At 41.7% G+C, this 142,500-nt stretch overlaps 8 protein-coding genes across 16 annotated transcripts in view; 5 read left to right on the forward strand and 3 right to left on the reverse strand.

Moving 5' to 3' along the window:
* Positions 1-36,662: 36,662 nt before the first annotated feature.
* Positions 36,663-47,694, reverse strand: cdc42ep3 (CDC42 effector protein (Rho GTPase binding) 3). The gene is made up of 2 exons (XM_058064913.1): positions 47,567-47,694; positions 36,663-38,356 (listed from the first exon to the last, which is right to left on the reverse strand). Exon 2 carries the CDS (start codon positions 38,205-38,207, stop codon positions 37,158-37,160), a length of 1,050 nt encoding a protein of 349 aa, XP_057920896.1. The 5' UTR covers positions 38,208-38,356; positions 47,567-47,694; the 3' UTR covers positions 36,663-37,157.
* A 12,517-nt stretch (positions 47,695-60,211) lies between these two features.
* On the forward strand, positions 60,212-84,374 carry LOC131108033 (regulator of microtubule dynamics protein 2). 6 transcript variants are annotated; one of them, XM_058058743.1, is made up of 12 exons: positions 61,556-61,792; positions 62,191-62,628; positions 62,659-62,771; positions 69,132-69,312; positions 69,399-69,501; positions 70,393-70,453; positions 75,017-75,092; positions 75,575-75,652; positions 78,104-78,202; positions 79,427-79,480; positions 80,022-80,102; positions 80,971-84,374. In XM_058058743.1, exons 2-12 carry the CDS (start codon positions 62,200-62,202, stop codon positions 81,046-81,048), a joined length of 1,353 nt encoding a protein of 450 aa, XP_057914726.1. In that variant the 5' UTR covers positions 61,556-61,792; positions 62,191-62,199; the 3' UTR covers positions 81,049-84,374. The 6 variants fall into 6 exon arrangements, with proteins under 6 accessions (XP_057914715.1, XP_057914706.1, XP_057914699.1 ...); XM_058058732.1 differs by lacking the exon at positions 61,556-61,792 and adding an exon at positions 60,212-60,341 and having other exon boundaries at positions 62,191-62,771; positions 80,971-84,372; XM_058058723.1 differs by lacking the exon at positions 61,556-61,792 and adding an exon at positions 61,074-61,225 and having other exon boundaries at positions 62,191-62,771; positions 80,971-84,372.
* Positions 84,375-85,686: 1,312 nt separating this feature from the next.
* LOC131108029 (cytochrome P450 1B1) lies at positions 85,687-90,472 on the reverse strand. Of its 2 annotated transcripts, XM_058058668.1 has the most exons (3): positions 89,981-90,469; positions 88,906-89,910; positions 85,687-87,523 (listed from the first exon to the last, which is right to left on the reverse strand). In XM_058058668.1, the coding sequence occupies exons 2-3, from the start codon at positions 89,898-89,900 to the stop codon at positions 86,926-86,928; spliced, it is 1,593 nt and encodes a 530-aa protein (XP_057914651.1). In that variant the 5' UTR covers positions 89,901-89,910; positions 89,981-90,469; the 3' UTR covers positions 85,687-86,925. The 2 variants fall into 2 exon arrangements, with proteins under 2 accessions (XP_057914651.1, XP_057914663.1); XM_058058680.1 differs by having other exon boundaries at positions 88,906-90,472.
* A 31,745-nt stretch (positions 90,473-122,217) lies between these two features.
* nanp (N-acetylneuraminic acid phosphatase) lies at positions 122,218-123,841 on the forward strand. Its single transcript, XM_058062015.1, has 2 exons — positions 122,218-122,561; positions 122,857-123,841. The coding sequence occupies exons 1-2, from the start codon at positions 122,472-122,474 to the stop codon at positions 123,496-123,498; spliced, it is 732 nt and encodes a 243-aa protein (XP_057917998.1). The 5' UTR covers positions 122,218-122,471; the 3' UTR covers positions 123,499-123,841.
* On the forward strand, positions 123,807-127,429 carry LOC131109718 (homeodomain-interacting protein kinase 2-like). 3 transcript variants are annotated; one of them, XR_009120780.1, is made up of 9 exons: positions 123,807-123,947; positions 124,020-124,216; positions 124,295-124,483; positions 124,565-124,746; positions 125,075-125,198; positions 125,267-125,377; positions 125,453-125,536; positions 125,690-125,794; positions 126,368-126,408. XR_009120780.1 is itself a non-coding variant. In XM_058061992.1 (9 exons), exons 1-9 carry the CDS (start codon positions 123,899-123,901, stop codon positions 126,654-126,656), a joined length of 1,401 nt encoding a protein of 466 aa, XP_057917975.1. In that variant the 5' UTR covers positions 123,807-123,898; the 3' UTR covers positions 126,657-127,429. The 3 variants fall into 3 exon arrangements, 2 of the variants coding, with proteins under 2 accessions (XP_057917975.1, XP_057917982.1); XM_058061992.1 differs by having other exon boundaries at positions 125,619-125,794; positions 126,368-127,429; XM_058061999.1 differs by having other exon boundaries at positions 125,699-125,794; positions 126,368-126,541.
* Positions 127,430-128,320: 891 nt separating this feature from the next.
* On the reverse strand, positions 128,321-131,424 carry dnajc12 (DnaJ (Hsp40) homolog, subfamily C, member 12). Its single transcript, XM_058064456.1, has 5 exons — positions 131,124-131,424; positions 130,069-130,147; positions 129,810-129,949; positions 129,573-129,717; positions 128,321-129,428 (listed from the first exon to the last, which is right to left on the reverse strand). Exons 1-5 carry the CDS (start codon positions 131,199-131,201, stop codon positions 129,346-129,348), a joined length of 525 nt encoding a protein of 174 aa, XP_057920439.1. The 5' UTR covers positions 131,202-131,424; the 3' UTR covers positions 128,321-129,345.
* Positions 130,570-138,431, forward strand: sirt1 (sirtuin 1). The gene is made up of 10 exons (XM_058064454.1): positions 130,570-130,708; positions 131,633-132,078; positions 132,479-132,613; positions 132,677-132,912; positions 132,988-133,140; positions 133,240-133,387; positions 135,131-135,210; positions 136,223-136,406; positions 136,500-137,030; positions 137,152-138,431. Exons 2-10 carry the CDS (start codon positions 131,748-131,750, stop codon positions 137,424-137,426), a joined length of 2,073 nt encoding a protein of 690 aa, XP_057920437.1. The 5' UTR covers positions 130,570-130,708; positions 131,633-131,747; the 3' UTR covers positions 137,427-138,431.
* Positions 138,432-138,998: 567 nt separating this feature from the next.
* Positions 138,999-142,500, forward strand: part of cacul1 (CDK2 associated cullin domain 1) — an 8,013-nt gene continuing 4,511 nt past the window's right edge. Inside the window, exons 1-4 of the mRNA XM_058064240.1 lie at positions 138,999-139,456; positions 139,556-139,682; positions 141,245-141,347; positions 141,669-141,764. Coding sequence (XP_057920223.1) covers positions 139,117-139,456; positions 139,556-139,682; positions 141,245-141,347; positions 141,669-141,764 — 666 coding nt within the window. The 5' untranslated portion in view covers positions 138,999-139,116. The remainder of the gene's footprint in view (positions 139,457-139,555; positions 139,683-141,244; positions 141,348-141,668; positions 141,765-142,500) is intronic.

Consider the following 142,500-nt stretch of genomic DNA (forward strand, 5'->3'; position numbering starts at 1 on the left):
GTCGGGTTGAAACCCGAGAAGATGGCGAGAGGACGATGACAGACAGCGGCCATTCTATCCTGTCTGAGACCTCTTGGTTGGCTTTCATGGGGACAGACCTCCTGGTTGGCTTTCATGGGACCAGACCTCCTAGTTGGCTTTCATGGGACCAGACCTCCTGGTTGGCTTTCATGGGACCAGACCTCCTGGTTGGCTTTCTTGGGGACAGACCTTCTGGTTGGCTTTCATGGGACCAGACCTCCTGGTTGGCTTTCATGGGACCAGACCTCCTGGTTGGCTTTCATGGGACCAGACCTCCTGGTTGGCTTTCATGGGACCAGACCTCCTGGTTGGCTTTCATGGGGACAGACCCTCTGGTTGGCTTTCATGGGACCAGACCTCTTGGTTGGCTTTCATGGGGACAGACCTTCTGGTTGGCTTTCATGGGACCAGACCTCCTGGTTGGCTTTCATGGGACCAGACCTCCTGGTTGGCTTTCATGGGACCAGACCTCCTGGTTGGCTTTCATGGGACCAGACCTCCTGGTTGGCTTTCATGGGACCAGACCTCCTGGTTGGCTTTCATGGGACCAGACCTTCTGGTTGGCTTTCATGGGACCAGACTTCCTGGTTGGCTTTCATGGGACCAGACCTCCTGGTTGGCTTTCATGGGGACAGACCTTCTGGTTGGCTTTCATGGGACCAGACCTCCTGGTTGGCTTTCATGGGGACAGACCTTCTGGTTGGCTTTCATGGGACCAGACCTCCTGGTTGGCTTTCATGGGACCAGACCTCCTGGTTGGCTTTCATGGGGACAGACCTTCTGGTTGGCTTTCATGGGACCAGACCTCCTGGTTGGCTTTCATGGGACCAGACCTTCTGGTTGGCTTTCATGGGACCAGACCTCCTGGTTGGCTTTCATGGGACCAGACCTCCTGGTTGGCTTCCCATGGGACCAGACCTCCTGGTTGGCTTTCATGGGACCAGACCTCCTGGTTGGCTTTCATGGGACCAGACCTCCTGGTTGGCTTTCATGGGACCAGACCTCCTGGTTGGCTTTCATGGGGACAGACCATCTGGTTGGCTTTCATGGGACCAGACCTCCTGGTTGGCTTTCATGGGACCAGACCTCCTGGTTGGCTTTCATGGGACCAGACCTCCTGGTTGGCTTTCATGGGGACAGACCTTCTGGTTGGCTTTCATGGGACCAGACCTCCCGGTTGGCTTTCATGGGGACAGACCTTCTGGTTGGCTTTCATGGGACCAGACCTCCTGGTGGAAGACTGAATATAACACAAACATCTCCTTGACAAAATGGACTGTAGATGTATAAATGAATAAATTTAAATAAGTCAACGCATCAAACCGTTATCAGATTTTTAGGCCGACACTGAGCCGATAATTATCATAATTATCATAACTATTATACTATCATAATTATTATAACCCTAACCCTAACCCTAACCCTAACCCTAACCCTAACCCTAACCCTAACCCTAACCCTAACCCTAACCCTAACCCTAACCCTAACCCTAACCCTAACCCTAACCCTAACCCTAACCCTAACCCTAACCCAACATTATGGGACGTCCCTAATGATAAAGTCTCCGTGGGCCGTGCGTAGACCATTCCACTCAAGCTGAAGCTCAGCGTCAGAATCCAGCCTCAAACGTGGTTTAGTGTTTTTCCTGCCGATTAAACTCACCTTCCGTGTCAGTGAAAGTGAAACCTGGCCACGTGTTTGTGGCTCATCACGGGTCAATTGCCTGAAAGAGCGAAGGATAACGGAAACAGGTAGAGAACGGTGAGACGGTCTCATCTTTTATGCATTAACTTTGGTCTTTGTGGGAGTCTAAGCCTCGTTTGAAGTCACCTCATCTAATTAGGAACCAGTTTGAGGACGGGAAATAAGGTATTCTGCCCATCTGGAAAAAAGGAGACTCAAAGGGGGGGGACAGCTTTGGGGTCCTTTTTAGATGGGATTGGACTGGAGGTGTCTTACCAACACAATGGTCCAACTGGTAATTCATTCACACAAACTCATCACTCCCAACAAAACTCCTTTCATACAAATCAACACATGAAAGTCTTTCACAAAAAAATTATGCTCCATACTATCATAATCATGAGATACTGTATACTACATCTACAGTATACAGTACCTATGAACACACACATATATATACGTATATATATATATATATGGGTGAAAGACGAGTGGTGTCAATTTCAGCGTCTGAGGCGTATTTATTATTCATAACACACAGTTAGTACTAAAAGTACTACTTTTACAGTCGTCCATCTTTTATTTAATTGGTTTAATTGGTTACAGTAAGTGAATTCAGTAAAGTAGGATTCAGTCTTAATAAGTTGAATATTTTCATTGTTATGGCATGGAAAACCTGTTTAAAATATGTTTTTTTTTATTATTAGAGCCCTCAAAACATGAAATAACACCCCTATAGTAAGCTTTACATTCGGGTTAGCCAATGTAGTAGATACCCCCACTCTGGGTATGATAGGAAATAAGGCTAGCCTGCGTAATCTAGTACGTCAATCAATTTTACGACAGTCACAGATGGTCAACATCGGACTTCTACTATGATACAATATACAATATACAATATACAATATACAATATACAATATGCAATATACAATATACAATATACAATATACAATATACAATATGCAATATGCAATATACAATATACAATATGCAATATGCAATATGCAATATGCAATATGCAATATGCAATATGCAATATGCAATATACAATATGCAATATGCAATATGCAATATGCAATATGCAATATGCAATATGCAATATACAATATACAATATACAATATGCAATATGCAATATGCAATATGCAATATGCAATATACAATATACAATATACAATATACAATATGCAATATGCAATATGCAATATACAATATACAATATACAATATGCAATATACAATATGCAATATACAATATACAACAAACAAAAATAACAATATACAATATACAATGGCGGCACGGTGGTCTAGGGGTTAGCGCACAGACCTCACAGTTAGGAGACCAGGGTTCAATTCCACCCTCGGGCATCTCTGTGTGGAGTTTGCATGTTCTCCCCGTGCATGCGTGGGTTTTCTCCGGGTACTCCGGTTTCCTCCCACATTCCAAAAACATGCTAGGTTAATTGGCCACTCCAAATTGTCCATAGGTATGAATGTGAGTGTGAATGGTTGTTTGTCTATATGTGCCCTGTGATTGGCTGGCAACCAGTCTAGGGTGTACCCCGCCTTACACCCGAAGACAGCTGGGATAGGCTCCAGCAACCCCCGCGACCCTCGTGAGGAAAAGCGGTAGAAAATGAATGAATGAATGAATGAATGAATGAATATACAATATACAATTGGTTTTCCAAAATTCATTCATTCATTCATCCATCCATTTTCTATACCACTTATCCTCACGAGGGTCACGGGCATGCTGGAGCCTATCCCAGCTGTCATTGGGCGAGAGGTGGGGTGCACCCTGGTGGCCAGCCAATCCCAGGGCACATATAGACAAACAACCATTCACACTCACATTGGTGTCCCAAATTATTTGACATTTTTCACTTCTGAAAAGATACAGACCAGACAAAAGCTATTTATGATATTTATGGATAGATAGTATTTCTATGTCTTGAAAAAAAAAATCTTCTGGATTAATCCATCTTTGCACTTTGCTTATGGTTATTTCCATTCGAGTATGGCGGTATATTATGTTTTATTTTATGGACAATTTGTTTTAGCTATGGACAATTTGGAGTCACCAAATAACCTAGCATGTTTTTGGAACGTGGGAATAAAAGCTGGAGAAAAAATTGGAAGAATTGCATAATAATTAATAAATAGCATTTCCAGATATTCAAGTTTTTGTGTTACAATAATAAAGATTAACGGACCATAGATGGCGGGCAAGCCATAGCATCCCAAATATCGAAATCATTGTTTTCAAGAGTAGACTGTCACGACAATGGCAGAGTAATAATGACGTAATATCAGGCCACCATTATCCGTCATCAAATCATTTGTGTGCCACAGATAGAATTAGGATTGATCGAAGCGGATATTTCTACACCAACAAAGCGAGATGAAGCGGCTGCTGCTAATAATGACATGTCTGCCATTTTGGCCAGTGGAGATGTTTCCATTGTGATGTGGTGCAAAGCAGGTCAATTTATTCCATGTCCATCGGGGGTAACATCTCCAGTGGTGCTGGTGTCATTTCATAACCACAGGGGTTTACATCTTCATGCCAGAATGTGAGGAAGAACAATTACTTCCTGCTCACTGGGAGGAAAAATAGAGGCATCTGTGAAGGAAATTGCTGGTTGTGTGGATGGTGGTATCTGAAAGATAAATGCTGATCATAGAGAAGACGCTGAGGATTTTCTTTGCCCTTGGAGACCCGTTTGTTGTCAGAGATATGCCGTGATATGTTACACGTATGTATCAGATAAATGACACTGTTTCTTTCCCTTGTAGTCCTTAAATCCACATGAAAGGGAAAACAGGTAAAGGGAAGAAAATCAGTTCCATTTCTCACCCAAAAGGCGACTGGAATAGACTTCCCTCCATGTTTGCTTTGGTTAGCAACTTCCAGATTCGTCTCAGAACGAATAGCATGGATTAGCTTTTTCAGTGTAGCTATCATGGCAAACGTCACACGGCTTGATGGCTGGCAGTTCAAACTCTATTTTGGGGGTGGAGGGAAAAAAAAAATCTCCATTCCACAATGTGTCATGTTCTGTCAGTAGCACCAGCAACCTCGGGCTCAACAACACCGGGGACAAATTGAAATAGGAAAGTGACAACTTCATCTACCTCCTCGTACCACCATCGACTTGTTGAAGTGCTATTGAGCAACAAAACTTTGAAGTGACACAAGCAATGTAATCACGTGATACCTTAGTATTACCTTAGTATTCCTTCATTATCCCTGAAATACGTCATTTTTTAAATTTCTAAATACAATATTTTTAGAGTTAGATCATAGAAAACCTGTTTATGACCTTCTAAATACGTTTCTTAAACATTATTAGAGCCCTCCAGTCGTGAAATAACACCCCTATAGTCACCTTTACACTCATTATACCCTACAGAGTACGGATAATACTGACAAGTAGCATAAACGTCCTCTAGTCCATTGGCTGACTCACAATGAAGCCTAACTTGGTCGGACTTTTGTATGAACGGCTACGGGAAGGCTACAGGAAGGCTACGGGAATATGAGAGGGCCACTGCTAGCGTAGCAAACTGCCAAGCTAAGTACTTAGCCTCTCCGATTTGCTTATTTGAAACTAAAAGGGTTTTAAATTGAGTAACCAAAACTTACCACTTCCACACAAAATGAGAGGAGAATTTTTATTTTATTATTGGAAGGTGGCCTCCATTGTGTTGGGATTGAAGTGTAATTTCTGCGCCATTAAATACAAACATAACATCAGGAACAACTTAGTTTAGCTTAGTACGAGTGCTGATATCATGAAATGTGTTATAATCCTCATAAGAATCATTTTCTTCTCCTTCTTGACACGTACGCTGCTCTTCAAGGCCAGTGGAGGCAGACATCCATCCAGCGTGGCCTAATTATTCCAAGCAAATAGCAACTGATGTGATGAGATCAATATGGACGCTCCACTCAGCTGAGGTCTTTTAACGTGTTGGCACTTCATGTAACGGTAGACACCAAGGACTAATATCTACCACAATTACAGATTTCATTCCATTTAATGACGTAAGCTTGATGCTGACCTTTCATGCTTTGTCATAAAGGACACAAATTCAATGTGTGCTGTTTGATTCCCCCTGCCATTTGCCCCTGGGGGGAGAACATTTGGCCATTTTTCATTTTTTAACATGGAAATGTTAACATGGAAAATATCCATGCCAGTCACTTTCCATGCTAAGTCAGTTCCCTTGTTCCTCTAGTCTTCAGACGTGAGGGAACGCCACTAATGGAACACATCCGGGCGTCGTGCAGCAAGTCGACTTTAAGGCACTGAGTGGAGGAATTGAGTAGAGGCACGTTTTTCACAAGACTTAAATAAGCCCTCCAAAACCTTCTGCTCACTTGATTAGATTCTGCTCCAGATAACATCCATCCATCCATCCATCCGTCCATCTGTTCACCTTCTTCTGCTGAGTGTGTCACGGGAGGCCCAGACTCCGGCTTTTGGAGATTCAGGGACAAGTGGAGATTCAAACGCAGGTCTTCGCCATCTCCTGACTGCGTGGCCAACACTCACCTCTCTCCATTGCAGTTGGACCAAATCACTCCAATTCTCAACTCCCTCCCCTTCAAGGCGTTGAATGGGCTGGCCCATCAATATATCTCAGACCTCATCTCAGATTTAATTTAATTTAATTTAATTTAATTTAATTTAATTTAATTTAATTTAATTTAATTTAATTTAATTTAATTTAATTTAATTTAATTTAATTTAATTTAATTTAATTTAATTATTTATTATTTATTTATTTTTTAAATTTATATTCTATACATACATATATAATAGATGTATAGTTTGTGCAGCACTTTGGAAACGACGTTTATAGAATAAATAAAGTGGATTTGATTGAACCTTCAATGCTCACATATCCCTTTCATTCATTATGAGCATTTATCATTTTTCATGCATGTAATATTATAATTGTAAAACAATTAAAACGTATTTCTGGAAGGGATGAATTGGATTTTCATGATTTCTTTATGGGAAAAATGGATTTGATTGGCGTACGTTTCGGTTGGGTTCGCATGGTCTGTACCAAATGAATGATGCTAACCGTGATAGCTCAGTACGATACAGTAGAAAGAGAAACCGTGACCAGTAATGTATCATACGTAAGTGCGTCATTATTCCTTTGTTAAATATGTCAATGAGAATTAGTTTATAAACCATATGTTGATTCATATGTACATCCGACATGGAGATGATATTCCTTCCCCGAGTGGAAGAGCAGTGATATCGATATTGCCGTGAAATTGCATCAGTTGAACATGCGAGTCTGCATTTGAATGTCAAAGTGAGGTCTATCCCAGGTTGGATATCAAACGTTCTCTTTGACCTTGGGCACATTCCCTGGTACCCAGTAACGTGAAGAGGCGGTAAGGCTTGCATCACGGCAGTCGTTCCTCGATGTTCTCTGATCAACCATTCAACATTGGAGAAATCACTACATTGTGTATTGCGCAATGGCGAGGCAATATCTCAGCCTTGTTTTATGCATAATCAATAAAAAAGCCTTTTATTGCTTTTAAGGTTTGTTGTCAACAGACGGGCTATTGATTAGGCTCCATTTGTTATCTCGACATTTGGTGGCAAAACCTTTGCTGTATATTTTTACTGTCTGTCTATTTTCATCCCCACTGTCATTTGGGGATAACCGTAAAGCCCCTACTTTTAGAATGTATACAAATAATGTATTCATTTTCAGTAATAGTTTTTTTTTTTTAAATGATAAGTGTAATACAAGCAATAAAATAGGAATACATTTTTGAAATAAGTTACAGTAAGCTGCACGGTGTAGAAGTGGAGGCCACACAGTGAGGAGACCCGAGTTCGATTCCTCATCGGAATGTCAATTGTCCATAGGTATGAATGTGAGTGTGAATGGTTGTTTGTCTATATGTGCCCTGTGATTGGCTGGCCACCAGTCCAGGGTGTACCCCGCCTCTCGCCCCTGAAGACAGCTGGGATAGGCTCCAGCATGCCCACAACACCCCTGAAGACAGCTGGGATAGGCTCCAGCACCCCCACGACACCCCCGAAGACAGCTGGGATAGGCTCCAGCACCCCCACGACACCCCTGAAGACAGCTGGGATAGGCTCCAGCACCCACGCAACACCCCTGAAGACAGCTGGGATAGGCTCCAGCATTCCCGTGACACCCTTGAAAACAGCTGGGATAGGCTCCAGCAACCCTGTGACACCCCTGAAGACAGCTGGGATAGGCTCCAGCACCCCCACAACACCACTGAAGATAGCTGGGATAGGCTCCAGCACCCCCGCGACACCCCTGAAGACAACTAGGATAGGCTCCAGCACCCCCACAACATCCCTGAAGACAACTGTGATAGGCTCCAGCACGCCCGAGACACCACTAAAGACAGCTGGGGTAAGCTCCAGCACCTCCACGACACCCCAGAAGACAGCTGGGATAGGCTCCAGCAACCCCGCAACACCCCTGAAAACAGCTGGGATAGATTCCAGCACCCCCGTGACACCTCTGAAGACAGCTGGGATAGGCTCCATCACTCCCGCAACACCCCTGAAGACAGCTGGGATAGGCCCCAGCACCCCCGCGACACCCCTGAAGACAGCTGGGATAGGCTCCAGCACCCCCGACATCCCAGAAGACAGCTGGGATAGGCTCCAGCACCCACGACACCCCTGAAGACAGCTGGGATAGGCTCCAGCACCCCCATGACACCCCTGAGGACAGCTGGGATAGGCTCCAGCACCCCCACGACACCCCTGAAGACAGCTGGCATAAGAACATTTTGAGTCAAAATGTAAATAAGTTGAGCATGAACTTATTGATTGTAATCAATACATGAAATATGTTTCTTAATATTTGACTTATTTTGGCTTAATTTGTTATTGTTGATTGCTGTTAATTAATAAACATTCATCAACATCATTCATCATCTCCATGTGAATGTAGAAAATGGTAACTAGTTTATCCATGACATTATACATTACCTGCTAGCAACCATCACATCACAACTACGTACAAGAAGATGTGTGTGTGTGTGTGTCTGTGTGTGTGTTTGTGAGGACACGGTGCAGTGTGTGAGGATGGGAGGGCATTTGAAGGTCAGCGAGGAGGATGCAGCTAGAGAGGGAGGGATGGCAGGAGCAGCAAGACCGGACCAAACCGACCCAATTGATTGATTGATTGGATTGCTGATGACTCCAAACCAGAGGAGGAATGCATCAGTAAACAGTTGAAGGTTCCACGTTATGACATCATGTTATGGCTTATGAGTTATGACCAAAAAGAAAGTTTAGTATTAATCTTGTTGTTTTTTAACCAATATTCCTGCTAACTTCCACTATGTGGTATTTTATATATAAATGGGTTCATTGTGGATATTTCCCTGAAAGCGATGGCCCATAAAAAGCTTTGAGGGAACGTTGGGTCAGGTGATGGAGAATAGATAGATAGAAAGAATAGATAGAATAGATTTATAGTTTATTCCTGACTGGCGTGTTTCACAGCTTCCATGTGTTCAGTCTCGCCTCCTTTTCTTCACTCGGGTTTCATTCCTTTCCTTTACCCTCCCATGAACCTCCTCCCTCATCACACGTTAGTGGAGGTGGTTATCGGCGCCGGCAGATACGGGCGGTGTTGTGACAAATGGGAGGGAAAAGCTGGCATCTGGTTGCTTCGCACCCCCCCAGCCCCCCCACCTATAATGAGGCAAGACTCACACGCTGACACACAAGCTGACAGAAGCTCCCGGACGGGTGTTGGCTACGACTTTGCTGCAGAGACAACATGTCAACACCGTTAACCACAAATAGCTGGAATCCATTTTCTATAGTGCTTGCTCTTTTTAGGGTCGGCTGGAGCCTATCCCCATCTGATCCGCTCCAGCCGCAGGGTCCACAACAGCCAATAATATCATATCCCCCCCCCCCCCCCCTCCATTAACAATCAACAAATGTGAAGTAACTCAAAGCTCCTCTGTGTTCATTTATTTAAGGGTCAATGATTCGACCTCCAAACTCCACTGATTTTGGATCAACAATTTACTCCAATTTATTGACATTATTATGTATTATGTATTATTATGTATTATGTAATATGACATACATTATTATGTGTGGTTCTGCGGTGAGAACTGTCAGGCGTCCTGGTGTCTTTAGCTCACACTTAGCAGTTCCTGCCTGCTGGAATGAAGGCTGTCGTATTTTTACTAGCTTGGTTGCTTTTATTTGACCCCTGCCTGTCAATCTTTGTTCATCTGCCTGGCAGTGATTGACATCTCTGACTGGGTTCATATTTCATTGTTCTTATGATTCCAGACTGATTACTAGTTGGTTGTTTACTTCTTTCTTCTGAACCGAAAGGCTGTGCTTGATGGCGAACAGGAGAGACAGAACATCAAATAAAGACAAATACTCGTAGCTCATCATGGTAGTTGTGAGTAATAACTGTACGTATATTCTAATAAAATAGAGCAGATATACAGAACGGGTAGATCAGGCTTTTGCAAGCATCGGAGTCTTAAATCTCTTAAATCTCTTAAATCACAAACGTGATGGATAGTCCAGTTTCTTGGCTGCTTTGTGAGACCTTGAAGCACTTTGCCTTGAACCGTCAGTCAGCCGCACTCGCCGCAACCGCAACCTCCGTTAAACCCATGACCTTTTTCGTAAACTGTACTCCTCATCTGTTGGAGCGAACACCCACCCCCGCACCCCCACCCAACCCCCCCAGCCGAGCAATCTCACCTTGTCCTGCTCTTTGTCTGGCAGCGTGGTGACAGGCCACTAATGGAGTCCTCAGGAGTGGAGAGGAACGCTAGCATCTCCATTTAGACACCTTTGCCTCCTTACTGCTGGTGTTCACCCCCCCCCCCCCCCGCCCCCACCACTTGTGATTTCTACTACTAAAAGATAAAAGACGTGTTATGATGTTTCAACTTCATGCCACCAACTTGAATTTATTTCATTCAAGTACAGTAAAGTCTCGTTATATCGATATCGGTTATATCGAAGTACTGCTTATTACGATACTATTTTCATTTCCCGGCAAATTTCTAGTCTTTTATGATATAATTAGTTCCGTTAGTACGATACCCGGTTATTATGATAATCCGGTTACTACGATGCCCTTTTCATCTCCCGCCAGCCAATTTGGTCTGCTTATATCGATACAAAAGCAGCTTAAATCAATTTTTGCTTAAGGATTTCAATACCAAAAAAGAACACGGCGAACGGCTGCTTCCAGTCAACTTTATTTTTCACACTTCCACCACCAGAGCGCAGCACACACACCGATTCCCGCACTTCCTGGTTCACAGGTCATGCTCAACCCGCCCCACATAGCTGGCCAAACACATGCCTGCAACAGAAGAACCAACTGACATAGCATACACACCTATTCCAACGAAGACACGAGCGTACAAATACATGTATTTAATAGTGTTGTATTCAGATATCTTTTTATTCTATACACACGAGAGAAACCACGAACGCAGTTGGTTCTTCTGTTGCAGGCATGTGTTTGGCCAGCTATGTGGGGCGGGTTGAGCATGACCTGTGAACCAGGAAGTGCGGGAATCGGTGTGTGTGCTGCGCTCTGGTGGTGGAAGTGTGAAAAATAAAGTTGACTGGAAGCAGCCGTTCGCCGTGTTCTTTTTTGGTATTGAAATCCTTAAGCAAAGATTGATTTAAGCTGCTCGACATTGTTCTATATGTCGAGTGCATTATTGCCCACTTTTAATGCAGTTCGGCGCAGGATTGGCTATATTGACAGTCAGTTATATCGATATTTTTTCCGACTCCCGACAATATCCATATAACGAGACTTTACTGTATTGTATTAGTCAGCCTCCATCTTGAATGCTAAAGGCTGTGATTACGTGGTTTGGATTCTAGAGAACTGAGCTAAGAAGGTCCTCCATGGGGAGCTTTGGAACTGAGCCCTCGTATTACTGTCATTGTCTGGAGGGGGACATTCAACCCCCCCCCATCCATGACAATAATTACAGGGGGCCTCGTGTCGTGCTGTTTTTAACCAAAAACAATATTCTCATATCATTGGTGTTATTGATTACTGAGTGATATTTGTACAATACATAAAAACCTTTGTTTGCATGTGGATGAGAGGCCAAAATGCATAGAAAATATTCACTCTAATAATATACAGTATGTTTATATTATTGGCAAGATGCCGAAAATGGCAGGCAACGTGTTCCAAGTCGCTGCACTCACTGAGTGCATTCAGACGATACGCAGGACTTGCCCACCAACCCGAGAAGAGACCTCACCTTAGGTTTCTGCCCTGTATTTGATAAGGAAATGTGCAAATTCAACAATTTATACTTAATATCTTAAGTGGGTCCCATATGTGAAGCAATGAGGTGGCTATTTTTATCTCTTTTTATATCTTTAAAACACACAGAAACGAGAAAAACTCATGAATTTATGTTTCACATAATGTGCAATTTCCCTTTAAGGCACTTTTTCCTAACTATGTGTGTGTGTGTGTGTGTGTGTGTGTGTGTGTGTGTGTGTGTGTGTGTATTTGAAATGAGTTGTGTGTCAATCACAGGAGTCCAGACATGGCAGGTATGTGTAATGATTATATGAGTCAGCACTGAGCTTCTCTCGGGTTTAGCATTTCATTAGTGGACCTTGGAAGTCTTTTTCAGAATATTAGATAAGAGTCAAATCCACTTCAGCTTTACTGTGATGTGAGCAAACAAACTTAATAACCCCCCCCCCCCCCCCCCCCCCCAATGTCAATTACTTCAAATTCTAACTAGGTCAAATTTTGAGTCTTTTAAATAAATGTAGATACATTTTATTTCTATTTCTTATCTATAATTCTGCATCACCTTCTTAGTTTGGGCTTTAGCTTTCACATCAAACCTGGTGGTATTATGATTATTATGCCATGATTTGAAATACTCAGATTTACCAGACACATTGGGTGGATTAGTACAAAGTATCGTGTCAGATTGGCATCGCCGATACCAGCGTCTACATCGCTCCGTTGTGGTAAATCGAGGTCCCTCACCTATGATCATGAGGTCTGGGTAGTACCCATAGGGCAAGATTGCAAGTCCAGGTAGCTGAATTAGTTACCATGTCCGACCAGAAGAAGGACTTGGGGAGGAGCTGGACTAAGGGAAGTCTAGGCCTCCTTCAAGATAGATGGATGGATGGATGGATGGATACTGTACAAACTCGTACAAAATATGCATCATTTGTGATAAATAATAGGCACCACTCAACCCCAAAACAACACAATTTATTCACGAATATATTTTTGCCAAACTGATAAATGATTTGGGATGAGTGCCTCCGCAGGGAAAAGGTCATCTCCTCCATGCAGCACTGAAGAGCAGTGATGGAGGAAGTGGAAAACACTCAGGAAACAAATCTCCCAAAGACACCTAGCATCAACATCATCGCCTACGAGGGTCGATGGCGTCTGTCATGTCTCATTTTTCCTGCTGCAATGAATCCAAAGGCTAAGAGACGTTGACCCTGAGGCGGACACTCCAGGAGTAGATATGCTCCTTCAAAAGGTTTTTGACAAGAAGTTGAGATAAGTGATTGTCGGTGTTTGTCGTTCCCTCCGGTGATGCTTGTCTTTTTTTTACATTTAAGTAGCCATCCATCACATACAAGATGGAGCATCTAACCTTTAAACGTAGGTGGCTGTGTTTCTGAAAAGGGTGCAAGAACACAATTGCACCGTAGAATAGACAGTGGAATCAGCGTTTTCCAGAGCTGGTAAATAAAATAACTACTGAAGGACTGGCGTTACAAAAGGTTACAAAGGTATCCCGTTATCCCTTTCTTTTCCTGCTGAATTGCTTCCAGACTCGACCGCAAAGAGGGAATTTCCACAAAGCAGTTATTAGTAGTCCAGGGTGTACCCCGCCTGGGATAGGCTCCAGCACCCCCCCGCGACCCTCGTGAGGATAAACGGTAGTGAATGAATGAATGTCATGAGGGACAACTGTACACTGCAACATTGATTAGCATCATCCATCCGTACCAGAAGCTCAGACTCTAACCAAAACATACTCTAACCAAATTAAATTTCCCATTCAATTCACGTTTGTGAGGACATTCCAGCATGATTAAATCATATTTTCCCACACAAATGTTCCTTCATTCACATGATGTCGATTTCTGCAAGAGTCCACATTTAACACTAGATTCCATTTTCATTGGCCAATTCCACGATTCCATCTGCAATTCTGTTCATCCGCAAATCAGACGGCCTAATAATAAATTAAGAACACTGTTGGGTTCATAATACGACAGAATGCACGTCATATTGTATGCTAAAGGGAAAATTTTGGCCTAAATTTTGTCATGTATGCTAACCGAAAACCATGCTAACCAGGGCGTACCTTAAACGAGGTTCCACTGTATTTCAAATATAATACAAATTTTCCTAAAGGGGAAATTTTGGCCTAAATTTTGTCATGTATGCTAACCGAAAACCATGCTAACCAGGGCGTACCTTAACCGAGGTTTCACTGTATTTCAAATATAATACAAATTTTCCTAAAGGGGAAATTTTGGCCTAAATTTTGTCATGTATGCTAAGCGAAAACCATGCTAACCGGGGCGTACCTTAAACGAGGTTCCACTGTATTTCAAATATAATACAAATTTTCCTAAAGGGGAAATTTCGGCCTAAATTTTGTCATGTATGCTAAGCGAAAACCATGCTAACCGGGGCGTACCTTAACCGAGGTTCCACTGTATTTCAAATATAATACAAATTTTCCTAAAGGGGAAATTTTGGCCTAAATTTTGTCATGTATGCTAAGCGAAAACCATGCTAACCAGGGCGTACCTTAAACGAGGTTCGACTGTATTTCAAATATAATACAAATTTTCCTAAAGGGGAAATTTTGGCCTAAATTTTGTCATGTATGCTAAGCGAAAACCATGCTAACCGGGGCGTACCTTAACCGAGGTTCCACTGTATTTCAAATATAATACAAATTTTCCTAAAGGGGAAATTTTGGCCTGAATTTTGTCATGTATGCTAACCGAAAACCATGCTAACCGGGGTGTACCTTAAACGAGGTTCCACTGTATTTCAAATATAATACAAATTTTCCTAAAGGGGAAATTTTGGCCTAAATTTTGTCATGTATGCTAATCGAAAACCATGCTAACCAGGGCGTACCTTAACCGAGGTTCCACTGTATTTCAAATATAATACAAATTTTCCTAAAGGGGAAATTTTGGCCTAAATTTTGTCATGTATGCTAACCGAAAACCATGCTAACCGGGGCGTACCTTAACCGAGGTTCCACTGTATTTCAAATACAAGTTTTCCCTTCAAAGTAATCCCCTGGCGTCTAAGGCAATTCCCCAGCCTTCCCTGTCATGCCTTCATGTACTCCTGGAAGGACTCTTGGTGCATGGTTTTTTTTTACACAAGTAGAGACCTCTAGGCATGAAATAGCACCCCTAAAGTCACCTTTACACTCCCATTACGTAGTTGCTACAATCTGAGCGGTTCAACAGATAGATAAGACTTGTGCTCAATAATTGTAATAATTCCAGACAGGAAGTGACATTGGGGATTCAGAGTTGACTTTTAGCTGGATGAAGTACGACCACAACAGTGGTCTGTGTTATGGTTATTATTATTATACCGTATGTTGTTATTATGTGCCTGGCAGATTTCAAACTGGCAACGAAATCTGCTGCGTGACAACTGATGGCAGTTCATCAATGTCTTGTATTGGCTTAAACGATGGTGCGTTCAAGGACCAGACAACAAAATGTGCAATCTCAACGAGCATGAAGACATACTATATATGTAAGAACTATGGTGTTGTACACAAAGTGGTGTACATATGCTGTACATTGTACCTTTTATTAACACGCATTTCTAAATTATTATCAATTTAGGGTTTGTGTTTTTTGGGCTAGTTTTGGAGGACAACAAATTTGGTCACCGTCAGCGACCGTTTGAGAGAACTTTTCAAAGTTTTTAATGGCTCCCACGAGGGGTGGGGGGGTGTAATCGCATGGTTCTCTAGACCTCACTGTGTGTGATTGTTTTTTTCTTGTGGGGATAAATATATATATATATATATACGTATAATGTTATGTTCCACCACTAACCTGCATGACAACAGCAATCAATCATACGGATACACAATGCTGATAAACGTAGCTTCATTTCGCTCCATTATAGATTGCTCCAGATAAAATGGATGATGAAAATGGTGGAAAAGATGTACAACTGCGGGCACAGTATCTATCCATGTCATTATACTCCATGCAAGTACACAATATGTACTATATTTTTCTGAGACTTAATGTACATCCAGTAATCTTTTGATGTTGTCTTTTAATTGGCTTCCAATTTTGATGGATTGCATCACCTCCATGAATTCCACCATATATGTATATATATATATATATATACCGTTTATACCATTTATAGTTTTGAGTGACAAAATGAGACCGAAGCAGTATAAAAATAGCAGTTTGCCTTTTATAAACCATGGTCCATGCCACGATGGTCACTGATGAAGGCATCAATCAAAGATACCCGTACGGCTAACCATACATTAGCTGCTGTTGGAGATTGATGACCCCCGCGGTCACCATGGATTAGCAGGAAATATGGGAGCTGGGAATATTTGCCACGCCCATTGTTACTATAGATACGCCGCTTGATGGCTGGGATTGATGGCGTTTCAGTGACTCCTTTGTCATCCTCGGGGAGATCTCAAGACATTTTGCCATCTTCTAGCTAAATAGCCACGCATTTAATGATCCTCTATGGAGGCTTACAGAGGACGCAGCAGGGTGAAGCCATATTGTTAAACTTGAAGGTAAATGTATATAAACGACAGGACCACCTGTCGTAAATAAGACTTGTTTTAGAAATCACCAAATATGATTCCTTATTTATAGATGTAGTATTTTTGTAGTTAGAGCATAGAAAATCTGTTTACAACCTTCTAAATATGTTTTTTACATCATTAGAGCCCTCTAAACGTCAAATAACACCCCTATATTGACATTTACATTTATATTGCTCAATATAGGAGCCATAATGAAAGAAAATAAGTCATTTAAGATGTAAATAAGACTTGTTTTAGAAATCACCAAATATGATTCCTTATTTATAGATGTAGTATTTCTGTAGTTAGAGCATAGAAAATCTGTTTACAACCTTCTAAATATGTTTTTTACATCATTAGAGCCCTCTAAACGTCAAATAACACCCCTATATTGACATTTACATTTATATTGCTCAATATAGGAGCCATAATGAAAGAAAATAAGTTATTTAAGACGTAAATAAGACTTGTTTTAGAAATCACCAAATATGATACCTTATTTATAAAAGTAGTATTTTTGTAGTTAGAGCATAGAAAATCTGTTTACAACCTTCTAAATATGTTTTTTTACATCATTAGAGCCCTCTAAACGTCAAATAACACCCCTATATTGACTTTTACATTTGTATTGCTCAATATAGGAGCCATAGTCAAAGAAAAAAGTCATTTAAGACGTAAATAAGACTTGTTTTAGAAATCACCAAATATGATACCTTATTTATAGATGTAGTATTTTTGTAGTTAGAGCATAGAAAATCTGTTTACAATCTTCGAAATATGTTTTTTACATCATTAGAGCCCTCTAAACATAAATTAACACCCCTATATTGACATTTACATTTATGTTGCTCAATATAGGAGCCATAATGAAAGAAAATAAGTCATTTAAGACGTAAATAAGACTTGTTTTTTGACATAAATGTGTTCCAGTGGCATGTACAGGAAATGATGTCATGAATGATGAATTGAGTTTTAACTTGACATGGATTACAGACACAGCAGTAGCTCATGTTAGGGATTATTATGCCCCCAAAAGCCTTTTGTTTCGCTCCATCAAGTCTGGTGCTTGTGTGTCTCGCCAAACATTGAAGTAACATTGCTGACACCGAATGATCAGTATAGTATTCTAGATATCGTCACAGTATCTATGAATGTGTTATGTGTGTATTTTAGTTCATTCAGACATTTTTATAAGTTTCATTTAGGCAAAAATATGTGACATTTGCTTAAGACAAATAATAAGATGTATTCCACTATGAACAGCATGATTTATTCATATCTTTCAGAAAAACTGTGATAGAGTTCATAGAGTTCACATCATAACACATCTGCTTATTCATATAGTCAGATATTCCACGTACAATCACATGTCTTGAACAATGAAAACATCTTGAGCTTTGTTTGTTTTTAATACGCAATCCCACAAGCCAATAGATAATTTTGTATTACAAACGGATCAAAAGTGCAATTAGATGCCGGCGTGTCATGGCAGTAACCGTACATAACATTCAGCCGCATCCATAAACGCTGCAGCCACACATCACACATGAAGTCTGTCAGACCTCCAACTTTTCCATCTTGTGCAACCTTCATCTTGCTGTTATTGATCCATGTTCAATTTGTATGCAGGAAGCTGACAGAACGCCAACACTTAGCTTTAATAACACAAACACGGTAAGGTGGTCCTGTCGTTAGAAGTCAGCAGGGACGGACGCCAGAGGCCGACGTAAAGGACAATGGATGCCTCACCTCCGCCCTCCTTCCCTTTCCCGCCCACACAAACACATTTGCTTTATTGGATTGAATTGCACATACTTGAACACTAGATGGCGTCTTTGGGTAAGAATCAACCAAATACTGGCCTCTTGGTCTCACAGCTGCATGATAATAATAATAATAATAATACATTTTATTTGTATAGCGCTTTTCAAGATACTCAAAGACACTTTACAAAAGAATGAAGTTGAATAGAGCAAGTAAACAGAATAAAAGACACACCAAAATACAACATTCATTGGTTAGTACACAGTTCACAAAAAAAATAAATAAAAATTAAAAAAAAAAAATGATGGCTGTGTACAGTAGTGTTTTAGAAATATGCCCTTGTTTCGTGAAATACTTCAAATTAAAGCTATATGTATTTTTATTATTAATCATATTGTATAAGTTCCTCCTGTATGACATTTCTATGTATTTTACTGTAATTATTGTAATTTATTGATTCATGTGGAAATTCATTAGACAACAGACAAATATCGACCGAGTTGTTGACAACTTTTTTGACTGAATAGGGACTCGCAGGTATTCGGTATTCACTGCCTCTAGCTAAATTAAAAAGGAAACCAGGCATGAATGATGCAACTGTTACTCTAACTGCAAGCTAGTGAGCTTGCAAGCTAACCTGTTAGCCTCAAATTAATTTCTTCTAAACATAAGAAGCCAAAATTGTACCACTTCCACACCGAATGGGAGGAGAATGTTATTTTTTTCCACTTTATCATGGTTGACCCCATGCAGTGTTAAGGTACTGTAACGTAAGGTAACATCTCATCATTGTTTTGTGTCCTTACTAGCGCCTAGCGTATACCAGCATATTACCAGGATACTACATATCACTTGTATATATTTTTTAGTTGTCTATTCATTATTAATCATATTGTATAAGTTTCTCCTGTATGACATTTCTATGTATTTTACTGTAATTATTGTATTTTATTGATTCATGTGTAAATTCATTAGACAATAGACAAATATCGACCGAGTTGTTGACAACTTTTTTGACTGAATAGGGACTCGCAGGTATTCGGTATTCACCGCCTCTAGCTAAATTAAAAAGGAAACCAGGCATGAATGATGCAACTGTTACTCTAACTGCAAGCAAGTGAGCTTGTAAGCTAACCTGTTAGCCTCAAATTAATTTCTTCTAAACATAAAAAGCCAAAATTGTACCACTTCCACACCGAATGGGAGAATGTTATTTTTTTTCAATTTCTTCTAAACATAAAAAGCCAAAATTGTACCACTTCCACACCGAATGGGAGAATGTTATTTTTTTCAATTTCTTCTAAACATAAAAAGCCAAAATTGTACCACTTCCACACCGAATGGGAGGAGAATGTTATTTTTTTTCCACTTTATCATGGTTGACTCCATGCAGTGTTAAGGTACTGTAACGTAAGGTAACATCTCATCATTGTTTTGTGTCCTTACTAGCGCCTAGCGTATACCAGCATATTACCAGGATACTACATATCACTTGTATATATTTTTTTGTTGTCTATTCATTATTAATCATATTGTATAAGTTCCTCCTGTATGACATTTCTATGTATTTTACTGTAATTATTGTAATTTATTGATTCATGTGGAAATTCATTAGACAACAGACAAATATCAATCGAGTTGTTGACAACTTTTTTGACTGAATAGGGACTTGCAGGTATTCGGTATTCACTGCCTCTAGCTAAATTAAAAAGGAAACCAGGCATGAATGATGCAACTGTTACTCTAACTGCAAGCTAGTGAGCTTGCAAGCTAACCTGTTAGCCTCAAATTAATTTCTTCTAAACATAAGAAGCCAAAATTGTACCACTTCCACACCGAATGGGAGGAGAATGTTATTTTTTTCCACTTTATCATGGTTGACTCCATGCAGTGTTAAGGTACTGTAACGTAAGGTAACATCTCATCATTGTTTTGTGTCCTTACTAGCGCCTAGCGTATACCAGCATATTACCAGGATACTACATATCACTTGTATATATTTTTTAGTTGTCTATTCATTATTAATCATATTGTATAAGTTCCTCCTGTATGACATTTCTATGTATTTTACTGTAATTATTGTATTTTATTGATTCATGTGTAAATTCATTAGACAACAGACAAATATCGACCGAGTTGTTGACAACTTTTTTGACTGAATAGGGACTCGCAGGTATTCGGTATTCACTGCCTCTAGCTAAATTAAAAAGGAAACCAGGCATGAATGATGCAACTGTTACTCTAACTGCAAGCAAGTGAGCTTGTAAGCTAACCTGTTAGCCTCAAATTAATTTCTTCTAAACATAAGAAGCCAAAATTGTACCACTTCCACACCGAATGGGAGGAGAATGTTATTTTTTTTCCACTTTATCATGGTTGACTCCATGCAGTGTTAAGGTACTGTAACGTAAGGTAACATCTTATCATTGTTTTGTGTCCTTACTAGCGCCTAGCGTATACCAGCATATTACCAGGATACTACATATCACTTGTATATATTTTTTTAGTTGTCTATTCATTATTAATCATATTGTATAAGTTCCTCTTGTATGACATTTCTATGTATTTTTGTGTAATTATTCAATTTTATTGATTCATGTGTAAATTCAGTACACAACGGACAAATATCGACCGAGTTGTTGAAAACTTTTTTGACTGAATAGGGACTCGCAGGTATTCGGTATTCACTGCCTCTAGCTAAATTAAAAAGGAAACCAGGCATGAATGATGCAACTGTTACTCTAACTGCAAGCAAGTGAGCTTGCAAGCTAACCTGTTAGCCTCAAATTAATTTCTTCTAAACATAAAAAGCCAAAATTGTACCACTTCCACACCGAATGGGAGAATGTTATTTTTTTTTCAATTTCTTCTAAACATAAAAAGCCAAAATTGTACCACTTCCACACCGAATGGGAGAATGTTATTTTTTTCAATTTCTTCTAAACATAAAAAGCCAAAATTGTACCACTTCCACACCGAATGGGAGGAGAATGTTACTTTTTTTCCACTTTATCATGGTTGACTCCATGCAGTGTTAAGGTACTGTAACGTAAGGTAACATCTCCTCATTGTTTTGTGTCCTTACTAGCGCCTAGCGTATACCAGCATATTACCAGGATACTACATATCACTTGTATATATTTTTTTGTTGTCTATTCATTATTAATCATATTGTATAAGTTCCTCCTGTATGACATTTCTATGTATTTTACTGTAATTATTGTAATTTATTGATTCATGTGGAAATTCATTAGACAACAGACAAATATCAATCGAGTTGTTGACAACTTTTTTGACTGAATAGGGACTTGCAGGTATTCGGTATTCACTGCCTCTAGCTAAATTAAAAAGGAAACCAGGCATGAATGATGCAACTGTTACTCTAACTGCAAGCTAGTGAGCTTGCAAGCTAACCTGTTAGCCTCAAATTAATTTCTTCTAAACATAAGAAGCCAAAATTGTACCACTTCCACACCGAATGGGAGGAGAATGTTATTTTTTTCCACTTTATCATGGTTGACCCCATGCAGTGTTAAGGTACTGTAACGTAAGGTAACATCTCCTCATTGTTTTGTGTCCTTACTAGCGCCTAGCGTATACCAGCATATTACCAGGATACTACATATCACTTGTATATATTTTTTTAGTTGTCTATTCATTATTAATCATATTGTATAAGTTCCTCTTGTATGACATTTCTATGTATTTTTGTGTAATTATTCAATTTTATTGATTCATGTGTAAATTCAGTACACAACGGACAAATATCGACCGAGTTGTTGAAAACTTTTTTGACTGAATAGGGACTCGCAGGTATTCGGTATTCACTGCCTCTAGCTAAATTAAAAAGGAAACCAGGCATGAATGATGCAACTGTTACTCTAACTGCAAGCAAGTGAGCTTGCAAGCTAACCTGTTAGCCTCAAATTAATTTCTTCTAAACATAAAAAGCCAAAATTGTACCACTTCCACACCGAATGGGAGAATGTTATTTTTTTTTCAATTTCTTCTAAACATAAAAAGCCAAAATTGTACCACTTCCACACCGAATGGGAGAATGTTATTTTTTTCAATTTCTTCTAAACATAAAAAGCCAAAATTGTACCACTTCCACACCGAATGGGAGGAGAATGTTACTTTTTTTCCACTTTATCATGGTTGACTCCATGCAGTGTTAAGGTACTGTAACGTAAGGTAACATCTCCTCATTGTTTTGTGTCCTTACTAGCGCCTAGCGTATACCAGCATATTACCAGGATACTACATATCACTTGTATATATTTTTTTGTTGTCTATTCATTATTAATCATATTGTATAAGTTCCTCCTGTATGACATTTCTATGTATTTTACTGTAATTATTGTAATTTATTGATTCATGTGGAAATTCATTAGACAACAGACAAATATCAATCGAGTTGTTGACAACTTTTTTGACTGAATAGGGACTTGCAGGTATTCGGTATTCACTGCCTCTAGCTAAATTAAAAAGGAAACCAGGCATGAATGATGCAACTGTTACTCTAACTGCAAGCTAGTGAGCTTGCAAGCTAACCTGTTAGCCTCAAATTAATTTCTTCTAAACATAAGAAGCCAAAATTGTACCACTTCCACACCGAATGGGAGGAGAATGTTATTTTTTTCCACTTTATCATGGTTGACCCCATGCAGTGTTAAGGTACTGTAACGTAAGGTAACATCTCATCATTGTTTTGTGTCCTTACTAGCGCCTAGCGTATACCAGCATATTACCAGGATACTACATATCACTTGTATTTATTTTTTAGTTGTCTATTCATTATTAATCAAATTGTATAATTATTGTATTTTATTGATTCATGTGTAAATTCACTAGACAACGGACAAATATCGACTCTTTTGACTGAATAGGGACTCGCGGGTATTTAGCTCATTCCCTTGCTGCCACTAGCTAAATTAAAAAGCAAACCAGGCATTAATGATGCAACTGTTACTCTAACTGCAAGCTAGCGAGCTTGCAAGCTAACCTGTTTATTTCTTCTAAACATAAGAAGCCAAAATTGTACCACTTCCACACCGAATGAGAGGGGAATGTTATTTTTTTCACTTTATCATGGTTGACTCCATGCAGTGTTAAGGTACTGTAACGTAAGGTAACATCTCATCATTGTTTTGTGTCCTTACTAGCGCCTAGCGTATACCAGCATATTACCAGGATACTACATATCACTTGTATATATTTTTTAGTTGTTTATTCATTATTAATCAAATTGTATAAGTTCCTCCTGTATGACATTTCTATGTATTTTTAACCTGTTTATTTCTTCTAAACATAAGAAGCCAAAATTGTACCACTTCCACACCAAATGGGAGGAGAATGTTATTTTTCCACTTTATCATGGTTGACTCCATGCAGTGTTAAGGTACTGTAACGTAAGGTAACATCTCATCATTGTTTTGTGTCCTTACTAGCGCCTAGCGTATACCAGCATATTACCAGGATACTACATATCACTTGTATATATTTTTTAGTTGTCTATTCATTATTAATCATATTGTATAAGTTCCTCCTGTATGACATTTCTATGTATTTTACTGTAATTATTGTAATTTATTGATTCATGTGGAAATTCATTAGACAACAGACAAATATCGACCGAGTTGTTGACAACTTTTTTGACTGAATAGGGACTCGCAGGTATTCGGTATTCACTGCCACTAGCTAAATTAAAAAGGAAACCAGGCATGAATGATGCAACTGTTACTCTAACTGCAAGCAAGTGAGCTTGTAAGCTAACCTGTTAGCCTCAAATTAATTTCTTCTAAAAGAAGCCAAAATTGTACCACTTCCACACCGAATGAGAGGAGAATGTTATTTTTTTTCCACTTTATCATGGTTGACTCCATGCAGTGTTAAGGTACTGTAACGTAAGGTAACATCTCATCATTGTTTTGTGTCCTTACTAGCGCCTAGCGTATACCAGCATATTACCAGGATACTACATATCACTTGTATATATTTTTTAGTTGTCTCTTCATTATTAATCGGTAATGATAGCTGCATGGTAGCTGTGTAGTGTTTAAGAAATATGCCCTTGTTTCGTGAGATACTTCAAATTAAATTGTATATATTTTTATGCTTAAAGGCTTAGCTAGATTGCATCGTAAACAAATGGAATGATCATACATTTCCAAAACAGGGAAAAAAAGTGTGATGATATCATAAGACACTTTCTACAAGCCTTCCTCCAAAACAATAATCATCCCCTCTTGTGTTATAGTAAACCTGCCAAGTGTGTAATACTGCGTCTTGGTGACAGTAAAGCAAGTCAAGCATCCTGGGGAAATAAAAGTGCGGGCAGTGTGCCACCCAGTGGTGCCACCCAGTGGTTCCACCCAGTGGTGCCACCCAGTGGTTCCACCCAGTGGTGCCACCCAGTGGTGCCACCCAGTGGTTCCACCCAGTGGTTCCACCCAGTGGTTCCACACGTCCTCCTTTTTAGCTCACTACCACATAATAGAGTAATTACTGGCCACAGACATGTTGGGGTTTCACACAAGACAAGAACCCAAGTCTGTGGTATCCTGTATAGGAATACTTAGTACTTAGTATATACTTTTCACGGCCACTTATATGACCAAAAAACACAATGGATGACTTTACAAAACACGTTCTCACGCTCCTTTCCACGGACTTACTCCTCGGGAGATGAGACAAGACTTCCGGAAAGTTTCCCTGTTGAGCCTGTTGTGTTGTTGTATTAGTTTTCCATCGCATGGCAGCTATGCTAAGATGCTAAGTGAGGCAAGACCTGTCACTCACTCCCAATCATCATGAGTGACAGGTTTTAGTTGAATACTAACGTTTGTCTTGTGATTAATGTGTGATTAACATGTAATTAACGTGTATTAATGACTTAGACATGCGAGCCAACGGGTTACCAGTTCCACACACACACTGAGGGAGCCAATCGAGGCTTTGTCTTCTATATCAGCATATTCTTCATACTCTTTTTTGTCATTTTAGCAAAGGCCCGTGTCTTTGGTCTGTATTGTGTTCACAGCTTAGTGCTTCCCAGACGTGGCGTGGGGCAATGACACTTTCTAAAAATTCAATTTTAGATGTTTTTTGTGAAATATGAGCTGGTAAAAGTCATTATGGAAATAACCAACATAATAAAAAACAAACAGCAAAAGCGAGGATCCGAGGGGGTGTGTCCCGGTGTCGGACACCAGGGCCCACAGAGGACGGGCCCACAGACGAAACCCTGGTGCTCGGACCTTTACCCGTGGGGCCACCCTAAGGTATCTCTCGTCACCTTGAATCTAGATCAGACGTCTCCCAAATGCCTTCCTGGTAAAGATGTCGGAGGCCAAGAACTGTGACCCCTCCAACCCGGACCGGATAACAAAAATGGATGAATGGATTTATTGGATTGGATTTATTGGATTGGATTTATATTCCGTTCAACTTCCAATCCCAATATTCCATAGAATTGACTTTTTCCTTTTTTCTCTCGCACATTTCAAAAGTACTGATTGACAACCCGAGTGAACACAGCCTTAGCAAAAATGTAAAAAAAAAATTTATTCCATTTGAAATTGAGCACCCAGGTTGGTGTAATTTTGTAGTCTGTGTTTGCAGTGAACACTAGAGGGCGCTGCTTACCCTGCTGATATTCAATGATGGCTAATGTACACCTAATGTACACCTAATGTACACAACATGTACTACATGAGAAAGAACACCTGAACTTTGACTTTATTGTGGCTGAGTACTTTGAATATTGTCAAAGAAAAGGAAATCAATCCAAGAAAATGTGAGAGTCATGGTTGATTGACATTTCTTCTAAAATAACATCTGCAAATAAAACGGTCACACATGCTGAAGTAAAAGACTCCATGTCTCCGTTTTAGTCAAAAAGTCAAGCATTTAATAACGATAATAACAGTAATGACAGTCATGACTGTAATGTGACACACAGGAATGGTAGGACTCCCAGACAGGACCCATTTTAAAGAGGTTCTGGTAAACAAAGTGGTGGCCCCCGTGTTGGTGGGGTCTTCTGTAAGAAAGTTGTTTTCCCAAACACAATGGCTGGAAGCGTTGGGACCACCGCAATCCACACGGAGAGCAGAGCAGACCCACAAGGAAGTGTTGTCAGGACAACTTCAAAGCAAAGGCCGTGTCAGTCAAAAGATGATTTATTTCTTTTTCCTTATTAAACGCTAACAATATGCTGACAATATGAAGCTTACAAGGCCTGGCTGGCCTGAAGGAATACAAAAGTCAAGCGTTTCGCCATCAAATGGTATTGTGCTCATGTAGTATAATGTAAAACGTAAATCAAGGGTGCTCATTAAGTCGATCGCGATCTACCGGTCGATCGCGGAGGTGGTACTGGTCGATCGCTGGTCGATCGCGGCGTGACATTAAAAAAATATCATCCCAGCATCAATGCCGTCACTTGATTGACATACAGGGCAGCCATTCAGATGACAACTGAATGTTGCCCTTCGGGCGACCAATCAAATCAAACAACGTCTCTAAGTGCAGCAGAACTTACGATGTCAGCCTATCATCCATCCCCGTTACTTGATTGACATACAGGACAACCAGTCAGATGACAACTGAATTTTGACCTTTAGGTCACCGCTCATGCGTAAACAACGATGCAAAGTGCTAAGCTAGTCGGCGAATTGCGAGATTTTAAGCCCTCGCTAAAGTTTATGGTCACTAAAATGAGTGAAGGAGCTGGACCAAGTAAAAAGGCAAAAACTGGACCAAGTAAAAAGGCAAAAACATATCACTTCCATACGGATATGGAATATTATACGGATATTATGATACGGATATTATCCATGACTGATAAACATTTGGAAGTGTGCTTGAGGCTGGCTATCAGCAGCTACTGTCCGGACTATGCATCCCTGGCTGGTTCAATTCAGTGCAAGTCATCAAAGTAAACTCAGGTAATTACAAAAAATGTTAATAGTTAATTATGTGTGTTTTGCAATATTGGCTCATTTGGTTATGTAAGGTACATCAACATACATTGTACGTACAAATAATCCTCAATACATTTGAAAATAAATAGATGTTTTGCATTTTTGTAGTGGGTAGATCATTTTGACTCGGTCATTTTAAAAGTAGCTCGCATGCTGAAAAAGTGTGAGCACCCCTGACGTAAATGTTTTACGGTTGCCAACTCCCACTAAAATAAAAAGGGGGCACTTTGTTGGCACGACCAAATGACCTCAATGTGCCTTTAATTGTGGGAAACAAATATTAATAATAATTTGATGCAAACCTGAATTTAATTTGATGCCTTCGTGGCGCTAGTCTTATGTTCATCTTGTGTAAAAAATGTGTTTACTAGCTAGCAGTTAGCAGCTAGCCGCGTGGTGTGGCAAGTACGCCACTAATGTAGTTCTTTATCATAACCATGTCAATTAAAAAAAAAAAAAAAAAATCCAAAAATTGTTACAACTATAATGATAAAAATTGTAATATTAATGATGATTATAATGCTGGTGATAATAATAACTTTTTTAATTTTTTTTAATTTTTCAGGGTTAATACTCTTGCTAGTTCTAAGGTTGGTCTTAATGCAGGGGTGTCCAAACTTTTTCTACTATGGTAAAAAATGAAAAGATGCAAATAAGAGCCACTTTGGTATTTTGTAGATATGCTAAGAAGTTAAATATATAAAAAAGATGCATTTCAGCTTTGTGATTTAGGTGAAAAATTACTTTACTAAAATTACTTGTACCTTAATAATTACTTTATCTCCAAAGCAATATTGAAAAAGTACAACTTTGTAATATTATGACTTTAAAACAAAAACATCATTCTTTAATCATAATCATTATTTTCCCTCATATTACAACATTAGGCTTGTAAAATAACAACTTTTTCTCCTAGATATCCCCCGGGCCGCACTTTGGACACCCCTGTCTTAAAGCACGTTGGGTTCTGGTCCAAGGTGTTTAAATGCTGACAGTCGTCATGCTGATTGACAGCACCATGATGAAGTTGAGCTCTAGCTATTATATTTCTTTACTCCCTACCGTGTCACGGGAAGATGAGATTCATTTGACGGACACGCTAGCGTGGTTTGATTCCCGTCAAAGCGCCATGCAACGCAACACGAGCCCAGGCAGGGGGTTAAAGGTCAAGGTGATAGGAGAGCATCCTTGACGTGGTGCCTACATAATTCTTTTTACTTGTTGTCAAATGCTGGAATCTTCTTATCTTTAGCTGTAATTCAAGGATGCAACACTGACGTGTTCGATTCCTCAAAGTAGCATAAAACGAATGCACGCCAACTGCGTTTTTTAAAGGCTGGTGGAGAAGAAAAAAACGTTCCCTCTGATGGCTGCTTGGTGACTAAATAACACAAACTCCAGGGCACCCAGCGAGCTTTTACAGGGGGGGGGGATAAGGGGAACCAGGAGTGGGGTCTTACCTTAAAAGGCAGGATCCTGAAGTCTGCTTAACCTAACGGGAGGAATGTAGTCCTCTGACCCGAATGCTGAGTGCCGGTTTAAGTTTGAAGTTTTACTGCTGTGTCACAGATACTACACCCCCGCTTTGGGTATTTGTGTATTAAACCAATGATGACATGTGGATTATTAAAGTAGTATTATAGTATTAGTACCATCAGTTCAGTACAGGAAGCGTTGTCTCAGGAGGGCATCACAAATTGCCAAAGACTCGTACCACCCAGCACACAGACTGTTTGCCCTCCTACCCTCAGGGAGGCGCTATAGGAGTTTACGGACTAGAACCACCAGGTTCAGGAACAGCTTTTTCCCAACAGCTGTCTCCTTGCTGAACTCTGCCCCCCATTGCCCACCCATTCCACTACGTACATCCCCCCGCTGACCTATACCCCCCCATCACTTCATTGCACTATTGTACTATTGCACTATTGTACATATACTATCTGTTGATTCATTGATCATACTGTTTATAATTTATATAATCTGCAATAACCATACTCTACTCTAGTCACTTCACTGCAATACTGTACATATTACTACTATTATATATTGTCATATCCATACTGTTTATAATCTGTATAATCTACAATAGCCATATTATAGTCATTTCCATACCCTAGTCACCCCATTGCAATACTGTATATATTACTGTTATTATATGTTGTCATATCCATACTGTTTATAATGTGTATAATCTACAATAGCCATATTATAGTCATTTCCATACCCTAGTCACTTCACTGCAATACTGTACATATTACTACTATTATATATTGTCATATGCATACTGTTTATAATCTGTATAATCTACAATAGCCATATTATAGTCATTTCCATACCCTAGTCACCCCATTGCAATACTGTATATATTACTGTTATTATATATTGTCATATCCATACTGTTTATAATCTGTATAATCTACAATAGCCATATTATAGTCATTTATATCCCTGTACATATCCTCACTGTATTATAGTCATAGCCTGTATAGTTTTATTTACATAGATCTGTCCATACTAATGTACTTAAAAAAATAAAAATTAATATATAATAATTTATATAATAATGATAAATAATGATAAATAATAATAATGATATCTAATATTTATATAATAATTAATTATTATAAAAATTGCACTTCTGGTTGGATGCTAACTGCATTTTGTTGCCCTGTACAAGTGACATGAGCAATAACAATAAAGTTGAATCTAATCTAATCTAATCTAATCTAATCTAATCTAATCTAATCTAATCTAATCAGTTTACTCTGGCTTGTACAGCTTTCCTACCTTGAAGGCCCTGAAGGTTCTTTGGCACCATCACCACATCTACTGTAGCTAACTGATGACAAGCACCAGGAGCAGCTCGGGGTTCAGTGCCTTGCCCACTGGCACGGTCGCGGGAGGACGGAGAATTGAGACGGAGAACACACGCAACGACATTTCGTTGGCAATTTGACTGCTGTGTTATTGTGCAATGACAATACAGAAAGTCTATGACTCCATGATCTACATACAAACACTCACCTAGCACAATCAAAGTTGCCCAACACTGAAGCATGACTCGTGGAAAATGACTGGGAGACACAGAGACAATGGCGTTGGTTTCCCACTCGCACCAACAATCCAATCCAATCCAATCCACTTTATTTATATAGCACATTTTATAAACAGAGTTTCCAAAGTGCTGCACAGACGAGTAAAAATAAAAAGTAATAATCCAAAACTAAAAGAGCATTTAAGAAATAAAATAATAAAATAGATATTAAAATATTAAAAACAAGAAACAAAGCAATAAAAGTATAAAAAATAAAACCAATTACAATAAAAACAAAGAACTAAAAGACACAGGACCATACGACTCACTCCGAGTTAAAAGCCAAAGAATAAAAGTGGCTTTTAAGACGAGACTTAAAGCTTTCGATATTGGGGGCCTTTTTTACTTGGGAGGGCAGAGAGTTCCATCGTTTGGGGCCAACCACAGAAAAGGCTCGGTCCCCCCTGGTCTTAAGTCTCGTCTTGGGCACCACAAGTCGGAGCTGGCCCTCGGACCTCAGTGACCGAGCTGGAGAGTAAACTTGGATGAGGTCCGAGATGTATTTGGGGGGGGCAGCCCATTCAACGCCTTAAAAACAAACAATCAAATCTTAAAATCAATCCTAAAACGAACAGGCAACCAATGAAGGGAGGCCAGAATTGGGGTGATGTGCTCCCCCTTTTTGGTTCCTGTTAAAAGCCGTGCCGTAGAGTTCTGGACTAACTGTAAGCGGGAGAGAGACTTTTGGCTAATTCCAGAGTAAAGTGCATTACAGTAGTCCAGACGTGATGAAATAAAAGCGTGCATGACTTGCTCAAAGTGTTGCAAAGATAAAAAAGATTTAATTTTAGATAAAAGCCGAAGATGATAAAAACAGGATTTTATAACTGCATTAATTTGTTTGTTGAGTTTAAAATCACCATCTATTATGACGCCAAGGCTGGTGGCTGAGGGACGAATGTTGTTTTGGAGGGGACCGAAGTCTATAGGGGGGCCTTTATAGTTGAGGAGGATAGCTTCGGTCTTCTCCTCGTTAAGCATTAACACACGTTTGACATTCCGGGTACACAAGCTTAAGTTTCACTTTCTAAAGGGCGTGGCCACGTTTTACAGTCTGGCACATCCTCGAGCTTCCTTATACGAGAAGGCTAATTCCAAAACAACGACTTTAGCGTGAGGTTGTCCTACTTCTGCTTTGACTCTACTAGCATGGCGCCGTGGCTAAATACGTCTGCCTTCTGTCATCCAGCTACTCTGGTGCCTCCGAGGTGACGCTGCCGTGTTTAGCTATCGCCCTCCTTCACGCAGCCCTCACGTGCTGGAGATACAAACGCCCATCTCCACGGTTACGGTCAGACAAACAACAGTCAACAGTGCAATGAAACCAAACTATGCCTAGCTGGACTGTTCTCCATGAGGTTCCTTGCATCTGCGTTCCATCAACGACTACCAACTCCTACTCTTGCTTTCCTTTCTCAGCCCTGAGAGGAAGCCTGCTCTCTTCTTCTCTACACCTTTGTTGTCTTTGGACAGGAAGCTCCATCGCCGCTCTGCTGCTTCATGGTATAGAAGTAGTGGTAGATATCACCACACCTTTGTTGTCTTTGGACAGGAAGCTCCATCGCCGCTTCATCGTATAGAAGTAGTGGTAGATATCACCACACCTTTGTTGTCTTTGGACAGGAAGCTCCATCGCCGCTTCATCGTATAGAAGTAGTGGTAGATATCACCACACCTTTGTTGTCTTTGGACAGGAAGCTCCATCACCGCTCTGCTGCTTCATGGTATAGAAGTAGTGGTAGATATCACGACACCTTTGTTGTCTTTGGACAGGAAGCTCCATCGCTGCTTCATGGTATAGAAGTAGTGGTAGATATCACCACACCTTTGTTGTCTTTGGACAGGAAGCTCCATCGTTGCTTCATGGTATAGAAGTAGTGGTAGATATCATCACACCTTTGTTGTCTTTGGACAGGAAGCTCCATCACCGCTCTGCTGCTTCATGGTATAGAAGTAGTGGTAGATATCACCACACCTTTGTTGTCTTTGGACAGGAAGCTCCATCGCTGCTCTGCTGCTTCATGGTATAGAAGTAGTGGTAGATATCACCACACATTTGTTGTCTTTGGACAGGAAGCTCCATCGCCGCTCTGCTGCTTCATCGTGTAGAAGTAGTGGTAGATATCACCACACCTTTGTTGTCTTTGGACAGGAAGCTCCATCGCTGCTCTACTGCTTCATGGTATAGAAGTAGTGGTAGATATCACCACACCTTTGTTGTCTTTGGACAGGAAGCTCCATCGTTGCTCTGCTGCTTCATCGTATAGAAGTAGTGGTAGATATCACGACACCTTTGTTGTCTTTGGACAGGACGCTCCATCCCTGCTCTGCTGCTTCATGGTATAGAAGTAGTGGTAGATATCACGACACCTTCACATTCATAGCTTCTCATGGAAGAGCTTCTTGACACACACTCACATAGCACAATCGGGCTTGCGCAACACGTGACTCAGTCACACAAGCTTAACCGTCACGTCTACACAAACTTGACATTGTTTTCCTACGGGAACATTTGCTTTGGTTTGAGTCTGTTTTGGTTTGAGTCAGACTTTCTGAGACGGATTCATGACTTTAACCAAGGCATCAGTCTAATTATTTTTTGGTCAATTTAATAATGGTAAAAATGCTTAATTTCCATTAAAAAAAACATCTCCAAAATAGACTAACTAACTAAGTACATGATGTGTTTGGGATGCCATTTTGTATGTTTGATTCCGCCTCATCGGTCTTTCACAGTTAAAGTACCCGTGAGCAGTCTGATGTGTGAGACGCGTCCTTCAGGATGTGAAAGACAGTGTGCACATTATGGACCTCCGTTCTGAAGCTTGGGTGGAAATATTTGCTCGTGTTTTTTTTTTTTGCTACTTAGCTATGCTTTCTTTGGCTCCTGTGGTCCTTGGCCTGCAGCTTAGTGACGACTTTACATCAGACCAGGACCATGAAGCACTGAATCTCTGCTTTGTTGGACCAGTGCACATGAAATGTTCTTAATCGGTCCAGAACTTAATGACTAAAGACTAAAGGTTGATTACTTTGATCTTTTTTCTGGACTTTCTAGATTATGGAAGTCATCCATAATCCTTAAATGAGACATGAACACACGTCTTTGACCTTTCTGTGCCCTCTAAAGATATCAAATGAGATAACACAGAGACAGCTCAGTACTGCCCGTGATGGGACACACACCCCTTGTTGGAGACCGCCTACAAAGACCGCCATTAAAACACTTCCAAAAACCTCCAACAAGGTTTCATTGTTTTACGTTCAGTGGTGTGAAAAAGTGTTTGCCCCCGTGCTGAGGTCTTATTTTTTTGGCATATTTATCAGACATAAATGTTTCAAATCATCAAATGAATGTAAATATTAGTCAATGACAACACAACTGAATACAAAATATATTTTTAAAAATGAAACCCAATCTGACTAATTGAGTTCTATCAGCCTGAGAAGGTTCTAAAACCGCTTCCAAAGTTTTGGGTCTTCAAGGAACCAGAACGAGAGCCATTATCCACAAATGGTGAAAACATGGAGGAATGATGAACCTTCCCAGGAGTGGCCAGCCAACCCAAATTACCCCCGGAGCGTAGTGACGACTCATCCAAGAATTCCCAATGACCCCACAACAACATCCGAAGAACTGCAGGCCTCAGTCGCATCAGTTAAGGTCGCTGTTCATGACTCTGAAGACACTGCGCAAAAACGGCCTGCATGGCAGGGTTCCAAGACCAAAACCACTGTTGAACAAAAAGAACATTACGGCTCGTCTCAATTTTGCCAGAAAACATTTTGATAATCTCCGAGACCTTTGGGGAAATACTCTGTGGTCTGACGAGACAAAAGTAGAATTTTTGGAAGATGGTCTCCCGTTTCATCTGGCATAAAAGTAATGCTGTGTTTCACAAAAAGATCATAAAAAACAGTAAAAAGACCTTAAAAAGTTGGTTTCTGTGGGAAAATGTGGCTAAATGACAACAATTCGGCAAAGATGAGTGGGCCCAAATTCTGTAAGAGACTCATTGCAAGTTATCACAAACGTTTGATTGCGGTTACAACCGGAGGTGGCCCAAAGGTTTTAGGGGGCAATCACTTTTTCACCATGTATTTTGGACTTTATAAGCATTAGTCCAACTTCCATCCTGGGAATTTCATTCCTGGGCCCTACGACTTCCCATAGCAACCTAGAAACAAACATCAACTTTTCCGAAGTCCAAAATAAAAACGCTTTCATCCACTCTCCAAAAACATGAACGCAAATACTACGTGTTTTTTGTTTGTGGAAGGTAAAGGTTGGAAAATTCCAAGTTCACCGGTCTCCAAGCTGCGGTCTCTGACGATGTGTAATTCTATTTAGCATTTAGCTTGTCTGAATGAAGTCTTTATTGACTCCGGTGAATCACACCGGGATTATTTTGTTGCTAAGCATTTGGTCACAGTTTCCTCGACTCTGTTGAAACCTGAATATCGGCTGCACGGCCATAAAACAGGGAGGCGTTGTTCCCACTCAAACATATGTCCAATATTTGGACTGGATTTCAGAAAGGATCGGTATTTCCTGGTATTTTGTGTCCAAAGATCTCTGGCATCTCCACAGACATTTTTTTCTGAAGGTATTACGCAACATGCTACGGCGCTGCGGCAACCGTTTGTGTTTGAAACACGAGGAAGTTCGCTCGGGGTCCTTCGGAAGAAGGCTGTCATCAAGACGCTGATGTTCCATCGCCCGTGTAAGAATAGTAATTACCTTGACAGCAAAGGTTCTCATTACTCAAGCATGCCTCCTCAAACCTTTGTGATGCTAACGTTGGGATTTTCCAGCGACTGGGACTGTCATTTGGGATCACCTTGGTCGTTTGGGATCACCTTGGCTTTCATTGTAACATCTGCTTCCATGCCTGCTCGGGATGCCTTGCATGAGCTGCTTGTGGTTGTTCATGGATATCAGGATCCACGTTGGCCGGGTCAATGACCGTAGAGGAATGTCCATCCATGCCTTTTCTATGCCGCTTATCCTTACTGGGGTCACGGGGGCATCCCAGCTGGTTCTGGGCGAGAGACGGGGTACAATTGGACTGGTGGTCAGCCAATCACAGGGCACATTTAGACAAACAACCATTCATCAAGCTAATTGGGATGTGGAAGGAAACTGGAGTATCTGGAGATAAGTCATGGACACACCAGGAAAGCACAGTGTTGTTTGGTTAGTTTGGTTAGTTTGAGTTGGTTGGTTTGGTTAGTTTGATTTGTTTGGTTAGTTTGGTTAGTTTGGTTTGGTTAGTTTGGTTTGTTTGGTTAGTTTGGTTTGTTTGGTTAGTTTGGTTTGGTTTGGTTTGGTTGGTTGGTTTGTTTGGTTTGGTTGGTTAGTTTGGTTTGGTTGGTTTGTTTGGTTTGGTTGGTTAGTTTGGTTTGTTTGGTTGGTTGGTTTGGTTGGTTTGGTTGGTTGGTTTGGTTGGTTAGTTTGGTTTGGTTGATTTGGTTTGTTTGGTTTGTTTGGTTGGTTTGGTTAGTTTGGTTGGTTTGTGTGGTTAGTTTGGTTTGGTTGATTTGGTTTGTTTGGTTCCGTACATTCTAGCTGATGGATACTATGACTAGACCAAGACCCCCCCCCCCCCCCCCCTCCTTCCCTCCCAACAGCTGATTTACGTCTGGTCCAGGACACTTGTGCTCTGTGGCTGGAATGCGGAGAATGCCAAAGACCCCTCCTCTGCAAGTCCCCTCCGCATGCAAACAAATGGTCCAGGCGCCTGGCGAAGACCCCACCAGTGCTCCCACCCATGCTCCCACCAGTGCTCCCACCAGTGCTCCCACTGCAGGGCAGGGAGGCAGAATGTCAGGAATGTCAGAGGATAGAAAATAAATCCCGTCGGTCCTTTCGGTCAAGCTGTACTTCTTTCCCCTTTTGGTATGTTTCGAATTTCCCTTTTTACGTCACACTTTTGGTTCACGCTCCGTACTGGTCTATGTCTGCATTGGGAAAGATGAAAATATTACAATTATTTGGAAACTACATGTTTGTTTTTTGGCCTGGGAGTGCCTTTTTATTTTTAAGAAAGTGATGAAAAGTAGGTTAGGTTAATTGGCGACTACAAATGAATGAATGAATGAATGTTAGCTTATATATAGAAGTTCTTGGAGCGAGAACCAGAGAAGGTTAAATGCAGTAAAGCAGTGAAACGGGAAGGTTGACAGCTATGCTATGCTATGCTATGCTATGCTATGCTATGCTATGCTATGCTATGCTATGCTATGCTATGCTATGCTATGCTATGCTAACATTCGCAGCAAAAGAAGAGGCACAATCAGACAAAAACATTTTATTTGTGTTACAATTCCAAAACACAAATATGCATAGTGTTCTATCATAAAAAAAGCCAATAGTGCTTTATTTAACACAAACAAACAAACAAACACCGACAGTGTTTGACACGCGAATCTGTGTAAAAAAAAAAAAAAGAATATTGCGTGTAAGTCCGTGAAAGAGCAGTTATGTAGAATATGTAAATGAAAGGCACAATGGAGTAAGTCTGAAGTACGTGCATATGAATATGAACATGCCGGCATGGCCAAAAAATAAAACTAAATCAAAGTAAAAACACTCCATAGAAGCCAGAATAGTTACAGTATATGTTTTGATCATAAAAACAATCATAATAATAAAACCTGATTGCCCCCCCTCTCTAGTCTGAGTCCTGGAATTTGATCATACGACCCCCCCCTTTCAAGGCCTGCTCTTCACTGCGGGTTTATCCATGATGTTGAGCACATCATCCATGATGGATGGGCCCAGATCCAGTTCCAGAGAGAGCAGCGACCCCGTGATCCGGGTGAGCGACTCCCGCGATGGGCTCTTCTCAAAGTCAAAATCACAGTTGCGGCCCTCGTCCACGCCGCTGTCCCTGTCCGCCCACTCGCCGTGGCACTCGGAGAGCTCCTTGAGCTCCAAGTTGATGTTGTTGCTGAAATGTCCCAGAAGGTGGCTCTTGTTGAGATAACTTTTGTCGTGGTAGAGTTTGGTTTCCAAACTTTCCAAACTGTCGCTGCTCGTGTTGCTGTGGAGGCTTCCGTTAGCTTTGTAGCTCGTGTTGCTGTGGAGGCTTCCGTTAGCTTTGTAGCTCGTGTTGCTTTGAAGGCTTCCGTTAGCTTTGTAGCTCGTGTTGCTGTGGCCGTTGATGTAGCAGCTGGATGGTTTTTCCGTGTTGGCTTTACAGTCGGGCTTTGTGCTCTGCAGGAGGTCCAGCAGGACGTCCGGCTTTAACTGGACATTTCTCTCGTTGCTGCCCAAGCTGTCGATTGCGTGCAACAAAGTGTCCATCGCCACGTCCTCAACGCTGCCCATTTTCTGGGGGGTTGTCGGGTCTGTCGTGTCCCCCAACGGCTCCGGCGGCATGGAGAACACCGCAGAAGAAACAAGTGGGAGGGTCAGCGCCTGACAGCCGCCGATGCTCGGGAGGGAGATGGCGTTCTTGAGAACAGGAGATGGCGTCTCCACAAAGGAAGCGTCGCCTGCGCTGTTTGCTCGAAGGAACTCACTTTGAACTCCGTACTGAGCTTGGAACTCCACCTTCCCGGGTAGGAGCTCATACTTGCCCTGGAGGAAGGACATGTCTCCAAAGGCGTCCCTGTGCCCCCCTCTGCCGATGTGGATGGTGTGGCGAAAGTCGCCAAGCGGCGGACTGATCATGTCCGGGGACAAAATATCCCGCAGGCGGCATTTCTTCCCCTTCTTGCTGTTGGTGGGTTTCAGGTAGATGGGCGCCTTAGCTGGCATGGCTGGGGCTGCAGTTGGAGTCTACAACTTGTGGATGAAGATCCCCTGGGACGGGCTGGAGTTACATTCTGGGAATGATGTCATCCATGCAGGTATCACTCATGCGTCTCAACGGCTGCAGCGTGGATTCCAGGGAGGATGCTGGTTGTCTGAAATCAAAGACGAGAAGGTCAAAGGAAGCATTTTATTCCTCATCCAGGAACCCAACAATTTGACATTTCTTGGAACAACCATTCCCACTCACATTCATACCTATGGACAATTTGGAGTGGCTAATTAACCTAGCATGTTTTTGGAATGTGGGAGGAAACCAACCAAGCACGGGGAGAACATGCAAACTCCACACAGAGATGGCCCAGGGAACGGTTGTTTGTCTATATGTGCCCTGGGATTGGCTGGCCACCAGTCCAGGGTGGACACCGCCTCTCCCCCCAAGACAGCTGGGATAGGCTCCAGCATGCCTGCCACCCTTGTGAGTATAAGCGGTAGAAAATGGATGGATCTTCAAACCAATGATCTGAGTTGGTCTACACTGTCGGTGTGCTAATGTGGAACAGCTGGCCTTGGGGGGGGGGGGGGGGGGCGATGGTACGGGGGGCTTTAATAAGATCAGCGGAGGGCACCCTACTTTCGGAGAGAGCTACAAGATGGTCCAGAGCGAAGGAAAGGGTCCAAGGATTTGAGTCCTTCCAATCAGATTAGAAGTGGATTTTCAGAAAGAAGGTGATGCAGATTGGGAAGTGATTTGGATTTAAACAAGATCAAGACGGACTTGAAATGAAAAGGCCGTCACGGCGAGACAACATCAGTAAAGGGAAGTGAATTTGATGAAGATTCCTGATTGCTTGCTGCCTTCTGGGAGATTTTTCCATGACAAACAAGCAGGGAATGTCACCACAAGCTTAGTGGGATCAACTCCTTAAAACGGCTGAGAGGACACTTGGTTGGGCTGATGGACTGAGACGTTGTTAAGACAAAGACAAAACACACACACACACACACACACACACACACTCTGTATGGTGTGTATGGTGTGTGTGTGTGTGAGATGAGCGGCAATCGGGAAGCGAGAGCTTGCCCATTTATGGGCATCTACTTTTGATGTCTGTCAGAAGTGACCATTGACAATACTCCACGGAAAAGCAGTTACCAGAAAACACAAGAGTACTTCAACAAATACTCCACAGAGGCATACTGGTTGAGCCTAGAACCGTTTGACCATCACTTGTAGATGTTTCATATCCATATATAAATTAAAGTCCATCATAAAGCTATGACCAGGCCAGTGTTCTGGAGCATCAGTGAGGCGTCCATCAGGGTTCTTGTGGCTAAGAGCATTTTTAAAAGCACACCATGTATTAGAGCAGGGGTGCTCATTAAGTCGATCGCGAGCTACCGGTCGATCGCGGAGGTGGTACTGGTCGATCGCTGGTCGATCGCGGCGTGGCATAAAAAAAATATCATCCCAGCATCAATGCCGTCACTTGATTGATATACAGGGCAGCCATTCAGATGACAACTGAATGTTGCCCTTCGGGCGACCAATCAAATCAAACAACGTCTCTAAGTGCAGCAGAACTTACGATGTCAGCCTATCATCCATCCCCGTTACTTGATTGACATACAGGACAACCAGTCAGATGACAACTGAATTTTGACCTTTAGGTCACCGCTCATGCGTAAACAACGATGCAAAGTGCTAAGCTAGTCGGCGAATTGCGAGATTTTAAGCCCTCGCTAAAGTTTATGGTCACTAAAATGAGTGAAGGAGCTGGACCAAGTAAAAAGGCAAAAACTGGACCAAGTAAAAAGGCAAAAAACATATCACTTCCATACGGATATGGAATATTATACGGATATTGTGATATGGATATTATCCATGACTGATAAACATTTGGAAGTGTGCTTGAGGCTGGCTATCAGCAGCTACTGTCCGGACTATGCATCCCTGGCTGGTTCAATTCAGTGCAAGTCATCAAAGTAAACTCAGGTAATTACAAAAAATGTTAATAGTTAATTATGTGTGTTTTGCAATATTGGCTCATTTGGTTATGTAAGGTACATCAACATACATTGTACGTACAAATAATCCTCAATACATTTGAAAATAAATAGATGTTTTGCATTTTTGTAGTGGGTAGATCATTTTGACTCGCTCATTTTAAAAGTAGCTCGCATGCTGAAAAAGTGTGAGCACCCCTGTATTAGAGTGTATTAGAGCACGTTAGGCCATGTCCACCTTAACACCTTAATTATGGTACGTTTGAACAAATACTGCCCAAAATAGCTTCAGAGTGTGTGTACACTCGGGTAAAACTGTTTTTTTTTTGCAAATGTGTAACATAATCTTGTGTTATTGGCTTGTGGGATTGCGTATTAAAAACAAACAAAGCTCAAGATGTTTTCATTGTTCAAGACATGTGATTGTACGTGGAATATCTGACTATATGACTAAGCAGATGTGTTATGATGTGTCACCAAGTCGCTTGTGATTTGGTTGGCCAAAAAGTGCCTGATATTTGTTTTTACTCCTCTTGTGGAATGGAGACCTTTTGGGGGAAATTTATATCTTTGAAAATACGACCCTTGCCACTTGTGATGAACTCTATCACAGTTTTTCTCAAAGATATGAATAAATCATGCTGTTAATAGTGGAATACATCTTATTATTTGTCTTAAGCAAATGTCACATATTTTTGCCTAAATGAAACTTATAAAAATGTCTGAATGAACTAAAATACACACATAACGCATTCATAGACGCTGTGACGATATCTAGAATACTATACCGATCATTCGGTGTCAGCAATGTTACTTCAATGTTTGGCGAGACACACAAGCACCAGACTTGATGGAGCGAAACAAAAGGCTTTTGGGGCATAATAATCCCTAACATGAGCTACTGCTGTGTCTGTAATCCATGTCAAGTTAAAACTCAATTCATCATTCATGACATCATTTCCTGTACATGCCACTGGAACACATTTATGTCAAAAAAACAAGTCTTATTTACGTCTTAAATGACTTATTTTTTTTCATTATGGCTCCTATATTGAGCAATATAAATGTAAATGTCAATATAGGGGTGTTATTTGACGTTTAGAGGGCTCTAATGATGTAAAAAACATATTTAGAAGGTTGTAAACAGATTTTCTACGCTCTAACTACAAAAATACTACATCTATAAATAAGGAATCATATTTGGGGATTTCTAAAACAAGTCTTATTTACGTCTTAAATAACTTATTTTCTTTCATTATGGCTCCTATATTGAGCAATACAAATGTAAAAGTCAATATAGGGGTGTTATTTGACGTTTAGAGGGCTCTAATGATGTTAAAAACATATTTAGAAGGTTGTAAACATATTTTCTATGCTCTAACTACAAAAATACTACATCTATAAATAAGGAATCCCATTTAGTGATTTCTGAAACAAGTCTTATTTACGTCTTAAATTACCTTTTTCTTTGATTATGGCTCCTATATTGAGCAATACAAATGTAAAAGTCAATATAGGGGTGTTATTTGATGTTTAGAGGGCTCTAATGATGTTAAAAACATATTTAGAAGGTTGTAAACAGATTTTCTATGCTCTAACTGCAAAAATACTACATCTATAAATAAGGAATCATATTTGGTGATTTCTGAAACGAGTCTTATTTACGTCTTAAATGACTTTTTTCTTTGATTATGGCTCCTATATTGAGCAATACAAATATAAAAGTCAATATAGGGGTGTTATTTGATGTTTAGAGGGCTCTAATGATGTAAAAAAAACATATTTAGAAGGTTGTAAACAGATTTTCTATGCTCTAACTACAAAAATACTACATCTATAAATAAGGAATCACATATGGTGATTTCTGAAACAAGTCTTATTTACGTCTTAAATGACTTTTTTCTTTGATTATGGCTCCTATATTGAGCAATACAAATGTAAAAGCCAATATAGGGGTGTTATTTGATGTTTAGAGGGCTCTAATGATGACATATTTAGAAGGTTGTAAAGAGATTTTCTACACTCTGACTACAAAAATACTACATTTATAAATAAGGAATCACATTTGGTGATTTCTAAAACGAGTCTTATTTACGTCTTAAATGACTTTTTTCTTTGACTATGGCTCCTATATTGAGCAATACAAATGTAAATGTCAATATAGGGGTGTTATTTGACGTTTAGAGGGCTCTAATGATGTAAAAAAACATATTTAGAAGGTTGTAAACAGATTTTCTACGCTCTAACTACAAAAATACTACATCTATAAATAAGGAATCACATTTGGTGTTTTCTAAAACGAGTCTTATTTACGTCTTAAATGACTTTTTTCTTTCATTATGGCTCCTATATTGAGCAATACAAAGGTAAAAGTCAATATAGGGGTGTTATGTGATGTTTAGAGGGCTCTAATGATGTTAAAAACATATTTAGAAGGTTGTAAACAGATTTTCTACACTCTAACTACAAAAATACTACATTTATAAATAAGGAATCACATTTGGTGTTTTCTAAAACGAGTCTTATTTACGTCTTAAATGACTTTTTTCTTTAATTATGGCTCCTATATTGAGCAATACAAATGTAAAAGTCAATATAGGGGTGTTATTTGATGTTTAGAGGGCTCTAATGATGACATATTTAGAAGGTTGTAAACAGATTTTCTACACTCTAACTACAAAAATACTACATTTATAAATAAAGAATCACATTTGGTGATTTCTAAAACAAGTCTTATTTACGTCTTAAATGACTTTTTTCTTTAATTATGGCTCCTATATTAAGCAATACAAAGGTAAAAGTCAATATAGGGGTGTTATGTGATGTTTAGAGGGCTCTAATGATGTTAAAAACATATTTAGAAGGTTGTAAACAGATTTTCTACGGTCTAACTACAAAAATACTACATCTATAAATAAGGAATCATATTTGGTGTTTTCTAAAACAAGTCTTATTTACGTCTTAAATGACTTTTTTCTTTGACTATGGCTCCTATATTGAGCAATACAAATGTAAATGTCAATATAGGGGTGTTATTTGACGTTTAGAGGGCTCTAATGATGTTAAAAACATATTTAGAAGGTTGTAAACAGATTTTCTACGCTCTAACTACAAAAATACTACATCTATAAATAAGGAATCATATTTGGTGATTTCTGAAACAAGTCTTATTTACGTCTTAAATGACTTTTTTCTTTGACTATGGCTCCTATATTGAGCAATACAAATGTAAAAGCCAATATAGGGGTGCTATTTGATGTTTAGAGGGCTCTAATGATGACATATTTAGAAGGTTGTAAACAGATTTTCTGCTCTAACTACAAAAATACTACATCTATAAATAAGGAATCACATTTGGGGATTTCTAAAAGTATTACATTATTTATGATATGCTTTATTGCTTTCCTGTTTAGAAGTAACTTTGGTGATATGGAGCCAACCCAAGTATTTCACACCATGCTATTTTTTCTTCCTCTATAAGCGCTCCTCGTCCTAAATCACGTGTGACCTTGACAGCTGATTGTGGGTGCAGTACAAGGGTACCACGGATATGGAGTACTACACTCCGGAAGCCAAACACACGCTGCAATCCAAAAATGGGAGCACTTCCATCCATGCTTGCTATCAAACCTCACTGGCCCTGGTCAAGAGCCTTGACCTATACCCCTTCCAACACCTGTGGGATTAGCTGAAGCCCAACAAATGGGACTTTGGATCAGGAAAACATTTTCCAACATTCCAAATGTAGGAATCCTCCCCAAAAGAGTTGAGTCTGTGAAGCTGATAATAATAATAATAATAATAATAATAATAATAATAATAATAATAATAATAATAATCTGTACACAGCATACCTCAGGATTACCAGGATTACAGGTAAAATGTCGTGGCCTGCATGAACCTACCATGGAACTCTGACAGGGAGATCATCTCCCAGTGCATCCCAGCCGAGGTGAACATTTGTGGCCTGTGAGAAGTCAGCTGGTGGTGCCAAAGTCGGACGCTTGGACCTTCACGTCAGGAAGCTCGCGGGTTTAAATAACAAAGGAGCGATGAGAGGAATTCCAGACGCCACCCGCCAATAGCATGAACAAAACAATCCCGCCGCTTTTGGCTGCCGCCGCCGACCCCGCCCACGCCCGCCTGAGGTGTGTCGAGGCGAAACTGAGCTCCCTCAAGATGATTCACAAGAATCACAGCGCCGCCAGTCAAACTTGTTCTGGATCAACAACAACAGTTCCAGGTACGGAGAAGGGCTCAACGTTTGCAGATCGAATTAATCTAAAATTAATCTATCTAAGTCAGCGCTTGGTGCTTGTCCAAACGGGGGGGGGCTGTGGCACGTGGTGACCCGTCTGAGCCCGGCAGCCGCCACAACAGAATGCGGTCATGGCTTTCTTTTACACCTCTGTGGAAGTGGGACATGATACCCCCCCCCCATAAATACACTTAGCCATCCAGTAAGATGGGTCGGCATCTATCCGTGTTGGCATGGAATGACCTGGAGCAGATCCAGACTCTTTAAATACGCAGCTTTGCCTCATCAGTCCCGCTCAGGGACTTAGTAATTCGTGTGGGGGCAGCATGAGGAGCCGGGTGAGGAAAGGTTTTGCTATTTGGGAATTGGGCATTGGGGGGGCCGGTCACGTGCCATGCAATTGGGTCAGTGTATTATAAGCGGAGCGAGCAGTGCCAACATTGCAGTTTGTGGCACCATGCTGAGCTTGAAGGGCAGCTGTTGTCAATGTGAGACGCATGTGACCCCCCCCCCGCCCCCCCATTTGCCTCACATAGAAATGATAGGCGCCCTAAATAGTCCCACTCAAGGTGGGATTACTCTTGATCAGAATAGCTACATGATAACATCATCATCATCATAGACTCTTATAGAACAATCCAACAAAGTAAGTCCAACTAAAGAGTGGAAGTGGAAGAAGTTACCATTTGTAGCATTTTAGCATGGAACCATCAACCGTTCAACACAATTAAATTGAAGAAATAACTGATATCTCTGAACCTCCGTTTTGAAACAAACCAGTTTTTGTATGGTTATGGTTTATTTCCAACATGCAGTTCACTTTGTTCACTTCCTGTATTCATCCATCCATTTTCCGTGCCGCCTTTCCTTACAAGGGTTATGCTGGAGCCTATCCCAGCTGTCTTGGGGCCAGAGGCGGGGTCCACCCTGGACTGGTGGCCAGCCAATCACAGGGCACATATAGACAAACAACCATTCATATCACCTTCATGTATTCATAACGTATTAGTTTACTAGTTGTATTATTCCTACATACAATAAAAACTATTGTGTATGATTAGTTTTTTTATGTTGCCACATTGCTTATTTATTCATCCGTCTTCTACCAAACACCAATTATTGCAATGCTTAGTTTACATCATCTAATAATCCCTCGTTTATCATGGTTAATTGGCTCCAAGCCCACAGTGATAAGTGAATTTCAGGATAAACCGAATATTTGAGATTTATAGTTAGAACATAAAATCCCGTTTATGACTTTCTAAATATGTTTTTAACATTATGGAGCCCTCCAAACATCCAGTAAGACATAAATAAGATTTGTGAAGCGTGTGTTCCAGTGCCAGGGACAGGAAGTGCCCTACAGGAAGTGCCACAGTTGAGGGTTCCGATAAGAGGCTGTTTTTCCGGCAATGAAAATCTGTTGCTTGTGTGTCTCACCCGACATTACAGTAACAATACTGCCACCAAGTGACCAGTGTAGAATACTACATATCATCAAGTCTGAATACGTTTTCTGAATGCCTTACAACACCCCGGGTTCGAACCTCCACTAGTAAGCGTCATCGGTATTCATCAGGAAGGGTATTTGGAATATAAATCTACTGGGGTGACTTTGAAATCAGGAAGAAGCCGAAAAAAAACGAACAAAAAAGTCATTATTATGCTTGAAAATGATGAATTTACGCACAAAATGTGTATAATATAATGTAATATAATATAAAATGTGGGCGGCACGGTGGTCTAGGGGTTAGCGCACAGACCAGGGTTCAATTCCACCCTCGGGAGTGTGTGGAGTTTGCATGTTCTCCCCGTGGGTTTTCTCCGGGTACTCCGGTTTCCTCCCACATTCCAAAAACATGCTAGGTTAATTAGCCACTCCAAATTGTCCATAGGTATGAATGTGAGTGTGAATGGTTGTTTGTCTATATGTGCCCTGGGATTGGCTGGCCACCAGTCCAGGGTGGACCCCGCCTCTTGCCCGAAGACAGCTGGGATAGGCTCCAGCACCCCCCCCCCCCCCGCGACCCTCGTGAGGAAAAGCGGTAGAAAATGAATGAATGAATGAATATAATAATATTCATAACATTTAATATGAATATAAAATGTATATAATAATAGCCGGTATTCAACCACAAAATGATTTAGTAATTTTTTTAAAAAAGTGATAAAGTAGCGAGGGATTACAATATTGCAGTATCCTGGGAGACACATTAATTTGACATAATCAAATGAGAATATTACACAAGTTATTGTCCATAACGAGGAAATAAGAAATGAAGGAAGCTAATTTTGCAAACGGGGTAAAATGGTGATAAATATTTCTTCATCCATTTCATTTAAAATGAGCATTTAGGTCATTATCATTACTTGAAATTACTTTTTTGGTATATAATACTATTAGTATTCTCTATAAATTGTATTTTTGGTAATATTTTGGAGTGGATGAATTGGAGTAAGATTATTTTTCTGAATAGTTTCAGTTCTTGTCTGACTTTTTGGGGGTACGACTCTCAGCATTTAAGTGATAGTTTTTCCACTTTGGTGTACTTTAGAGTGGAACCCAAAAAAAAGGTTTCTAGATTTTGGTAACCAAAGCTTTGATTTCCTTCAAGTGAAATAACAGCCTGGAATGGACCCAAGTGTTTGTTTCGTGAAGAAAGGCTCAATTCCAGGCAAAGGCTGGACTTGGGAGGGCCTGGTGGCACTGGGAATAGCAGTGGGAATAGCAGTGGGAATAGCAGGGAAGCTTCTTCTTCCCCCTTTTTTCCCCCCGCAAGCATGGCTGTCACCTTGCCAGCGTCATCCTCGGCATCAAACCGGCGCACGGAACCCGAATCAAGCACAAGAAAACACGGAAAGAATTCCCACACGCCCTGCATTCCTTTCTGTTTGTCTGGTGAATGTCACCCAAGTCTAATCTTTCCCACTTGGGAAGATCAACCCCAAGCAGCATGCCTCAGATGTGGTCTGATCCTTGAAGGTATCTGCTGGACTTCATGGACCTGCTCTACACGCCGACTCCCTCACAATCAGCTTTACCACGTTTGGAGCATTCACCAATTCCAAGCACATCCATGGAAAATAAACCCCCACTCACCGTACACGTGAAGATCCTTCAGGGGTAGTGGTAGTGCCCCCCCCCTCCTCCCCCGGTCGCTGTGCTTCTGCCCCTCCGCTCCTCTTCTGTTGACCCGGACGTCTGCCGGACAGCTGTTCTTCAATTGCTCCTCCGCTCCTCCGGAAAAATCTCCTCCTATTCCTCCCCGCCCCCTCCTTCTTCTTCCTTTCTCTCACTTATTCTAATTCTCCCCCCTCTCTCTCTCTCTCTCTCTCTCTCTCTCTCTCTCTCTCTCTCTCTCTCTCCTCCCTCCCTCCCTCCTTCTCTAGTAGCACCTGTCTTTTCTCCTTTAGATGAGATATTGTTTTATGGTGTTTATGTCTGCATGTCTGCAAATTCCGTGGGAAGACGAACGACTGGAGTGAATCATTTCCTGGAATCTTCATCCTCATCCTCATCCTCATTTGACTATCACATGCATTCTTCCCACTAAGCCACGCCCCTCATCCAATTAGAACATGTTGCTGAGTGTTCCTCCTCCAGGAGCTTTATCTTTGGAGTTGCAGCAGGCTGATCGTGAACGGACTTCATTACCGTCCTGCAATGCAGTACTGCAGTACTGCAGCAATGCAGCACCGCAGAGGACGAGTACTTGGGGGGATGGGGGGTGGGGGGGGGGTCACCGCAGGACAGCGCAGAAGGAAATGCAGCCAACAGGACGGCTTTTTTGTCCCAAATGAAAGACGTGCTGACATTCCTGGGCATCTTCTGTTTATGCTCCTTATCAATGGAAGAATAGTTTCTCGTCGCCGTGGTAACCAGTGCAGCCAATCAGTGGTCAATATCTTTAGGTACTTCAGTTGATTTGGTTGATAAATATTTGGAAAATATTGGAAGGTCATAATGCTTATCCATCCATCTTCTTTGCAGCTTATTAAGGGGGGGGCGGGGGCATGCTGGAGCCTATCCCAGCTGATTTAGGGAGAGAGGTAGGGTACTTTTACTGGTCAATAGCCAAGTCATTTTTTTTTTATTTTGAAGTAAATAAGTAAGTGTGGAGTTTGCATGTTCTCCCCGTGCATGCGTGGCTTTTCTACGGGTATTCCGACCCCCCCCCCCCCCCATTCCAAAAACATGCATGAATGTGGGTGGGAATGGTTGTTTGTTTCAGTTTTAGAGGTGAAAACAACATGAAAACCAGAAAGGCTTCTTTAATAACTCCAAAAATATGACAGCACAAATGGTCATTTTAGCTGCACAAAACAGCACAAACACAAACAAATGGGAATATTTGACCAGGATTTTGCCTTGGGGGGGGGGGGGGGGGGGATCTTGACTCAGGTCAGAAGAGAAGGTCAAAATAGGCTAGTTTCTTAGTAAAAACAGGAGCACAATGCAAGGCACCACTTTGATGGGAAGCAAATTGTAGTGACTATTTGTCCTTCACTAAAATAATAAACGTAACTTATAATCAAACGGCCACTGATGCATCATGGGTTTTGTTTTACGCAGGCAAAAGAGTCATTGTCCAAACAATCTTGTTCCGTTTCTTCTTCTTTCCTTTTATTACCAAGCAAGCAAACAAACAAAAAAGGAACAAGGGCCTTTTCCTGTTGCCTCTCTTGCGCTGGTACAAAAACCATAGGCCCACCCCGGTGCATGCTGGTCCTGTGAGCACTGCCTACCTAAATATATTGCAGGTGCCCAGGGTGTTATCCAATGAAATAAACCCACAAATTAACTACTAATTAACCCCAACAAAATATGATAGATAAACAAAATAAATAAATAACAAGAAAATATTATCAAGTAATCCAAACAAAACAACAACAACAAAAAATAAATCAACAGATATCAGAAACCTAGGAACACACTAATAAATAGCTCCTACGCAAATAGTTCTTCGTGTCAACGATATTTTATGTTGTTAGTAAGGAATTTGTTTATTTTTACAATATGCCAATATGCCAATATACCAATATACCAATATACCAATATGCCAATATGCCAATATACCAATATACCAATATACCAATATACCAATATGCCAATATGCCAATATACCAATATACCAATATGCCAATATACCAATATGCCAATATACCAATATGCCAATATGCCAATATACCAATATACCAATATACCAATATACCAATATGCCAATATGCCAATATACCAATATACCAATATGCCAATATACCAATATACCAATATGCCAATATACCAATATGCCAATATACCAATATGCCAATATACCAATATACCAATATACCAATATGCCAATATGCCAATATACCAATATACCAATATGCCAATATACCAATATACCAATATGCCAATATGCCAATATACCAATATACCAATATACCAATATGCCAATATACCAATATACCAATATACCAATATACCAATATGCCAATATACCAATATACCAATATGCCAATATACCAATATACCAATATACCAATATGCCAATATACCAATATGCCAATATACCAATATACCAATATGCCAATATGCCAATATACCAATATACCAATATGCCAATATACCAATATACCAATATGCCAATATACCAATATACCAATATGCCAATATACCAATATACCAATATACCAATATGCCAATATGCCAATATACCAATATACCAATATGCCAATATGCCAATATACCAATATGCCAATATACCAATATGCCAATATACCAATATGCCAATATGCCAATATACCAATATGCCAATATACCAATATACCAATATGCCAATATGCCAATATACCAATATACCAATATGCCAATATGCCAATATACCAATATGCCAATATGCCAATATACCAATATGCCAATATACCAATATGCCAATATACCAATATGCCAATATGCCAATATACCAATATGCCAATATGCCAATATACCAATATACCAATATGCCAATATACCAATATACCAATATGCCAATATACCAATATACCAATATACCAATATACCAATATACCAATATACCAATATACCAATATACCAATATACCAATATACCAATATGCCAATATGCCAATATACCAATATACCAATATGCCAATATACCAATATACCAATATGCCAATATACCAATATACCAATATGCCAATATACCAATATACCAATATGCCAATATACCAATATACCAATATACCAATATACCAATATACCAATATACCAATATGCCAATATGCCAATATACCAATATACCAATATACCAATATGCCAATATACCAATATGCCAATATACCAATATACCAATATGCCAATATGCCAATATACCAATATACCAATGTGCCAATATACCAATATACCAATATGCCAATATACCAATATACCAATATGCCAATATACCAATATACCAATATACCAATATGCCAATATGCCAATATACCAATATGCCAATATACCAATATGCCAATATACCAATATGCCAATATGCCAATATACCAATATGCCAATATACCAATATACCAATATGCCAATATGCCAATATACCAATATACCAATATGCCAATATGCCAATATACCAATATGCCAATATGCCAATATACCAATATGCCAATATACCAATATGCCAATATACCAATATACCAATATGCCAATATACCAATATGCCAATATGCCAATAAGCAATGAAAAAAATATGACCCCCACGTGGTACTTTGGACACCCCTGCCTGGTGGTACTTCAACTCTAATACTTCCCTGTCGAACACATGATGCAGAACATCCTCATGCACCCCCCCCCCCCCCCCCCCCCCATGATGGACTACCGTTATATTTCATATTTCATGTGATGCATCGCTGTCATGTTTTGCGTTCGTAATGAACTTTGGGACTTTGTGTGTGTTTGTCAACAACTTCCTGTTGCTGAGACTCTTGAAGCAACGTGATTGGCTGCTGCTTTGGCAGTACTTGAGAATGAAGCCCTTTAAGTACGGAGTTATGCAGCCCCCGAATGATGTCATCGTAGTGATCATGTGGTCGGCACATGATCAGTAGGAGGAACACACAACTCTTGTCTTCTCGTGGACGTTCTCATACAGTCTTGTCATAACTCCATAACTCTTCACTTCCATCCAGTCAGATGTTTCATTTTTGTTTTGCCGTGGGAGGGCTTTGGAAAACTGAATTTTCGTTCTCCAAAAATGAATTTCCATTTATGGAATGAGGAACTTGAACATGTTGTAATTGCATGACGTGTGATCTGACTCTGTTGGTAACAAACTGAAGAAGAGTAAGTGTCAATCAAAACCACATTTCCTCATCAACTACCAACCCCAAGACCGCACACACTTTATATCTGTAAGGCAGGGGTCCACAATAGGCGACCCGCAAGCCAAATAATGTACAATAGCGTGTGTCACAATACTTAGTACATGCCTAGCATTTCTTCAAATACAGTGGGGGAGAGGCGGGGTACACCCCGGATGGTGGTGGCCAGCCAATCACAGGGCACATATAGACAAACAACCGTTCCCACCCACATGGACAATTTGGAGTTAACCTAGCATGTTTTCGGAATGGGGGAGGACGGGGAGAACATACAAACTCCACCCGGAGATGGCGTGTGGCCTGCGTGTCATCGTGCAGCCTGAACACGTATTAACATAAAAAAAAACTCCAAAAGAGTCATCGCCTCGCCAGCCGTGACCCTCATGTTGTATCAACGATTGTGGTTGATGACAATGTTGTATTTTTTTTATTTTCACCACATGAACGCCCCCCCCCCCCCACACACACATCAGCTGACAACACCCTTCCTCCTCCGGCTTCTGGACACACGCGTTCGCACCCGTTACGGAGCGTATTGCATCATTAGCACTTCTTGACTAAGGGAGGCCAAAGAAGGGGGGTGAGGTCACTCACAGTGGGGGCGGGACAAAGGGCGGCTGCTGTTAGCGTTCACACTCTATATATTTCTATATATTTCTATATATTTCTAAATATTTGTAGGTTTCCCAGTGTTTTTGTTGGCCTACCGTAGGTCATCCCCCCAGTAACCAATCCTGACAGATGCAGTTATAGAATATGAGACCATAGTACTGTAATATACCATACTGGTACTTGATATATTTGCTGCCAAGTGTGGCGCCCATATGTTATCATTTTGTACTTGTCATTTTAAACTTTGGAAACGTTAAACAATAACATACAGTAGTGTGGACATTTTTTTGGCATGTTGGTCACACCCAAATGTTGTAGATCATCAAACAAATTGAAATATTAGTCAACGACAACGCCACAAAATTCCCATAACATTTGGAGTTTATTCCTCTCATATTATAACTTTTTCCCCCTTAAAATTAATTTTCCAGAAATTATGTTTTGCATAATATTTCAACTCTATGCTACTACTTTGACTTTTCTTCATATTATTATTAGTAATATTATTCATCTTTTCCTACAATTTTTCCTTGTTACAACATGACTTTTCTTTTTTCTCTATTTTCACTTAAAATTACAGCCGTTTGTTCTTTTTCTCCTATTATTTTTTCCAATTATTTCCACTTCTCTTTTATTTTTATGATATTTTACCTTTTCCACAACAAAAATGACAACTTGACAAAATGACTCTCAGAATATCACGACTTTTTCATTCATATTTCAACGTCATGCTACAGAAACAATGTCATTTGTCCTCAATATGATATTATTCTCATAAAACTATTCCTTTTTTCCCGTTCCCGTTAATATTTGGAATACTTATTTTTGTGAAATTACTGGAGATTTTTCGATTTTTGCTGTCTTGTTCACTTGCTGTGCATTTTTAAAATGTGCCACAAGCCAATAAAACATTTGTAAAAAATTGCCCTCAGATAATGCTCCAATTTTTTTCCTATATTTTGTCCTTCTTTCCTGACACCCCTGTTGGAAAGACCAAAGTTTCCCTTCATTTTTCCTTATTTTCTGGAAAATGCAAATATTGACATGGTATGGACCAATTGCCTTATTTTGTTAGGGTTTGAGTTAGGGTTTGGGTTCTGTAAGACAGACACCATCTCCAAGCCACGTGGGTGATCTGCTACCCAGTTGAAAAATTGATGGTGGTGTACATTACCGCAGAAAGAGAAAGACACAAGGCGGAGTTGTGTAGTTTTCTTGGTATGCGGCTTTAAGTCGTTTGTGCCCCGCCATTTTATCTCATTTAAAGATGCCACTGTGATGACTTTAGCAGATTGATGGTTTTTGCCCCCCGGTAATGTCTGTCTTACTGACTCCCCAAGTGTCCCACGCTGTTGGAAGATAATCTCCCATGGTGGAATTTGGAGAATGCACACAGCAGATGTTACGTAATGCTCCTTTGGTGTGGAGCCCAAGTCAGTAACTTGATGTTTGGATTCAATTATCACGCAATTAGAGCAGCCGCACAACTTTCACGATGTGTCACAATTGGTAGATGGGAAACATGAATGCATTGTGCAGGAAGTGGAGGTTGGAGACCCACAGTGGAAATGTCACGGCATCTTTGCCATGGGAAATAAACCCGACTCAAACACGTTGCTGTCAAGTAAACCGGAATCGGCCCAAATGATCACTTCCTGTTTTTCTACTTAAGTGCTGGGATGTCCTTCAGGGAATACATTTGGGAACGCTTGGGATGAAGAATCTGTTTGGTCAAAGAACAACAATCCGGAGGTTGAATACATCATGGAACTGCACCGTTAGTGATACTACCGTTATAATACTACTGGTCATGGAGTATAGTAGTATTTATTACAATGAGTAGTTTGCTTTTCTGTAGTGCTGGCGTTCAGTACTCAGTACTTTAATTTCCAGCTCAAACCACATAAAAGCTTGTAAACATTGCAGGTCTCCAATAGCCGCCGCTTGTGTTCATCTGGCACGTGTACACTTTGAAAGGAAGGAAATACAATCAATTAGAAATACTAATACAATTAGGAGTGTATTTGGTTATTGAAGTGGCAGGTCCATAATGAGCATACATTCCACTATAATGAACATACGCATTTCCATGTACGTATATCTCTAATTAGGGGCCGCACGGTAAAAGAGTGGTTAGCATGTTAGCCTCACAGTAATAGCTTTTCCCTTTTACATTCTGGGTGCTTTAATATCTGAAATATCCATTTGAAATAAAGATTTTTCATGGGTGTACTAATTATTCACAAATTTTCATCATTTGATGGTAGTTTTGGAACATAACTCCAGCAATAAAAAATATTTATATATATATATATATAAATATATATATTATATATATATTTATATTCTGCATCCCTCAAAATGTCCATGAAACAAAGATCTACACTCTCATGTGGCAGGGATTGGACGTGCCATGGCTAAAGAGAGCAGGGGTTGAGGGTTCTCATCCGGTCTCCAAAGGCATCCGGACACCAAAGGCTAAATCATGGAGGCAGACACATCCGGAAGCTCATCTGTCTTTTTTTGGAACCAGGGCTGTCTGTCAATCAGAGCCTTCAGCTGTTGATGGACACTAAGTGTCATGGAAGGAAGGGGGGGGGGGGGGGGGGGGGTAGTGTGAGTCAGAGCATGTGAATATTAAAATTCATAGACTTTTCATGAGTAAGTGGTGTACTGTATCTGGAGAAACCAACCATATTTGACTTGGGACCCTTGCTGCTGAGCACTACGGATTGAAGCCAATCAAGTCCTGGGAGGAGGACGTACGTATTAAAGAAGCCGTTCCTAAACATTCCCAGTCTGTGCAGCTGAGGAATTCCCAGACAGACTAAAATTCAATTGTCTTGAATGATGTCTCCCGGTGGGGCCGTTTGCAGTTTACATTGTAAAGTGAAGGAATGCTTTGTATTTCTTTGCCATTACGCCGTGTAGCCAAGCAGTCGTTAGTCGTTAGTCGTTAGTCGTTAGTCCTAATCAGCAGCACATCATCTGGTGATAAGCAGCAGTCAGCGTCCAAGAATGTCAGCCTCATCCTTCAAGTCCGTTTCTCTGATGAATGATGTAGTTTGTCCAAGAATACTACAACATTACTCATCTTCTACTCTGATGACGTTCCTCCAGCCACAGGCGGACGTTCCCGGCATTACCAGGAAAGCTGACATGGCACAAAAGTATAAATAGTGAAAATAAAGGAGCAGCATGAAATATGTTTTACATCTGCTTGGTGCTTTTCATCCTCATGTTCCTCCTCCAAAGGTCCAAATATTTGCTGAGAGGCGTCTGTGTGTGTTAGCCAGAGGGGGCGAGAGGGAATGAAAGAAGACTAAAATAGTTGAGGGCGTGTAGGCCCGGCGCCGACCGCCGGCATGCATGCGGAAGCAGCTTCCACTCCACAGGCCGACGGACGGCTGAAAGACGGCCCACAGCTCAGAAGCCCACATGCGAGTCTGCTGGCTCTTCCCACCCTCGGCTATTCTCGGCACTGCGGCGGCTTTCCCAACCACGGCACGCCAAAAGTCTTGATGGAGCAACGGGAGAAATTGTAGCTTTGCAGATGAGGGAGGGGCCGCGTTGTTGACTTCTTTTTGGCTGCAGGAGCTTTTAAGCGGCTCATTAAGGCTCTGCTTGGCAACTCCTGCTTATTAGCACCTCCGTTATTAGCACCTCCGTTATTGGCACCTCCATTATTAGCACCTCCATTATTAGCACCTCCGTTATTAGCATCTCCATTATTAGCGCCTCCATTATTAGCATCTCCATTATTAGCACCTCCATTATTAGCACCTCCATTATTAGCACCTCCGTTATTGGCACCTCCATTATTAGCACCTCCATTATTAGCACCTCCATTATTAGCATCTCCATTATTAGCACCTCCATTATTAGCACCTCCCTTATTAGCACCTCCATTATTAGCATCTCCATTATTAGCACCTCCATTATTAGCACCTCCGTTATTGGCATCTCCATTATTAGCATCTCCATTATTAGCATCTCCATTATTAGCATCTCCATTATTAGCACCTCCATTATTAGCACCTCCGTTATTGGCATCTCCATTATTAGCATCTCCATTATTAGCATCTCCATTATTAGCACCTCGGTTATTAGCACCTCGGTTATTGGCACCTCCATTATTAGCACCTCCATTATTAGCACCTCCATTATTAGCACCTCCGTTATTATCACCTCCGTTATTAGCACCTCCATTATTAGCACCTCCATTATTAGCACCTCCGTTATTATCACCTCCGTTATTGGCACCTCCGTTATTAGCACCTCCGTTATTAGCACCTCCATTATTAGCGCCTCCATTATTAGCATCTCCATTATTAGCACCTCCATTATTAGCACCTCCATTATTAGCACCTCCATTATTAGCACCTCCATTATTAGCACCTCCGTTATTGGCACCTCCATTATTAGCACCTCCATTATTAGCACCTCCATTATTAGCATCTCCATTATTAGCACCTCCATTATTAGCACCTCCCTTATTAGCACCTCCATTATTAGCATCTCCATTATTAGCACCTCCATTATTAGCACCTCCGTTATTGGCATCTCCATTATTAGCATCTCCATTATTAGCATCTTCATTATTAGCACCTCGGTTATTAGCACCTCGGTTATTGGCACCTCCATTATTAGTTCCTCCATTATTAGCACCTCCATTATTAGCACCTCCGTTATTAGCACCTCCGTTATTAGCACCTCCGTTATTAGCACCTCCGTTATTAGCACCTCCGTTATTAGCACCTCCGTTATTAGCACCTCCGTTATTAGCACCTCCATTATTAGCACCTCCATTATTAGCACCTCCATTATTAGCACCTCCATTATTAGCACCTCCATTATTAGCATCTCCATTATTAGCACCTCCATTATTAGCACCTCAGGCGAGATTCATTCATTCATTCATTTTCTACCACTAATCCTCACGAGGGTCACGGGTATGCTGGAGCCTATCCCAGCTGACTGGAGCATGATTGAGATTCATTCATTCATTCATTCATTTTCTACCACTAATCCTCATGAGGGTTGCAGGGGTGCTGGAGCCTATCCCAGCCGACTGGAGTGTGATTCAGATTCATTCATTCATTTTCTACCACTAATCCTCATGAGGGTTGCGGGGGTGCTGGAGCCTATCCCAGCCAACTGGAGTGTGATTGAGAATCATTCATTCATTCTTTCATTCATTTTCTACCGCGAATCCTCACGAGGGTTGCGGGTATGCTGGAGCCTATCCCAGCCGACTGGAGTGTGATTGAGATTCATTCATTCATGCATTCATTTTCTACCACTAATCCTCATGAGGGTGTGCGGGTATGCTGGAGCCTATCCCAGCCGATTGGAGTGTGATTCCGATTCATTCATTCATTTTCTACCACTAATCCTCACGAGGGTCGCGGGTATGCTGGAGCCTATCCCAGCCAAATGGAGTATGATTGAGTTTCATTCATTAATTCATTCATTTTCTACTGCTAATCATCACGAGGGGGTGCTGGAGCCTATCCCAGCCAACTGGAGTGTGATTGAGATATCATGCTAAAACCTTTGTGACTTAGCATAAATGCTATGCAATTAGAAACCTACCACCTTATTTATCAGCCCAACTGAGGTCCTAATGCCAGAGTGTCCAACCCTTTCCCCAAGGAAACCACATGACACCTGATTCAGTCTTTCCTTAACTTTGCAGGCAAAGATCAGACCTGAAGTTGTGGATCAGGACTCAGTTACCTCCATCTTTGTCATACTCCACCCAGAACCACAGTGTGTAGTTGTGTACTTGGTTATTGTGGTCTAAATACAGTCCATGAAATGGTCTTAAAGACCATACCTGTGCCTATGATGAGGGAACAAAATAATACTCTCAGTTGAAAAGTAATTCTCAGGGTGCCCCCTGCTGGCCATGTTAAGTAGATGCAGATGCCTGCATTGACCTCAGCTTTCTCCTTCCGATGCAACCACCTTTCTCACAGCAGGCTCCATCCATCCATTCTCTATGGTGCTACTCGTCGCGGGGTATGCTGGAGCCTATCCCAGGTGACTTTGACTCACACCATAGATCGGTCACCAGCCAATCCCAGGGCATATATAAAAAACAAACAACCATTCACACTCACATTCATACCTATGGACAATTTGGAATCGCCAATTAACCTAGCATGTTTTTGGAATGTGGGAGGAAACCGGAGTACCAAACATGCAAACTCCACACCAAGCGGCGATTCGAACCCAGGTCTTCCTGATCTTCTGATTGTGTGGCCAACAGTAGTCCTCAGAAGGATCAGTAGCAACTATCTGATAGACTGTAAACCACAAGGATGCATTTCTCTGAACTTCTTCATGCTGGTGAAGGTGACCTTCATGTCCACTCGGGCTAGTTACATTGACGTCTTACAGTCGGGTCAAGGCCTCGGTGAAGTTGACAAGCTCTCATGATTGATGATGAGAGTTGGGGCAGAAATTGTGATCTGTCAGGTCTTTGACGCCAATGTGGTCTCACGTGGTCTCTAAGGTCATCCAGCTTTAAATGTCTCTTTAAATTTCTGCAGAGTCCAGTGTTGCTTTTCTAGATTCCTGTTTGACATCAAAACAATGCATTGGACACATGCTTGGAAATACGACACGCTCTTGAGCAAAAACATCAGGCTTGTTGGTATTAATCAAAATAAAAAGGAATGGGAGGTTGTCGGTTCCACACCAGAGGGCAGTGCCTGTTAAAAAGTAGAACCCAAGTAAGGCAGCAGAAAAGATGTGTGGTCATGTGACATGCTACTTTACTTCAAAGTACACAGGACCTGCTGGCAGAAGTTTAAACTGGAAAACTCGGACTGGACTGGTAATCCCGTACCTCTTACCTGCTGGTGCCAAGCCCGTTGTACTGCACAGCAAGGTCAACAAATGTAGACTTAAGATGAGTGCTTCATATTTGACAGCAAAAAATAGTTTAAGACTTAGATTCCTTATGATATATAATAAAATCATAATTGTATCATACAGCTGAGATAGGTACCCTAGCGAGGATAAGCGGCATAGAAAGAGAGTGGATGGATGGATAATGTCATCATGAGAAATGTGTTGCCATTGGATGGTTCATTACTGACCTCTAGTGGAACATTTACAGTATTTTATAGTCACACACTACTGTATAATAGCAATGCCATTGCAACTACCATACAATCTATTTCACTATTTAGCTATATATTGTTGTATGTATTATATCCAGAATTGTTTTATCACTAGATTCTACCCCAGTACTACCCTCTGTGTTGAGTCATCCTTTCTTGCCACATCTGACTTATTACATTCCACTCCAGAAGTCCACTTCTTCTCCCAATTCACTCACCATTACTGTCAGTTCAGTAATGGTATTCAGTAGCATTGCTCAAGTTCCTGGTGTTTGGACTGATTACCTGATTTTAATCTGCTTGGCAAGCCTTGCCACTGAACTTTTCATTACTGAGATTATGTTTAATCTCCTCTTTGTTATTACATATTTCAACCTTCGCTGCCAGCCCTAAGAGGTCCGGCTTGGCAAAGTCTGTTGTTGTTCCACAACATCCAGTATGTCCTAGGTCCATAGGTAAGAACACACGATATAAAGGTACCACATGGACAATGCGGATATTGGCGTATATGCCTACATACTAACATACATACAATACTATACTAAATACTACTTTATATGACTTTATAACCGGCAAGGCATGCTGGGAAGCCCACATGTATGCTTCCCAACAGGAAGCTGGATTTTGGTTGCACTGTGACTGAGGGCAGTATTTGGTTTGATGACCTTACAAGTTTATTGTTGTTCATTCATGAATGAATTGAAATGAAACGATTGGTTTCATCTGACAGCACGCTAATGCAGTAACTGTCCCGCATGGGAACACGGAGTGTTTGCAGGTGAGCCAGACTTAACTGAACAAGTTTAGGCCCATGGGTTGGACTTCCCCCCAGCGACACTGTGCTTTTTGTTAAATAGGACCTTAGCAGGACCTTAGCAGGTGATGCGGAAGTTGGTTACCCTCCCATTATAACTAACTGTTGATGAGTTGATCTCGTGCTTAGACAACACATAAAGAACACGGCTATGCACTGTTGTATGACAAAAAAATGATGTTTTAAGTTACACTCACTTTTGTTACATGATACTGTTATCTGTTTCGGGTTTTTAAACCCACTAAGGATGCTCTACAGCTGATTTTATTTCTTCCATTGTAGTATGAGCGCAGATTTCTTACAGTGTTGACAATACTTATCCACTAGTTTGACCTAATGGGACCATATTGGATACACCTACCTTAAATCACCATATCTGCAATATCTATGCATGCCCCCACCCCCACTTCATACCTCAGATTTCAGGTTGGCTTTTTGTTCCCTGTTGGAAGGATGCAGATTAAGGGCAAAGGAACAATACAGTGTTCAAAGTGAATCATTACAAGAAGGAACATCATGTTTCATCATTTAGTATCAAGTATTTGCATCATCCTGGTCTGCAAATGTACTTTTAAAATTTGAATAGGTACAACATTCAAATCATCACAACATTTCAGCAATATGACGGTTAAAGAATTGTAAAAAAAACAAAAATAAAAAAAGGAAGACATCAGAGTTAATCTTTAGCTCTGTGAAAGCCATTTATTACACTTAAATAAACCTTTGCAAGGACATCCTGAACTGACCAAGGATCCAAGGTTGATTTGATCATATTTATACTTTAGTAACCTTGCCAGTGTTGCTGTTCTCTGAGTGTGTCTGAAGAGAATATTGGTGCCATTTCAGAGGTGAGTGACTGAATTTACTATTTTAGATTTATAAATAGAAAAAAATAAAACGTAAATGGAAAAAACAATAATTTAGTTTGAGGGTGTCTGAAAACAAAGTCTAAAAACATTTGGTTCCGTGTATGTATACACCGATGCAAACTCACCACATTTCCGATATTAACGTTAAAGTGATTTATAATTTAACTTTCAACATTTTAGTTCAGAAGAATGCTGAAAGCCGCCAAAAGTAAGAAATGAACAAACTACCCCTACCAAAGTAAGTGTTTAGTAGGCTCTCCAAGCGGAACCTTTGCTTCCCGGGCATGGAATCCCACGGACTGTCTTCATTGGTGCACCACAGAGCTGTCAGGGCAAACAGCTCCATGTTTCTCTGCAGTAAGGTCTACAATACTCTAATAGTGTGTTTTTAATTAGAAGTAAGACACCACGTAGTGAGATGTGCAGTAGCGGGATACTACGCTGGTTTATCAGTGATATTTTAGTTTGAGAGCATCCACGAAGAACATTGTTTTGCTAGCTGACAAGGTACCAAGCTAGCAGCACAAAGACCGATTCCAATTACAGGTAATTAACATAAAGCAAATACATTGTCACAGACCGCTTCTATGGCTTCTTAAATAATTGCAATAAAATGTAGAAGCTTCCTGGAAGTCTAACTTTACGATCTATTTGTCAATGCGTTACACAGGCTAGAAATGTGATGTGACAGCTGGCGGCTTCTCTCTTGTTTTATTTCTTATTTTCATTTTTAAATAGCTCATCATGCGTAACATTATTTCAATATTGATGTTCAAACGTGACTGGTTTTACTAATGAGGGTCACATGGCTCGGACATCTACAGTACGTTCATCTCAATGTTTTCCTTCAAAGTCAGGTCGTTTGTCTTCTGCTACCTATTGATACTTATTGATACTACCTATTGATTTCCCTTAATTAATCTGAAGCTTTTCTTTCTCTGAAGATCTGCAAGATGTCCCAGACGGACAGCAAAGTCCTGGTTCTGGGAGCCCTGGCTGGAGTGGCTGGCATCGGCCTGGCGGTGGCATGCTACCAGGGCTATAAGACAAGACGGAGAGCTTCATTGCCAGCACGCTACATGCACTATAACAATGAACTTTCTACTGGGATGATGCTGGTTGATAGTCCAGGTCTGCCTGGGGCACAGGGCGAGGTGTTGGACCGCCTGGAGGCCCTCATTCAGTGTGTGTCCGAGCTGAAAGATGAGATGAAGGCATTGAAGAATTCCATGCCGACGGTGCATGGTCAAGCCAGTGAAGACCTGGCAGGAGGTGATAGGACAGAGGCACGTCGAGCTGGAGGTGATAGGACAGAGGCACGTCGAGCTGGAGGGGATAGGACAGAGGCGCGTCGAGCCGGAGGCGATAGGACAGAGGCGCGTCGAGCCGGAGGTGATAGGACAGAGGCACGCCGAGCTGCTCCCCTTCACAGGACCACACCGACACGGAGGAAAAGGGCCGCGGGAAGCATTGCTGGTGCCGTAGGAGGAGGGCGGAGCTCTGAAGAAGCAGAAAGTGAAGGGGGGTGAGTATTCAACAACATCTTGATGAAGGATGGCTTGTTATGTTATATTAAATGTGCAGTTATGGTTTATTAGACTACGTGGCCATTACACCTGTAACCTGAAAGCAGGGTCCGCAGAATGAGAGTCAGCCTAAAATCCCAGACTGTCAACGACGTCCAGCAGGGATGTCCATGTCAGGGAGTGAGGTTCACCAAAACATTTATAATATAGTGTAGAACCAGGGCAGTGGAGCTGACCCTCCTTGACCAGTGAGCCTCGTTGGGGGCGAGGAGAGCGAAAGCCAACCTTCAGATGTCATGATGTCAGATGTCTGTTTGTGATGCAGTTTGAAAATAGGATTGACAATCCCGTTTTCGGCCACCGAGTCATCGTTTTCATCAGAATTTTAAATACTTTTCTGTAACTTTCACGCAGGTTTCTTCTGCTGAATGGTTGGAAGTGTTTGGAAGCTGCATTGGAAGTAAGAATGTTGAGTAACACTAATATCTCTAGTGTCTCAACAACTAATCTCAACACTAATTAGGAGGAAATTGAACTCATTGATATTACAGCCAGTCAGTCCATGCAGTGTGAAAGGTGATGTAATCCAACATCATGTTTCAAAGCACTCCTGATGTTGAGTGACCTGAATACTTCATATAGATTGTCTTTCAATATTTTTTGACTAATAATGGGCCATAGCCAACCACAAAACAGTGATAATATATTAGTTATTTTTTGAAAAAACACAATATATTGAGGGATATACAGTAAACCTCGTATATATCGGACTCGGATATATTGGAAATTCGCTCACAAGGGACAGATAAAAAAGAACCGATTTTTCTGTAATGCATTTCCAATAAAAATTCATTACATATATCGGATTTTTTATAATGGATTTCGCCTATTTCGTACAAAATCTCCAGTCCCGTTCCAATGCATTTCCATGAAATTTCCCTGGCATATATCGGATGGCCGCATCGTTATGCTAATCTTGTTGATGTCACTGGCTATTGTCTTTCTCCTGGCTCCAGATTTAGGACAAATATAAAAGTGAGTGACGTCAATAATACTAGCACAGCAGTGAATGAGATCTTAACCTCACTATTGGAAATAACGTAGGCCTGACGGGCGTAACAGGGCCTAGCTTAATTAACAATTTGTTATGCTCAGAGTCCAATAAAGTTCAATTCTCATTACCTTACGTCTCTTTTCATTGCCCAGTCCAGGTACATTGGAAACATAGTCAAGGAAGTGCCTTTTTAGAACGGATAAAATCCCATTTACGCATATACCGGATATAAATCCGATATATGCGTAAAACAGACATTTTCCGGTATACGCATATAACGGATTTCGCTTATATTGGACAAAACCAGAGGGAACAATTGAATCCGATATATCCGAGGTTTACTGTATTGTTTTTTAAAATGTATTATGGTCCCAGTTTAGCCCTGAATTGGATGAATGCAATTTAAATGATTACATATGAAAAGTGATGCTTTAAACTCAACGATTGTACCACAACAGATTGTTTGTTTGACATCAGAGCTTCCACTGTATTACATAAGTCAAGTTTGGCAGGTCCCGACGCAGACTGCGTATGTATTCGATTTCTCAGTGTCATCGTGACACACATATTCCTGCACACTCCATTGTTGTCGTTGGATTTGCAAACCTGTTATGGCAGATAATTGCGGCGTCGGTGAATTGTAAACCACCTGTGCGTCTCTTTAAATGCCACGGCATCAGCAGTACAGAAAACGCCCAGCCCCGTTGCAGGTTGTGTGGTGTCACTTACAGCCGTGTAAATTTGCCTCAGGTTCCAGTATAAACAGCATCCTTATCAAGGGCCGCACGCCCACTCACCCACCTCTACCCGTCGCCAAACGCCTTGAACTCATGTCAGCCGTCCGGAACATCAACAGCAGCTGTTTCTCTTTTCAATGGACAACCGTTTAAAGCAACTCTTGTAAAAACACACCTCACTGGTTCAATGGTGGTGATTAAGTCGGGGATTTAACATCTTTTACAGTCCAGCAGGCTGTTTTTCTTGGCTGGCATGCAATTCAGAAGGTGTATCTATATCAGTTTAACAATTTAGAGAAGGGCGAAACGGTACTCTATATCGTTGGCATTTCAGATGCGCTTGATTGATTTGATTCCTTTGTCGCTCTTAACTCGAATCGGCCTGTGCTGCTTTGCTGAGGAAGTAACGTACAAGTCGTGCCAAGAAGACATCACGACATACCTGACAGCGTGCACTCAACCTTGGATCAGAGTTGTACTACTCCTCCCCTGCTCTGTTACTGTCCTCACTGGGATTAATCTCTCATCTTTGTTACGCCACAAATACCAATGAAATATTCCTGTTTCCTCCTGAAGACTCGCAAACCACATGACAATGTGTTTTGTTTTGTTTTTAAGGAATGAAATGTGTTGTGATTTAAAAAGATGCAAGTTCCATCACCAACCGAAACTGACTTCCAGCTGGTTTTAACAGGTTGACATTGTGGTTATTGCATTTCTGTAGACACTTTAAACACCAGCGCATATTCGATACGAGTCCTGTTGTATGGCTAAATATTAAGTTGGTCTTCTCTCCTGATGCTTCACACTCATTGGTAGTCAACACAGTGCTTCTCAAATAGTGGTGGGTTTTATTTTGTTGCTCATAATTCGACTACTTTATTTTCAATAATTATTCATTATTATAAAATAATATTCTCACTTTCGTAACTCGTAATATTCTGACTTTATTCTTCTAATGTTTTATCTTTAGTTCTGTAAAAATGTAGTTTTTTTTTATTTTTTGTAATTTTTTTTAAAAATACATTTCTGTGATGAAAATCCTTTTGTGGTCTCCTTGAAGTCTGGAGACCATAGACACGATTTGCCAAGCCTTCACTGCAGCCATTTTCACTTGCTTCTTGCTTGTGGGTCTCGCTGCCTTCATTTTCTACTTTAGTCATCGAAAAGCTAAATATGATCATAGACATATAGCACACATTTTTGACCTAACATACACGATCACCTCTAGCTTGTGTTTGTGCTATGATTATTGATATTGTGGAAGTTTCGGCTGCCAGTAATCAAGAGTGATTGTTTTCATGACATGACACAGCTTTATTACATACGTATGAACGTTTATTTAGTATTTCTATATACGGAATTGGTGGTCTGCAATCCAGTGAGTGAATGCAGTACAATGTCCACTTCATCATCATCTTCATCATCTAGAAATGATCCCTTGTCCTGTGCTATTTTAGGAACAAAGGGTTACAACACCTACACAAAAATTCTAGTGGATATGAAACTACGGCATACTGATGGCGCAAACACACGCGTATTACGCTCAATTACTGTGACAAATGAATGACAGGCTATTTTTTTACTCAACGTGTATTTCCTTCAGACAAGTTTAGCTTAAAGTCAATGACGTAATCAGTTATGTGGTTGAGCAGCTGATTGGTGGGAAAGTAGGTAGCATGTCTGAAGAGACCTGCCAAGCCTTTCTAATAAAAGTCAACCCTGTCTAGTCTGTCCGCCGTTTGTTGCAGATGGGAGGTTTTCATCGGCCCGGTCGCCAGCTACATGCTGACTAAGCTAGGCTACATATTCACAGGTGCCATGATGTCGGCATGGTAACTCTGTTTGTTTTTGGACAGAGTGAAAGAGGAGACTCGCTAACCTCTACTGAGCTCCCTTCATGTCTCCTTTGGTTCTGTGTCCTTGGTTGCTCTCCTAATGGGCATACGTGTTGCTGACAAACAAAGGTCAAACCTGTCAGGTCTATATATACATTTGAACAGCGGTAGAAGTGTGTGTAAACACTAGCCTTAGCGTCATCAATCCATTCCAGTAATTCAGACTCTAACCAAAACTTACTTTAACCACATACATTTTTAACTTAAGAACTCATCTGTTCTAGAATGTCAAAAATGTTAACACAGAACACGTTTTTATTATAGTTGTACAATCTTAGTTTTACATGCAGAACCAATTTGAAATACATATAAATGACTTAAAGGGATACATGAACATTTAAGGCTACTTTTACCTTCAAGATGTGATTCTTGCCCAAGATTCGATGTGGCAGCGAGATGAACACAGACACCACGTTTGCGTTTCGCCATGAGTCATTTCTTCAATTTGATCATGTTTAAATGCTGATTTATCCTTTTCATTCGTCATTGTCATGTATGCATTTAGAACACATTTGGTTGGAAAACTAGAACTTGCTGCCGTGGGGTAGACTGACAAAATCGTGGCTGCCAATTCCGACCACATTCGCATTGTGGGTGAAGTGCCTTGCCCAAGGACACACTGTGACAGAGAGTGATAGGAATTGAACTACCAAACCACCAATGCTGCCCACATCGTCATCACTCATCATCATCACTAACACACTAACCGGGGCGTACGCTAACCAAGGTTTCATAACAGTCTAGTTCATTTTAAGTATGATAATCTATCAATAAATCATGCTAAAGAAATGATTAAATCAGAAAATAAACACAATTAAATAGAACACGTGCAGCAAAAACAACATAAAACTAAAAAAAAGTATCAGCTTTAGTTTTGTACTCAAATGAAAACAAACGACTAATAAAAGCTACAACTAATAACATTTGAATGAGTAATTTTTTTTACATAAATGTATATTTACTTGTCGAAATGGTTTTCCTCCCTTGCAAATCAAGTTTGACTTCATAAAGTATATACAATGTACATTACATATACTTTGTACCATCATGCGTCCTGCCTCTGTCAAGTGACTGATGAGCTGGCCTGACGGGAATGTACTGATCCGGCATACATATCTCTGCCGCCTGTCACTCCACTGAGTAAATAATTGCAGGGAAGGAGGCTACTCCATGAATGAAAAGACGAAAAAATCAATGAATCGGGAGAAGGAATGAATGAATGGACGGATGGATGAATGGCGAAAGCCCATCCCTTTTTTATGGACTGCAGTCAAGTCAGTGTAAATGAAAAGCATTTATTTTTATTTTTTACAATTATTTGCAAAATGCAAAGTATATTGTAGTATTACAGCTGCATATTTACGTCTAGAAACATGGTCAACATTCAACAGTTAACGCTTCCTGTCAGCCCGCCAATGGGGTTCTGTTGATGTTGTTGACTTTCCTAATCACGGCGCACATCTGCAGAGCTCAAATGTCCTCACATTACTCCTGTAATCACAGCACCCAGGGTGGGTGTGTGTTGTGGGTGGAGTCAGGACGGCGCCTGCGGCGTAAGGCACCAGTTGGGTCGCTGATGTTTGTGTCTGCAGCCCGCTCTGACACGTTGATTTAAAACCATGGGCTATAGCCCAAAATATTCCCTTAACCACCAATGACGCACATGGGGCTGTTTTTATTTTTCACCTTTGTCTGCGTCTTTCATGTCTCCCCGTGCTGTTGATATAGAAATGCATTTTACTCCTGCTTTCAAAGCGTTGGCTTAAGGTGTTTGTGCTTACTCCCAGGAGTTGAAAGGCTTCCATAAAACATCTCATGCAAGTGTTGCGTGCCTCACCGTGACTAGCAATCACAAAAGCCCTCACAGGGCATTCATGCAAAAACATCAAGAAGTTCTAATTGTGGACTATTAATTAACAAAAGAGCAGAATGTCCTTATTTTCTCTCAGACTTTATTCTTATTTATTCTCCATCTGTGAATGGCTCCCTCCTCCTGAAGCTCTCCAGTGCAGTCACACCACGAGGCAGCTGTTGTTGAGTTTGGGCCTTCATCCAGTTCTTCAAAGCATGTTTGCTGTGCTCAACCTTCCGCAGTAGTTCTGAAATCGTTCCCTCGCTTATCTTTTCAGAAAAAGCTGATTGCTTGTTTTGAAAATGTCTGTCAATGTTACATTTGGTGTACTTTGTGTACTTTGTACTTTCTTGCCATAGACAACATCAAGCACATTGCTGGGTAAGCCAGCGTCATTGCCGTCCACATATAGTCCATTCATTCATTCATTCATTTTCTACCGCTTTTCCTCACGAGGGTCGCGGGGGGTGCTGGAGCCTATCCCAGCTGTCTTCGGGCGTAAGGTGGGGTACACCCTAGACTGGTCGCCAGCCAATCACAGGGCACATATAGACAAACAACCATTCACACTCACATTCATACCTATGGACAATTTGGAGTGGCCAATTAACCTAGCATGTTTTTGGAATGTGGGAGGAAACCGGAGAACCCGGAGAAAACCCACGCATGCACGGGGAGAACATGCAAACTCCACACAGAGATGCCCGAGGGTGGGATTGAACTGTGAGGTCTGTGAGGTCTGCGCGCTAACCACTAGACCACTGTGCCGCCCCACATATAGTCCATGTTCCACATATTTTCTACATGTCCTCCTACAGGTACATAACCGCACTGACAGACTCGGATGAAGAGGAGCAGAGCAATGATGAAGAATGGGAGGAAAATCAAGAAACCTCAGACAACTTAGCAGACCTACTTGGAATGGTCGACTCTTTGCATCAGGGCACAGAATCGGACAAAAGGGAAAGTCTATGTATCCTCACAGCAAGACAAGAAGAGGTTTGTTCAAGCTGCCGGATTGACATGTTTATATTGCGTCCAATTTTCATTGTTTGTACTCACTTTACATCCTCATACTTTTGTAGTTTGGACAGAAGTCAGCGTTTCTTTGGCGGCTAATCAGAGCTTACAGCGATGCGCATGACATCAGCCCCACGCTTGAAGAGAAGAAGAAACATGCAGAAACTGGTAACCTGACAGTGTCTTACTTTTGGCTGTTCCTAGACAGATACTTACCACGCTTTGACCCAAACACTTCAGTAGCCAGCGTTCTGACACTGGGGTGGAAAGTTGGCATCGAATAAAACGCTGAATAAAAATCTCACCTACTGTTCAAGTACTCGTGCATGGTACAATCCAGACACCTCTAAGTGGCACGGAATGGAAAGAAAAGGCAATTATACAACTACTCCACACCTTGTTAACATTCTGCTAGCTTATTGATGCTTCTGGCATTGAGAAAGAACACTTCCCATTAAAATAGTTCATTAGGAAAGTTTAAAAAAAGGATAATTGATTAATTGTCGATTCATCCATTAATGGTTTCAGCTCTAATAACGCTCTTGATCTGCCAGATAAATTGAATCTTTTTGAAGTTAGAGCATAGAAAACTGTCTGACTTTCTTTTTAACATTAGTTGAGTTGACACAGAGTACATAGTCTGCCAGAGAGAAGCGAGAAGGTACTGCAGTACTGCCTGTATTTTTTTAAATTGTCATTTATACAGTTGTACCTTGGCATACACGTGTTTTTTAGGTGCAAGCTGTCTCTTGGCTAATTTGTTTTGCTTTGCACTGCAAGCTAAAATCAGAGTTACGAGCTGCAGGAGACAAGCTACAAACGTAACAAGATGAACATCCATATGTGAAAGTACAAATAAAGTACTATTCAACACTAAATGTGCTATTAAACGCTAAAAAATACACAGCTGCTGTAACTAGCCTGCACTCGTGCGCCGCCATCTTGAGACCTCCACGTCCAATCCAGTCTAGTATGTGATATCGTGCTTCAAAGAAATATCGATATATTACCCAGCCCTACTTGACAGCCAAGATGTCTTAACCATTTCTTTCCTTCCAGGAAAGCAGATTGGCGAGGAGGCAGTAACACTGAACCCCACGTGTGCTGAAAGTCACCAGTGGTATGTTCCACTTCTTTTACTATTTTTATTTTCTTCATTTATCTTTTTGCATAGTCATTGCAGCAACATCAAAGTCTCTATATTTGAACAGGGTTCCTACTCAAGTATAAATCAAATCAAATCAACTTTATTTATATAGCACTTTTCCTGCAAGGAGATGCAAAACAAAGTGCTTTCCAGAATTAAAACAATTTCCACAATTAAAAAGGAAAACAATGAAGCAAAAAGAAAGCCCCTCCTTCCCACCCTCCATACTAGACCCACACACACACACACACGCAAGCACACAATCACACACAGTAGGGAGACATGGCATGGCACTGAGGAACAAGGAAACGCCACCTTTGGGGCCGTCCACACTGGGAGGAGCTGCAGGCCGTGCCATCGGAGGACCAGCACCCGGGCCCCCCGACTCCGTTAGACGGGCGGACCCCCACATTAAAGGGAGGAACCCCCAGCCGGCCGTGTCGAAGGGACCCAAGGATGGCACCCCCTCAGCATACCCGAACAGCCCCCAGTGTGGAGGACCCCCCTGAGGAAACACTGGAGTTAGAAGCTAAAGACTAAGAGCATAAAATAGGACTAAAAGATAAAAACATAACACTGGAGTTAAAAAACTGAAGACCAAGAGCAGAAAATATGACTAAAAAGATAAAAACAAAACACTGGAGTTAAAAGCTGAAGATTAAAAGCATAAAATAGGACTAACAAGATAAAAACAAAACACTGGAGTTAAAAGCTGAAGATTAAAAGCATAAAATAGGACTAACAAGATAAAAACAAAACACTGGAGTTAAAAGCTGAAGAATAAGAACATAAAATCGGACTAAAAGGATGAATACATAATAAAAGCTTAACAATATTAGTTAAAAGAATGCATGTAAACAAAGTTGTGTTTTGTTTAGTTTTTTTTTTACTGGAAGAGGAGGCAAAATGTCTCTGTTGATGGTATAGATTACTGACACCTGTCATAGATGAATGAATGAATGAATGAAATAAAAGCATATTTACATTTTTAAATCAAAAAACAATCGAATACCCAAATCGTTTCATTGATTCAACAATCAAAGGAGTCTAGTATGTCATTTTGAAATGTCAAATCTGCAGTAACCCTGTTTGAATAGGATAGGTCAACACCGACCTCAGCATGATGCACACTTCCATGTCCTCTATGATGAGGCCAAATGAAAATGTCATTAAATTCTGAGCTTTTTTTTTGTTGGTATACCACTCTGGTGTGCAAAATCCCCTATTCGGTGAGTCAGAGGTCCTGGTGGTATCTGTGCAGGACTCAGCGGTGCATTCCTAATCTGAAATCATCTTCATGTCAAAACTTGACACATGGAAGCCATCCCATCCATTTCCGATGCTGCTTATCCTCAGCAGGGTCGTATGCTGGAGCCTATCCCAGCAGTCCAATCGCATGGCACATATAAACAAACAACCATTCATGCTCACATTCATACCTATGGACAATTTGGAGTGGCCAATTAACATTGGCACCTACATGGTGCTCCTCCTCAGAGAAGATGCACCTTGCAATTGGTCACCTTAAATACCCTTTCTCATGATTGCCTTCACTTGTGTATGCAGGTCAAGGGTCAATGAGCTTACCAAACAAATTTAGTGTTCCAATAATTCCTGTTAAAGGTATTCAAATCGATAAAACAACAAGGGTGCCCAAACTTATGCACCTACCTACTTTTGTTTCAATAATTATTGCACACTTTTCCTATAAACTTTGTAATTCTTCTAAACGTCATATAGTGTTTACATATTCTACACTAGCTAATTGATTGTGTGTTGTGATTTTCCATATAGTGTAGAGCGTGGATTCCATATTATTATTTTCTTTGTGAATGCATGTAAAGCTTCCAGTGGAAAACACGTCAACTGAGCCAGCAGTTTGTACTGTTTGTTAAACTATAATTGGCATGAGGTCATGCATGTGCTAAATCACTCCATGGATATAAAGCAGTGTTTGTTTAGTTAATTAAAAGAAAGAGCTTTTCCAAAGCCTAATTGTTAATCCTACCTCTGCTAATGGAATTTGCACCTTTCTTAAACCAGGCAGAAACGCTGTCTAAGATTAACGGATACAAAGTACATTGTAAAAGGGAGAGGCGAGGACTGGGAACGGTACCAGGCAGTGTCACAAGGAAGTTTATGTCTGAGGTAACTGTTTACAAAGTGTACCGATGCCGTGAGAAAACTTGTCGCCTGTTTCCTTGCGTGACGCCCAGCTTGTCACAGTTTGGCACATGTTTTGACGAGCTACCATTCAGTTTCTGCTGCGCCACTGAAACTATTGCAAAGCGTTATTGACTTTGTCATGCTGAATGGAAAGATTTGGGAGCCCTTCCGTAGATGTTTTCTTTTTACTTGCTTATCGTGTGGAATAGGTTTCATTTGCAACAATTGCTAGTACAGTTAGCAATCGTGCTTGGTTCAAAATAAATGCATTTGATGGTGAAGTTTGATTGTCACACTGAGTTTTACCATTTGTACTGTATGTATGGGTCATTGTATTTGCAAACAAAGGTCTACCTGCGTCTCAGTCTCAATTGGAGTTAACCTACTTCACCTGGATGCCAGCCAAACGTTTATTTTGAAACTTCATTCAGTATTTCCAGTTTGGTGACACGTTTTGTGAAACATGTTGTCATTCGTACAGTTGATTTTCAACAGGCCTTTATTTTGTTTTAACTGTATCTGTTGAGACCGTAATTCTACATACAACATGTACATACTTTAAATATACCTGTTCATTTGGAGGCCATTACATCACATCACATCACATGAAAATGATTGATGTGTTTATTCTAAATGGTGGCCACCTAACGACTCGGCATCCAGCACCTTGTATTACAATGAATAACCTAAACATATTATTAAAAATGACTGCTGTGCGCGTACAGCAATCATATCCCCTATATAGCGCACTGACGTAGGAGATTGCATGTATTTTGCCACTTTGCCATGCAAAAACCCTGATGAGGGTGTTTTTATAAATAAATACATATAATGTTCACGAGGGCACTTATGAAAGTCACTGCAATTTTGGCCTTTGAATAACAATTGTTTTTGGGCCTGTCATTGTAATAAATGGTCACAAACATTGGAAACTTTTACTTACAACATAGTGGATTCAATTTGTGTAGCATAGCCTATGCTAGTTAAAATGCTAAATGTGTTGGTTTCCAAAATATCATATATATATATATATAAGTGGACTTGACATCCTTTCATTTTTCAGGATGTGGCCCTCAGTGGAAACGGTTTGGACACATCTGGGCTATAGACTGCTAATCGTTTTGCTGTTAATTGCAATTAAAAAACAAAACCGTTTCTGTGCTTCATCACAATGAGGAGACTGAGCGACTCATTCAAACGTATCCTACCACCAAAACACACATTCCGGTACACACGGACACACACTGTAGCAGATTCCAACTACCATCAGCACCATCATGTCAGATGACCTTCTGCATGCTGATCCTTCATATTAAAGGTGTTTATGTGAGTCCGTGGTGTCGGACAGAGTACCAGCAGGATTAAAGCAAGCGTGCAGTGAAAAGACTTTGATCAGCTTCCTCCACTCTTCTCCGAAAACTCAGCGAAGCTCAAATCATTCTCTTTCCTGCCCCTACTTGCCACAGTCTGAGTCTGGTACCTTAATTAGTGTAGCAGAGGAGAAAGGTGAAGCAGCTTATCTCTGTTGATACTGTCAAATTAAGAGCCTCGCTAAAAAGGATTTCATTTTGATGGGTTTTCACTTTCACTTTGGTTCGCGTTACTCATGTGACGGCATATCTCCTCTCACTTATTCCCATCAGAAAGAAGTATCTCGTCAATAGAGCGTGTCAGGACTCAACCCCAAGCAGTGACCATTGATTGATGGTTCCATGATCCCAATTGTACCCGAATGAACAAGAGCACACTGGCAGCATCAAGTAGCAATGCAACCAGATTTATGAATGCACAATCAAGACAAGTGCTGACTAATTTCATCACACAATTTAAAAGAATAAACAAAGGAACTAATAGTAAAGCAATCTTGTTTGCTTTATGGTCTAATTGCATAACAGAAGATTAAATTATCTTCTTCCTTCTCTTCCGGCTTTTCCCTTCAGGGGGCGCCACAGCAAACCAATCTCTTCCATCCAACCCTGTCTTCTGCATCTGTCTCTCTCATGTCCTCCTTCACTACATCCATAAACCTCCTCTTTGGTCTTCCTCTACACCTCCTACCTAGCAGCATCCTTCTACCAATATATTCACCATCTCTCCTCTGGACATGTCCTAACCATCTCAGTCTTGGTCTTAATCTCCAGGGCCTCTAACATGTAATGTCCCTCTGATGTACTCCTTCCTGATCCTATCCATCCTGGTCACTCCCACTGACAACCTCAGCATCCTCATCTCTCCTACCTCCAGTTCTGCTTCCTGTCTTTTCCTCAGTGGCACCGTCTGTAGACCAAACAACACGACTGGTCTCACCACAGCTTTGTATAACTCTCCTTTCATTTTAGCTTCTATCGCTAATTTTATATTCTCTTTCAGGTATGCCATCATGTGCGGAATTTTGGCCGAATATGACACAATGCAGAACAAGATCAAGAATGGCTACATTTTTAAGGTGAGTAGTTGCAGTGCCGTCATGAAATGCTCTGTACATGTTAGTCCTCGTGTCAGATGGGAATGTTCTCCTCCATGGAGTGGAGGGGAATGACGACTCACTTAAACCCAACCACGCCCACATCTTGTACTGTTGCACAACACTGTGTGCGTGTGTGTGTGTGTAACAACGGCACGTAGACTTTTATCCTCGGTCAGCAGCCTCCCCCCAAAACACAGTGTACCTGCAAAAGTCTTGACAGGTGAGCAAAACCGGAGGGCATATGTGGAAATAAAAGATGCAGCGAGGATGAATGGAAAAGCAAGTGTGGTTGAGGAGTGTTGCGGCTGCGATCGCGTGTGTGAGAAGTGTTCATGGAATACTTGTGGGTTGGTGAAGCAGGACAGATCAGGTCAGAACAGAAGGGCGGCGGAAATAGCAGCCATGTCATCAATCAACAATGACAATTTTCCTCTTGTCTGTCTGGTTTCCTTCCGTGTCAGGATCATCTGGATAAAGCCATCGAACTGAAGCCCCAAGACCCCATGTCCTACTACCTGCTGGGCCGCTGGTGCTACGCCGTGTGTGACATATCTTTCACATCTTTCTTCACATCCGCAATCACTTCCACTCCGAAAGCTGACACCATGCCTCGTGTCCTGTTGCAAACACGCCTACGCTTCCCCTCCATCACTGCCACTGTTTGGGTTTCCTCCTGGTTTGTTGTCCCCGTGAGGATGTTCAGGAGCGGGTTAAAGGACTGGCTATTGTGAGCTCTAAATCAGATTATAGCTACAACATATTTTCATCCAGCTTCCGTTCAAGTTGATGCAGCTCCTCATGTTTGGTCGGCCAGTCTGTAAGCGGTGGCGGTTTATAGAGGAGCATTGCATGATTCATATTTTGATTATTTTTCCAAGCTTGCAATGTGTTTCTCTTTCTCGGTGTCACACTATTTGCCAGGAAGCAAATAAGCTATTACGGATATCACTGTAATTAGTCAATAACACTCACGTTTACTAATCGCAGTAGGAGTCAGAAGCATTGCTTGGTGTTTTCTTAGGGTTTTATAGGCTCTCTGTCATGTTTGTATGTTCCACAATGATCTAGTGTTTGCACTCAGCCACTTCCTCTGTTTGAAAGCTGCCACGATGACGCCATAGCAATACTACACCTGCAATTAGCTGCTGCTTGGATGAATAGTCCAAGGCAGACTTCCTTTGGCTATTATCATTGTCTGCCAAAAAAAAAAAAAAAACACAGGCGGGAGGTTACCGATGCCGCAGTCATTAAAAATGGAGGAAAAGTAAATAGTCTTGCAATGCTTCCAATGCCTCCTTTGCATTTAGCCTGGGAATCACTGGATATTACTGTTTGATTCAAAGACTAAAACCACCCATACACATGCGATTCACATTTTTATGCAGACCTAGTTGAAGTCGTTTGTAGGAGGGGTAATTGGAAGCTCCCAACTACTCGTAAGATGATTGGATGAATGTTTTTGCCTTTTCTATGAAATGTAAATGTGTTGCCAAAACTAACACTAACCATTTCCCACTTCTTTTAAGTGCATCACTTTTCTTGCTCGAGCCAATGGTTGTCAGTCAATCACATGCACAGCCAAATACTAATATTAATACTAATATTAACACCAATGATCCCACCCAGACTGCAGGAAAATCAGTCGTCTATAGACGACCACTGACCCAAACGAATGAACAATATGTGCAAATCATGATATGAAGCATTTTGTTATGTGTTCATGTGCACAAGTTTTGGCCAAATACTAATACAATATAATATAAGGGGAACACGCTGCTTCCTTGTTAGCATTTTTGGCATTAGCACTCACACACAGGGCCTGATCTACTAAGGTTTGCGAATGTTAAAACAAGTGCTAGCTTGATTGTGTGTGCAAAGCTGATGTACTAAAAGTGCACCGAGGCTTGCGTCTGTCATTTGAGGAAAATATTTCTGGCAATCGATTTTGCGTGTAAAATAATGTGCAGGAGGAGATTAAAATGTAATTCTTTAGATGTTGACAATGTTACAGACTAAAGTTCACAGTGTTGCTGCCAGAACAGTATATAGTGCTAATGTGTGAAGTGGGAGCAAGTCTCAAATAAGTCTGAAGTCGTTCATCTCGAGTCTCGAGTCAAGTCTCAAACATAGACGTGCAAGTGCAAGTGACGTCTCAAGACAAGTCAGGTCGACTCAAATGTTTGAGTTCCTACCACTCATAAGCACTGTTTAGTGCAGGGGTGGGCAAACTTTTTGACTCGCGGGCCGCATTGATATAACAAAATTTCCGGGGGGGGGGGGGCAGACTATATATTTTACACGTAACAGTCCACCTGGTATTATTGTATCTGGAAAAATTGTCATGCAATCTGCTATTATTATTTATTATTTTATATTTATATTTAAATATTTTAAAAATAATAAAATATTATAATAATTAAAATAAAATTAAAATAATAATTATTATATTATTATTATGTAAAATATGCAAATATAACAATATTATTATATATAATTAACATAATAATTAGCATTAATATAATAATATAATAATCATAATAGTTATAATAATAATATAATAATTATTATTTTAATTTTTATTATGCTTGTGTCCCTTTTTTCAGGAGCACTTTGTAAACAACAGACCATGTCAAACAACAAAATTGATACAACCATCAAAAGGTTGGCTCAGGCCATGATGCCAGGTTGTATGTTGAGTTTAAATGAAATACTTTTGAAAGATTGGGCGGGCCGTATTCAAACACTTGGCGGGCCGGATGTGGCCCCCGGGCCGTAGTTTGCCCACCTCTGGTTTAGTGGCCCCCGGGCCGTAGTTTGGCCACCTCTGGTTTAGTGTCTCCCCACTAAACTGCCATTTTGTGCCACATTGTGCTTCTTGAGCAATCTCAATGAATTCATAATATATGGATATACGTATGAAATGAATACCTTATATCACTGTGTGATTATTGTCACGGAATTTGTACTCCAATCTGGTGTGTGTCTTGCAGGTGGCCCAGTTATCTTGGATCGAGAGGAAAGTTGCGGCTGCATTATTCGGAGAGCCTCCCAGCGCCTCAATTGAAGATGCACTGACTAATTTTCTCAAGGTTCAGTTTTTCTTCATTCTTCAGTCTGCCCATTATAGTAAAACTAATTGTCAGTTCTGCAGACAGGCCCATTGCTTCACGAAGAAATGTATAGTATACATTTAGACAATACACAGCACTACGTCTCCACTACAGAGCACTGCAGGAAAGCACAAGTCTACAATTTGGTGCAGATGTTGTATTTTAAAAGGGATGTGAAGTACTATGCCTTGTTTATAAATGGAACATTTTTGTAGTTGGGGCATAGAAAACCTTCTAAATATGTTTTGTCGACATTGTTAGAGCCTTCTACACATGAAATAACACCCCTATAGTCACATTTACACTGGGATTACCCCATATAGTAGAAATTATAAGAGAAAATAAGACATGAATAATACTTGTGATGTGTGTATTGCTTAGGAGAGCTGCGTGGGCAGGACATGGGAAGTGATAACGGGGGGGCTTGGCATGGGTTCTGGGCGCAACAGTAACCCGTTGTGTCCAGCGAATTCGAGCAAATCTGGTGCTTGTGTGTCACACGGAACATTAAAGTAATTGGTGACCAGTGTTGAATACTACGTATCGTCATAACATCTTTTAATGCATCTTTTGAATATATTATATTTTTATTTGAGCTCATTTAGCCATTTGTATGCTTCAAAATGCTCAATCTTGCGAAAATGACATATAAATATGCATACTATAAATAGACAGCTTGTTTTGACTAACGGGCCATATTCAATCACAAAACAGCACAATTTATGAATTCATATATTTTTGAAAAACGATGACAGAGTGAAGCCATGCAATTTGAAGCGTCAGGTTGAAAACCGTACCGGCTCAATATTCCATTTTTGTATGTATTTCTTGGTTCCCATGTGTCAAAAGCTCCATTTCATGCTTCCTCCCTCCTGTGCCAAGTTTAAAAACGCCAAACCCTGTGTGTTTAGACAGGCTTAATGTGTGTTCTCACATTTTCAATGTTTATATAGTAGAGACATGAATTTTGCTTCTGGCTAATATTCCTGTGCAAGCCTCTTCCTCACATCTTGTGTATCTTCAGCCATCAGTTCCATGGCCCCTGTTGGAACACGTAGGCCACGACGTGGAAACAAAGCTGCCAGAAAAGGCTTTTGTGCTGAGGGAAATTTATACTGCAAATGCGGAGGCCTCCAGGAATGAAATCAGATAAACAGTTTCTATCTGAAAGGTAACTTGGTGTCATGTTTGTCTCTGTTGCAGGTCGAGGACCTCCATCCAGGATATTCCAAACTCAACTATGTATTCCTTGCTAAGGTCTGTATGTACAGGAAGTGGAGATCTTTCTACTATTTTGTGTAAATAAGATGAGTGGAGTTCAGAATTTTTTGCCTTTAGTTCATGGGCTTTGTTGGTTAACAACCACAAAGTTTAGTGTACATGGGAACTTGGGAACATTTCCTTACTTACCGACAAGGGCGTTGCAAGGGAGGAGGTCTCCGTAATGAGACCACCGTGCTGCTTTGTCATCACTGTTTCATAGGAGCAGATCCTTTCACATATTCAAGGATGACATGTTTATCTTCACAATGGTCGTGACCATACAACGGCTTAGACCAGGGGTGTCCAAACTTTTCCATTGAGGGCCACATACTGAAAATGAAAGGACGCCAAGCAAAGCGTGTAGATTAAGTTATATAAGTATACATTTGAAGAAAATACTGCATCTCAGTGTATTCATTACACGAGAAACAGGAGACACCATAACATGAGGTCCGCCTGTAATGGCGTCGAGAATAATTTAAGTAATTTCCTGTATTCGTGTATCCCTCACGCTGCTCGTCTCTCTGTGTGACAGTGCTACAGAGATTTGGGCCAGAGACAAAAGGCGAGGAATATGTATGAAGCTGCTTGTTCAATGCCAGCTGTTTCCAAAGAGGTACGACCCGTCACATATATGTACACACATGACACGTTCTCCCAACCTGCAAACATTTTTTGAAATGGAAATTCCATGCTGGTAATTGTTACTTGATGAAGGTATAGCGATGATACAATGAATCCTGGATAACGTTTGGTGTGACGGGATTATCATAGCTGTATTGAGGGGCTCTGATATTAATTATATTTACAGTGGAAGCCATTATTCATGTGCTGCTAAACAATATTGACCAAGTACAGCGGTAACAACTGGTTTGCTTGGCTATAATTATGGCTACACGTGAAGAAAACTATTATTTACTGTCACAATCCGCATCGTCTCCTGTGTGACAGTTTTTGTTTTCACGTTGTTCGCCTTAGTTCCTGCTTTCATGCTTTTATTTTGTTGTTCTTCCTGTGTTGGTCTGTCCTGCGTTTCGTCACTTTTACTTTCCCGTTCTACGCGCACCTGTTGCCAATTTGATTCTTGTATTTAGTTCAGCCGGGTGCGTCTAGTTTTTGTTGGTTCATTGCATGTTTTACTACGTGTCTTATGCCAGTGCTGCATTCGCCGAATTCGGAAAATAAAAGCAAAGCTTTTTCCTGCACCACCTGCTTCATCTCTGCATCCTGGGGTCGCACCGCAACACCCGCATGACGAACCGTGACAATTTACTTCATTATTGAGTTGTGTCCAAACATCACAATTATCACTGACATATTTTGTATGAACATATCATTTTACAGGTTTTTAATAAATTGTGATGAGGTTTAAATCTGGACACCCTTTTCAGTCAACAGATTTGGAGAAGGTGTCATATAAAAATGTTTGAGTTCTCTCGGCTATATTTAACTCCAGCGTACTAGAACATGGACTCTGTTCACAGGATGAAGAAGCACAGAAGGAGCTGGACCTTCTCTGCACAGAACTCCAAATGCAACCCCCTGCAGGCCAGTTGTTGTAGGTTCTATTGCTCCTGGCCGTGTGTGCGGTGGGAACCATCATGTGAGCAAACTGGCAGCTGGACTGAGGTCAGTGGTGAAGAGAGGCGCCATAAGATGTAGACGTACGGTCACTTCCTTGAGATGGTGAGTGGCTGCTTTGGTGTGTTCGGGTGTTTCTGTAGGAATAGGAAAGCGGGCCTTGCGGCTCCTTCCTTCCGTCCTGTTTTAATTGTCGCCTAACTCACGTGACTTGACTTGACGTGACGTGACGTGTCTCCAACCAAAGTTGGCGGATTGGCTCTCTTTACCTGCACTTGACTTTTTAACGACCACCGATATGCCATACGCATACACACGTGTTTTATGGCTTGGAACCTGTTATTGATTGACATTGTTGTTTCTGGCTTCTATCCACAGTTAAATGGGTGACATTTATTAATGGCTTCCTCTCTTATGGCACACCCCCCGTGACTGTAATGGTATGCACCTATTCTCACTGCCATTAATCACACGCTCTGCTTGCAAGAACAGGCGGCAAACATCATCTTTCTCCATTTAAGACAAAAAATAAATCTGATTATATATCTTAGGCACTCACTTGACAATTGAGTCTTTAAACGCAGCACAACACAATATCTTTGACATGCTTATTCACTTCCTGAGTATCTTCTAATTAAATAAAAGAATATGAATAGATTAACTTATGGTGATGAAGGAAGGGAAATGACGCTGCAGGTAAATAGAGCCATTTACGCTTTGGTTTTTAGGTTTGGGGCTTTTGGAGTATTTTTTGGAGCAGAAGAGTTGTCGATCCGTGACGAGGGATGGGTACCCAAAACGCTTCAGTTATAGGCCGATACTACCGAGCACCGACTCGCACCAAATCAAATGGTACCGTGTTTTGGTGCCAAAAGTCCAGTTTCAGGGGAGTGTCATGGCACCACAGTGCACAAGCGATGAAGATGACACCATGGGGGGGTAAACAGTACCATATTATTAAATCTTATATATCAAGAAACAATCTTCAATTGGGAAAAAATAGTCAATTAACACTTAAGACCGAATGAACACACAAAAGTACTGAAAGTTGGTACATTGTATAACAGTATCAGTTCAAATGTACCCATCCCTACCTGGGACGCATGGAATCTAGATTTTAGGGAGGGAGATTGAATGAATGTTAAATTATGGGTGTTGATTTTAAGAGTGTTTTATCCATTCCTAATTGTTGTAATGGTTTTGCTGTCAATGTAGTAGAATGTATGCGTAATGCAGGCCGCACATGCATTTGTTTTAAGATTCCGATTTTTTTTTTAATGTTTGAAATCACTTTAAATCTGCTTTTGTGTCTCTTTCCATATTTGTAATATTCCATATCTATGTACAAGATTAATTTTGCCGCCAAAAGGCAATTGTGATGGTTGTTTTAAAGATGCAGGTACATGGAGGTTATTATACATCATCATGGATGCTCCCACAATCTGATATTAAATCGGCAAAACCAATAGCACTTTGTATTATTTATTTGGAGGACATCATTTGTAATGATTGATTGAAATGAATAATAATAAAAATAACTTGGATTTCAATATTTTTGGACTAATGATGGGCCATCGTCAACCAAAAAAACAGCGCTAATGAATGAATGAATGTTTTCATGCTGCAGGCATGTCCATGGGCGTATCACTTCCTTGCGGTTTTGCTGATAGTTCTGGATCCTAACCTCCGAGAAAATTGGAGCTCTCCTGTAATTACTTTCAAGGCGTGTTTTGTGCCAGGTTAATATTGACATTTTCCTCCATGTGCGAGTCAACCAACAGCCTTGCAGGTCTCGTCATGCTTCAGCATTTTACTGTCATGTTTGTACAAAAGAATCACTTCCCAAATGAGTTCAAATGACATCCATGTGCAGATTCTCTTCCTCTTCCTCTTCCTCTTCCTCCTGTGCATGAAAGGGACTCGTGGAAGATGGCCGCATACGTTGGCTCAGTGCTGCCTCTGATCTTGATCTTGGTGTCCTCTATGCTGGTCTTATGGAATCAACTTTGTTGCATAAGAGCAGCGTAGCTTTTAGGTGTCCTGTCTCCTCAAGCTCAAATTCCTGAGGAAGGATGGATTGATTCTTTTTATTTCTTTTTTATTTCCCGCTCACTCGACATAATTGTGGGAATGCCCAACGCATGTGTTATTGTAGTTGGCCGTTTTCATCCATTTATTCCTCTTCTTCCTACTTCTTATTCCGCCGCAATCAATTTTTTGTCCACTAACTACTCCTCCATTTCGTAACCAATTCTAACAAATCCAACATGAAAATGTTCACCTCACTCAGGACAGGTTTGCTACCTATTCGGACTTTTGAAAATATCACCACATTTAGTGTCTTTTCATATTTTCTGTGTAAAATGTCCCATTAAAAATGAATGGGCGGTTTGAATGGCGCCCTCTGCTGGTGAAAAGTCACTTAAAAGCTCCGTTGGGGGTTCATCAGTGATGGTGTGGCTTGGTTCATAAAGTACTGCTTCCCAAGCCAGAGGTTGCTGGTTTGATGCCTGCTTATGCATTTATCATATTGTATACCGATGACAGTAATATCAACTACTTTTGAAAGACCAGTGCAGCAGTGCATTGTGGGTATTAAAAAGCAGTGTGTGGCCTTTTCTCCGGGTATTCCGGGTTCCTCCCATATTCCAAAAGGTTAATTGGTGACTCCAAAGTGTATCCCACCTTTTGCTCAAATCCTACTGGAGTTGGCTCCTTCATGTGTCCTGCGATTGGCTGGCCACTGGTCCGCCTCTCATCTGAAGACAGCTGGGATAGGCTCCAGCCAAAGCGCCACCGTAGTGAGGCCAAGTGGCGTAGAAGATGGATAGATGCATGGACGTGTGGGAGGCATGTTTACAACCTAAATACTTCATGTGAAGAGAGAAGCTGACTCCAATACTTTTATTGCAAATGTTGATCCAAAAATAGATATTCTTATGAGTGTCGGTTACCCTTGCCTTCCAGGTTCCATTGTAGAACTTTCAAAACAAACATTCCAAATTACCCTATTGCTGATTATGCCAAGAACCATGATGGTGGGCAGGTCCATGATGTTTGTGTGCATGGACTCCTTGTGTGGAAAAATATTATTATATTATTATTATTATTATTATTATTATTATTAGACGCACAAAAGCAGGATCTTGTTATGAATGAATGAATGTGTCGCCTATTGTTGTTGTTGTTGAGAAAACACCAGATTAAATGTGGAGATTCTTGCCAATCTTGTTATTCAGTCTTCACAGAACAAAGCTTTATTGACGTGTTTTACGTCATACAATATTGACAGATAACTGCTATAAATATGACAAACTATGCATCCACATTCAAAACGCTTTTCCCATTCACTTTACTGTTCTACAGGCGCCATATTCATCCTTGGTGCTCTGGTATATCAGTTTCATTCTGGCAACCCACGCATTTCTTTTGTCTGGTGTGAGCTGGAGCCTACCCCATAGGACTTTGGTCACACTGACAGACGCATTTCAGCCATTTCTTTCATCATATAGATATTTGTTGTTCGTACTCTATGTGGACGTTAGTAATGCTGCTCTTTCTACCGCCCATGTCCAAAAGAATTCTCTTATTCTCTTATCCATATTTCACCGTCTTTGTCACTATCTCTCCTCTGGACATGTTCCAACCATCTCGGTCTGGCCCAAAGGACTTTATCTCCAAGGCCTCTAACATGTAAACCCCCTCTGATGTACTCCTTCCTGATCCTATCCATCCCGGTCACTCCCAATGAGAACCTCAGCATCCTCATCTCTGCTACCTCAAGTTCTGCTTCCTGTCTTTTCCTCAGTGGCACTGTCTCTAGACCAGGGGTGGGCAAACTACGGCCCGGGGGCCACATCCGGCCCGCCAAGTGTTTGAATACGGCCCGCCCGTTCTTTCCAAAGTATTTCATTTAAAGTCAACATACAAGCTGGCATCATGGCTTGAGCTGACATTTTCATGGTTTTTACATGGTTTTATTAATTTCGTTATTTGATGCGGCCTGTTGTTTACAAAGTGCTCTGAAAAAAGGGACACAGGCACATAATAATAATAATAATAATAATAACAAATAATAATAATAATATAAAATAATAATAACAAATAAAATAAAATAATACTAAATGTATTCTTATTATTATAAATTTATAACGCACTTTACATCAAATAAATAATCTTAAAGTGCACTTATAGCAGATTGCATAACACTTTTACAGATATAATAATTATAGTTATTTGATGTTATTTGATGTGGTCTGTTATTTACAAAGTGCTCCTGAAAAAAGGGACACAGGCATATAATAATAATAATACAAATAATAATAATAACAAATAATAATAAATGTATTATTATAAATTTATGACGTACTTTACATCAAATAAATGATCTCAAAGTGCCCATAAAGCAGATTGCATAACACTTTTACAGATACAATAATTCCAGCTGGACTGTTACGTGTAAAATATCGAGTCTGCCCCCCCCCCGTCAATTTTGTTAAATGAATGCGGCCCGCCAGTCAAAAAGTTTGCCCACCCCTGCTCTAGACCAAACAACATGGCTGGTCTCACCACCACGTCGCCAACAATGGTTAAAAAAAGAACAGAACTGGAGTCCATTTTTGAACATTTTATTTACATTTTCCAGGTTCCAGGGTTTTTTTGTACATTTTTCTCTCTCCCATTTTTGCATTTTCAAGCTCCACTCATTAAGATCTAATAGTACAAAGTGAAGTGTTAATTCTTAGAAATTTATGATCAGTCTGTACTCTCAGGACATTGACTCCTCCCAACTGGACTATTATGCTTGTTTTGGAAGATTGTTTTATTCCTCATTTAACAGGCTTCATCAATTCATGTTAAAAATATTCAATAGAATGTTAAAAATATTACAACACATCAACATAAAGATATATTTTCCTAGGAATGATAACCCCTTGGGTATGAAAATGTACATCACCAAAAGCCGTGGACCAGATGTCCATGTCGACTACCGTGGACACGTTTTAGTCAGAAGAAGAACGCTGTGGACATGACGAGCTGCTTCGACATCAGCAAGCTTCCAGGAAGGAATAGCAAACGTTCATACAGCAGCTCACAAGCTAATATTTTATAGAGTACAAATAACGTTACTACGTATTTGTAGTATTTGGCTTTACGGAGGCCAATATTATAATAAGTACTCCATGAGCGTATACGCCAGACGGACAGGAGCCTGCATGAGAAGGTCTAGACCAGGGGTCGGCAACCTTTATTATCAAAAGAGCCATTTTACCCACACGCTTACTAAAGGAAAACAGATAGGAGCCGCAAAACATCATTTAAAAACAATATCTTATAAACTTTTGAAAGTTTGAATCAGTTTTAACGCCAAATTTTTACACCAAATTGTTGCTTCTCGTCACATGTGAGCTCTTTGAGCTCATCCAATCACGAGTCAGAACTCATTCACTTCAATTCATTCAGGGTCTCACAGAAAGTCAGATTTAAAAAAAAAAACTCATTAAAAAATGCATATATTTTCCCATTAGGGTATTTTAAAAAAATACTTGAGCGTTGTGAAGGGAGCCACAACAAAGTGGCTGAAGAGCCACATGCGGCTCTGGAGCCAGGGGTTGCTGACCCCTGGTCTAGACCCTCCTGGGACCTCCTGATCGAGACGCCCCACATGACCACATCAGGACCTCCAATGCCACCTCCATGTAGTCCTTCACTTAGATGAATGCAGGCCTTCCCTGCCAAGTCCAGAGCCAACGAGATGAACATCGACTGTCGATTAGTCATCGGTAATCATTGTTATTCTACATGTGGCGTATATTTCACATCATAAATATTTAGTTCTCGTGTCTTTTTATTGCTCTTCATTTCGTTGAAGAGTCCGTGTCCTCAGCGAAACCCCGACTGGCCGCATCTTCAAGCAGCCTCATGTGATCCCGCAGCGAGACGGCGATGGAGTAGGCGTTGGGTTTGAGGGTCAGCCCGTAGGTGTAGGCCAGGCCGGGCGGCCCGGTCGGGTCGCTGCTGATGTTGCACTGGTGGGCCAGCAGGGCGGTGAAGAGGAACAGGTGGAACTTGGACAGCTCCTCTCCGATGCAGCGCCGCTTGCCCATGGAGAAGATGAGCACCAGGTTGCACCGGTCCTTGTTCAAATCCCCGCTGGGGTGCAAGAAACGCTGGGGGTCGAAGGTCTCCGGATTGGTCCAGACGCCGGGGCTGTGATTGGAGGACCACTGGTTTACGAAGACCACCGTGTTCTTTGGTATGGTATATCCGTGGATGGAGGTGTCCGTGGTGGTGGAGTGAGGAATGGTGAGCGGCACGAAGCTGGTGAAGCGCATCACCTCGTAGATGAAGGCCATGACGTACGGCAGCTGAGGCTGGTCATCGATGGACGGCAGGCGGCTGCGGTCCACCACCTTGTCCACTTCTTCCTGGAGACGCAGCTGCAGCTCGGGGTACCTGGGGTCCGCACGGTGAGAACCGCATGTTAGAGAACTAGCTTGGTGCCATCAACAAAAGTGAATCATACACTATTCAAATGTATTCATTTTTCATGTTTCACTCAGTCGTTCGTGTAACACAATAGCCCCCCCCACATCCCACCCCCCCCCCCCCCCCGCCCACCCCCAGACACGTGGAACATTCTACAAGTCGCTAGCATCGTTGGAATCCTCTGGAGGCCGTGGGAACGACATAAGTAAGTTCGCTAACGTATTCATTTGTTTTTTACCATCAAGTATTGGGACACATGGGGGGGGGGGTAAGATTTCAAGAATAAAGTCGTAAATTGACAAAAAAAAAAAGTAATATTATCTGTTTGGAAAATAGTACATAGCTCTTGAGAAACTTTATTGATAACGTGGCAGCAAAACAGAGCAGTTGAGCATTTAGCATTTCAAACAATACTAAATAAAACTAAGCCCCCCCCCCCTTTTTTTTCTCATAAATGTATGACTTTATTTTCAAAATATTATTTAAATTCTCCATTGTCTCTTTTTTCATGTAATTGTATTTGTTTTAGTGTCTACGTGGTAAAATGGCTACATTTCCTGTTGCTAATTCTGCGCTAAAAACTCCCTTTTGTCATCTTTGCTAACGAAAGTCATTAAATAAAGTTAGTTCAATACATTTGGTTGAATTATGAGTTTATGCAGTAAAAAAGTTTATTTTGAGTTACAAGGAAAATCGGTTCAATGGCCCTTAGTGGTTAGTATAACTTAACAATATACAAATGATGATATTGTTGGAATACACATTATGAATTATGAATGACTAAAATCTCCAAATGTTTTATGTTCATGAAATATTTGACGTGTTTTTGCATGATTATGAAATATAATATCATAAACAACGTGGCAATGATTTGATTTTCCGCTCCTACACTCCTATTTGTGAGGATTATTTTCCTATGGCATTCTGCATTCCATATGGCGGAGAGCACGGGTTCGATTCCCAGTCCGGGGTGCATATCCAAAAGTGTTTTGACTCGCTGTGGCAACCCCCCCGACATGGAAAAGCCATGAAGATCCCAGTCTGATACTGGTCACAATGTCGCCTTAAAGAATGTATTGGTGCCCCCCCCCCCCCCCCCCCCCCCCCCCCCCAAAAAAGGCACGGTGGTTGCTATGATATGCGGCAATGCTTCCATTTCTATTATTTCTCCGGAATATTTCCAAAGTTCAGGAATGACATCCTGGCATCACATGAAAGCATCCAAACACTCCGTCTTGACATTGCTATGATATGCTGTGATATAGCATCCATAGTGCCAAAGCCTCGTTAGCAAGCGTTCATATTTTAGTTAATTTCCCGTAAAGGAGACGAGGCCAAAGCGGACTTACTTGACCAGGATGAGGATGATCCATTGCAGGGACGTTGACAGCGTATCCTGACTTGCACCAAAGATGTCGGCCACAGTGGCCGAGACAAGGTCCTTCTCCGACCCGAGACCACTTTGATGGCTCAGCTTGTCCAAGGCCACAATGAGAGCGTCGGTCATGTCCCTGATGGAGCCGGACCGCATGCTTTTCCGGTGTTCCATCACCTTGTCCAGGATGAAGGCGGAGAACTCCCGGTTGAGGGCTTTAAAGTCTTCAAACATGGTTTTGATGGGGTTGGGGAAGAACTGGAGCCAGGGCATCACGTCCACGATGCTCCCGGCGCCCACCGTCTCGGTGAACTGGTTGTTCCTGCCCACCACCTGCAGGAACTCCTCATCCTCGTAGCGGTACCTCTTCCCGAAGCAGACGGCGCTCATGATGTTGGCGGTGGACACCACCAGGTAGGTCATGGGCCGGAAGTAGCGCCGCTCCCGGGTTTTGTCCAGAAAAAGCTGCAGAAGTTCTTTGAACTCGCAGAGGATGTGCTGCTCGAATGAGGTCTTGGTCGTCTGGTTCCCCGTGGAGAACATCCTGACCGTGGAGTGGGCCACCCTGCGGTGCGTCTTCCACCAGTCCGACGCGGTGGTGAAGGCGAAGCCGGCGCCGTTGGAGATGTACCGGAAGGAGGCGAAGTCGGGCCTCCCCGCGAACTCCGAGCCCTGCTTGACCAGCGCCTGCTTGATGGCGTCCCCGTTCAGAACCACCACGGTCCGAGAGCCCAGCTGGATCTGGAACACGTCGCCGTATTTCTCCGTCAAGCGCATGAAGTACAAGTGCGGCGCGCCGCCCAGTTGCGCCGCGTTGCCGACGACGGGCCAGGCGAACGGGCCCGGAACGCGCAAGCCCGGACGCTTCCGGAGCCAGCGGGCAACTTGGACGGACAGCAGGACGGTGACGCACGACACCAACAGGGTCGTCAGAGCCTCGCCGCCGCTCGCTTCCGACCTCGGAGCCATCTTGGGGATTCTGAAAGGACGACATCGGAGTCAAACGCGCATACCTGAGACCGCATCACCTGTGACGTGCTTTCCGATACCTGCCCACGGTCGCGAATGTCAAGAGATGTCTCGCCAAAAGGCCGATTTGGTCAGCGGACTGTTGCTCTCTCCGCGTTCATGTGCGCGCTTTTACGCACGCCTCGCTGTGCCAAGGCTGCAACATCCCAGGCCGACGGCGTCTGTGCGCCGCTTTGATACTCCTTTTTCTTTTTTTAGGTGTTGTTCCAGAGGGTGGCACCCCACCCTGCGGATATCCCCTCCCCCGAAACAGCGCAGCCACCCTGCCTCCGGCAATTGCCGCAACGGGCGGCATTGCGCACCGCTGTGCGTCGAAAAGCTGCACGCAAAAGGTAGTTGGCGCATGCGTTCGTTTTTATATTTCAACTATAATGACATTTACGTAACTGGCATCATTATTGGCGGTGGCTTTGGCGATGGAGTTATGGATATTGCAATATCGATAATATCTAATATTTGTTATTCATTCAACTTCTAATAACAACAGCCTGCCTAATTTTACATTTCTGTTGCAGTCAATTGACATGTTTTAAGTATTTGCTGATGTACAATGATGTATTATAATAATATCATATCTTCTTTGCTGGATTCGTGCACAAAAATGAGTTATAAATATAAGTTATTGTCCGGAATTGGATTGACATGTAAATAATTCTCCAAATAAGTCAACATTCACATTAGAATTACAAAGAGTTTGTACAGTTTTCACCATATATATATATATATATACATATATATATATATACATATATATATATATACATATATATATATGTATATATATATACATATATATATATATATACAGTACATACACATATACTGTATATCTTGAATCAATCACCACTGCTGGCCTCGTGAGGGGTTTGGGGATCCGCTTCAGCACCTCGGACAGCAACTTCCCTCACGGTGAGCCCCCCTTTTTCTATAATGACGCCTCGATAATAATAATAATAATAATAATTATTATTATTATTATAGTATTGGAAGGATTTATTAGCAATATTACATGTCACTTCCGCCAGCTTGTATATAAACACAATACTTCTGTCAGGTTCTTATTTCTGTATTTATGTGTATTTATTTAGATATCTTTATTTAGATCCATGGAATTTAGTGTTATATTTATTTTGTATTATATTTGTATTTTCTGTATGTATTGTGTATTATAATTTTGTATTATTTAATTATGTGTATTTATTTATGATTTAATGTGCCTCCATTATTTCTATGACAGGTAAAAATCTTACATATTCTCTATTGGGAAAACGACCAAATACATTGAAACAAAAACTGTCAGTCATTTTTGGAACAGGAGATAAGCTCTGGCTGACCTTTATGGGCCTGTTTGAAATGAATCATAACCATAACCATAACCAAGTCCATAACCATCCTCTTAGTCCTAATATGTTAGCCCATAGGAAGACTAATGAAATCAATGTAACACAGCATACATCAAATGATGTGGACATACTGATAAAGCATTGTAAAAAAAATATGATATTTTTTTGTGTTTTAAAGAAGATTATCTATTGATATTATTTTCTTACAGGAAATGTTAAATATATTGAAGAGGTCCAAAAAGAAGAAGGACTAGTGACCATAAAGCGACTTCACTTACCGAGTGTCCACTTTCCTTCCCTGGTGATCCATCCAAGGTAAGATGATGGTTTGATGGTCCAGGAGGGTGGAGACCAGAACTGGACCCCGCCTCCTTCACTTGCACCGGTTTATAAACCAGATGACCAGAATTCATTCCAGCATGTATATCTAATATTTCATTATTGTAGGAACACATTCAATATACTGTTTATGTATAGATACATTAGATACATTATTATTGTCAATCTTCTCATTATTATTATTATTCATCTTCTGTATTGTTATTCCACCTCATGCTCTCCCTTTTCTACACCCCTTCAAAGCAATCCATCCCAAACTCCTTCAGGCACGTTGACTTTTCATAATATTAAATATAATTTAATAACAGAATATAAAATAATAATATTTGCTGTCATATTTCCTGTGACAATTTCTCCATTCAAAATTGATGGCCAATTTATTTTGTTGTTATTCCCCCTGCTGGTGAAAATCCGTATTACATTTAAATCCACATCCTGTTTATTCTACTGGATGTCAAGAAGGGTCACGAGGTTGTGTTGTTGTTTCCAAACCTGATGGTTGCTGGTTCGATTCTCCATCCACTGTTGCCAACTCCTCGGTAAGAAAAGTAGCTAGAAGATAATTTGCATATTCATCGGCCATGATGTTGCAACAGTACGACAAAAGTATAACCTCGTAGGAGAGCTTCATTATTTAATTAAAAATTTATTTAAATTAATTGATTAAAAATAGCTTAATTACGTTTAGGATTATAAATAAACTTGATTCTTGGTTTGTTCATTCAAAATCGGTCATCACGTCATCAAAATATAATCCATCAATTTTTTATATCGCTCATCCTCATGAGGGTTGTGGGGGTGCTGGAGCCTATCCCAGCTGCCTTGAGACATTAATGACAGCTGGGATAGGCTCCAGCACCCCCGCGACCCTTGTGAGGAAAAGTGGTAGAAAATGAATGAATGAATGAATGAATGAATATATTATTTCTACCTCAGCTTCCACATATTTGATTGGCTGACACCCGGTTATACTTGTTATTTCATCACCTGTACTCACCTGTACTCACATGTACTCACCTGTACTCAAAGGTGCACTTACATTGTGAGGTTTCTGGGTTGACCATGCAGCTTCATTTCTCACCCTCCATATTTTTCCATATTATTCCATATTATTCCATATTATGCGTTGGAGTGCAGGAAGTACTCACCTGTACTCACCTGTACTATCTTGTACTCACCTGTACTCACCTGCATGCATGTCTTGTATGTTAACAAACAAGATAGAAAGTGTGTGATGTCAGGAAGTAAAGATGGTGAACATTTCACACGTCACTGACTTCTTTGGTTTAGGTTGAAATACCAAAATACCACAAGCTGGTCCATAAAGCCTCCAAAGATCTTCATCCTATTTGGCTTCCTTCTGACTTGCAGGTAATTGTGAAGATGAATTTATGATGTTTCAGTAAGAAATATGATGGTCTATTGTCACAGAGATCAGGTGGAATTCAAGTCTGCTGCGTCTGCTTTGTCTTCAACTTGTACCGTGACCCATGACCCCCCCCCCCAAACCTTCCATGGTTTGGTGTTTGTTGCTTAACCCACTCGTAGGCGCTGCAAGGTGACGACACAGCCACTTTGCACGCCCCCCCTCCCCGCTTGATTGACACTTCAATTGCTCCTCGCGTGTGAGGGATAATGGAGGTCAGGGAGGAGTTGACAGGAAGGTGTGGAGTACAGGTGATCATTTGCACCGCCAGCAAACGTGTACTAGCATTGGCAGCTTTCTGGGTTGACCACGTACTCGCATGTACTCACCTGTACTCACATGTACTCACATGTACTCACATGTACTCACCTGTACTCACATGTACTCACCTGTATTCACATGTACTCACCTGTACTCACATGTACTCACCTGTACTCACATGTACTCACCTATACTCACATGTACTCACCTGTACTCACCTGTACTCAAAGGTGCACTTGCATTGTGAGGTTTCTGGGTTGACCACGTACTCACATGTACTCACCTGTACTCACATGTACTCACCTGTACTCACATGTACTCACATGTACTCACCTGTAGTCACATGTACTCACCTGTATTCACATGTACTCACATGTACTCACATGTACTCAAAGGTGCACTAGCATTGGCAGGTTTCTGGGTTGACCACGTACTCACCTGTACTCACCTGTACTCACCTGTACTCACATGTACTCACCTGTATTCACATGTACTCACCTGTACTCACATGTACTCACATGTACTCACCTATACTCACATGTACTCACCTGTACTCACCTGTACTCAAAGGTGCACTTGCATTGTGAGGTTTCTGGGTTGACCACGTACTCACATGTACTCACCTGTACTCACCTGTACTCACATGTACTCACCTGTACTCACATGTACTCACATGTACTCACATGTACTCACTTGTACTCACCTGTACTCACCTGTACTCACCTGTACTCACCTGTACTCACATGTACTCACCTGTACTCACCTGTATTCACCTGTACTCAAAGGTGCACTTACATTGTGAGGTTTCTGGGTTGACCCTCCATATTATTACATAATATTCCATATTATTCCATATTATTCCATAATATTCCATATTTTTCCATATTATTCCATATTATACGTTGGAGCACAGGAAGTGGTGAAACTAACCCATCCCACCCACATGCCCCCCCAGCTCACCTGGCTTACCTCGCTCCCCACATCAGGGCTGAGAAGGTGTGGGGGGAAGGGGGGGGGGGGGTCGACCGGGCTCCCGTTGGAAGGATTTGAGTAACACGCATGTTGTCACGCATGTGCTTCATCATCAAGATGTCAACCTGACAACTTGACTAGACGCTGCCCCCCCCCCCCACCCCCACCGGGGGCAACGTAGGAGATGTCAGCATGAGGAAGATGATGATCGGATATTTCAGCCTTTGTTTTGACATGTGAATTTAATATCATATATTATATTACTATCAATTCTATATGATGCAAATAATATATACATTATTTCATTTGATTTATTTCTTGGTCTGATTTGACAGGCTTTTTTTTTTACAGTGCATGAGATTTCTCACTTTTTTCTCACAAGTGAAAAAGTGGTGTGAACCCCCCCCCCTCCCCCCATTCAGCCAACAAATAATAATCAAATAAATATTCATCAATGACAACACAACTCAACACAAAATGCAGTTTTTAAATGAAACTTTTTATGATTACGTGTGAAGAAGTGATTAGGGCCCCTAAAACCTAATAACTACTTGGGCCAAACTTAGCGGCAACAACTGCAATCAAGCGTTTGTGGTAACTTGCAATGAGTCTCTTCCAGCGCTGTGGAGGACGTTTGGTCCTCGTCTTTGCAGAATTGTTGTCCTTGGGCCACATTGGAGGCTTTTCCAGCATGAAGCCTTTTGAAGGTCATGCCAGCATCTCAGTAGGATTGAGGTCAGGACTTGGACTAGACCACTCCATAGTCTTTGTTTGGTTTTTGGTGGACTTGCTGGTGTGTTGTCCTGCTGCTCAACCCACTTGAGATCATGGATGAATGATCTGACATTCTCCTTCAGGATTTTTTGGTAGACAGTAGAATTCATGGTTTTATTTATCATAGCAGAAAAACATCTCCAGACCATCACACTACCACCACCATGTTTTACTGTTGCTATAATGTTCTTTTTCTTAAATGCTGCTTTACTTTTACACCAGATGGAATGGGACACACACCTCCCAAAAAGTCTTAGGGATCATCAAGATGTTTTCTAGCTAAATTGAGACGGGCCTTAATGGTTTTTGTTAAGCAGTTCAGTTTTTCGTCTTGACGTTTTCACACAGGACTCGTAGGTTTGGATGTTTTTTCCTACCTTAATAATAAAAAGTTTCATTTGAAAATTCAGTGGTGTTGTTATTGACTAATATTTATTATTGATGATCTGAAACATTCAAGTGTGACAAACGTGCAAAAAATCAGGAAGTGGCAAACCATTTTTACACCACTGAAATTTGCAAGAACTGAGGCGATCATAACATTGTAAAATTCCGGATGTTCTAAATATTCCATATTCCATATGTCTGTTCCAACATATGGAACAGTTTTCATTGAAGTAACCACTCTGATGAGTTGTTGGACTTGGTTAGCTTAGCAAACCGTCGTCATCTGATTTGGCGAGCGGTCAGAGAGGTTGACCTTCAGGGCGAGCTCTTCACTTTGGTCCGACCGCGGACACCTCATTACGACCCCCGGACCCCCCAAATGTCAAACCACCACTTTTTCATTCTTTCCACAGCCTGCCATCTAAATTCTAGGAACGGGTGCTAATGAGAATCCCGATGACGAGCCCTCATTCAGGCTCTTGGGGCTTTTTTGTTGTTTTTGTCTGGGCCAAGAGCCGCTGAGGCCGTTGCCAAAGCGGAACCAGCCGCCCGTGAAGGCGTCTCCCCTCCGCTCTCACACTAAGAGGGCATTTCCCCCCTTGGATTCCCAATAGAAGTGCAGGCCGTCTTGCCGGAGGAATCCCTTTTCACTCCCGTTGAACTCTTGCTACTCCTTTGGAAAGAATGGCCGGCTTATTACGAGTCCGGTCGCATGACTGCGCATTTCCGACCTCTGCCAACTGACACGGCTTTGCTTCAACCGTCTCTGCTAACTGCCGCCCGTTGATGCTTTTAACGGCCTAATTGAAGGGACTGACGGGAAGTCCGGGAAAAAAAATAGCAGAGAATAGCTTTTAATGAAGGCTGGCGTGTTTGGTGGTGGTGGGTTCCTGCGTCAGAGGACTTCATTGTGGACTTCCAGGACGTCAACATGAATGTTGATGGTGACTTTTATCAGGACTTTGGAAAATGAACATCGTTTCTGTCTCGTATCGACTTGATATCTGACGGACATTGAACTACTCAAAATGTGTATTTGACAATTTCAGGCAAATTTATTTCTTTTTTGTTTCCCCAACAAAGACGACCCATTTAAGGACTCAACAGGACTCAAAGTAACACGAGAGACTTTGAAGTACACTTAGCAAATATCTGTACATTGGCACTAAGCACATTACATAACTCATAACTAAACTAATAAATAATAAGAGGGTTCTGTTGTGAGTTTGCATGCTAGCTTCATTGCCCCCCCAAATTGTCCATAGGTATGGACAATTGGGTGGACATGGGTGGACCCCGCCTCTCGCCCCAAGACAGCTGGGATAGGCTCCAGCACCCATCGCTACAGTTCTATGAGACTTCCCTGATGACATCATTGGAGGTTTTACTGACAAATACCCGTATAGTAGTATAATACTAGTACTAATACAGCAAAGTATGAGTGATGCTTCCTGACGGGTCCAAACGTGTGTACAGTATGGCGTTCCAGTCCTTTTGTCAGGCTGGTGTATTCATGGGTGGAAGAACCCAAACAAATCCAGCATCTATCCTCTCAACTGTGACTTATTTTCCAGTCATGTGAAAACAACGGGAGTATAAAATGCTCAGCCACAACACTGGGATCATCCCGTCTGGCTGCACCGGGAACCCAATGCCCGGTACCTTATTTCCTTATTCGCTTTTATACGCCTCAGAAAGATCCCAAGGATCCCAAGGATCCCAAGGATCCCAAGGATCCCAAGGATCCCAAGGATCCCAAGGATCCCAAGGATCCCAAGGATCCCAAGGATCCCAAGGAAAGGATGCTTATTGATTGGCTTCTCAAGCAGCGTTGGTGTCATCGGGATTCTGTCTCCAACCTCATCTTCCTTGGCTTGTCTGACGGGAATCTTCTATGGAATATTCATTTGGAAATGACAACTCCATGACTTCAGGTGGATTGAACACGTTCATGTTACGCCTTCTGGCCGGGGACCCTCTTTGCCACTGTTGGGGGAGGGCGGAAGAACAAGCGGTGGAATGTACGTATTTTTATGATGACTGAGGAAAAAATGTATTTTTATATTCCGTTCTTGTCATAACGTCCACTTAAGGTGCCGTCGCTCAGACAGGATCGTTGGAGCTGAGGTGGTAGGGCGGTCATCTGCCAACCTGAATGTTGGTGCTTCCATCAGCTGTCCTCCTGTGACCTTGGCGAAGTATCCTTCAACATGCTAAACGTCCTCGTTTTATGCTAATGGGGATGCTTTCGTTTTATTTCGAGATGCACACAATTGAACACAATGGAATACATCATAGTACAATTAGCGCTTTAGCATGTCCAAAAGGATAGCATAGCATAGCATAGCATAGCATAGCATAGCATGTGGACACACGTGACTTAAATGCACAAATCTGATTTGTTTTGAATTGAGTGTTTAGCTTCTACGTCGGAATTGAGGGTATAATTTATAAACTATTTATAAACTATAAAAAGGGGGTTTATTTTAGGCTTTATTCGGTTAGCATCCGTTTTGGTTAAAGGCAGCTCTTCTCTGACAAGTGAATGATGCTAACCAAGGTTCCACTATCTAAACTAAATATTTATGCAGCCTTGACGGGTAAATAATGGCGAATTTGTAAACGCTGACTTTGTATTTGTTCAGCTTCTACCAACCTTCTTTGGATGGAGACGTCTTGATCTTGACCCCCTCAGGGTTGAAGGCTCCTAACGAACTTCATGGTCATGTTGCCACAACACCGTGTGAACGCTTTTACACAGCGTGCGTGTAGTCGATAATGGCGACGCTGGGGGTCGTGGCACCATCGGACAATCCGTGTGAAAAGCGGCGAAAATATCCCGGCGACATGGGAGAATGAGCAGCGGGAGCGTTGTTGCGCAACAATGGCCGCTTTTCACACTTCCTCAGCTTGTGTATGTTTTCCCCGGCATATGCCGACCCAGAGGTTGGACGGGAAACATCATGTGATCATCGCTTATCATGTTCCCGCTCATTGGAAGTCCACGCCGCTAGAATTCATTGCCGCTAAGACAAATACTGCAGTCAAATAAAGTAGTACTAGTTAAAGTAATCAATGCTAATGGACCAATGACGGAATCAGAGTCACTTTTAGCCGACACGTTTAGCCGAGTCATCAGTCCACGTTTCTCCAAGCCGCATCTACATGATCCACGCCGCTTATGTTGTCATTGGGGTACAACCTGCTAGCGTATTTGAACTTGTGTTCATCCTGCTGCAACTTTTGAGGACGGATGGTCCGTCAAAGGCAGCACGGTGCGTTCAAGGATCGGCAGGAAAAGTGTGAAATGTCAGTGCTTGACAAAAAAAACATGATCACTGAAGCATTGAAGATATAAACGTGTAAAAATTCAGAACAGTGGTAGTTCATGTCGTCTGTACATTTTTACAGTATTGTCGCATATTTATTAATTATTACCAACTTTTTATGGAAAAAAGCCAGTTGGAGAAAAAAAAACTAATGACTATACTACTATTACTTATTATACAAAAAATTCTAATTTGTGGGGCTCCGAATATCCACTTTATTGAACTTTTTGACAATTTTTCCAATTTTCAGATACTAAATGTAAGCTTATTTATTTGATGAAAGCTATAATCATCAAAATGATGAAGAATTGACTTTCAGTTGAACTTTTTAAAGACATATTTGTTACATAATTGTTTGATTTTAATTTGTATTTTCATGGAAAATCATCTTAATTTGTGTAGTATTGCAAATGTGTGTTTAACTTTAAACAGAAGACTTATTGGTCATTCTCGTGAAATAAAAAATTAACATTGTTATTGTTATTTTTTAACATATCTGCATATTAGAATAAAGTACCACATTTTGCTTTATCTTACAACAGTAGGACATTGTTTATTAAAATCATGATTGTGGGGTTCACATAGAAAATGCTATGATTGATTGACTTTTTTAAATATATATAAACATGTGTCTCACTGTTTCTTTGTTTTTTCTGTGCATAAACACATAAACACTCATGGAAAAGCAATAATGTGACTATTTATTATAATTATTGTGATTTATTTATTGTAAATGTACCATTTTAGTGTTGCTGGGCTGACCAGGATGTGATGTCATGGTGACATTTGTTTCCTGTAACACAGAGCTAGTAGATGGATCCCGTTTTCTTTCCTTGTGCAAGACTCAACACTATGTTCTCCTAAAATGACCACAAGAGTTAAACACTTCACTTCCCACCAACACTTGATGTAAAACAATAGTTCTCCAAAGTTGCTGGATTACAAAAAGTAGATCAGGTGGAAATTTGGATTGTGACACAGAATTATGGAAACTTTCATTATTGTCTAAAGTCTGACCAAAAAACTGATAAATAATTAGTAGTACTCAATACAGATACTCAATACATACAGATATATATGATACAAATACAGATATGAGCTCATTTGTATGAACTTTCCTCTAATTCATTTTAGTTCCACTTTATGCGGACTAGACCGTTTACATCAGGGGTGGGCAAACTACGGCCCAGGGGCCACATGCGGCCCACCAAACGTTTGAATCCGGCCCGCCAGTTGCTTTTAAGTATTTCAACTATTAACATACTAGCTGGCAACATGACTTTCAAGTCGGATGTCTTATTCAGTAAAAAAATAAAAAATAAATCGTAGTTTGATGTGGTCTGATGTTTAAAGTGCTCCTGAAAAAAAGGAAACAAGAACATATGGCTGATAGTATGACAATTAAAATTAGACAAATAATTCAAGGCGTAAAATTATTAAAATTACTAAAAATTATAAAACATTATTAAAAATGATTAAAAAATATTTAAAAATTATTTAAAAAATCATTACAAATTATTACAAATTATTACAAATTATTACAAATTATTACAAATTATTACAAATTATTACAAATTATTTAAAAAATATTAAAAATCATTAAAATTATTAAAATTATAAGCGTAAAATCATGTGTGTTAAATATATGTTCTGGCCCCCCGCACAATTTTGTTAACTCAATGCGGCCCATGAGTCAAAAAGTTTGCCCACCCCTGGTTTACATCAACAAGGCGTAACGTTTGGCATCCAAATGCTGTCAAATCTTTCCAGGAGTAAAAACCTTCCAGGACTTGAACCATCACCCCGGTCGCTCCCAGCGGTGCCATCAGGTGCCTTTCTGTCGCCTAGCCGATATCGGCGATCTGGTCCGGCGGTCCGCATGTTTAAGCCGAGCCTCCGCTAAGCGCGTTGACAGGTCTAATTGAAGTGAAGTGTACGAAGACGGCCATTCTTAGCCCGTGTTTGTGTGCGCTCAAAGGCACAAAGGCAGACATGCTCTAATAACCCAGACTGAATTTTAATTACAGCCTGGTGTCCCTCCCCGGTCCCGGGATCGACGGCCTGACCTCAAACTGCCGGCTCTTCCGACAATGAGAGCCTGTTTGGGAGTTGCGATGATCCAAGCTAGTCCGTGCTAGCACGCCTTTGTGTTGCTTCCGCGCGCTACGCTTGCCAACATGCCGTACGATTGTTTGATTCCGTGTGTGTTGTCATGGCTGCGGTGCTCCGCTGGAGAGGTGAGAGTTGACCTGTCACTCTGGATTAGTTTGGTCTCAGCGGGGCTTTGAGAAGTGCTGACAGCCTCGTATGGCGTTCACAAGCTGGAAGAACATATGCTGCATTTCCGCATGCGGACCGACTGGGATGTTGGCCTACAGGACGTCCCGACAGACGACTGGTCTGTTGATTGACACCTTGGCCGTTCTTGGGTCATCTCTGTCTTGTACCTTCAGGTGTCCGGTCAAGAGCTACATCATCTTATACGCCACCGCAGGAAGTACGCTGTCAAAATCGTATTTTATTTATGTCTGAAATGGCTTATTTTATATGATTATGTCTAGTATATTGGGTAAATATTGGGTAATATCAGTGTAAACGTGACCTTCAGGTGTCCGGTCGAGAGCTACATCATCTTATACGCCACCGCAGGAAGTACGCTGTCAAAATCGTATTTTATTTATGTCTGAAATGGCTTATTTTATTTGATTATGTCTAGTACAGGGGTGGGCAAACTTTTTGACTTGCGAGCCGCATTGATATGACAAAATTTCCGGGGGGGGGGGGGGGGGGGGGCAGACTATATATTTTACACGTAACAGTCCACCTGGTATTATTGTATCTGTAAAATTGTCATGCAATCTGCTATTATTATTTTATTTTATATTTATATTTAAATATTTTAAAAATAATAAAATAGTATAATAATTACAATAAAATTTAAATAATAATTATTGTATTATTATTATGTAAAATATGCAAATATAACAATAATATTATATATAATTAATATAATAATTAGCATGAATATAATAATTATAATAATCATAATAGTTATAATAATAATTATAATAATCTAATAATCTAATAATAATAATAATTATTATTATTATTATTATGTGCTTGTGTCTCTTTTTTCAGGAGCACTTTGTAAACAACAGACCATGTCAAAAAACGAAATTGATACAACCATCAAAAGGTTGGCTCAGGCCATGATGCCAGGTTGTATGTTGAGTTTAAATGAAATACTTTGGAAAGATTGGGCGGGCCGTATTCAAACACTTGGCGGGCCGGATGTGGCCCCCGGGCTGTAGTTTGCCCACCCCTGGTCTAGTATATTGGGTAATATCAGTGTAAACGTGACCTTCAGGTGTCCGGTCAAGGGCTACATCATCTTATACGCCAGAAAAATAATATCAGCAAAGCAGGAAGTGAACAAATGTAACAGTTAGTGATTGTAAAAGTACCAGATGGAGGGGTAGGATTTAATAAGCTTTGCTTCTTCCTACTCCTTTTGGACATGTGGAACTGGGAACTGATTATGGGATGCATTCAATTGGAATCTGATGCATGTTCAAATGAAATGAAACTATTACCGTTAGCATTGTACCTTCTGGTCAAGCTAGCACTTAGCGATGAAAATGAACATTTCAACACAAACTCTTTCTTACCACGCACACTCTGGATTATAGTCCCCAAACTAAAAATGTAACGATAACTTTCACAAAAATAAAAAGTATTTCAATATTTATGCATACTGCATAAAATGTATGAATGGTCTTCGTGGTGGAGAATGGTCTTGGTGGCGGAGAATGGTCTTCGTGGCGGAGAATGGTCTTGGTGGCGGAGAATGGTCTTCGTGGTGGAGAATGGTCTTGGTGGCGGAGAATGGTCTTAGTGGTGGAGAATGGTCTTGGTGGCGGAGAATGGTCTTCGTGGCGGAGAATGGTCTTGGTGGCGGAGAATGGTCTTCGTGGCGGAGAATGGTCTTGGTGGCGGAGAATGGTCTTCGTGGCGGAGAATGGTCTTCGTGGCGGAGAATGGTCTTCGTGGCGGAGAATGGTCTTGGTGGCGGAGAATGGTCTTCGTGGTGGAGAATGGTCTTCGTGGTGGAGAATGGTCTTCGTGGTGGAGAATGGTCTTCGTGGTGGAGAATGGTCTTCGTGGTGGAGAATGGTCTTCGTGGTGGAGAATGGTCTTCGTGGCGGAGAATGGTCTTGGTGGCGGAGAATGGTTTTTGTGGCGGAGAATGGTCTTGGTGGCGGAGAATGGTCTTGGTGGTGGAGAATGGTCTTGGTGGCCGAGAATGGTCTTCGTGGCAGAGAATGGTCTTGGTGGCGGAGAATGGTCTTGGTGGCGGAGAATGGTCTTGGTGGCGGAGTATGGTCTTGGTGGGGATACTACCACATACTAGCACATACTACCACATACTAGCACATACTACCACATACTACCACATACTACCACATACTACCACATACTACCACATACTACCACATACTACCACATACTAGCACATACTACCACATACTACCACATACTAGCACATACTACCACATACTACCACATACTACCACATACATACTAGCACATACTAGCACATACTAGCACATACTACCACATACTAGCACATACTAGCACATACATACTAGCACATACTAGCACATACTAGCACATACTACCACATACATACTAGCACATACTAGCACATACTACCACATACTAGCACATACTAGCACATACATACTAGCACATACTAGCACATACTAGCACATACTACCACATACATACTAGCACATACTAGCACATACTAGCACATACTAGCACATACTAGCACATACATACTAGCACATACTAGCACATACTAGCACATACTACCACATACATACTAGCACATACTAGCACATACTACCACATACTACCACATACATACTACCACATACTAGCACATACGGCCATCCAGTAAGGCGTGTGACCTGCTGTGATGTCCCAGCCTCGTGTCCCATCCAGGAGTGTCATCATCCTCTGGTGTATCTAGTCTTGGTTCTTGAGGGTTGAGGGAGAACTGAATGGATGCATGCATGAACCTTCACACTGAGGACAGTTTATGAATGGCAAAAATCATTTCCATTCATAAAAATGAGCGTTCCTCCTGCCATGCATGACCGTCTGTAGTTCCGGATCTTCATTCCTTGTAGTTTACATTCCTGGGAGTCGTGGTAATGGTGCTGGAAGACACCAAACTGGACGGACCAGGCCGCGGCGGCAGACACGCGATGCTCTGGCGTCTCCTTGCAGACGCATGCTTGCACACGAGCACACCTGCTTTCTAGCAATTAGCACACGCCGTCCGCTCTCAAGATGGCGGATGATTTATGAAAGCAAGGCCTGCAGTCAGCGCAGCGGCACGTCTGGTGGGAAGGTGAGCTGTCGTTGCGCCACATTCATTGCAAGCGGCGGCTTTGCTGCATAACTGTGTTGCATGTGTCTTCTCACGACAAGGTTGTGCAAGGGAGGGGGGGGGTGGAGGGGGGTGGCGTTTCAGGGCATTGGAATATCTGTGAAGGATCTCTTCAAGGCTATTAGGACCTGTTGAATCAGATACAGGTTGATCTTGGGTGGAGATCCACAGTTGGCTCACTACGCCGAGGTTTCACTGACGGACCGAAAAAAACTTTGTATGGATGAACAATATCCACTGACTGCAGTATTGCCCATAAAAGTGAATATATGAGCCAAAAAGCATAATAATGATACAGTGGAACATTAGTTAGTGTCATTAACCCCCCTCAAAAACAAGATCCTGGAACACATACAGTATGTGTTTATTCCTCCACAGGAGATATGTCAAGGTACGCATGGTCTTGGTGGCGGAGAATGGTCTTGGTGGCGGACAATGGTCTTAGTGGTGGAGAATGGTCTTCGTGGCGGAGAATGGTCTTAGTGGTGGAGAATGGTCTTAGTGGTGGAGAATGGTCTTAGTGGTGGAGAATGGTCTTAGTGGTGGAGAATGGTCTTCGTGGCGGAGAATGGTCTTAGTGGTGGAGAATGGTCTTAGTGGTGGAGAATGGTCTTGGTGGCGGACAATGGTCTTAGTGGTGGAGAATGGTCTTAGTGGTGGAGAATGGTCTTAGTGGTGGAGAATGGTCTTGGTGGCGGAGAATGGTCTTGGTGGCGGAGAATGGTCTTCGTGGTGGAGAATGGTCTTGGTGGCGGACAATGGTCTTAGTGGTGGAGAATGGTCTTAGTGGTGGACAATGGTCTTAGTGGTGGAGAATGGTCTTAGTGGTGGAGAATGGTCTTGGTGCCGGAGAATGGTCTTGGTGGCGGAGAATGGTCTTCGTGGTGGAGAATGGTCTTCGTGGTGGAGAATGGTCTTGGTGGTGGAGAATGGTCTTGGTGGCGGAGAATCCACAGTTGGCTCACTACGCCGAGGTTTCACTGACGGACCGAAAAAAACTTTGTATGGATGAACAATATCCACTGACTGCAGTATTGCCCATAAAACTGAGCATATGAGCCAAAAAGCATAATAATGATACAGTGGAACATTAGTTAGTGTCATTAACCCCCCTCAAAAAACAAGATCCTGGAACACATACAGTATGTGTTTATTCCACCACAGGAGATATGTCAAAGGTACGCATATCGGAAATTGAGAGTTGGACTTATTGGCATATTGGTTTTGGGAAAAAAATCCAATATCGGACATCCCTAGTGTTAACATTTTCGAGACTTGTGGCGTAACTCTTTCTTTCTCTCGGCTTTTTCCTCGTTTTTTTTTTTTTTGATCCGCATACTGATTTTTTTTGGCTTGATCCCTTTCTATTCCTGATGCCCTTCCTGACGGATACCGATGGTGCTTAGCACTTTAGCATTGGAGATTCAACCCCGATGACGTCATAGACGGGCGACTACTACGACTACATTGTCGTGTTTTTGAAAAAATTAACAGCTGATTGCTGTTTTGTGGTTGAATACAGCCTATGATTAGTAAAAAAAAAAAAAAAAAAACATGCATATTTAAGCACATTGTACGTATGATTGGCTTAATCATAAAAATGTCATATACGGCATTCAGAAGATGTATATCTTGTATCTATGTATATCTATATGTAATATCTATATTTAATATCTATATGTAATATCTTGTGTGTGCCTTTAAGAGGCGGGACCTGGGAAGTGACATGTGCGACATCAGCTGCTACAGATGGCGTGAGTTGCGGCCGACAGCAGCTCCTGTGTTAATGTTGACTGCTCGTTAATAAAGCGACAAACGCTGGCAACACAGTAGTACTCTACCCCGGTCACTAGGGGTCAGTAATGTTACATTGATGAGACAATAGCTGCCGCAGGAAGTACGCTGTCAAAATCTTATTTTATTTATGTCTGAAATGGCTTATTTTTTAAGATTATGTTTACTATTTGGGGTAATACCAGTGGAAACATGACTTTTGGAGTGTTTTTCATGTATAAATATTTTGAAAGTTGTAAACAGATTTTCTATATTATATTTCATTTATAAATAAGGAATTGACTTATCATGTTGGGTCTGGAAAAAATGAAGCACAACTATTTGTATTAGCTTGTATTAGCAAGCCGCTAACATGGGCATATGGTGATAAAAATACATTAAGAACACAGTTGGACTGGCAGTGTATTAATAACATGACAAGATGCGTACCATATTGTATGCTAACCGAAGAAAACCAAAGCATACATTTTCAACATGAACAGAAAAATGTAAAATCTCATCTAATTATTTGCATGGTTCATTTTTTTAATAAGCTTAAAAGAATAATTCCATATGATAATTCAAGGCTAATGATGGTGCCAGAGAGGAAAAAAGGATGTAAACAAAGAACGTTTAAAAAGCAAAGTATAGTCATGATGAATCTGCCGATGGCGTGTCTCGTGTGTTTGCTAAATGGAACACTTGAAGACACGTTGAACCTTTGTTTTCTTTTGTTTACCCGTTGCTAAATGACGTCAACGTGGGCCACTTTTCTTCTGGCATATTTACTGTTCAGATGTCACCACAGGTCATCAATCAGGACGCGTCAAATACGCCAGGAAATGTTGTCTTGTGAAGCACATGGAGGTCTCACCAACCAACCAACCAACCAACCAGCCAACCAACCACCCAACCAGCCAACCAACCAACCAACCACCCAACCAGTGCTCCCATTGTGTTGAACTGGTTGATAAAAAAGGTACACAAGCTAGTAAATGTTGTCTTGTGAAGCACATGGAGGTCTCACCAACCAACCACCCAACCAGCCAACCAACCAACCAACCAACCAGCCAACCAACCAACCAGTGCTCCCATTATGTTGAACTGGTTGATAAAAAAGGTACACAAGCCAGGAAATGTTGTCTTGTGAAGCACATGGAGGCCTCACCAGCCAACCAACCAACCAACCAACCAACCAACCAGCCAACCAACCACCCAACCAGCCAACCAACCAACCAACCAACCAACCAGCCAACCAACCAACCAGTGCTCCCATTATGTTGAACTGGTTGATAAAAAGGTACCAGTAAATGTTGTCTTGTAAAGCACATGGAGGTCTCACCAGCCAACCAACCAACCAGCCAACCAACCAGTGCTCCCATTATGTTGAACTGGTTGATAAAAAGGTACACAAGCCAGTAAATGTTGTCTTGTGAAGCACATGGAGGCCTCGCCAACCAACCAACCAACCAACCAACCAACCAACCAGCCAACCAACCAGCCAACCAACCAGCCAACCAACCAACCAACCAACCAACCAACCAGCCAACCAACCAACCAGTGCTCCCATTATGTTGAACTGGTTGATAAAAAGGTACCAGTAAATGTTGTCTTGTAAAGCACATGGAGGTGTCACCAACCAACCAGCCAACCAACCAACCAACCAACCAACCAACCAACCACCCAACCAGTGCTCCCATTGTGTTCAACTGGTTGATAAAAAGGTACACAAGCCAGGAAATGTTGTCTTGTGAAGCACATGGAGGTCTCACCAGCCAACCAACCAACCAACCAACCAGCCAACCAACCACCCAACCAGCCAACCAACCAGCCAACCAACCAACCAACCAGCCAACCAACCAACCAGTGCTCCCATTATGTTGAACTGGTTGATAAAAAGGTACACAAGCCAGTAAATGTTGTCTTATGAAGCACATGGAGGTCTCACCAGCCAACCAACCAACCAGCCAACCAACCACCCAGCCAACCAGCCAGCCAACCAACCAACCACCCAACCAGCCAACCAACCAACCAGCCAACCAACCAACCAGTGCTCCCATTGTGTTCAACTGGTTGATAAAAAGGTACACAAGCCAGGAAATGTTGTCTTGTGAAGCACATAGAGGTCTCACCAACCAACCAACCAACCAACCAGCCAACCAACCACCCAACCAGCCAACCAACCAGCCAACCAACCAACTAACCAACCAACCAGCCAACCAACCAACCAGTGCTCCCATTGTGTTCAACTGGTTGATAAAAAGGTACACAAGCCAGTAAATGTTGTCTTGTGAAGCACATGGAGGCCTCACCAACCAACCACCCAACCAACCAACCAACCACCCAACCAGCCAACCAACCAACCAACCAGCCAACCAACCAACCAACCAGCCAACCAACCAACCAGTGCTCCCATTATGTTCAACTGGTTGATAAAAAGGTACACAAGCCAGTAAATGTTGTCTTGTGAAGCACATGGAGGCCTCGCCAACCAACCAACCAACCACCCAACCAACCAACCAACCAGTGCTCCCATTGTGTTCAACTGGTTGATAAAAAGGTACACAAGCCAGGAAATGTTGTCTTGTGAAGCACATGGAGGTCTCACCAGCCAACCAACCAACCAACCAGCCAACCAACCACCCAACCAGCCAACCAACCAACCAACCAACCAGCCAGCCAACCAACCAACCAACCAACCAGCCAACCAACCAACCAGTGCTCCCATTATGTTGAACTGGTTGATAAAAAGGTACACAAGCCAGTAAATGTTGTCTTGTGAAGCACATGGAGGTCTCACCAGCCAACCAGCCAACCAACCAACCAGCCAACCAGCCAACCAACCAACCAGCCAACCAACCAGCCAACCAGCCAACCAACCAACCAACCAACCAGTGCTCCCATTGTGTTCAACTGGTTGATAAAAAGGTACACAACAATGCCGCTTGTCGGCTACTTTTTATCTCACCATCACAGCTTCCTGACTTTGAATCCGGGGAAAAGGAAGAGGCCGCCATGCCTCCCATATTTTCCTTTAGGATGAATGAGAAAAATGTGCAGGAGCCACAGACTCTTTGGACGTTCTACCATCCAGTACGGACAAATACTACATGCAATTGAAGTAATACCTCACTACTATTTCCTGGCTTCTCTCCATCACAGTTTTTCTAAACATTTTACTTCATGGTTGAATACGTACTACTCATTACGTGAAACAAATACTACATACTTTTGTCCCTAGTTAAGCACTTTTAAGAGTAAAAATACAAATACAAGGCAGTCAGAAGACGTATTGGAAGATGTTGGGATGATAAGCAGTACTCTACAGCGGCCACTAGGTGTCAGTGTCAATAAATTATGCTTTTTGTAGTTGAATATGTGGTCTATTATTAGTACAAAAACAATTGAAGCACATTTTATGTTTTTTTTTTTTTGCCTAAATTCAGCTTCATTCATAAGACACATTCAATGATATGTAGTATTCTACACTGGACACTAGGTGTCAGTGTCAATAATCATAATAATATTATTCAGCATAATAATATTCAGCTTTATTTATAAGACACATTCAATGATATGTAGTATTCTACACTGGACACTAGGTGTCAGTGTCAATAAATCATAATAATATTATTCAGCATAATAATATTCAGCTTTATTCATAAGACACATTCAATGATATGTAGTATTCTACACTGGACACTAGGTGTCAGTGTCAATAAATCATAATAATATTATTCAGCATAATAATATTCAGCTTCATTCATAAGACACATTCAATGATATGTAGTATTCTACACTGGACACTAGGTGTCAGTGTCAATAAATCATAATAATATTATTCAGCATAATAATATTCAGCATTATTCATAAGACACATTCAATGATATGTAGTATTCTACACTGGACACTAGGTGTCAGTGTCAATAAATCATAATAATATTATTCAGCATAATAATATTCAGCATTATTCATAAGACACATTCAATGATATGTAGTATTCTACACTGGACACTAGGTGTCAGTGACGTTACGTTGATGAGACAATCGCCACATGTGAGTCTTACTTATGCCGTCTTAAATCACACGTCTTTACGTCTGCTATATTGGGTAATATGAGGTGACTGTAGGGGTGTTATTTCATGTCAAGAGTGCTCTAATAATGTTAAAACAACATTTAGATATTAGATACAACAATGTTGGCCTGGCCAGGAAGACCCGGGTTCGATTCTCTGCTTGGCATCTCTGGCGTCCAGGGTGTACCTCGTCTCCCAAAGTCAACTGGGGTAGGCTCCAGCATACCTCTGTACGCTACTGGGGATAAGCAGTGTAGAAAACGGATGGATTGACATCAGCCTATTTATTTATTCTCTAACTAAGACAATATTCCATTCATAAATAATAAATCCTACTTAGTGAAATTGACTTGACTGACTATGACAATTAACCACGGTGAACAAATATGGCAGCTTGATCTTTTGACAAGATGTTCTTGCACCCCAAAGCCATCCAACCGGTGTGTTCAGGCTTTCATTCATGAAATGAAAGCTGGCGTTTGAACTCATCCAGCAAGTCAACGTAGACTGAAGCATGACATGAGAAATATCATCCAGGAGCATTAGATTAGATTAGATTATATTAGATTAGATTAGATTAGGCAACAAAAGCCCATCATTATCCAAACACAAACACGGTGTTACGCCTGCAAGACACTTTTGAGTCACCAGACTTTATTCCAGGAATGCAACCGGAGTTTGCGTCACCGTCCGCTTTCAACGCGCCGCATCCATCTTTGGAGAAGCATGACCTCAGTCCCGAGGTACTCGCCTCCTAGTTCCTTAGTCATGGACGTCAATGACCTGAAATCATTTTCAACTCCTACTATTTGTAGCATGTGTAGCATTTGTAGCACTGTGTTTAGCATGGTGTGTAGTACAGCTAATATTTTTACCTTTGCATTTGGAAGTCGACGGCAACAAAACACCATGTACAGTAAAGTCGTCCCTCGTTCAAATTGTGCAGCTTCACTCCATCACGTTTTTTTAAAAATCAATTCCATCCATTTTCTATGCCACTTATCCTCACTGGGGGGCAAATGATTTGTTGTGTGCTTCAAACAGTGGGGAAGAAGGACAAAGTAAGGAGCCAAAAATGTACCACTTCCACACAGAGCAGGAGGAAAACTTTCTTTTCTGACGTACCGTACAATGCTAAGGTCATTAAGCTAGTTCTCATTAGTGTTACATTACTGACATCTAATGACCACAATACTACATATGGCTTGTCTTTCAACATTTAATGACTACTCGTCAACTGTTGGACCACCGAAGCTCCACAAGACCTGGCATCCATATCCGTATAAAACACCACCATCCTCCTCCTTGTCAACACCAGACCTGGCATCCATATCCGTATAAAACACCCACCATCCTCCTCCTCGTCAACACCAGACCTGGCATCCATATCCGTATAAGACACCACCATCCTCCTCCTTGTCAACATCAGACCTGGCATCCATATCTGTATAAGACACCCACCATCCTCCTCCGTGTCAACATCAGACCTGGCATCCATATCCGTATAAGACACCACCATCCTCCTCCTTGTCAACATCAGACCTGGCATCCATATCCGTATAAGACACCCACCATCCTCCTCTGTGTCAACATCTGACCTGGCATCCATATCCGTATAAGACACCACCATCCTCCTCCGTGTCAACATCTGACCTGGCATCCATATCCGTATAAGACACCCACCATCTTCCTCCTTGTCAACATCTGACCTGGCATCCATATCCGTATAAGACACCCACCATCCTCCTCCGTGTCAACATCAGACCTGGCATCCATATCCGTATAAGACACCACCATCCTCCTCCTTGTCAACATCTGACCTGGCATCCATATCCGTATAAGACACCACCATCCTTTTCCTTGTCAACATCAGACCTGGCATCCATATCCGTATAAGACACCCACCATCCTCCTCCTTGTCAACATCAGACCTGGCATCCATATCCGTATAAGACACCCACCATCCTCCTCCTTGTCAACATCTGACCTGGCATCCATATACGTATAAGACACCCACCATCCTCCTCCGTGTCAACACCAGACCTGGCGGCAAACGACAATGGGCATGCCCTGTCATCAGCACTCCTCCTTGACCGAGGAAAAGTACTTCACGGAGGGAAGGGTCAGCACCTGAGGGTGTCAGCCAGACCACTTTAGACCATCTGGTACTTTCCTCGCCAGCGTCACGACGTCGTACATCCTGAACCGGTCACACGGTGTTTGTTTCCGTGACATTGAGCCTCACCTTGGAGAAGCGTTCAACAAATTGGTTAAAAATAATAAAACTGATGTCAGCAATATCCCGTCATGTGATTATGTTATGAAACCATTCTCTGAGCTCCGTCAGCATCACACCTGATGACTCGTCTCAGCTTTCACAACATCCCTCCGAGACAAAACACGACGTACGACGCCGTGATGTCCGTGTTTCACATCACGGAGGGAAATGATAGCAATTAGCTTCCTTTACACACGTTTACCTGCAGGCAATCAAGCTGGTCTTTCTGTCTTTTTAGGACCCTTCCTACCGTACGTCTCATCGCAGTGGAAAGGCAAAAAGGAAACTCAATCTGTTTTGTAATCTGCCTTCAATCGGTTTAGTTTTTGCAAAGAAACAAGCCAAAGAAAAAGTCATTTAGAAAACATATTTTGATTATTTTCAGTGAAAATTGCACAATAAAGTAAATTACATTTTATTTCTATTCTCTTTTAAAGGAGACCTATTATGCTATTTCCATTTTTCCCACCTATAAATGTAGTTACAATGTTGTATTTTTATGTTAAATGATGCCAAAGTTTTAGATAATGAGGTTTGCGCATTTGGAAGTGAGCCTTGAAAGAAGTTTGCTCCGTTTCAGAAGGCGGGGTAAAACTGCCCCTTTGTGATGTCACAGAGGGACGGGCTTCCTTATTTGTCAACTCTCTGTACAATCCAAAGAAATACGGCTGATTAGGTGCAGATTCTGGAAGAACTAGAAAGCTTTGTGTGCTGGTTATTGTGTGGCGCCGCTCTACAGGAGTCCACAACTCAATACAAAGAGCCAAAAAAAAAAATGATATCAAAAGTATTTATTAGTACTCTTCTTCAATATAGACATATGCAATATAATCTAATAGTCATATTAATTATAGCTGGGATCTGTTTCAGACCGCATACTTTTTGCATTGTAGTTTCCTGTGTTTTACTGTCATATTTCAGGTACAGGCATGCCTCAACCTGTTTGCTTTTGTCCTGGTCCAGTCAGCCTGAAAAATGTACACATGGCGTACAATGACAAGGTACAGTCCGCTATGTAGCATCACGCTACACGCTACACGCTACACGCTACACACGTCCAAAAGTACCTGAGTCAATACTACAATGGTGAATATACCAGAAGGCATGCGGTTATGCAAAAATGGGATTATCTCATTGCTTCCTCATTCATTTACCTTTTTTTCATTGGCTGTTTCAACAACACTTGAGCTAATTAATCTGACAAAGTTTCGTTTTTGTGATTCAAAAACATACTTAAGGTATATTAAAAATATTATGAATATTCAATTTTCCCGGGATAGTAACAAAATGCTATATTATAATACTTATTATTTTTTTATACTATTTTTGATACTATTTTTAAATACTATTATACTATTTTTAAATACTATTTAAAAATAGTTTTGCATGTCCCATAAGGGAGCTGTGCTGCACATCACGACTGGATTGAAGGATCTGGCAGAGCTCCCAGGGTTCTCCTCCACTGACCACACATAGTTTGCCCCCCCCACCCCCACCCCCACCCCCCCGTGCTGGTTCAGTGGTCGGTCAGGAGAATTCAGGTGTCCTGAAAGTATAGAAAAGTATCAGAGGGGTCTGTCCTCTCGGCATTCTAACATAACTAGTATTTAAATAACTAGTCCGATATCCTGATTTTATGCTGGCATGTTTTAGTGAAGTCGAGGGAACGAGGGAACGAGGGAACGAGGGAAGCCCCCTTCCGCAAAAACACAAGCATATCACTCCTCCATCGTGGAGTGTTACATAACTCCTAGAAGAGGCACAATCGTGGCACAGATCAAATTGGCTTTTTTATGTGTGTGTACGTGCAAGTTGTCACCCCCCCACCCCCCCCCCCCCCCCCTCCTCGTTACCACGATAAGTCATTAAGTACAACAACATTTCTCCATTTAGGTCGTAGTTCATGCATTCCCCTGCCCTCGATTACATCTCCTATCTACGTGTGTGCGTGCAGGACGGACACCGCCTGCCCTATTTTAGACAACGTCCTTATCCTGGCATCTGTGCACATTTTACAACTCCAAACAATATAACCTTGAATAACCTTGAATAACCTTCAAGGTTTATGGTGTTCAAGTTGATGGAGACAAAATGAAACTGAATTATATTCACATTATCCTGTTTTCCCTGGGAAACGCGAGGCCTTTACAATCCAAAATATATGTTGCATATTACGGTGGTCTAGGGGTTAGCGCACAGACCTCACAGCTAGGAGACTAGGGTTCAATTCCCACCCTCGGCCATCTCTGTGTGGAGTTTGAACCCCGTGTGAACCCCGTGTGAACCCCGTGCATGCGTGGGTTTTCTCCGGGTACTCCGGTTTCCTCCCACATTCCAAAAACATGCTAGGTTAATTAGCCACTCCAAATTGTCCATAGGTATGAATGTGAGTGTGAATGGTTGTTTGTCTATATGTGCCCTGTGATTGGCTGGCCACCAGTCTAGGGTGTACCCCGCCTCTCGCCCGAAGACAGCTGGGATAGGCTCCAGCACCCCCCGCGACCCTCGTGAGGAAAAAGCGGTAGAAAATGAATGAATGAATGAATGTTGCATATTAATGTAAGATGATCCATAAGTCATAGTGATATCAGTGATACAGTATAGCGATACTGCCGTCTTCTGTTTGTCGGGATTAATTGGTTCCAAAACCAAGAGAATTTGCACAAAATAAGATTAAATATTAATAAATGTCATATTTTTTGCAGTTATGGCAGAAAAAAACCTGATTACAATCTTCTAAATAAATTTTCTTTCAGCCCATATTTGCTCTAAATTGTTAATATTATGTGGGAATGCATAAAGGTACGTTTTGATGATGTTATTAAGTGTTTAATTCTTGCTAGCATGCTGCCTGGCCGAGGTTATGATTGGGATGTCCGATGTTGGCTTTTTTGCCGAAAACCGATATTGTCCAACTCTCAATTTTCGATACCCATATCAGCCGATACCAATATGTGTTACATGACGTATCTCCAATACGCCGCCTCTCGAACAAAGACAGCTGGGATAGGCTCCAGCACCCCAGCATTTTTTAAATATCAGTAAAAAATCTGATGTCAACTGATATTTTTATGCTGATATCGGGCCGATAATTATCGAAAATCCCTGGTTGTGATAGTAAGCATTAATATGGTACAATTTGTTTGATTTACGTATGCTGTGACATCTCCCCAAATAAACTGAAAATGTCAATCAAAGTCAATCAAATGTCAAAGTTGAATGATGTGTCTTTAGATGAAGTAACCATAATTACCATAATAAGGATTCTAATATTCTGCTACTATTAAAGAGACTTGTGTAAAGCAAATATCATTTCAGATATGTGTGCTTGGTTCATTTGGAGCAGTCAATGCATAGAAACATATATAATCCTGTCATTAATAAATAATAATATCATGTCATAGAATACAGTAAAAACCGTCATATTTCAAATTATTATTGCAAATTATGATTAATACCGATAATTTGAAAACTGTGATTAATCTGCTTAGAAATGTCAATCATTTGACACTCTTATATGTCGTATAAGTTTCACTTTTAGGTCTGACAGCAACTATGGTTCCTTCAACAAAGTGCAGAATCTCAACGCTTGCCAAAAAAAATGTTAAGAACAAAATTGTCAATTTTCAAGTAAAGATTGAAATTGAAATTCATGTCAAGTCTGAAGTCATAAGCTTGACATGTTCTTGTCCTTGCGAGACATGAGCCCTACTTAGTGTCTCCCTAACAAAATGAACGTGTGTCCATGGAAGAGGCAAAGCTCATCAGCAGCAATGTGATGAAAGACAGGACAGCTGAGCTCCTTTCATTTCCACAAAAGCACCAGTTTCAAATGTTCTAGGAAGTGTCAGAGATGGAGATCAGATGGAGATCAGATGGAGATCAGATGGAGATCAGATGGAGATCAGATGGAGATGAAATGTGATGTCCTCGTCAAGAATGGTAAAAATGCACCAGATCCATTCCAAGAGATCCTGGGTTTGCATGTGTGAACCAGATCCGTTCCAAGAGACCCTGGGTTTGCATGTGTGAACCAGATCCGTTCCAAGAGATCCTGGGTTTGCATGTGTGAACCACATCCGTTCCAAGAGATCCTCGGTTTGCATGTGTGAACCAGATCCGTTCCAAGAGATCCTCGGTTTGCATGTGTGAACCAGATCTGTTCCAAGAGATCCTCGGTTTGCATGTGTGAACCAGATCAGTTCCAAGAGATCCTGGGTTTGCATGTGTGAACCAGATCTGTTCCAAGAGATCCTCGGTTTGCATGTGTGAACCAGATCCGTTCCAAGAGATCCTGGGTTTGCATGTGTGAACCAGATCCGTTCCAAGAGATCCTGGGTTTGCATGTGTGAACCAGATCCGTTCCAAGAGATCCTCGGTTTGCATGTGTGAACCAGATCCATTCCAAGAGATCCTGGGTTTGCATGAGTGAACCAGATCCGTTCCAAGAGATCCTGGGTTTGCATGTGTGCACCACATCCGTTCCAAGAGATCCTGGGTTTGCATGTGTGAACCAGATCAGTTCCAAGAGATCCTGGGTTTGCATGTGTGAACCAGATCCATTCCAAGAGATCCTGGGTTTGCATGTGTGAACCACATCCGTTCCAAGAGATCCTCGGTTTGCATGTGTGAACCAGATCCGTTCCAAGAGATCCTCGGTTTGCATGTGTGAACCAGATCCGTTCCAAGAGAATCTGGGTTTGCATGTGTGAACCAGATCCGTTCCAAGAGATCCTGGGTTTGCATGTGTGAACCAGATCCGTTCCAAGAGAATCTGGGTTTGCATGTGTGAACCAGATCCGTTCCAAGAGATCCTGGGTTTGCATGTGTGAACCAGATCCGTTCCAAGAGATCCTCGGTTTGCATGTGTGAACCAGATCCGTTCCAAGAGATCCTCGGTTTGCATGTGTGAACCAGATCCGTTCCAAGAGAATCTGGGTTTGCATGTGTGAACCAGATCCGTTCCAAGAGATCCTGGGTTTGCATGTGTGAACCAGATCAGTTCCAAGAGATCCTGGGTTTGCATGTGTGAACCAGATCCGTTCCAAGAGATCCTGGGTTTGCATGTGTGAACCACATCCGTTCCAAGAGATCCTGGGTTTGCATGTGTGAACCAGATCCGTTCCAAGAGATCCTGGGTTTGCATGTGTGAACCAGATCCGTTCCAAGAGATCCTGGGTTTGCATGTGTGAACCAGATCAGTTCCAAGAGATCCTGGGTTTGCATGTGTGAACCAGATCCATTCCAAGAGATCCTGGGTTTGCATGTGTGAACCAGATCCGTTCCAAGAGATCCTGGGTTTGCATGTGTGAACCAGATCCGTTCCAAGAGAATCTGGGTTTGCATGTGTGAACCAGATCCGTTCCAAGAGATCCTGGGTTTGCATGTGTGAACCAGATCTGTTCCAAGAGATCCTGGGTTTGCATGTGTGAACCAGATCCGTTCCAAGAGATCCTGGGTTTGCATGTGTGAACCAGATCCGTTCCAAGAGATCCTGGGTTTGCACCTCCACCTCTGCCTCATCCTGCCACTTTGACACTTTCATTGTATACGTTACATTAACGCTCAGTTTGGACTCTTAGGAAAAACAATCAGACTGCACTTCCGGAATAACAAACAAAAACAGACTGTGTACATATATTTATACTGTTATTCTGTATATTTTGTATTTTCATATTTTGTATTTCATATTTTGTATTATCATTCTTTTTTTAATAGATGTGTATGCACCTACTACACCAAAACAAATTCCTAGTATGTGTTTGATCATACATGGCAATAAACCTTTTCTGATTCTGATTCTGATTCTGATTCTGATTCTGATTCTGATTCTGATTCTGATTCTGATTCTGATTCTGAACCAGATCCGTTCCAAGAGATCCTGGGTTTGCATGTGTGAACCAGATCCGTTCCAAGAGATCCTGGGTTTGCATGTGTGAACCAGATCCGTTCCAAGAGATCCTGGGTTTGCATGTGTGAACCAGATCCGTTCCAAGAGATCCTCGGTTTGCATGTGTGAACCAGATCTGTTCCAAGAGATCCTGGGTTTGCATGTGTGAACCAGTTCTGTTCCAAGAGATCCTGGGTTTGCATGAGTGAACCAGATCTGTTCCAAGAGATCCTGGGTTTGCATGAGTGAACCAGATCTGTTCCAAGAGATCCTGGGTTTGCATGTGTGAACCAGATCTGTTCCAAGAGATCCTCGGTTTGCATGTGTGAACCAGATCAGTTCCAAGAGATCCTGGGTTTGCATGTGTGAACCAGATCCGTTCCAAGAGAATCTGGGTTTGCATGTGTGAACCAGATCCGTTCCAAGAGATCCTGGGTTTGCATGTGTGAACCAGATCCGTTCCAAGAGATCCTGGGTTTGCATGTGTGAACCAGATCCGTTCCAAGAGATCCTGGGTTTGCATGTGTGAACCACATCCGTTCCAAGAGATCCTGGGTTTGCATGTGTGAACCAGATCCGTTCCAAGAGATCCTCGGTTTGCATGTGTGAACCAGATCCGTTCCAAGAGATCCTCGGTTTGCATGTGTGAACCAGATCAGTTCCAAGAGATCCTGGGTTTGCATGTGTGAACCAGATCCGTTCCAAGAGATCCTCGGTTTGCATGTGTGAACCAGATCTGTTGCAAGAGATCCTGGGTTTGCATGTGTGAACCAGATCCGTTCCAAGAGAATCTGGGTTTGCATGTGTGAACCAGATCCGTTCCAAGAGAATCTGGGTTTGCATGTGTGAACCAGATCCGTTCCAAGAGATCCTGGGTTTGCATGTGTGAACCAGATCCGTTCCAAGAGATCCTGGGTTTGCATGTGTGAACCAGATCCGTTCCAAGAGATCCTCGGTTTGCATGTGTGAACCAGATCCGTTCCAAGAGATCCTGGGTTTGCATGTGTGAACCAGATCAGTTCCAAGAGATCCTGGGTTTGCATGTGTGAACCAGATCAGTTCCAAGAGATTCTGGGTTTGCATGTGTGAACCAGATCCGTTCCAAGAGAATCTGGGTTTGCATGTGTGAACCAGATCAGTTCCAAGAGATCCTCGGTTTGCATGTGTGAACCAGATCCGTTCCAAGAGAATCTGGGTTTGCATGTGTGAACCAGATCCGTTCCAAGAGATCCTCGGTTTGCATGTGTGAACCAGATCCGTTCCAAGAGAATCTGGGTTTGCATGTGTGAACCAGATCCGTTCCAAGAGATCCTGGGTTTGCATGTGTGAACCAGATCAGTTCCAAGAGATCCTGGGTTTGCATGTGTGAACCAGATCAGTTCCAAGAGATCCTCGGTTTGCATGTGTGAACCAGATCCGTTCCAAGAGAATCTGGGTTTGCATGTGTGAACCAGATCCGTTCCAAGAGATCCTGGGTTTGCATGAGTGAACCAGATCCGTTCCAAGAGATCCTCGGTTTGCATGTGTGAACCAGATCCGTTCCAAGAGATCCTGGGTTTGTAGGTGACCTTCACACTCCCAACATGTTTCATGTTCCGTACAACTCACCTGTCATGATCTAAAGTCCCAGCAGATCCTTTGGCTGAAGTCATTAAGACTGGACTGTTTGTATGGCTTAAGCTGAGATCCAGACTTAGCGTGACCTTCCCCGTGTATGCCCCAAAATACACACCCACAGTGGCACCGTGGGCCCCCTAATTAACCCAAGGCATGTCGCTGACATATTTAGTGGATGCTAAATGTTTTCAGGGAAGGAAATTCCATTTCTGCACTTGATGTTACTTTTTATGACGATGGGCCCAAAGCGAGCGTCTTCCTCGCCTCGCGTGCAAAAGGCAGGCGTCGCTGGGAGAGATAGTAGCGACTTGAGCGTCTCACACCATTTCTTGGCTTCCATCTTATCTGTGGTATTTCTTGAAAGGCCAATTGGAACGCTCATGCAAGCACCTGACCTCCGCTCAGACAAACGAGCTCAGGTAATGTGAGACGTTAGCATTGGGTATGAGAGACAAACTGTGCCTGCACGCATTTGCGTGTCAACCGCTGGCGTAGCGCCAGAGGTGAGAACCACGGCTTGCGTAACCACTCAGGTATGTTTTGACTTTGCACAACTGTGTCACGGAGTAACTGGCAATATGAATGAGATACGCTGTAAAAAAAAAAAAAAGGAAAGAAAATAGTAGCTTTTACAATAAAATAATTGGCCATACGCTGAAAAAAAATGGTAAATATGTTTTTTGTTACAAAATGCATTACTCCACTGTTAAAGTGGTACTAAATGGCTGTAAACAAACAATAAAGTTTGTCGATTTTTATGGTAAAATATCATCAAACAGCGACAGAAAGTAAAGGGCCAGAACTTTTAAAACAATAAGGAAAAAAGTCTGATTCAAAGTCTGATCAAATTTGCTAAAAGAGTCATTGTTGCATGTTTCAAGTAGAAGAGGCATTACTCCACTGTTACAGTAACAGTAAATGGCCAGCTGAAAGCATTTTTGTGACATTGAAAATCCATACATAAACCATGAATAAAAACCATAAATTGTCCTAAAATAAATGAAACAGGTCAATTTGATACATGAAATAACAGGAGGGTTAAACAAATGCATATTAATTACAGTAATATTCTCGATACAATAGATCAGAGGTAGGGAACCTATGGCTCGGGAGCCAGGTAGGGCTCTTTTGATGACTGTATCTGGCTCTCAAGCGTTTCTTACCACAATAAAAATGTATTTTTACTAACATTTTAAAGTAAACATCACGGAAATGACTGTTAAAAATAATATTCAAAATCAACAACTTTCTTATCCATATTAATCCGTCCATTTATTTTCTACTGCAATATGGCCGACCATATCCATCTTTCCTGATGATATTTTCCAGGTCAAACACCAAAACTCGATTATTACTGGGTAATGCGGTAGTGTACCTCGGTCATTGAGATGTCAACATGTAAATGTAAACTTTCCTCCTTTAGTCAAATAGTCACCTAGCTAAAGCTGCAGAACCAAGCCTTCTGACGAAGATGGCCAAAAGAATGAAATATACGGAGTATGGTGCAAAACCATGCAGCAGCAGAAGTTGCATTAATGGCAGCAAGTATTTGATTTATTATTAGACACTGCGCTGCTCACGAAAGTGTGCTGGCCACACCCCCTTGGCGTGGGGTAGTGTGCCTGGTCTACGTAATTAGAGCCCATTATATCTAAAACTGTTGGTCTTACATAAAAATGCACACATTTTATTGCATTCAATGTCTAAAAAAATGTATATGGCTCTCACAGATACACATTTTAAAATATCTGGCCTTCATGGCTCTCTTAGCCAAAAAGGTTCCCGACCCCTGCAATAGATTATAGGTCAAAAACTTCACAATAAATAGTTTTACTGTTCTAATGTTCTTAATGTGTATAAAAACAGGACATTTTCTTAACGTTTCCGACAAACAAAATAATTTTGTAGAATCAGAAGACATTCATTGAAATACTGAAAAGCTGTGGAGTGTTAATGGCCATAGTTTTCTTGGGGTTTTTTTTTTTTACTGTTTTTTTTTATCTGCAAACGACAGTGTTTATGAATGGAACAGTAAACTTGATGGGCATATATCAATGCACTACTGGGCAAGGATGAAACACACAAGCATTTAAAATGAGCTGTTGATACTAGTTTTGTTGATAAAACGGACATAAAAATCTCAAAAAGCCAATCCTGAAAAATACATGTTCAACATAAATGTAAAGAAAAATATATACTAAGTAGTAAATAAGAGCTTATTTTACATTTGTTAGATTTTGGTTGTCTATAATAATACTTACATGCATAAAGAGGGGTGCTGTATTACTTTAATTTTTACACTGCATAGTTTTTTGCATTCATTAAAAGGAATCTACTGTATTTAAAGTCATATCAAAGTTGTAACGATCCCAAAATTGGTATCGGGATGCATTAATTTGTTCCAAAACAAAAGCAACCGAGTCAGGAAAACACTCATTTTGATTTATTGACGCCCTCAAGAGGATGGAAGTTGACGGTGCGCCGCCTTCATACTAAGACAACAATTCCCATCATGCAGCGCGCCGGTCGCGTTGCCTTTACTTCCGCAACCCACGCGCTCTGCTTCCGCGTTCCGGGTGCCACATACAATGGACGCTAACGTCATAAAGGCTATATTGTTTGATATGGACAACACGCTCATTGAGACAAATCTGGCAAGTGAATTTGCGATACAAAAGGTGACATTTTTCTTTGTATTTGTGACTTGGTGCTTTTATGCTTTTAAGGGTCTAAGCTAACTTGTCTGTATCAAGAGATGAAGAGTTGCGTTCACGGTCACAGGGACAGACGACAACACCTCTTCGGTCAAATAATACAACTAATATTACTTGTGATACAGTGCAGTAATAATTTATCAATTATATGATTTAATAAGATGAAACCTTAATAATTGAATTATATTTACTTATAAGTAAATGATGTATGTAACTTTGACGACAGCATGATTATTGCATTCTTGTGTATGACTTCCAGACTCATGAAATCTTGAAGAGCTCCCTGGCTGTGGTTGATGACGACACCGTCACCAGCATCTGCGACAAGTTCAAGCACAAACTACTCCATGAGAAGTTTGACTCTGCAGCCGGCAGATCCATCGATGAGGTCCGAGTGGGTCACTGGGAGGAGAGCATCAAGGAAACTGTGGACGGTTCAACACCCACCCTGGCAGCAGAGTGCTACTACATGTGGAAAAACAGTCGACTGCAGCGCCTTCGTCTGTCTCCGGAGATATGCGAGCTCCTCAAACGGCTTCGGAAGCGATACAAGCTGCTGCTCTTGACCAACGGGAATCCTCAAACGCAACGGGAGAAAGTGGAGGCCGTCGGCTGTGAGAGCTTCTTTGATGCCGTAGTCATAGGGGGCGATTACGCTGAGCAGAAACCCTTCCCCTCCATCTTCAGGCTGTGTTTTGACCTGCTCCAGGTGGAGGCCCAGGACTGTATTATGGTTGGAGACTCCCTGAGCACGGACATCCAGGGGGGGTTCAGTGCACGAGTGCGTGCTACAATTTGGATTAACGGTACAGGAGATGAAGTTCCAGTTGGATCCGTGATGCCGGACTACACTATTCCTACTGTGTTGGACCTGGAAGATGTTCTGGCATCACTGAATTAAGCAAAACTGGTGTTCAACCTGTGCACACCGACACTGATGATGACTGAATAATGAAGGAATTGAAATATAGATGGGCAGCCATTTCTTTTACATTTGGGTGAAATTATTAAAATCTATGAATATTATGTGAAAGAGTATGCAGTTTTGCACAGACGATGTCATTTGGGATGTCCGATATGAGCATAAAAATGTGATATCGGTCGACATCGGTATCTGAAATCATGTCATTGTACATTACCGCATTTTAAAAAGTGACATCTCACTTGTAAACGACATCATAGATTATGATGTCATCATCCACGGTCACATGATATTGCATCATAGAGTTATGATACCGAATTTGATTATCTTCACTTTACCATTTTTTTAAATAAAATGAAAATAATGTCAACATGAGAAAATGGAACTGGATTTAACCTCAAATATTCAACACTCTGCAACTGAAGCTGGTAAATACGCGACCTTGTTTGCTGTGTTTCCGCACGCAGCCGCCTCTATGACCTTCATCGCTGTTCTTGCAGATCAGAAGAAGAAACTGAAGCCCTTTGACAAGCTCCACTCCAACATCCTGAGCAGTAAGACCAGCACCTATCTGGTTAAGGACTTAATCGGTGAAGGCAGCTTTGGGAAAGTTGCCCAATGTGTAAACCTGGGCACGTCACAGACCGTAGCGCTCAAGGTCCTCAAAACCAAGTCCAACGTGATATCCAAAAGGGAGGTATCGGATGACTATTCCGTCTATTCAAGTCCTAGCAGCGTGTATAGGTCATGTTAATCTCTCTTGTTGTGTCTGCAGATCAAAATGCTTGATATTGTGAGTGTTCTGGACCCGGTAAAAAAGAGCATTGTGAGGTTTATTGAGAACTTTGAGCACGAAGGGTTTACCTGTTTGGCTTTCGAAATGCTAGATGTCAGCCTTTTTGATTTTGTCAAGAAACGCAAGAACGCGCTGTCTGTCAGTGAGATACGGCCCATAGCACACCAGGTAAAGACTCAAATCATTCACCTTTGCATTCCATATTCTATTCCATATTCCATGTGTGTGATTCCTCCTGTCTTCCCACAGTTGCTGACGGCCTTTGAGGCCCTGAAAGGCATTGGCGTCATTCATGCAGACCTGAAGCCTGATAACATCATGCTGGTAAACCATTCGTGTGAGCCGTTCAGGGTGAAATTAATCGATTTCGGCTGCTCCCTCCACACCTCTAATGTGATCCCGGGAATGATCATTCAGCCAATGGGATACCGGTAGGTTCGATCGTCTTCAAATCGTTGTCAAGACATTCCTAAAACCCGTAGTGACTTGAACTGGAAGTACAGTAATTCCTTGTTTATCACAGCTAATTGGTTCCAGTATGATTCTTTATTCATTCAAAGCTAGTGCAGAGAAAATGGCTTTGCAACATTAGAGCCCTCTAGACATGAAATAACACCCCTACAGTTACCTTTACACTCGTATTACGCAATGTAGTAGACATAATAACAGAAATAAGACATAATAAATAGATGACGATCGACGTTAAACACGTATGCATGCACCCAACATGAACTTCTTGTGTTGTGACCCCACCAACAGAGCACCCGAGGTCACCCTGGGCCTCCCGATTTCCGAGCAAGTGGACATGTGGGCTCTGGGCTGTGTTCTTACGTTCCTGCACATCAGACAACACCTTTTTGCAACAAACTGCGAGTACCAGATGGTAAATAAGCTCCCACGTTTACATTTGAAGACGGTTCCTGATGGCGTTGTGCATGTCTGTGCCTCAAGATGAGAACCATCGTACAAATCCGAGGGCAGCCCGCCGACTCGCTTCTTTTAATAGGAAAACACAGCCAGAAGTATTTTACCCACTTGAACTTTGAACAGTGGAAGCTAAAGGTACTTTCCGCTTCATGGCTACTTTGGCAGACCAGCAGACGTGGTATTTGTCATGGTACTTTTGGTCTCTTCCAGACTCCAGATGAATATAAGCTTACAACCGGAGAAGAGACGACAACATGGAAGATTAGGCTAAAGTCTCTGGATGCCCTGAGAACTGTAAGTTTGAACGAGTCAAGATCAAATGCAGTGGTTTTATTTCCACGCTGAGCAGCTATCTTTGTTTTAAATCAAAATCCAGCAGTGCCAAGACACAAAAGAAGTGTTCAGTGAATTTGAAGATCAGAATGAATATGTTAGCTTTCTAAAAAGTCTTCTTAGCATTCAAGCGGAGAGAAGAATCACACCCGCCGAGGCTCTAAAGCATCGCTACGTCTCCATGGCTCATCTGGTGCAGGAGAGCCACACCAGCTCGTAGTAAGTAGACCGGCCTCGTTGCCGCCAGGTACTGCATGTTTGTTTTATACAGTTTTTCACTCGTGGTGGGACTGTCTGTGAAATAGGCTTTTTAACATTAGCCATGAACTAGCACCCCTATAGTCAGCTTTCCACTGGTATTGCCCAATATGCTGTAGTAGAAGAGAAAATAAGCAACATAAACGAGCAGTCAGCTCGTGTGTGTCGCCTTAAAGGTGTTCCGGCGAAAAGGAAGCGGCGTTCAGGGCTGACAGGAAGTTAGTTGAGCATTGAGTTTTAGCTTAGGTAATAAAAGCCTACTGTTGCAGCGATCAAATCTGGTGCTTGTGTGTCTCACATTATTGACACCTAACGACCAGTGTGGAATACTTCACCACTATTTGAATGCGTTTTTTAAATGCCTTATATTTGTATTTGTACATGGCAATGGTAAATTTGACAGTGTATTTACTGTAACAATGCAGTATCATCATTTCATTGTATTTGGTGAGTATTATCGTTATTGTTTGACAGTTACAATATGGTACGGTTTTTTTTTTTCTGTGATTAGTGACTCAACTGTATTTCTTCCAGCGTGGACAAGGCCTTTGATCAAATGCTGGTGTGCCCCATAGAAGGATTTGAAGAGGAGCTCATCTCGGATAGCGAGGATGAGGAAAGGCTGACCTATGACCTCATTCTAAAGTCAGCATGCTGCGGCGATGGGCCAGCGGTCACGGGACATTTACACACAGGTGACTCGTCCATAAAGGCATCGGAAGCTGATGGACAAACTGAGCAAGGTGTAGCGCAGGAGAACCAGCAACCTAAAAACATGCCTGTTTTTGCGTGCAGTGAATGTGGGACCTACGTTCGAAAGTAAAAATGAAAAACGTCAATAGAAGAAAGTATGTACCTGCAGGTCAAGAGGTGTTTAAGTGTGTTGAAGTATTTGTAAAGGATCCCTAAATATCATCCCGCTCCATCAGTTGACAGTTGCAGCACGGAGAAAGGTAAAGCATGCGTCATGTACTCCTGTTTGGTAAGAGTTGGACCGTGCCTGTGTCCACGTCACACATGGCATGATTCCATGCACATGCGTGTACGCAGCGTGGCCAAGACAGAACGACCGTAAATCAACGCCTCTCAACTGGATGATAACAAGTCATAGTAGAAATGGTAATGGTAATGGTAATGGTTTAATTTCATTTGACCATGCATCAGATTCCAGTTCCACATGTCCAAAAGGAGTAGGAAGAAGCAAAGCTTATTCAATCCTACCCCTCCATCTGGTACTTTTACAATCACTAACTGTTACATTTGTTCACTTCCTGCTTTCCATAATACAGTTTTAGGTTTTTTTGTTTTGTTTTTTTAATAATGTACCTCGTACCAAAGTACGAGGTGATATGACCATACAATGATATTATGTGTACCATAGTAACTGTCAATCAAATTAGAACACTTAAAACAATCCAAAAGTCAACCCCACAGCATGTTTGTGTGTGTAATTAATGCCCCCCTGCTTGCACCAGCAATGAATAGTAGTGGTCACTGTCCGAGCAAAATAATCAGGGTAACCTGAAAAAGGATTTGTAAATGATCCACCATGTCAGGGACAATGCAGTAATATAGAATCACAGAAAGGACGGGACTAGCAATCAGGCCAAGTGTGTACGCCCAAAGAAATAATCCATTGGCCGAATTGTTTACGTCAGTGGTGTCAACATTTTTACAATGAGGTCTAGAAAATGTGAATGTATAATAATAATAATAATAATAGTATGTCTATCAATATCCACTACTCTGGTTGGACTAACCGTATTTTATCAGTAAATACTGTTGATCCTGGTGTGGTCCAGATGATGTAGTGCTTCCTTTCTCCAGGAGGAGGCAGTGTTTACTGAAGGAGAGTAAATAGATTATTAGCGTGATGTAAAGATGTTTAATATTATATTATAAAGTGTCAGAGCCGATACGTGTGTTGAGTGCTGTATGATGTAAAATGCAGTATAAAATATGATGTAAAATGCAGCATAAAAAGACCGTGTCTCGCCATATCGCTCAGGCTGCACCCCAGCGTCTATTCACAGGCGCGATCCCACTACTGAGCGGTACGGGGGCTTTGACCTGCTCCGTTGCCGACCTGGGCCGGTGCACCCCTCCTTAGGCGACCTGGTGGTCCCGAGCTCCCCCGGGAGCACCATATCGGTACCGAACTTAGCGCGGACACCCGCTCGACATAGTCCGCTGGGGCTCAGAACTCCTGAGTTCAAGCGATCCTCCGACCTCAGCCTCCCGGTAGCTTGGATTACAGGCACGCGCCACCGCGCCCGGCGAGGGAGGCACTTCCTGGTGGTGCTTTTATCGCCTTTTATAGTGACGTCATCGTGTTGTATGGCGGCCTCTAGTGGTGGTTTGTGTGTAGGAGACTTTTCAAATGTTGCCCAGTTTGTTGAAGCCGAATCATTTGCAATGGCTGCTTTTCCCAAAACATAGGTAGCCTCTAAAAACTTTACCACTTTGCATTAAAGCTGTTTTATTCCAAACTTTCAAATGATCTTTGAATATACAGAGCCATCAAATGAACGCAAATAAAGCCACTCAGCAGGACATATTGTTATACTGTATTTATGCACTTCTAAATGTAGTGACAAATAATACACATGAATAGGTGTATCAAACATACATTAGACCAGAGGTAGGGAACCTATGGCTCGGGAGCCAGGTTGGGCTCTTTTGATGACTGTATCTGGCTCTCAAGCATTTCTTACCACAATAAAAATTTATTTTTGCTAACATTTTAAAGTAAACATCACAGAAATCACTGTTAAAAATAATATTAAAAATCAAAACTTTCTTATGCATTTTAATTCGTCCATTTATTTTCTACTGCAATATGGCCGACCATATCCATCTTTCCTGATGATATTTTCCAGGTCAAACACCAAAACTCGATTATTACTGGATAATGCGGTAGTCTACCTCGGTCATTGAGATGTCAACATGTAAATATAAACTTTCCTCCTTTAGTCAAATAGTCACCTAGCTAAAGCTGCAGAACCAAGCCTTCTGACGAAGATGGCCAAAAGAATGAAATATACTGAGTACGGTGCAAAACCATGCAGCAGCAGAAGTTGTATTAATGGCAACAAGTATTTGATTTATTATTAGACACTGCGCTGCTCACGAAAGTGTGCTGGCCACACCCCATTGGCGTGGGGTAGTGTGCCTGGTCTACGTAATTAGAGCCCATTATATCTAAAACTGTTGGTCTTACATAAACATGCACACATTTTATTGCATTCAATGTTTAAAAAAATGTATATGGCTCTCAGAGATACACATTTAAAAATATCTGGCCTTCATGGCTCTCGTAGCCAAAAAGGTTCCCGACCCCTGCATTAGACCATCAACAGCATAAACAAAAATGCTTTTCAAGACAATAAAAGGGAAACAGTATATACTTTGACGTTGATGCTGACGGAAGTGAACACAACATTTGAACTTTGCACATGGAATGAGATCGCAGCTAGACCACACATATCCACAAACTAAACAACGTCAAATACTTAAATTTCATAATTTCTGAACTTCTGCAGCAGACCTGACGGCGAATCAGCAGTCCAGCGGAAACGACGATGACAGTAGTCGCCTGCAGAGGGATGGGAAAGAGGTTTACGTGTCAAGACAGATAAAGGGTATGACCAGAATACTTGAGGGCTTTGAGGACACATTGTGGTTTTACAAAGAGGGACTGAATATTTTCATATAGTAAATGTGTCAGAATGATAATTACTTGAAGATAGCTTGTCTTCACAAGACGGCATCTCTTGTCCTTCCTGCTCACAACGAAGGTCGTCTTCATGAGTCGGGGTGGGTGTTTCTGCCTGTGCTGCCTCCAACATTGGTTCTTTTTTATTTCTCACCGCCCAGTGCATTGACTGCCAACATGAGACACAAAACCCATCTCACGTCACGCAGCGATGCTGGTTTCTGGTCAAACATTAGTAAAACAACGTCAGACATTACCCACCGTCCTCACAGAGTCGTTTAAGGCTTGCCAGTCATGGAATGAGATAGCAACTCCACTTCTTCTCCATAGATCGTACTTTTTTCTTTTGGTGTCATTGCATAAAACCTCTTTAGCTTCCTGAAGCTTTTGAAATTCAGCCACTGGAGGGAAAGACAATAACAATCTTTAGTATGGGAATTTAAAGTTTGAGCAATTGTAATTAAAGTTAGCATCTTGTAGGCTGGCACCCCATCTTAAAATGCCCGAGATGCAAAAGTACCTGCTTTGGGGTTGTCTAGGTGTTTGTCTGGGTGGCATGACAAGGCTCGGATCTTGTATTCATTGACAATTTGCTCTGTCTGTAAGAGAAACATTTATTTGCCTTAGATTTACTGCAAATTGGAATTTCAAGGGAACCACTTCTGCTTTTTCCACTTTTCTGGCCTGTAAATGTAGTTTGTAGTATAAAGGTAGTATTCTCGTGTTAAACAATACCAAAGTTGGAGCATTTAGAAGTGAGCCCTGAAAGAAATTTGGGATGGCTCAAAACACTCGGTTCCAGAGGGCGTTGCAAAACTGTTCCTTTGTGATGTCACAGAGGAGTGGCCTTCCTTATCGACGCAATACAGTCTCTGCCTTCAACCAAGCTCTTCTTCTGCGTTTACGTTGCTAGCAATGGCTCGTAAAAAGGGAAAGCCACATTTGTTTCCAGTTCCTAAAGATGCCACCATCAGGCACAAGTGGTTGGCGTCCTGATTCGTCCTACCAGCAAAAGAAATGGATTTTAATCCGTCAAGGGCATTTCACACTGGACTGTTTTGTGAACATTGTCCACCATGCAGCTGGACTAGCCAACAAACTTGAAGCCCTACATCTTTCCAACATTACTTGGTCGTGTGGAAGAGTCAGAAGAGCAAGCAGTAAGTAACAATTTCAGTGTCTTAACTGTCTTTATTTTGTGTAACTGTCCTCTGTGTGACATCCGGGGGGGGGGGGGGGGGGGTTAATAATAGCTTTAAAGTAATAAACTCCTAATGCTGAACACAGTGAACAAATTATTATATTCTTCCTACTTTTAAATGATGCATGTGTAAATATGCAGTGTACCTAAGCATAATCTAAATATACTACATCTTTATTACCATTACCATAGTTAAATCAACAGGTCTTTTTTCTTTAAGCACTTCTGCGACATATGTAAGATGCCATTGTCTTCTTTATATTCAACTGTCTTTGGGCATTCTATATTTACTGTTGACATCCTGGCCTTTCTCATCTTTACATCAGTTTGTTTTAAAGAATAATATCTTAGCTGGAGCATAGCAACCAACTTACCGATGACAACTCATCGCATCCTAACAGGCCGTAATAATCTTCCAAATCCCCAGGTTGGCACTTTAAAACAGCCTCCATGAATCAACTGTGGCGATTCCTTCTAAAGCAGCAACTTGAATTATATTAAAACGATGAACGTTTGACTCGCTGCCGCCCCGTCTGTACTTAGGCCACGACTCGGGGGGAATATTCTAGAAAGCAGCTCAATTTAGATTCAGAATTCAGGGACGAAGGTGAACTGTTGAAAGTATGGAGGCCAAATGAGCTGTAATTTTTACAACATGTGACGTATGATGCATTCAAGTTACATGCTCCTCCCAGCGTCACGTGCCCAACCTTAAAGGTACATTCTTGGAAATGTCATACGATAAAAAAAACACAAATATGTTTCTGCGTGCATTTGTCTGTGCAGGAATGTAGAGATTAACGTTGTATTACCATGTAGCCCTTGCAAAAGTACTTCTGTTGGTACCCGATTGCAGTATTTATTTGTTATGGTTTCGTTTCAGTGACGTGCAGGGGGCGTGGCTGCTTCGACTACTGGAGGAGACACGTCACGTGATCTATGCAAATGAGCCAGCTGTCGGAGAGGAAGGATCCGCTCGGCGGCTCTGCGGGCTGAAGATGGCGGACGAAGAGAACAGTCTCGGAACGGCCTTCTCGGGCGCATCTCAAATGGACGAGCCTGCTGCCAAAAAGTCGAAAATCAGCCCGGCGACCAACTGCGGCTTCAAAGCCAGTGACGTTAGTCAATTTTCATGCGTGTCGGAAGCCACGGAGAGCTGGGAGGCGGCGCTGAATTGCGCGCAGCCCGCAGAGAGGGAAGCAAAGCCGGTGATGGCGGTAGAGGAGGCCCCGGGAGCGCAAGGCGGAGACAACAATGGCTTGGGACCCTTTAAGCCCGCCGTGACGCCGGAGGACACCGCCGTGCTTGGGACATTGGAGGACATTGCCGGTAGGATACGGGGTGGACATTTTGAAACATTTACGCGCCTTTCGTTAGCTAGTGCACGTTTTACTGAAATTAGCCCGAACGGAGGACGTTAATTAAATTTAAACCATCAACGAGATCGGCGGTACCTGTTGGTAGCCGTTTGCTGGTTTTGAGTGAAAGAAAAAACGTGTCTGTGAGGCATTCAGGGGACTTTTCATGAATGGACATGTTCCCGCGGGACACTAAACTAAACTTTGATAGCAACTTGGCGTTTGTTAGCCGGCATGACTGAAGTCCACACACCCACTTCCACCAGTCACAGCCGAAATGCGTGTTAAAAGTCAAGTTTACAAGTCATGTCGATTCTAGCTTGAAATAAACTAGTCACCTCACCTGTAGTTTGTGGGATGGTTCTTCCCAGGTGTGCGTTCGGGTCTCCTTGGGTGTGTGGATCTCCCCTCCAATGGCTTGGCTGTCACACCCGAGCACCTCACCGAGGAGGATGACCGATCTTCTCATGCCAGCTCCAGCGACTGGACGCCTCAGCCGCAGATAGGTGACTGGTTCATTTCAACGGTACGTTCACGTTCTTCCCATACTGAGATGTGTTGTCCTTCAGGTTCCTACAGTTTCATCCAGCAGCACATCAGAGAGACTGATCCGAGGACCATTTTGAGGGAGTTGCTGCCTGAGACTGTACTGCCACCGGATTTAGATGACATGACACTCTGGCAGATCATCATCAACATCTCAGAACCTCCCAAAAGAAAGAAACGGAAAGACATCAACACGCTGGAGGATGTGGTTCGGTTACTCCATGAAAGTAAAAGGATCCTGGTGCTGACTGGTGCTGGGGTGTGTGTCACGCCGTGTATTTGGAATATGTATTCCCATATAGGCTATGGTATTTGAAGTTCTCTCCTCTTTCAGGTGTCTGTTTCATGTGGAATACCAGACTTTCGCTCCAGGGACGGAATTTATGCTCGCCTTGCTGTCGATTTTCCTGATCTTCCAGACCCGCAAGCTATGTTTGACATTGAATATTTCCAAAGAGACCCGCGGCCGTTTTTCAAGTTTGCTAAGGTTTGCTTAATGTATGTTTATTATTGCAAAGCTAGCGCAGGTGCAATGCCGTGTTTCTCCGTTTCCTGCCAAGTGCTCAATGCGTGGTCTTTGTTACAGGAGATCTACCCGGGTCAGTTCCAGCCTTCGCCTTGTCACAAATTCATATCCATGCTGGACAAGCAGGGCAAGCTACTACGCAACTACACGCAGAATATTGATACATTAGAACAAGTGGCTGGAGTTCAGCGAATCATCCAGTGTCATGGTAAGTAACGACACCGCCAGGGTGGGCTGAAGCATTCAGAGGCCTTGTCCACACGGAGCAGGGTATTTTTAAAGCCGCGTATGTTCCCACATTACCACGTAAATGCATTGGGAACCACGGTCATAAGCATGCCAAACCTGTAGGTGTCAGTAGCTCCTAAAGTTCTATCCAATCAGAACCATCCTTTGTCATCCCGTCACTTCAGCAAACATAAAACACGGCGCCAGGCTCATTGGTGTGGATTGACAAGGAGGCAGAATTACTTTGAAATGTTGTTTTACAATACAAAGTCAACAAGATGCAGGAAAATGCTGATTGGTTATCTTTCCGAAGCAAGTCGGAGGAGGACACCTCAGATGTGGAGTTGTGATTCTTCACCTCTGCTCTTTAAAGCGAAACAATAAGCACTTGACAAATGGCTACAACCAACACAGTTCTAAGGCATCCATCTTGTTTCTGATGTAAACACGGGTCGCGTGTGATGCCACAGCATGTATTGTCACAGGTCGTGACATTTGGGAAATGTAAAATTCTGGTTATTCGTGTCCATACCCAAATACGGAATCTGATTTTTCTCCAAATCCACACTTTGGCTGGAGGTTTTGAAAACATTTGTTTTTAGTATCAAATATCTGCTGACTTTGGATGGTAGGCCAAATTGTGAAAAGCTCTTTACGTACGCGTGGACAGGGCCTAAATACGTAGGTGTCTATTCCACAGCAATGTAACTTGGTGTGCATTCAAGTCAGCCTGTCCTGATTTTAAGTGCGAGACACGTGGTGAAAACTGATGGAAATTTGCAACAGTAAAAAAGGTCTGACTGTCAAGGACGTTGATGCTGCCATGTTTGCTACATTAGGGGAAGGTGCTGCAGCTTTATCAACTCTGCAGACTGAATTGAAGAGGGGGTAGCGACACGTCTTGAAGATAACCCAAGGTCTGGACATTCTGCCATAGCCGAATGTTGATATCCTATTAAAAGCACACCTAGCTCGTCACTGGCACATTTTGAAGCAGATCCAACTGGTTTTCATACATGTTTCATAACCCAGGAACAAAAGTAAATACAGTCCTGGAAAAAAAATCATCACAAGACTTGTTTCTTTAATTTATTGTTCATTTTAATGCCTGGTAAAACTAAAGGTGCATTTGTTTGGACAGATATAATGACGATAACAAACATAGCTGATAAGGGTTTGTATTTAAGAGCTGATATGTAGCCATTTACCAAAATCACTAATGTTCATACATCAATAGATACTGCAAAAATGTAACTCTCATAAGCTATTTTGTTATATTATATATTTCTTATATTTGTTCAAACAAATGTACTTTTAGTTGTACCAGACATTAAAATAGAAACTGAATGAAAAAGTGTAGTCCAATCTGTGTGGTCAGTGAAAGTGATGGCTGACTTCCATCTACTGGGATGCTAATGGTATTTTGTTCATTGACTACCTTCAGAAAGGCCAAACTATTATTGGAGAATACTACGCAGATCGCCCTCCGGATTTGGGATCATATGGCTATTTTCTGATCCCCAACATAGCGTTATTGGGTGATGTTTGCATTTTAGCACTGCGACATTGAGAAATGTGTGGAACGCAGGGGAGACTTTGGTCAAATTGGACAGTTGTATCTTGTATCACTTTTCAGCCCACCCTTGTTATTTGTACCTTGTTACCACCCTTGTACTTGTTAATGCCCAAATGTCTAAAAATGCACCCAAATATGACTTTTCAGGGTCATTTGCAACTGCTTCCTGCCTCATCTGTAAATACAAAGTGGATTGTGAAGCTATAAGGGAAGACATCTTTAACCAGGTACGTATACTAGCATCGGGCTGAGCTTCCCAACCACCGTGCTGCGCCACCCAGGCTCCAAAAGACACCAACACGTCACTCCTGTACTCGCTACATGTACTCTCCACTGGATGCCTGTTTAAGATCCGATTTGTGTTGAAATCTCCTCATGGGCTGATGCCACTTTGTTTACCAGAACTACTTGTTCTGCTCGGGGCTCTGAGGTCCTGTGATCAGCGTCTAGTAGGGTGCCCTGGGTCTAGGCTGAAAACCAGAGGAGACGGAGCATTTGTAGTAGCAGGCCAAACCTTAGAACTCCTACTTCCTTCAGGAGTTTCAAGTCTATGCTAAAAATAAACTTGTCTGCACTGGCTTTTAACACGCGCATCTTCACTTTTTTTATTTTTCATTTGTACTTTATGTCCTACTATTGTTTGTTTGTTTTTAGATGTTTTTATTCTTTGTCTTTATTTTAGCCTCTTACATTTTAACATTTCTATTTATTATCATATTTTTACTTTCATACTTTTTACTCATGCACAGCACATTGGGGCAGTAGTGGCTGTTTAAAAATATTTTTTTAATTGCTTTATAAATCGCCATGACCATGATCTTGATTTAAAAATAACGAATTGCCATCTATGTACATGCAGTCAGACAAAAGGTAGGGCCGAGATGTTGCATGCCACTGGTCTGACTTTGCATATTAGGCCACCATATTGGAAGACTAATAACTACTTTTACTCACATGATTATTCCCCACAAATAATTAGAAAACTATTAAAAAAACTAATAGTGACAGGTGGACCAATTAAATGCGCTTCCACTAGATGGCAAACGGTGCATAATTAAGCTGCATATCCACTTGTTGCTGTTCATCCAATGTTTTTATTTGGCTATGCTGTGAGAATAGACTACTATGATTTTTCCATAACTGCAGGATAAAGTACTTGTGAAAGTAAATCATGGCTACTGTCACTGACGCTAACAAATAAAGCATGTTTGAAATATTATCGGTGCATTTCTGTTGCAGCGGGTCCCCCACTGTCCTCAGTGCCCCGATATTCCTTTGGCAATAATGAAACCGGACATCGTCTTCTTTGGAGAGAACCTTCCAGAAATGTTCCACCGAGCCATGAAGCAGGACAAGGACGAGGTGGATCTATTGATTGTCATCGGGTCGTCATTGAAAGTCCGACCTGTTGCCCTCATCCCAAGTATGTGTTGCTCAGATGAGGGGGTGGGGGGGGTTCTTAATACAAGCAGGAAGTGAAAAGATTTGCCACGGTTTTCTTTCTCGTCCCGCTCAGACTCCATTCCTCATGAAGTGCCTCAGGTCTTGATCAACCGGGAGCAGCTGCCGCACCTCAACTTCGACGTGGAGCTGCTGGGCGACTGCGACGTCATCGTCAATGAGCTATGTCATCGACTAGGAGGGGACTTTGAGCAGCTCTGCTACAACACCGTAAGACTTTCTGAGATCACGGAGAAACCCCCTCGGCTACCAGAGCAGCCGCGAAGCCAGGCCTTGCCTGCTGCGGGCGCCCGAGCGCCAGAGGAGCCCAAGCAGCACAGTACAGACTCGGCCCTGAAGCCGTCAGAGGAAACGCAAAGTCCGAATGTCACAGAAACTACCGCTACGCCTCCGGAGCCTTGTCCCGATGCTCGTTGCCCCAGTGAGGCGGGAGCCCAAGCCGAAACCGAAGCTTCAGCGTCTCCAGACAAAGACATGACGAAAGAAGAGGCCACAGAAGACAAAAGCCAAACTTCCAACCTTGAATTTCGTAGACGGTGCTGGATGAATCGAATTGGCAGGAGTCCAATCAGCAAACGCCTTGACAGTAAGCGACAACCACAGTAATAATACTCGTACACATAGCGCCCCCGTCCCAAGACTTTCTTTCCAAGGTGACCTCATGAATAAGATCTGGATGCTAAACTGACTGTGCTTGTTCCCAACAGCGGGCCAGTACCTGTTCCAAGCGCCGCATCACTACATCTTCCACGGAGCCGAGGTTTACTCCGACTCCGAGGACGAGACGTCCAGCTCCTGCGGGAGTGACAGCGAGGAGTCGGAATGCAGTGCCAACGAGGGAGAGGAGGTCAGCGAGCTGGAGGAAGCCGACGGAGCCATCTGCCTCTCAGACGCAACGCAAGACACTTTAGCCAACGAGGCCACGTCCACTTTGCAGACGGACCGTACGGCTCAACAAACTCCGAGCACTGCAGACCTTTAAAGTCCAGTCCACAAAGCACTAACTGTCTTTTTATACACACGTATACTGTATATGTTTCATCTATTTTTTCATCCATCCAACTATCGTTTTTCATAAAGTTTCATTTGTGTGACGACTCGTGTGAATATGGAGCAAGTTTTTTTTCTTGTTTAATCACACATTGTGTCTTGCTGCTTCATAGAATGCAGTAATCCTGTGTGAATTCTATTCATTGTTGCCATCTCTTTTTGTGTTCCAACTTATGGAAATGCATCAGTTCATCAAGCTTTAATCCATCGTTTGTCAGCTCAAGTCCACAACGTGACAACTGTGGTTGTATTTTGCTGCTGGTTTATGTCACAGTAGCATGAATATGTTTGTGAAATCCCCGCTAAAAAGAGTCTAGTATCCCGCTTTGGTTTACTTGAGCTTTTAGCTACCCGACAGATATCAGTCCTCTTTAAGTTGAAACCAAAGAACATTTCATCCACGTGCTCTGATCTCAATATATGCTCTGTATATTTAAATCTGGGAGAGAATTGAAAAATGATCGACAAGGTGGTTCCTTCAGACATGGCAGCTACTTTTTATGGTCAAGCTTATTTTTATACTCCGCTAGGAAACATTCTGCAAAGGGTGGATGACGCTCTTTCTGTACAAAGTTATACTTTGTTTTATTATAAAGCCTTATGATCATGCTATGGCAGAGTTTGGGAGGGTGGGGGTCCTTGTGCTCATCATGAAACCGATTGTTGCTCTTATTTGTCATGGGAATACCAGTCCAACGTTTGGACACGTTCTCATTCAGTAGTACAAGGAAGTATCTCCAAGCGTCCGACTGGTAGTGGAAATGATGTTAGAAGAGGTGTTCTCCAGCCAAGAGTCTGCTGCATGTTACTGTGTCGCCCGGCAGATCCGTGAGCCTGGTACCAACATCGTTCACAAGCCTTTTCAGTTTACGGTTCAAGGGAGTACGATTTTGTCACCTTTGTAAGTTGTTATTTCTAGGATTGTCAGTAAAAGTTACATGAAAAATGATGGGTCATCTGTCTTTTGTCTGCATCTTTCAATTATTGGGGATGTTCGAAGGGGCCCAAAAAATAGGTCAAATTTAAAAAGGTGACAGAATCTCCAATGTAAGATGGTTCAGTCTTACTCTATTGCAGGGATGCACATTGTGAAAGAGCTTACATCTTTACAAGCTGTAGTATGAGAAATGAAACAAGCTGTAATTTGGGGAAATTTCGGCAGGGGGAACAATACTATGAAAATTAATTATTTAAGAAAGTTGATACATTTGATTAAAAAAACGGCAGCAAAAATGAGTAAAAAAGAGTCCTCTTGGTCGCACTTCGGACAGCCAAGTTGCAGCCACTTCCTTCTTGCTTTATCAAATATGCTAATTATGGTCAAAAATGGTCTCAAATAATCCCTTATATTTCACTCCTATTTCTTTAAACGACTGGCATCTCTTAAATTAAGAGCTTGTTGCTGTTCACACGTCAAGCCGGCTGAAGGTGGTAATGCACCATCTCGTCGTTCTACCTTTAAATGACGCGACGAAGAAGAAGGGTTTACGACCCCGTCGTAAAACGCCGTCATCGGAGACACCGAGCTGAACTCGGCAACACTCACCTGAGAGTTTTGGACAACATTTGCCACAATACCGTCGACAGTATTGACGCCTTTAGATGCCAGGTGAAGGGCTGCAATGGAGGCGATGGAAGATGACAGTTCAGACGTGAAGGATGACCACAATCATAACTACCGTGCGAGCAGCAGCGGCGGCGGCAATAAAATCCAAACGTATTTAAGCAGCCGGATCTCCGAGGGAACGACGCTCCATCAACCCGTTTCTTCGTCGGCACCCAAAGGGGACCTGGACTCCGCTGGAGGGAGTTCGGTATCCCGTGGCACCGACGGGTCAAAGGTCATGGACTCGGAATCGGACTCGGGCAGCGAGTGCAGCGAAGCGGGTGAGACCGACCGCCCCACCGCGACGGCAGCCTCCGCCGAGGGGTCTTTCACCGGGGAGTCGACTTCAAAGCTCCGTAAGCATTCAGCTGATCCTCATAAACGCAAAAGTCACATGATCTAGATAATATAGATAATATAGGCTTCTTCCTAATATGGTCCTTCTTCCTCCTCAGTTCTAAATGCAATGGCCGTGGAAGACTACCGTAATAACCACTGGCCAAACTTGGACAAGGCCATCGAACGCCTGCTCATTCAGAATCCTACGGACCACATCTCTGTGTCATATGCTCAGATATACAGGTAATGTGTCAGACATACTGGTAATGTATCAGAAACACTGGTAATGTATCAGACATACTGGTAATGTGTCAGACATACTGGTAATGTGTCAGACATACTGGTAATGTGTCAGACATACTGGTAATGTATCAGAAACACTGGTAATGTATCAGACATATACAGGTAATGTGTCAGACATACTGGTAATGGATCAGACATACTGGTAATGGATCAGACATACTGGTAATGTATCAGACATACTGGTAATGTGTCAGACATACTGGTAATGTGTCAGAAATACAGGTAATGTGTCAGAAATACAGGTAATGTGTCAGAAATACAGGTAATGTGTCAGACATACTGGTAATGTATCAGACATACTGGTAATGTATCAGACATACTGGTAATGTATCAGACATACTGGTAATGTATCAGATATACAGGTAATTTATCAGAAATACTGGTAATGTATCAGATATGCAGGTAATGTATCAGACCTGCAGGTAATGTATCAGACATGCAGGTAATTTATCAGAAATACAGGTAATGTATCAGAAATACTGGTAATGTATCAGAAATACTGGTAATGTATCAGACATATACAGGTAATGTATCAGATACATATACAGGTAATGTATCAGACATACTGGTAATGTATCAGACATACTGGTAATGTATCAGATATACAGGTAATTTATCAGAAATACTGGTAATGTATCAGATATGCAGGTAATGTATCAGACATGCAGGTAATGTATCAGACATGCAGGTAATGTATCAGACATACTGGTAATGTATCAGACATACTGGTAATGTATCAGATATACAGGTAATTTATCAGAAATACTGGTAATGTATCAGATATGCAGGTAATGTATCAGACATGCAGGTAATGTATCAGAAATACAGGTAATGTATCAGAAATACTGGTAATGTATCAGAAATACTGGTAATGTATCAGACATATACAGGTAATGTATCAGACATATACAGGTAATGTATCAGACATACTGGTAATGTATCAGACATACTGGTAATGTATCAGACATACAGGTAATACCTCGCGTTGGCTATCATTCGGTTCTTTTGTGACAGTTCAGCGCTTAGCGTTTACAAACAGAAAACAAAGCATGCTGGGAAGCAGGAAGTGTTCCTAACGACTCGACCATACAAATAAAAAGTAATATATTCAAATTAGTTGATTTGATTTCATTGTATACTAGTGAAATACTAGTGAAATACTAGTGAAATACTAGTGAAATACTAGTGAAATAGTGCAAAATGTGCAAACAAAGAATTTACAATACTTTGAGTGCATACTTCCTGCGGTTCAAATGCCGACATTCCATGGATAACGGGGAAGTGTTGTGTTGTTGGCGTGGACAGCAACGGAAGTTTTTGCCTCCTTTCAGTTCCATTGAATGAATCGTAATTCTGACCTACATTTTTGGTTTGATTACCGCTGTTTACATGCCATGTTGATACAGAACTTTGCTACGCCTCCCTAGCTATACCTCCGATTTACAGCTAACGGTGTTTTATACACGTAAAGGCCAAACACTTTCTTCTTTTTGTTTTTTCAGTTACGTCTACAAGTGTGTGTGTCAGCAACACTCGGAGCTCCTCTACGTGGACCTGAAATCCAAAATAGGCCATCATCTCCATCAAGTTTCCAGCCAGCTGCACGTAAGACGCTCGGTCCGAGATGCTGATTAGCTCTGATCCAGAACTACATTAGCGCATGCTGTGCTGCTGTAGAAGTGGAATTCATGTTTTACGTGTTAAAAAGCAGGACATGTACAGTGTGACCCTTGGATTGCATCATTGATCCATTCTAGAAGCTCGGACTCTCCTAATAGTGTTAGGTCCAAGTTTCACATGGCGGGTGAAACCAAAGTTTTCAGGACGTTAAAGTCTTTTTTTTCCAAAATATTATTTGCACAAACTGAGAGGCATTGAAGTTAAATGCACACAAGCGATTACATAACATTTCCTTTTTGTTCCCAGGCCATCCCACCTGAAAACTTCATTGAAAGCTTCAACACGGCACTGACGCAATACATTGCATCTCTTCAGTGCATCGTTCCAGTATTTATGTATTTGGTAAGTCAATGGGTATATATTAGTATATTATATAGAAACTGTATTCTCGGGCATTGAATAGATGCCAACTGGACATTTCACGTCTCATCCGAGCAGGCTTTGTCGGTCCGTGTTCAAAGACTAGATAGGACAGCTGTAGTCTGAGGGACCCAAGACTCTGTCCTCTAAGAATATTAGAGTTGAGAAGCACTTAGCAGGATCGCTATTTGTAGTTTCACTCTTCTACCACTAGGTTTAGTATATTCATTCATTCATTTTCTACCGCTTTTCCTCACGAGGGTCGCGGGGGGTGCTGGAGCCTATCCCAGCTGTCTTCGGGCGTGAGGCGGGGTATACCCTAGACTGGTTGCCAGCCAATCACAGGGCACATATAGACAAACAACCATTCACACTCACATTCATACCTATGGACAATTTGGAGTCACTAATTAACCTAGCATGTTTTTGGAATGTGGGAGGAAACCGGAGTACCCGGAAAAAACCCACGCATGCACGGGGAGAACATGCAAACTCCACAGAGATGCCCGAGGGTGGGATTGAACGCTGGTCTCCTAGCTGTGAGGTCTGCGCGCTAACCCCTAGACCACCGTGCTGCCCAGGTTTAGTATATGGGTGATGATAAGAGTTGTGCATAAATGTCCGCATTTGCATAATTCCCATACTTTGTGTGGGAATGTTCTTAAGCAGGCTCTACGCACACGTCTGTGATGTTTTGCTTAGCGAGATACGTATCAAT

The sequence above is a fragment of the Doryrhamphus excisus genome, chromosome 2 (assembly GCF_030265055.1).
Source record: "Doryrhamphus excisus isolate RoL2022-K1 chromosome 2, RoL_Dexc_1.0, whole genome shotgun sequence".
Taxonomy (NCBI): domain Eukaryota; kingdom Metazoa; phylum Chordata; class Actinopteri; order Syngnathiformes; family Syngnathidae; genus Doryrhamphus; species Doryrhamphus excisus.

Excerpts from the sequence above, each read along its gene's own strand:
- dnajc12 (XM_058064456.1), bottom strand. The coding sequence starts at position 131,201 with ATGGAGGCTGTTTTAAAGTGCCAACCTGGGGATTTGGAAGATTATTAC. Across the intron at positions 130,148-131,123 it reads GATGCGATGAGTTGTCATCG|ACAGAGCAAATTGTCAATGA; the intron begins GTAAGTTGGTTG and ends TTTCTCTTACAG. Across the intron at positions 129,950-130,068 it reads CCTAGACAACCCCAAAGCAG|TGGCTGAATTTCAAAAGCTT; the intron begins GTACTTTTGCAT and ends CTTTCCCTCCAG.
- sirt1 (XM_058064454.1), top strand. The coding sequence starts at position 131,748 with ATGGCGGACGAAGAGAACAGTCTCGGAACGGCCTTCTCGGGCGCATCT. Across the intron at positions 132,614-132,676 it reads GACGCCTCAGCCGCAGATAG|GTTCCTACAGTTTCATCCAG; the intron begins GTGACTGGTTCA and ends GTTGTCCTTCAG. Across the intron at positions 136,407-136,499 it reads ACCTGTTGCCCTCATCCCAA|ACTCCATTCCTCATGAAGTG; the intron begins GTATGTGTTGCT and ends CGTCCCGCTCAG.
- LOC131109718 (XM_058061992.1), top strand. The coding sequence starts at position 123,899 with ATGGAACTGGATTTAACCTCAAATATTCAACACTCTGCAACTGAAGCT. Across the intron at positions 124,217-124,294 it reads ACGTGATATCCAAAAGGGAG|ATCAAAATGCTTGATATTGT; the intron begins GTATCGGATGAC and ends TTGTGTCTGCAG. Across the intron at positions 125,537-125,618 it reads CTCTGGATGCCCTGAGAACT|CAGTGCCAAGACACAAAAGA; the intron begins GTAAGTTTGAAC and ends ATCAAAATCCAG.
- cdc42ep3 (XM_058064913.1), bottom strand. The coding sequence starts at position 38,207 with ATGCCAGCTAAGGCGCCCATCTACCTGAAACCCACCAACAGCAAGAAG.
- LOC131108033 (XM_058058732.1), top strand. The coding sequence starts at position 62,200 with ATGTCCCAGACGGACAGCAAAGTCCTGGTTCTGGGAGCCCTGGCTGGA. Across the intron at positions 75,093-75,574 it reads AGAATGGCTACATTTTTAAG|GATCATCTGGATAAAGCCAT; the intron begins GTGAGTAGTTGC and ends CTTCCGTGTCAG. Across the intron at positions 75,653-78,103 it reads TGGGCCGCTGGTGCTACGCC|GTGGCCCAGTTATCTTGGAT; the intron begins GTGTGTGACATA and ends TGTGTCTTGCAG.
- LOC131108029 (XM_058058680.1), bottom strand. The coding sequence starts at position 89,900 with ATGGCTCCGAGGTCGGAAGCGAGCGGCGGCGAGGCTCTGACGACCCTG. Across the intron at positions 87,524-88,905 it reads ATCATCCTCATCCTGGTCAA|GTACCCCGAGCTGCAGCTGC; the intron begins GTAAGTCCGCTT and ends TGCGGACCCCAG.
- nanp (XM_058062015.1), top strand. The coding sequence starts at position 122,472 with ATGGACGCTAACGTCATAAAGGCTATATTGTTTGATATGGACAACACG. Across the intron at positions 122,562-122,856 it reads GTGAATTTGCGATACAAAAG|ACTCATGAAATCTTGAAGAG; the intron begins GTGACATTTTTC and ends TATGACTTCCAG.